We start from the raw sequence: 144,179 nt of genomic DNA, 5'->3' as shown, positions 1-144,179 counted from the left end.
ATGTTATCAAGTCTGCTCTGTAGGAGCATTAGGGCCACTTAGAGGGAAGAACTGTGAGATTTCGAGAAGAAAACCAGTAAAGTAAAAGATGCCAATTTACAAGAATAAGTGGCAATATTGTAGTTGTAATTTTGAGCTAGATTTATCACTAAATTGTAACTTAATTCTCATAATATCGCAACTTTCTTCACAGTCACAACTTCAATCATGTAATTGTAAAACTTTCTTCTCGAATATGGATTCATTCTCGTAATAATATGACGTTATTCTGTGGCCATAAAACTCTGCCTAGTATATGCCAGTATGAATTAATTTAAAGTATATTCACAGTTTATATGCATCTATTGGGCTTCATTTCATCAATTTGTGGGATATTGTCTGTTCTTCTCACTGCTGGAGCAGCTTATCAAGCCAGATTCATAGATCCAGTTTATTTACATTATTATGTTCCTTGCAATCGTGTCTAGAGAGAGTTAAGAAGAGCAAACAGCTAAATCAGAGGCAATATGCGAGGCCACGTTTAGAGATAAGCTGCAGCTCTCTCCTCTTGCACGCTCAGCTGACCTGAAGGCCCAGAGAGGTGGAGTAACAAGGGCCGGCCTCCATGTCAGGAGACAGGCTGGATGGAGATGTATGGCAGTGTACATGCAGCACAGTTACCCACTCCAGCACCATTACTGTCATGAGTAAACACAGGCCCAGGCCAATAAAAAAAGGCTTGTAAAAAAAAAAGAAAAAAAGAGTGCCCATAAATGATGTTTAATTGAAACTGTTCAGGAGTGCAGTTTGTCAGGGCTACGGCTCTCAGGGGTCCAAACACACACCAGTGTTTGGGGGGAGGGGGGGGTTGGAAAAGGAGGAGCCGGGGAGCAGGAAGTGAAAGAAGGGAGTTTAGGATTGATTGGAAAGGGAGGTAAGGAGTGTTTTATTCTCCAATAGTGAGAGTAATGGAGAAATCGGTCAAATGCATGATTTGGGACCATAATAATCATTTTATCTGACTTTAAGTCATTCAATGCAATGAATATCTTCCAGGTTACACATTACACAACAGTCTCCTGACATTTCTAGGTCTAAGTACTTATGTGTTCCCATCAGCGTCCGGGAGGAAAGGTTTACATATACTCAGCTGCAGAAGCTGGCGCCTACGTTTGTCAGGTGGACTTTTTTTTTTTCCGCAATCCGAATGACGAATGAGCACCATGACAATGCCATGGTGACAGATGGGGGCACATAAATCACATGGGAAATAAATCACCATCACACAACCTCCCCCCCCCCTTCTTTTTTATCTGCATCACTCTTTCCAACTAACAAGAGGTGCACTGTTTCTCCGAATGCCAACACAGTTCATTCACCTTCACCCATAATCTCACCCCCTCCGTCCAATTCATCAATTTCAAATTCGCTTTCAACATTTTGTTGGTTCTCCTCTGCCTGTGTTTGGGTCTCGTGACTCCCCCCTCCCACCCTCTCCCCCTCCCACCCTCTCCACCCTGGTCAATCATAAGCCCCTAACCCCCACTCAGACTAGAAGCGCTCGAGTGATTGCGTGCTGCTGACAGTTTGGGGGCAGGTAAAGGGAAACTCTCCCCCCCCCCCCCCCTCTCCCCCTCTCTCTGGCTGCATAAATACTGCAACTTTCCCTTTCAATACGCCTGGTGTCCACAAGTAAACACTGCCGAACCTGTTTTGCTTTGAAAACTCCAGATGATTGGGTCTTTTCAGTCGGGACGTAGCCTTCGCTGATTCGTCAGGTTCATATCACATGATCCCCTTCCAGAAAAAAAAAAAGCATTGGCTTCAGCTCCCAGTGCAGAACACAACATGGATAATCAATTACAAGTGCTTCTGACCCTGTTGTCTTTGCTAGCAGCTGTTGGTTGAATTCAGCATTTTGCAATGACACAACTGCTTACATCTGCTGTTAGTCAGGCAAATGCTTTGTACACTGGCACACACATGCCTTCTTGTTTACACTGACATGCACATACCCGGTGAGTGGGCACGTGACGTGTGTTTTCAGGCGTGTAAGGGATCTCTCACACATTCTCCAATGTATCAGTAACAAATCTTCACATCCCGTTCAATTCCAATCTGTTTGAGCGAGAACACCAGTAAAAAGTGATCTTCCTGCGGTGAAGCAATTCGCAGTGTGGCTTCACGTGGAGTTCAACTTTGTGCGAACTTTGACTCATGATATACGAGTATGTTTGACTCAAAATGGCTGGGGATTCAAACCAATACAGAGTGCGTGGACAGACATTGTTTTAGTTTGAAAACATCATTTTCAAACTAAAACCTTGTAAGGATGTAGACCCTCTCTCTCTCTCTCTCTCTCTCTCTCTCTCTCTCTCTCTCTTTCTCTGTGTCTCTCTCTCTCTCTCTCTCTCTCTCTCTCTCTCTCTCTCTCTCTCTCTCTCTCTCTCTCTCCCTCTCTCCCTCTCTCTCATTATCTACTGTAAGGAGGTCATTAAACAAAAGTGTGCTGTGAGTGACATGCCGCTGTACCTGCCCGCCTGCACAGTAGCAACAAGAGCCGTCTCTGTCTGTCCTGCCCGGGCAAGACTGAATAATTACTCTGTAGCTCCTGACTTAATCACTTTACTGTTCCTCAAAGCCCTTCAGATCAACAGTTTCTTGCCTGCATTATCTGAGTTTGCCGCCAATCGTGAAGTGTTGCAACATTTCGGATTATTTCTTTCAGAGACAATGATGGGTGTCGGCAGACTGCTGCGGTTGAGGCAGTTCGTACATGCACAGAGAAAAGAGGCGAGCAGTTCAAGGTGCGCTGCAGGCTTTGACTCAGACACACAGTGAGCTGCGGGGTCACTCGCAGGTTAGCTTCCATCACACTTTTGTCCATTTCTCACATTTTCCAGTGAAGAGTTTAGTTTCTCGGTGAGTAAAAACTGCTGCTTTATGCTTCAGTCTGAGTCTTGGATCAATATAATGGTGATGTATAATGATACACTGCTGCTGTGCTCCTATACCTCTAATCATTGACCTTGTCTATATTCTGATTTCATGAAGTCGGTCTGGGGTTTTCCATGTGTCCCACTTGGGAACATATGAATCCGTAGTTTGAACCTCATCCCATTTCTGCTGTGAATACATTCCCTCCCAGGCTCCATGAGGTGGCTGGCCCCTGCCGGAGCACTGAAAGGGGGGGAGCAAAGGCAGAGAGGGCCCCTGAAAAGGTGCATTGTGCTGGTTTAGAAGGACCCGAGGCTTTAGCCTGTCAGAGGTTGTGGTTCTAGGCCTGCAGCCAGGCCTTCAGACCCTCTCGCTTGGCAGGGACTGAACCACCATCTGGAGTGACGGGCCCTTCCTGAGCTGCTCCATGAGCTGCACAGAGCCAGGCCGGGCTGAGCTGGTTAGGCTCGGATGAGACGCTCCACAGAGGGCTGCAAAAATAAACCATTGGTGCTTCACTGAAATTCCGTGGCCCCCAGAGTCTTAACTCTGAAGATCATTCCCATGGGAGAGGGGCCGACTGGCCTCACACTGAGCGGCAGAGAAAGGGAGAGAACTACTTTACTCTAGGTTACAACCATACTACTAGGTTTTTCTTTGAAAAGAGAGATTTCAAAATGTCTCTCTAATCCCTGTCCAATCCTGAAAATGCGTGATCACTCACACAAATTCTATGTATGGCTGAAAACGCCGCTGGGCACAATAATCTGTGACAGCATAAGTTGCAGATTACTTGAATGATATCAGGTCTCCTATGCATTTAAACAGATGTATCATAGTAAAATGCAGAATTTAACTGCACAACAGAGTCAGAGACGCTTGTAATTTATTATCCATGTTGCGACTTGCCCTGATAGCAGAGCCTAATGCCGATTGTTTTCTTCCTGAGGGGTGTCATGTGATTGGAGTTTGTCCAATAAGCAGAGGCTATATTGTGATCAAGAAGACCCAATCAGCAAGAGGTTGGAGTGTCTACGTCATTGTTTCCAAACATCTAGGGTTAGGGTTGCAGTCCTGGAGTTTTCCAACTAAAACACGAATGGAAACATTTCCAAACTTCGCTGTTTCAGCATCTTTAAGACCCCACAGTAGTGTGGACGCCAGGCATGTCTGTGGCGAAGTTGATGTGTCTGCAATTGAAAATTTAGGAGAGTGGACGTAGCCTTAGAAACTTCACTGCTTAGACGTCCATAACAACCCCATGACTTTGCTCCTGCTTGTTGACGATAATGATGTTTGAATTGCACTCAGAAACCAGCTCAGGTTGCATTTGGCTGCCTGTGCACATGCTGCCTTGACAGCTGATCAAAAGACTGAATAAATGGTGTGAAATGAGTCACTCGCATCAAAAGTGATGTATTATGTTTATGAGAGACTGTGTCCTGGCTGTCATCAGCTGAGGAAAGAGGGAGCGATCGGCACAGTACTCAGTGCTGCAAACATTCAGTGTATGCCATCACCCATGTCTGTTCTAAGTGTTTACTTTTTATAGCCAGACATATCGAGCAGGGAGTGCAGGTCTGAGGAAGGAGTGAGAAGTCTGCGTGTCGGCCTGGCAGTCAGACTGATGTATACTCTGATCTGGTCTGTAGAATGCATACGCTGCAGTTCAGCCGCGCTGCTTCACATGAGATGGAATCAAAGTTTCCCCCTTCAACTGGAAAGCAAGATAATTCATGGTACACTTAGTATGAAGCAGAAGAATGTGAACCATATTGTGTTGGGTGTTGTACTGGGGCAAGTTTCTGGGCTTCCCTCCCATCCCCCAACTCCTGCAACAGAATAAAATTCCTCTGCCTCTCTGGAGCTGGCCCAAGCCAAGCAAATTATGGCCCAAAATCTTTTTATATGAACTTCTGTCACGCAAAAAACATCACTAAGCCCCATCTCTGGCTTTCCCTCCTCCTGGAACTGGCCTCGTTTTATCCCGTTCCTCTGAGCGAGGCCATTACGTTGAATCCTTGAGGCCTCCTTAATCGAAAGGGAGAGAAAACAAACAAAAGAGCAAAAAGCCCAGACCCTGCAGAGACCACTTCAGAGAACGTGCTTTAAAACAAACACAGGAACAAGTCACGTGTACAGGCCTGTAAGAGAACCACTGATCAATATATCATAAAAACATCATCTCCTCCTCAGAGTTGAACTCACAAACTTCACAGCTGGAAGTATTAAGACCTTTTTCTCACAAGCCTTTATTAAATGACAATCCAGTATTTTCTTAATAACTTGTAAGGTCTATGATTTATAGTTTTGGATAACACTCCTCCAAATAATAATGATGCTGTAATTCAGCTGGAACATCCCTGAGAAATAGTCGGACAGGGCAAGAAAAACATGCAGTTTGTTACGACTATTAGATACGTGCAGACAAACAATCTGCTTAGCCAGGTTCATTTAACAGATTGGGGCCAATGTGGCAAACCCTACCAGAGCAAACTAATGCACTCTCCAGCTGCGAGCTCTTATTACAGCAGCCGTTTTCAAACTGTGGGAAATTCGGTCCAGACATTTACTGGAGTTTGTCTTTCACACACGAACAACACGTCAGGAAAATGTCCGGATCATGGGTCGAGCACACAGGAGGCAACGTGTTTTCTAAGGTCAATTTCTACACAAATATTTTTGTTGTAACATTATAAAAATGACATTAAGATGAGTGTTGTTGAACCTCCTGTGGTCTGCAGGCTATAATATAACAGACATGTACTGAGTTCCTGACATTTTCCTGAAATTTTCCAGATGGGCTGTCGTAAGTCAGTTACTTCAGATATTTTTCAGAACTTTTCCTGCTGGCCCCCTATAGAAATGTCAAAGTGAGAATACAGCCGGATATTGTTGTGAGTTGGTGTGTTGACGATCTTTCAGATTTATCAGTCATGATTCATCAATTAATATAAATATCTCACGGTGAAAAAGAGGAGCCACGTAGTAGACCCCAGTAAAGTTCTTCGAGAACATTTGGGGAAAAGGGCTGACACCAGTGTAAATGTGATCTAAAGAAAACAAGTGTTTCCTCATCATTCACAGACCTGGTCAAATAAAAGATATGTCACTAACACAGACTTTAATTTCAACATTGAATACATCCATCACTTTTTCTTCCTTCACTTATTAATGTCTTTAAAACTTCTTTCTAACCAGGATCCTGAATCCATCTCTCTGATGTTCCTGTGACCATCATGGTTTGCAGGTCAAATTGATCCCTAGAGAGTCTCCCATTAAACTTTATGGACCAAGTTCTTGGTTCAACTTTGACCTACCATGCTGACCATGTATTTGCAACGTGGCTGAGGAACAACATTATCACAAGTTGTTTACTACTACTGTTTGAACCTGCTCCATCATGTGGTCATTTTCTTTTGATTTACTTTGGTGAGTAAAGGTTGTCATTGGTGAAACGAATGATGCCCCAAACTACAGAAAAAATGAAATCCAGAGTTCACATAACTGGAATTATCTTTAAAGCAAGAAAAGCAGCACTGACAGGGTTTTGATAAAACTACTCTCCCCTACATCTTCGATCTTCCTAGGATCACCACAGTTGTCTGGACACAGTCATATTGTGTACCCCAGCTTCCACCTCTAAAGTCCAGCCTGGTGTGAGCCACTCAAATGGCCATGTTGTTTACAGTAGTGTTAAGTGTGTGCCCCTCCAGGATCAGTCGGAGCCATAATCCCCTCTTCATTCCCACTGAGGCCCAGAGTGTGTGTAAGTGGACATGGGTGATGGCAGACACGGAACGGCACCCGGGCCCACCCATTCCCGCCAGCCATGCAGCAAAAAACACTCACAGAAATGCACTCACTCTTTAGACACACACACACAAACTAACACACTCACACACAATGAGAAAGCACTAGATCAATCAATTGCGATGGAAAGAGAGTAAATGGAAAAGGTATACTCTTTTTTTTCCTCCATGTTACCCCCTTTCTTTCTCTGTTCTCCCTGCGTTTTTATGTCGTGTCACCTTGTAAAAAAGGCTTTATGGTCTTCCCAGGCCTCATGTCTATGACTGTGGTGAGGTGGATTGTGGGAGCTTTAGAACTCCTCCAGGACCAGCGCTTAGTGCGAATGACAAGAAAGCATCTGCAGAGAGATTTAGCTCGCAAACTGGGAAACTCTTGAATCTGACTTCCTCTTTTATTGATTTTTTTTCTCCTTCCACAAGAAAATGGTTGTTTTACCAGAAAAAGAAATAAACAGTTTACAAAAAAAACAAACACTTGAGCAAATAGCAGAAAAAGTTTTTTATTTAGAATAATTTTCATTATTATTTAAAATCTTAATTGTGTTGTTTTATCCTCAAGAAGCACTTTTAAGGAAATGATGATGATGGTGATTGTGATTATTATTACACATTTGACAAGAAACACATGGTTCAGGTGATCATAACTTACTGTAATCCTGAGAACATAAATCAAAAGAATCAAAAAAAGTCTGACTCTTTGGATTCAATGCCTCTCTGTCATCAACATCCAAATGAAACTGACACAAATTGAATGAGCATCATTTCCCTTGAAGTTAGAAGCGTATGTATTGCTTCACCATCTCCACCTTGACCCCCTTACTTTCTCTTTCTGCGGTCCCTGTGCAGGCCAGCCTGTATAACGTCCACAGAAAGTCAGTGTGGGGCCTCACTGAGCAGTTCTTCAACTATTCCTTAAATCATACAATTAGTGCTCAGCTGGGGGATTTATTCTTTCTGGCAACAGCACGTCTTAAGTTTATATATGGCCATGGGGGAAACGATCCCATAAAAGGCATGCAACAATAAAAAACACCCCCAAGATCTGATTTTATATCACATACGTTCATTAGTCAATACAGTGCAAAAATGACTGTTTTGCATGCAAACGTGTGTACGTCTGTGTAAGAGAATAATCCCGAATGAGTTTAAAACAAAGTTTCCACTTCTTCTTAAAACATATATGAGTTTTGATGCAGCAGCAGTAATATGGGTGTTTATGTTATGTGACCACAGAGCATGAATGTGTTTGTGTGTTGACCATCTCAGTCCGGGCACATGTCTCCAGGCTTCAGGCGTCAGTCTGACCAGTTTTATATCTTTTTCCCCTGGACAAATAAACAGACTCAAATGAGCATAATGAACAGCAAGCCATGACTCCGCTGCTGAAACGGTCTTTCCCGACACGGATGCCGTCACACTAGCAAACAGTGTATTACTCAGTGTTGGATGGAAATCTAATTCCCCCCCCCCCCCCCCCCCCCCCCCCCCCTTTCCCTTTTTTTAATCACGGATATCTTCAGACTCCAAACAGAAAGCAAATAAACACCGGACGACAACACAAACACATACTGTGCTGTTGAGGAGCAAGCGCACGTGTGTGTGTGTGTGTGTGTGTGAAGGCTCCAAAAAACTGTGTGTAACAAAAGAGCAGACTGCAAATTCCGGTGTCCAGCTGATGGTCGCTGTCGCTCGTCCAAACCACAAAACCTGTGAGACTGCACAGGAAAAGCAGCAGAGAAGTCCATGCGGGGAAAACACCAACCACACACGATACTAATACTGCACACATGTACACATTACCTATACCTAAACCACAAAATACTAACAACTCCCCCCCCTATTTTTGTCTTCAGCCACATCTACAAACATAAAAGATTGACAGTGCAGAGTCACAGGGAGCCGGAGACACAGACAGCTGTCATACAGACACATTTAGACCAAATCGAATCATCGTAATGATCCTCATCCATCACAGTGGAGGTAAATATGAGTTTGTGCTGGGGATGAATCATGTCTGATGAATTGGATCCATTTAATTGGCCGGGCGTTCTGAAGATGAGCAATGAGCTAAAGACATTCCCCAGATTTGATTTCCCATTAGCCTGGTGAAGTGAAGAGCGGCCAGTCACGAGCACCACACCATCCACTTTGATTGATATGATGTTTATTCATATAGGGAGTGATCAGCTACACTTTATCTGTTGTGGAGAAAATAAGCTAAAGTCATCAATTGAGTGTGTTTAAATTACTTTAAGGGTGTAAATCCTTTTATTTGAGGAGGATGATAATGGTTAAAGTTCTCAGTTAAAATAAAAATCTTCCTTTGAGATACACCCTCCTTCACTCTGTGTGTGTATGTGTGTGTGTGTTCTTGTTTGGCATATGCTCCAGGTTGTGCACTTGGAGAAAATTTACGACAGAGGATGGTCGGTCTTCCTATTGCTCCCGGGCAGGAAAAGTCGTGAAATATGTGTTAAGCAATAAAGGAGACCAGCAGTGTGTTTGTGTTTAAACAGTGCAAATGGTGACGTACACACCAGCTGTATGTATACTGACACACACACACACACACGCCTGTGCGATGCTCAACTGGGACTCACAAAGTCGAGAATAGAACGATGGACTCCGTGTGATGAGGGAGAGAGAGGACACTCTACAGTACAGAAGTGAGAAAGAAAGAGTGAGAGCCAACAGGAGACTGAGGCCGTGTAATTCTTGGCGGTATCTTCGCACCCTGGTACATTCCTTCCGTGAAAGAATGCAACGAGTATAAAAGCCATTTACTACAGTGGTTGTCCACCAATAGCCTCGTTCATTTACTATGGTATAATTTACTGCTTTGTCAATTATGTATTTAAATATCCTTATTTGACCAAAATTGGGGCTTGTGTGGTTTCAGCTATTGTGTGTCTGAGAGGAATACAGGGACAGATAGTTACTATGGGTTTTTCCCCTCCATTGGTCAGAAACACATTCCTCATTTTCGCTCGTTCTCTCGCAGTGTGTGTTGCCAGGTCGAGGAACAGTTGGAGAAATTGGTTGCTGAGTAACGCTGACAAGAGGCAGTTTTCACCGCGTGTGCAGGAAACCAATGTGTGCGCATACCTCCAGTTGTGTGTTTGGTTTAATGTTGCCCAATGTGAGAAAATGTGAAAAATATACAGAATGTGCGTGCAAGTATTTACCTTCCTGCTGCCCGAGCACTGACGAGGAAATGCTTACACACTGGACACATTGTTTCTGGCGGTAATAAGCCGACTGGACGGGCTCCAGTGAAAACAGTATGAAGGACGAGATGGTAATCTATTTACCCATTTTTACATTCGTGCAGCGGTATGGCTCACCTCAGTGTGTTGCTGTGGGGGGGAAGCCATTAACCACTTTTTCAAATTGATGGCGAAAACACATTTTGGGTTTAAGAAGAGTTTGTTGCAGAGCCATTGTGGCAATTGATGGTTATTGATCTAAAACTACTGATCATTTTGAGGAATGCTGATGTCTGCAGAAATAAAAACCTTTGTGGCTTAATGAGTGACAGTGTGATCCGTGCAAAGCTGCTGAAAGCCTTTAATGGGACTTTTGGAACCACTGTTCAACCCCTGTTCACCCACACCCCCCTCTCCCCACATGGCATACAGTAAAATTATGGTCTAATTAAGTCGGGGGGGGGGGGGTTAGAGGAGGTGGTTAGGTTTCAGGGTCTAACTGCTGCTGCTGCTGCTCGTGATGCTATCTGCCCAGGCTCAGGGGAGCACAGGGGACTGACATCGAGACCCCCACCCTCTTAGGAGCTATGGGTGCAGACAGTTTGGTGCCACAAGGCCCGGAACCAGTAATGGACCGAGTGGTGACTAATGAGCTCCTTATCACACAAATGGTAGCATGTGGCCTGGGCCAGTCCCCCTGCCTCCTCTGCAGAGCTAAACCGATGTATACGTATGCACTCGGGGCTTGAAACGACTCAGTCTGGGTTCATCTTCACATGTCATGCTAACTTTTTGTGTTTTTTACCCCAGTAGTTCTTACTACATTTCCGACGTAGTTCACATCCTCAATACAAATAACAGTATGTAAAGTGTTTATATAAAAATAATTTATAATCACTGTAGATGTTACTAGATCATGATGGAACACATGATCTAGTAAAGATAAAGATTTCAAAATAATATTTTAGAGTGAATGTCTTTCTATGAAATCATGCAGTAACTGCTCAAAACCTCCGTAGCACATCATCTGAACAGTATTGTTTGTTTGTGTGTTTGACATGCTGATTTAGTTGCACAGTGTTTGAATTGTTTCTGATTTTGGGTGATAATGGTTGTCACAGGCATTTAGCTGAGCTTCTACCCACTTTATTAAGTCATAGCATGAACATATTAACATAACTTTTCTTCACACACCTTGTCGGTGCCTCTAATATCCAGCAACTCGTGAAGAAGTAAAGACATCAATGTTGTTGCATAAATAATCCATTTACATTTTATTAGACAGAGTCGTGAAAACTAAAAGAGACAATGTCAAACTTTGAATAAGAGGCTATAGCTTGAACCACAGCTGTGTTATATCCATTGGTCATAGAGTTGCATAATTGACGTTTATTTATACGAAAATGCTGCACACCATTGAAAAGAGAAATAATTGACTTGCCAAAAAAAAAAAAAAGTCCACGCTCCTCTGCTCCCTGGGGCCTGTGGTTATTAGCCCTTACATAAACCTAGTCACAGAAGTGGACGTCATCTAAGCATGAGTGAGCCATGTGTTGTATCACTGAAATCCACAACAAACCGACTCGGTGATCACTCCCCCCCCCACATCTCCCAGCTTTCAATGGTTGTCGTCCACAAACCCAAACACATCAGTTCATTTCTGACACAGTCGTGACAAATTACAAACCTTTCCTGTGTTCAGGGGGGTTTTAGGCCGGCCGGCGCTGGTGGCTGCGTGGAGCAACACATGCAGCCTGTTTGGAGACGAGGGGCCGCTGGGAGCCAAGATGTTGTCAGACACCGACTACGCACGGAACTAACAATGCAGCCCTGAGAACCACCGTTGACCATATGGTGGCACTTAGCTGAACTCTCTGTCAGCATCAAATTGTTTAATTTCATATAGGCCTGCTTAAGACAGAGAACTGTTTATGTTTACTCCCATAATGGAATTTGGATTTGTGCAACGGATAAATATTTACAGCCCAGATGAAAAGCCATTCATCAGGTTCACCATAGCGTTTTTAGGATGAGCCGGTGGGATCACTTCAACAGGATGGTTTATGAAATCGAGTTTATTCAGCAACAATCGACATTGTCTCATCCTCTCTGCAGCTGACGTCACCTTGTCTCTGCTGCGTCGGAGGGTTGATCACGCTAAGTGCTGTCGTGCAGTTGATGCTGCATCACTCAGAACACGCATCGGTGCAGTTCCAATGAATCGTAACGTCCCATTTTATTAGCAGTTGAACCTGATCCCTGTAGCATTATATACAGATGCTGTCTGAAACAGGAGCCAGGCAACAAGTGAAGCTCTAGTGAACCTGAAGCAGCAGTAGGTTAGGTTAGTTGGAGGTTCTCTACTCAGCTAACAGAGAGTTGATTCATTGTGGGGGTAAAAGGTGGTCAATGGCCCATTGCATCAGATAAGCACCTGACTGGGTGGCTGGATGGATCCCCTCTCTGAAGCCGAGGGTAAACAATGTGCTCCCAGAGTCACCCACAAATTAAAGGACAATCAGAGCTTTTCAGGATGGGCCGTGAGGTCGAGAGAGAGCAGCAGAGCTAATAAAGGCTTTGTGACAGACATGAAAATAAGTTGGTTGATGGATCGGGTGAGAGTGATCAGGTCTGTGTGTGTGTGTGTGTGTGTGTGTGTGTGTGTGTGTGTGTGTGTGTGTGTGTGTGTGTGTGTGTGTGTGTGTGCAGTGAGCATGTCTTAGTGGAAGTGTTGTAAAGTTTGCCTTGCGAAAGAAAAGACAAACAGTGTTAAGTATTACTACTGATAAATGATGTGGTAATGGGTAGAAGATGGATTCCACAAAGAGCTCCAGATGGAGCAGCCAGAGATGAAGGATGAGGAGAAGGAACCTGGAAGAGAGACACCATCTTTGCTAGTGAGCGTTGTTAATGACTCTATGACCTCACATGCGTGAGCAGGAACACCTGTTCAGAGATAACTGTCTCACTGTCTTATCAAACATCTGCTAAGCTGGATGTTGTCGAATAACAAAACTTGATATAGGTTCACATAAAAATGGCTCTGAATAATCACATGAATGTGAGTGAGCTGACACAAATGTTTGGAGCATGGAAGATTATTAATTCAAAGTTTTTTAGATCACATGCTGAACTGACAGGGAGAGGAGAGAAGATAGAAAATACACATCAGGACACATCTCTCCATGTGTATTGCTCCTGTAGCATCCTGATAGCTGAGTGGCAATGGCCCTAATTACATAACTGAATTGTGTGTTGCATGTGATATTTTCATATCTGTCTGCCTCTTTATTGTTCTGTCCAATAAAATAAAAACATGTGGAGTGAATAAATATCTCAGGTGGTGCAATACACAAGGAGACGTTGACAAAGAAGTCAACTTGGTAAAGCAATGAGATTACAGCGCTGGTGTTGATGTGCTATAAACAAATACACGTATTTGCCACAGCAAATTTTTTTATGCATTATGTGCTGCCTCCTGCCTGTTTTGTCATCACTCGCATCAAAACTGCTGAGAATCTCCTGCTGCATTCGTCTGGTGTGAAATGCAAAGTCGTTTAAATCTTAAAACAGTGTACTTCATGTGGATTGGCTCTCCTGGTCCTCCTGGTGAACCAGATCTACTGAGGTTAAAGGCTCTATGAGGCTTTGATACCTCACAGCTCTTTCTCTGAGCCTATAGCATATATGTTTTCCATTTTCTCCATCTTAATCAAGCATGTTAGCAACTTATCATTTACTAAATGACTCAGTGTAGCTGAGATTGATGTGAATGTTTTGACAAAGCAAATCTTTGACCTGATGATGGAGCTAAATGAAAAATTATATAACACTAAAAGATACTGAGGGAAGGCTTGAATATCTACAATATTTCATGGCTATATATCCGATAGGCTAGTTGTTGATATATTCCACAAAAAATATAATATAATTCAGCCTTGATGGAGCTAGAGCAAAAGTCAGAGAACCATCAGTCAAAGTCATATAATTCATCCTCTGGGCAACATAAATGTCTGTAGAGAATTTCTAAAATAGAAAATTTGTGTCAAAGGTTAGCGAAACAGAAACGTCCAATAACCCTGGAGCATGATACACATGTTAAACACTGACTTGTGGTATGTTCAAAACAACGAGCAGAAACAAGCAGCAATTAATATATATATATATATATATATATATATATATATATATACACGCTCTGTTGGGGGGTACTATTTACAAAAAGGTTACCTACCAAGATCATACAAAAATGATTAGATATTCTTTTATTGACAAATATGTTTATTGTTTAATGCACAAGGAATATCAGCAACAATGTCACATTTAGGCAACTGAAGGCACTTATAAATAAAATAGGGTACCTTGCTGCTGTAGTACATCTTACAGGCTGTAAGATCACAATGAAAAAAATATATATATATTTATACATATATTAAAGAAATTATATATATATATATATGTTATGTAACTTCTTTAATATATTATATATATTATTTACACAGAGAGTATAATAAGATGTCCATTACCTAATACGGTGAGATCACACACACACTTTTACACATGTGTATTTAAAGGCAGCAGTTAACACTTGCTCTGCACTTCTTCCTTGTCTTTTGCTGAATCACGATGAACCGGTGACTTAATTAAAACACTCTGTTGCTGTTGTGATTTGTTGAGTCATGTGTTCCATCACCAGTGTCATGCAAGTTGTTGGCAGAGTGTTTGTGTGCACACTGCCCGCGGTTGGCCAGCAGACAGTGGTGTGTGTCAAGGTGTGGCCTCTCGTTGCATTCCTTCGTATTGTCCTTTCAGGCCTGAGGCAAACATGGCTGCACTCTGCAGTGACACACAAAAGCACAATAACACGTTTCAGAGTGCCCCAGCTTGTTTCTTCAAGTGAACTTGAAAAAATGTTGTGCCTCCAAATCACTGACACTGGGCTGTTGGCCATATGCAAGGGGTCAGGGGAGGAAGATGTTCTTGGGTAAGTGAAGACAAAGAGGTCAAGCTGCCTGTGAACACGGAAACATGAGCTTTAATCTTGATAAGGAGGTGACGGCTGGGTCGAGTTAAGTTAACCCAACAACAGCCTGATTGGTGGAACGCTTTATTTACTTCACAACTTTGCCGCCTTCAGACATTAAAGTACAACCTGCGTATATTCCTCCTGTGCAGTGAAGACCCTTTCACTCTCTGGACACAGATTTGTTTTGTCTTCCAGGGAGCAGCTTCCCTGCCTCTCGCAGCTCTGACCAGAGGCCTGATGTTTCCAGTTAACCCACAGTGGAAGTCTCTCATTTGTCAAACAGCAGTTTTGCCCCGAGAGATCTGGTGCACCCAGAAGAGAGCCAATCCACATGAAGGCTTATGCTGGCAAATGAAACTTTTACTGATCCCACAAAACACACGGTCTCTCTCTCATTGTGATTTACGCCCGCCCGTGTTGTCAAGATTCTCCAAACCAGCTGCACAAATTGATAACAGTGTAGTTTATGAGCGTGGGCTCATCGCTCATACTTCTGCAAGCGGTTTGGAAACTCTCTGCAGGATCGTGTGCTTGAACACTCAGGCCTGCGTGCTTTCTCACTGTTTGATCTGATTGGTTTTTTGGGGTTGTTTCATTTTGGATTCCATCAGTTTGAAGCCATCTCCTCTAAAGGGTGACTGAGGGCAGAGAATCTCCTCTCCAACAATGACTCAGTTAATATTTACAGTATCTCTCTGAAGCTGCTTTCAGACATGCACGGAACTCTTGATGAGCTCCTGAAATAATCCAGAGGGGCTGTAAGTGAGAAGACAAATGTTAAAGTCAGTTGCTGCGGACATTTATCCAGATTTTTTCCCACAAGCCCCTCAGTGTAAACTCTGGATAATATCCTAGTGAGCATGTGAAAGAACACAACAGGAGATCCTCTGGAGGATTCACTGCGAGCAAGTGAATCCTCGATGAGGGTTCTGATACTCGACAGACGCGAAACTGAAAAAGGAAAAAAAAAAAAACGCTGAAAGAACTCAAATATCTTGAAGAAGTGTCGTGCAAGTAGAAGAGAATGTCAACTTGGAAAAACTACAAGATTGGAGAGTTTTTGGAGATAAGGGCCAATGCTGGTGTCGAAATGCTGAAAAAAAAAAATCGGATCTCTGCAGGCGAAGTGGTCTGTCATGTCATGCCTCTGCATGATGCCTCACCCTTGCCTGAACGCTCCGGAGATTTCTGTGTTTTCTGAACATGTCTGACTGGAGGATCTACTGCCACCTTGTTCATATGTGAACGTCTGGACCCAAGCGTATAGACACTTTGTGGAGTTCATGTCTTAAATATGACTTAACTCACCATATCCTGAGTTAATGGAGGGTACATTGAAAACAGTGGATTTGTTTCCTGCCTTTTCTATTGTGTGAGATTACCCAGGTGATGTGAGTAGTTCCTGAAGCCGACAAGTCAAAGCAGAGGACTGTTTCCTTTTAGGTTCTTGGAGACGACAGACAGGAAGTCTGTGGATTTGCAGCACAGTGATGTTGCTAGATGCTCACACTCAGCTGTGGTGCAGTGTCCTGGCCTGCAGTGATGGCTAACATTTGGACAGACCATTGTTGAGGCCATCGTGACAGAAAGTGACAGAAGTCAGGCATGTTGCAGAACAGTGGCCAGATGCTGCTCCCAGCCCTGTACACACTTATGAATGACAGGCATCTGGATAAAACACACTGCATTTAACACATGCTCTGATGCCAAGTGCTCTTGACGCAGGGCACGTCCCTCGACATGAGTCAAACGTACCTGGCTGATGATGATAATAACAGACAGGAGGAGGTGAAGGAGAAAAGTAGAGAGGGAGAGGGACAGAAAAACATTTATACTAGCCTGCACAGTAGATCACTCTCACTCGGGGGTGTAGTCAGGAAAGGCCCGGCTGCTTTATTGACTTGTTGGCAGCTCGCTGTGATTGGAGGGGAGGGATGGAAGATTAGATTGTCCTCTCACCTGAAAACAGTTCTAATCCAGCAAGAGTTACTGCCCCTTGTTGGCCATAAAAGCACAAGTTGCAACCGAATTTTTACTATGAGTCATAGATTGGTCAATGCAGAACCAGATTATGTCAAAAAGGATTACGTGCATTGAAATAAATAATGGAGTTTTGCTCATACCGTACTTTTTTATTTAAAGGATAATGTTGGACCAGCCGACTATAAATTATCTTAACTTTTTCACACCTGAAACTCTGAACCATGGTCTGAACCAAGGTCTATGTCTTACATTTGATACAGCAATTGTTTCATAATGCAAATTAGGGAGCCAACCAATTATTTATATGACATACGCACATCATGTCGTTATACATGGACCGTGTCTACCCATCCTCGACACTGATTAGATTGTGGACAGGAGGGTGTCAGACCTAATTGTATCCTCAAACTGTTGGAAATGAATGTAAACACTGCGATAAGCTGTGACTGAATAAAACGGGTTTAACTCCTCCGTAACCTACTTTCCTCACTTCACAACAGCTGTAGCTGTTACCAGTTACAAGAAGATGTTGTTTTACTGCCTTTTCCTTTCACATCACGTCATAGCTTTCATCTTGTTCCTCAACGAGTAGGCACAGGATGACTCACCTCGCTCAACAGTAACAGGAGCAGTAATCATAAACTGCCACAAAACTAAAATGCAGCATGAAGGTGCATATTTTTCATTTTAAATGCTGGAAAACTAATAAAAAGGGGAAACCTGCGGCCGAACGCTCAAGACATGTTAACCACCTCCAGCTCAAAGATGAAACGGGAGGATTCATTTGTTATAATGAAAAATAGCATTCAACAGCACACCTGCTCACTACTGCATGATGCACTGTTACTCAACTCCTCTGAGGAGCCCTTGTTAGCACCCAAAATACACACACGCAGACACACACACACACACAGACACACACACTGAGGTGTTCTGACTTGTTGGAGGACAAACAGAAAAGATTAACACTGAATAGCTGCTGCACACATACACTGTGGGGTGGGATAATTACCCTGCCAGACTGAAAATCTGCTAAAAAAAGAACAACATGAGTGAAGCTCCTCCAAGTGGTTTATTTATGATTTTTACTTCTGCCCTGCAGCAAGTGTATCTTCCTGGGAGCGGAGGCCTTCTCTCTCTCTCCCTCTCGCTCTCTCCACTGTTCCTGTATAAGTCCGACAGCAGAGACAATCTGAAAAGCCCGTAAGGCTCCCAAGCACATAGACGTTATGACAACACCCAGCGATGGCATGAAGTCATCCTGCAAGACTACACATGTAGCTACAGCAGCAAACGCTCACCTAGAGAGGAGCCATACTTTCTCCTTCCCACTGAGCACAAGCGCTGGAGGGGAACGGGGACACTCAACATTGCATTGAATTGAATTGTGTCTGAGTAACTGACATTACTTTAATAAAAGATCCTTTGTCCAAAATCATGAAAACATATTTTCCCACTTACGACGAGTATTTTCTCAGCTAACATCTTTAGCTTTCTGTGCCCAGATTTTATTACAATAGGCTCGTTTAACATTGTTGGAAGTGCAATAATATTTTTTTCTTGCTGAGAGTTGGATGAGAATATTGATACCACATATGTCTGTAGGGAAAATATGGAGTTTAGTTTGGCATTAATTCTGAAAATAAGGGGGAACAGCTTGGCTCTGTCTGAGGGTCAGAAGTCAGAAGTCTACCAACATCATCCATACAATCCTACACAGTGCACCAGGTCCTAAGAAAGCACAGTGTCTTTATGCTAAGCTAAGATGACAACCTGCTGGCTGCTGCTTTATATTTACATATTTCATACATCGGAGTGGTTTCATTCTCTTATTATTATTATATATTATACATTCTATATTATAGTCAAAGACTTTTTTTAGAAAAACTATTTATAAAAATCACTCGAAGACCAGTTTGTCTTTCCAGATTTCTAGAATGTAGTTGCCCAGATAAAAAAGAATTGCAGAGCTCAGAGTGAACAAAACAAAAAGTCACAGATAGTTACAGAAATATGCCAAAATGATTCTGTGTAATTCTTTGATGAGCAGCAAATCACTTGACGTAACAAGAACACTATTCGTGCACACAATAATTACCCAAAGTATCAAAAGTCTGATGTGGCCAAGATGTTTTTCTAACTAGCACACAATGGCGTCTCACATAGATGCTGTTGTGCCTCTGGTAATCATGGACGGATTATCATGACCACAAGCCCTGGACACAAACTCACCACAATCACAAATGTAGCTGGGTCGAACCCACTTCCCTTTCACTTCCATTCTGTGGGAGCGAGGAGGCAGATAAACCGTTTACTTCCTGTGGCGTTATGAGGAGTTTGATTTTGATGGAATTTGATTGACGATATCACTGCTTCAACCAATAGCAAATACATTGTGAGTCACACCAGGAGTACTTCATTTCCACACACCTGCGTTGTATCTGTTTCCTCTTCAGGTGATGTGGGAAGACGCAGCTAACTTCCTGGTGCAGTTCTCATTTGGACCAGCAGTGCAGGCATTGGCAGGCAAGTTGTCTCCAAAAGGCAACTCTTTATCACAGCCATTGCTGCTGACTGTGTTTTTTAGGGAAAATATTGTAATAAAGTGCATTTTGTTTATCATTCAAACTGTTTCATAACCATGCAACATTTACTGCAATATTTAAAAAAAAGATTATTCAATGAGTTAAGGTCAAAGGCCCCATTGGCTGGTTCCCACTTTGCCTATGAAGTAATCCGTCGTTGCTTATGATAACCTGGACAATATATCAGACGCCTCACAGAATGCAATGCAGCGCTCCATCTAATAAACCATATATCATAACAAGCTGCGAGCTGCAGAGTTCATACTGTACCACTTCAAAGACTTTGTGTTGTAGCAGGAACAAACATGCGAAGAGAAGAATTACACCGACAATTATTAGCTGGAGGTTATTCACAATCAGGGATATCACATAACTTCCGCAGCAACCTGTGCACACAAGCTCCCAAATGTTTAGTCTAAAAGCAATCTGATTCTGATTGTTTACCCAAATGATGATGGAAGTGTGTGTGTGTGTGAGTGCGTGTGTGTGTGTGTGTGTGTGTGTGTGTGTGTGTGTGTGTGAGTGTGTTGATGTGTGTATGGATGGTGACTCCAGTTAATCATCTCTTTATGTCTGTTTGGGTCACATGGGGCAATTGACTTCTGCTTTATGTCCGGGTGTTGACAGTTATTCTGGACTGTGGAGTCGCAGAGGGGAAAAACTCCACACACAAGGACACGCACACACACACACACTCACAGATACTGCATGAGCACACATGGACACACACAAACACACAGTGCGTTTCCAAAGAAAGACATTTCACACCAATCTAGCACCCTGAGATTGTGAGGGACTGTGACAAGGACGTTCAGAGAGAGAGAAAGAGGTAAAGGGTAGAAAGAGTAAGAAGGAGGAACACACTTTGATTTTCAATGTCCTTTTATTGATGAGGTCATCTCAAACACCTCAGAGCACACAACTCACGCACACTCATCCATCTGCAGCCCCGCACACTGCATCAGCAGACCCAGTCTGAAGACATAACAGTTACTGTATATTAATATACCAGACCCACCAGGCCTGTTTCAGTTAAATGTCCCCACCAGTGTTTGTAGAAGCTTTAACACATTTAAGGTGCTGTGGACCATTTTTCAAGGCATTCGTATTTCTCTTAAATTGATTCAATACTTTTGAATACTTTCACAAATGCCATTATGCTGTCAACTCCTATATGTCCGGCTATTTACAATAATCTTGTTAATGCGCCTTCAAAGAGAATTTTTTTTACCCAGTAGTGTATATGATATTCCACTTTTCCTAAACGTCTTTTACTTTACAACTTTATAACTAATAAAACGGGTAAAACTATATAAATATATCTGAATAAACATTTATCTGCCCGGTAACTTTATTGAAAAGTTAAATTATATAGTTATATAATTCATAGAAGTTATCATCTACTCTCAGCTTAAAATGCCTTACAAAGGTTCGGAGTGATTTATAGTTGCAGTTCAAAATGCAAAATCACCGGTAATAATATAGAAACACTTCCTTGAATAGGTAATAAATATGTGGTGTAAAGTAATAGCTACATGTGTTGTTATTTCTAACCATCGAGTGTATGCAACTCATGTAATGTGAGTAATGTAGTTGTTCAGCCTTCTGCAGGTGTAAATCTACGTTAAATTGAGTAAACAGGACTTGTTGTCCTGGATGGAATGAGAACTCAGTGGTGCACATGTGGATATTGGTAGCATGAGTGAAGCTATGTGCATGATTAGCATTAAATAGGTGTGTGGGGAAACTAAAATGGCTTATTTCAAAGGTACTGTGATTGTGGGTAACAATGGAAATTATGTTAAATAGCCTAGTGTGAATATTTCCAAGTTAATACAAGTTAATACAACTAAGTCGTTAAGTCAGACTAACTTATTTTACTTAAACCTGAAGAACAGTGCTAGTGCTCGCAGGCAGGCAGGTTGTTAGTGACTGACAGGTACGCCATCGAATCTCATGGTCGTGTTTATTAGAATCCTGCAAGCGCCACAGTCACTGAGATTCTTTTTAATTTTTCAAAAAACTTTATACATGGACGTGAAGAGGATTTCAACAAATAAGATGAAAAGTAAAACATTTTACCAACCTTACCTTTAAGACTCATAGTTACATTAACTATAGACTTTGACTACTATAGATTTACTTAAGTAAGATCAACTCGTCAACTTTTACAGTGTAGGAGTCCAACAGCAAGAAGACAACTAATACAGAGTAAAGTATGGAGAGGTAACACGGTTAAATTTACACAATGCATGTGCACCACTCTCAATTAATTCACAACCCTATCGAGTCCTTTATAAGCAGAACATGTTGGTTGCTCTGCATCGGGTGGAGTCAGCTTGTAGGAAAACAAACATAAAGGAAGCTAGATAGACAAATGGCATGTCTGGCATGTATATAGTGTTTCTGTATTCTGCTCCGGCCAAACCAGTCAGCTGCTGATGAGAAATATCACTCTACACAAAGGAAGCTGAAGATTCCCTGTGACTAATGCACTGTCCCTCCTGTTTCCTACACCCTCTCCAACCTCCTCACTTTCTCTTATCCCATCTATTTTCCTGCTCATTTAATCTTCTCTATGGTTGGATGCTCGCCTCCTCAACCAGTCTACTATCTTTCTCTTCTTGGAGCATCTTCCTTATCTCTATCCACCTTCTGGCTGGGATGCAAAACACCACATTTACAGATGGAAGTAAGCAGAGCTCTGCACCTGGTCGGCAACGGGTGACTGTAAAGCTCCTGGGAGTCTCTGAGAGGGGGGGGTGGGGGCTTTGGAGTTCAAAGGTGAATGATATCCTGGTGCAGTGGGACAGGGTGATGAGGTGAACCAGAGTGCCGACACAGACTCCAGACAGAATCAAATATCAGTCCAAATCCCTGCTTGTTCAGATCCATCAACTGAGGAGTGTCGTGAGACGTCCAAAATGTTTAGAAATAATAAATCTTCTCTCTCTCTTCTCCTCTCTCATAAACATTTCTCTACAGCTGAATATATTCAGTCTCTCATCTTAATAATAATACTAACACTGATGCAATCATACAGAATTGTCCTATACTATACAGGGGAGGAACTATACTGTAAAAAATGTTGACCATAAAACCAATGACATCTACAGCTTTGTGCTTTTAATGCATGCTTATTTATCTATTTATTTTCACAGAACAAGCCTCTTATAATGAATGTTATAATCATTTATCAATATTAATCTAAACTGTTCTCATCCAAAATAAAAAGCAGGCAAAACAAAACAAACTAAGGCGAGGGGCATTTAGTTCTGAAAGCAGAAGTTATGGTGAGAAAGCTAATTTCACATTTTATTGTCAGAATGAGTAACTTCTGATCATAGCCAAAAATGTCAATATACATTAAATACATCTTAAGTCCTTACCCAAACCATAATGTCATTCTAAGGTAAATGCCAAAGTGACATCACCATCTGTAGCTTTAAAAGCTCAAACTTTTTCTCAAACACTGGCCAACAGACAGGATTCCAGAAGAAATTTGACTCATCCCAGTGTCTTCTGGTTTTAATGCCAGTTCAGAATGATAGTGAATCTTCTCTGTTTGACTGTGTTTAGGACTTTGAAACAAATCCCCTTGCCTTCTTTAAACTGCTCCACATGGTGGGGTATCTGGAGTCTAATACTCACGATCCCTGTCATGCCATTGGTATGTTTTACTAGTTGTATTCCCTTTCACACACTTAACCTTTTTCTTCATGCTCTTCATAATCTATAGCTATTACTATGTCTTCTCTGCTCATTCACAAAACTTCTGGGTCAAGCTACTCAAATGAATGTAAAATTCCACCATTCATTCCAAGACAAATCAACTTGTTTTAAAGAGACCTCTCCGACAATGGAAAACAACTCCACCTCCTCAGCAGCAGCAGCAGCAGCAGCCAGAGGTGACAGTTTCCCCTGGACTCACTCAAATTCACTGCTTCCATACACTGACAGTACGACACTAATGCCTCCTAATTGCTTGCATATGTCCAAGAATCATCTTTTTTTCACTTGTCTCAGCAGCTCAGACTCCATTTTATATGCAGGTTATTTGTACAATCACATGTTGAGAATTTGTGTGGAGGATTCACGGGTGAGGGGCCTGAAGTAAAACAATAACTGCCCCCCACTTAGTATTTTTATACTTACTGAATACTATCTGGCTCTGGAACTCAAATACTGCTCTTACTAATACTACTACTAATAAAACTATTACTACTATACCACTACTACTAATAATAATACATTTTAACAATGCTCAAAGATGTAGGATTTTAGAACAGAAGGCAGATCAAAGCAAATACCTATAAATATAAAATTGACATGATAATCACAATTACTTTATTAGCAGTGTTATGTGATACTAAATATATATAACACAATCATACAATTGATTATAGCAGAATTACACATAACTTAAAGTCTACTCAGACACCCGACGGAGACGTTTTTTCTCGTATTCCTTTTATTTCAGTCCATCTGTGTTTCTGCAGTCAGAGTGAGCAGTAAATCCCGGCTGGCAGGGAGTCTGACAGTTTAGCCTGTGTGGATCTGCAGATAATTATCTGTGTCTCTGGGCTGTAAAGAACTGAGGTGATGGTGGCCAACATATTCCCTAAATTCCCTGAAAGCTATGTTTGTAATGTGCGGAAGGTGCAGGGCCACGTTTCCCGCCAGGTCTTAATGTTAGCGCCATGAAGGTGAAGGGAAGGGTAAGTGCATGAATGGACATGCTGACTGTCAGAGTCAGGAGTAATTACACCAAACACTCACTGGGCTGATGTGATGAAAAGCAGCACTGAATATATTCCACTGCCACCGGGTGAAAAGGCCACATACTGAGCTAATTGTCTAGAAAAACACAATGTCTGAGCACGCATATATATGTGTGTGTGTGTGTGTGTGTGTGTGCGTCATGTATAGATGTTGCTGTGGTGTGTGTGTTTGTTTGCAGAAACCAGCAACGTAACCTGATAACAAGTGTATGTGTGAGGTGTGTGTGGCGTGGGACGGCGTCACGTTTCAATCTTCTGTGGGAATCTGAGAGTTCTGCTCGGTGAGCACGTGGACGGTCTCGCCGGGAGGGAAAGCTCCCGATTGGCTCAGTGAGTGAAAAGTGACTTTACGGCAGCAGCTTGGGTGACAGTGTACAGTTCTCCCCTGACACAGTTGAATGCACCGAGAGTGTATTAGCAATGTCTCATAATTGCAGGCATGTGTGTGCATGGACTCCGGAATGGGGGTTTTCCAGTTGTTACAGCGGCTTAAACACCAATTTATAAGCTGAGTCAACCCGCTGTCTGCTGGTGTTTATGAATGTGTACCTACTCGCTGGGTTTGTGCGCGTAACTGTAACCCTCTCTGTGTGACTGTAGCAGGTTTATGCTGCTCGGCTGGGTCCTCGGGTGAGCCACCGAGGCAGTAGGGGTAAGGCGATCCACCTGAGAACTGCCCAGGGAATTGTGGGCCTTTGTGCCGAGGAGAAAGGTAGGGCCCTGCAGCGTGTGTCTGCTGAATAAGAGCCACTTGTGCCATTTTACACAACACACAATAACGCCACCACGGGACGGACCAATCAAATCAACAGGCTTTTATTTCCTCTCCGGGCTGTGACCTTGTGTACAAATACCTCCAATTATCACTTGACAACCCACCTTAGCGCCAGTGTTAAACAAAAGCACGATAGTATATGAACACCACCCGCCATTGTTCACGCGGCCTTGAAAAGATATATGTTTTGTGACGCAAAGCAACCGATGCTTTTTTTGGGGGTGGGGGGCAAATACAATAGAGTGTGAAGCCTTTCTCTGAATACAGACCTGGTGTTGTTACCACAAAACAAGGACAAAGAATCTACGAGAGATGCAATTAAGTTGTTTTCCTTAATTAACTTCTCAACTGTACAGACTTGATTTGGACTCATTTTCGGTTTTGAAAGCGTAATGACCTGTTGACTGTGGGTGGCCCGGTTTCTCTCTACTCCACGGCTACAATTAAACTAATATTTACCTTGTGGGAAAAACAAAGGTGTGAGATTAAGTGAGAAAAGCAGAATGGGCGACATATTGCTGCAGGTGTAGAGTTTCTATATTACTACAGCTGGTTCTTCTCATGGCGTCTCTTTGGGAAATAAAAGTGAGCGAGAGGGCGGGAGGCTGCGCTGCCATAGGCGAGCACACATTCTCTGCTATTGAATTTCACGTGTTTCCAATTCACGCTCTTTCCAGAAGTGCCACAGTTGCATTTCGTTGGCCCGTCTTGTTGAGACACTTTCAGGTGTCAGGGTTGAAAGTCGCTGTGTTGATTTACAATCGGCTTATAAATTAGGGCTGATCCATGAGGGGCATGGAGAGCCGTTGATGGGTGTAGGATGCTTAGCAGGGGTTTGAGGGCAAGACCAGACAGATGTGGGTGAAGGTGAAAAAGGAGTCGCGGTAAAATACATCTTTGTGTTGTTGCCAAACGCCCCATCACCTGCATCCTCACACACCTCGTAAAGCAATTTACATCCTCTGCTTGGGATCCTCCTTTGCCTGCCTCCAGCTACACGCCACAGAGCTGGGCACACACCAACATACAGACCCACTTTTGTTTCACACTTCTTCTGGTGCACAAAATGCCCGTCACTCACATAAACACACAGCACAGAGCGAAAATATGGCAGGCGTAGGAGGGGTCGCTGTTAATAGCTGCTGTCAATCTCCCCTCTGACCTCCACTGCACATTCCTCCCCTTCTTTGCTTATTAGTCGTGTATTAGCTTTTCCATTTGTCTCTGCGCACCCCTGGCGGGTTGTGTGTTGTCATACAGGCGTTGCGGACGGCCACATGTAACCATTTGAGAGGTGGGCACAAAGGTAGCTCTGTATTTCCAGACACAAGGGCAGCCGTCCAAATTGAAGCGTCAATATGGACTGTGACAGCAAAATATGGGCAGCGAGCAAGACGTGTGTGTGTGTGTGTGTGTGTGTGTGTGTGTGTGTATGTGTGTGTGTGTGTGTTTGTGTGTGTGTGTGTGTGTGTGTGTGTGTGCATGGGAAACAGTTACCCAGTTCACTCCCTGCAAGCAAGCAATCCAAACCTCCCCTCCCCTGCCCGCCCTGGCCCAAACCCAAGCCAGCCAACACCTGAAGCTTATTAAACATAAATCTCCGCTGCAGCGTCGTAGATGTAACCTGAAACCCATATTGACTTTTTGGGGGAGATTCATAAATCTTTTTGGTCTCGCTCCTTCCTCTCTCATCAACATTCCTTATATATACCACAGAAGGCCGTTTCCAAAAATTGAAAACGTTTGCCACTCGACTGTTGACAGAATATTTCAACTTTACAGGTGTGCTAAAGTAATGTTGGAAAACCCATTTTCTGTGTGAATTCAGGGGGGGGGGGGGGGGGAATTGAATCCGTGTTCATTAAAATGGGATGGGGACAGATTTCATGAGTGCTTGCATGTGAAGAAAATATTAAACTTATTGCTTTTTGATTTCGAAGGCATGCGTGAACTGTTCTTATTGCAGGGATGAAAGGGACCTCAGTGTTAAAGGGGGAATGACAGTAAAACTACCATATGTTGTTGCACTGCAAAAGTAAATGTTTTTCTGCTGTAGTTAGAGGGTTAATTATCAAAAATGGATTTCAAGCTGTCAAGTCTGAAAAGAACGTTCTACTTAATAATTGTGAAGAAAAAGCAATGATGAAGCAGTTTCGGTTGGGGAGCATGGTTGTGTCTTTCATTATTAAAACTGGTGAAAATAACCAAAACTATCAAAACAGATCAAGTTTATTTGTGTGCTATGTTTTATACAACCAAAGTAATCAAAGTAATATACACATTATAGTTAATGGTACAACAATAGCAAAGGAAATTATTCATAAATATGGGCACAAATGTCCACATCTTATAAGTTATTTATATTTATATATTAAAGAAATCAATAGAAATAATTGAATTTTACATACATACATGTAGAACACATTGTGACCTTATGTTTATTTATTTTACTTTATTACTTTATTATCTCTCTCTCTTGCTCTCTCTCTATATATACTTTATATATACATCAATATATGGATGGATTAAAAAAAACGATTCAGAAAATCATTTATGTGCTGCACACACATACTAAACATACCATTTCCATAGTGTAAACCATTTGGCAACATTATTCACTCCAATGAAGCATCTTCACGTTGCGGTAAAGTGAAACTGAGAAGCAGAAATCTGAAGTAGTAGCAGGCTATGCAGGAAGTGATGCTAGATGGAGGCCTGGTACATATAGGTTCCCTCTGAGACCAATATATATACAAGAAAAGGGAGAAAATCGATACCATGACTTGCAAATTCTCTGAAGAATTATAATATATTCAAACATCTGGGTGTTATTCCCATCTAAGCAAGAGACACAGCAGCAGGATGTTCCAGACCAGGGGGACCCGGTTTGAATTTGTGGCTACATCACAGGCTGCCACTGCCAGAGCCCTGGGCTGAGAGCCGCGGAGTTCACGACACGCTTCCCCTCCCTGGAAAGAATGAGCGATCACTGCCTACAATAAAAAGCGGCTTGCAGTTTGATGTGTGTTTATAAATGTGTGTGTGTGTGTACATGAAAGTATCAGTGGGCAGGATTGGCAGCGACTGCAGAGAAAGAGAATGGTGTAAAGGGGAGTGGAGAAGAGAAGAGTGGAGGTGTTACAAACTGGGGATGTGCACAAAGGGCCCTCTGTGCAGGGGTGGCCGGCGGGTCACACACACATGAACGCGCATGCACACACGCACACACACCTTCCTCAATCTGCTGCCACTATACCTCCCCCTGGGGAACCTTCCATTCTGAAGCTGCCCGACATGAGCACAGTGAGCTCATATAAATAACAGGACCAATAAGGAAAAAGTGAGTCCAGAAAAAAAGATGGAGTGAGCGGAGCAAAGACATGAGGGGGAAAGAAGGGGGGGAAATACAGTGACAGCAGCAGCAGCTAGTTGAATAGCGTTTTATTCTCTCTAACGATAGTGTCTCATTGTTTTTCAGAGGGGGGGCGGGCGAGCGGGGAAAAACCACTGGAATTGTGGAATGTATGAGTCTCATTCATTACCCCAATCTTCTCGTTTTCATAGCATCTCCTATAATAACAGTCGCGCTCACATACACAAATACAACAGTGATTTCCTTTGGCAAGCGGAGCACTTATGACATCGACCCCCAACAGACAGCAGAGACAGAGACTGTGTATGTCGGTGCTAGAGAGAGAGACGGCTGAGAAAGTGTGTGTTTATTCACTCTGCCGTGCATTTGGGTCTGTGGAGCGCTGACGGTTTACACAAGAATCTGTTCTCTTTACCCCCTGAGGAGCACAGACCATCTGACAAGCCGGTTGGCACTCGGCGCTGGCTTCGCTGCCTCTTGCCAAATCTGCTACCCCACAGTGCTACTTAATGCTACTAAAAACCTAAGGCTCTAAACAAATATTTTCCAGAGAAAATTGGAGTAAGGAAAAAAAGATGGATCTGGTAGAAACAAGCCTTTTGTCGCCAGTTGCTTGTTTCTTCTTCTTCTTTTTTGTGGAGAAGCCAGGGTCAGAATTGCTATAGTGCATTGTTGTGCAGAACGGAGCCGGCTCCGACACCACACCAAAGTGAGGCTCACAATCCAAACATTATGGTTGCAGTCACGCACCAAAGAGGACAAATGTCCAGCAAGCAAACAATTCCCCAGATAAACAGGAGAGAGGAGGAAGGCATCATATTGAAATGTTTTCTTCCTCGGCCTGTCAAGACAGGCCAAGCCGAGACCTTTAAGTCTGCCAGACGATTTTCCATATGAAGCTAACCCGTAAAGATTAACTGTGTTATTCTCTCATGAGAATCCAGACAGCATGCTTTGTGATGGGAAACACACATGAGACGTGAGATTAATGTAGCATTATCCAAAGACTGCAACAATCCAAATAGTTCTCCACTTACAGGGCTCCAGCTCCTCCACCCCTCCTCTCCTCTTCCTCTCTTCCGATGCAGGACGCCTCCATTCAAGAGAGGCGCACATAAATATTTACAGTAATTAGATACATGCATGTAAGGACAAGACTTCCATCCGCAAAACTCAGAAACAGCCATTATGGTTAGATCATGATGTCAGTTAGCGGGATACTTGTTCTGGAGAGTAAAATTCTTAACTCAATTAATTGTCCGTGTCCGTAGAGAGGATTGACTTTGGTTCAGGAGTCAAAGTTGAAGCAGGTGTAAATTCCTGGCTTCACTGAAGTCCCACGGGTGAAGACAAGCTCGTGGCTTCTGGTTTAATCAGTTATTTTTCTGGATGAACACACCTCAGAGCTGCTCGCCATGTCTCTCTCTCCAGGGCTAAAAGCTAAATTGCTTCATTGAACTTTTAAGTAAAGGTCGACCTTTCACCTCCCGCAAAGATGTTGCCTCGCATGCATCTGTGGTGCTTGGACTCCGATGATTGTTTTATGATGCTAAGAGCTTTAACTTGATAAAAGGGCTGACATGAAAACACGGGTGAAAGAAGAAATTGATCATTGATATCTTCAATGTCAGGGAGGACGGAATAATGAAATACTTGTAAAGAGTAACTTATTTAGAAAGTAAACGATGTGGAACTGTATTTTGTTACACTTATAATTTAAAGATGAGGTGATCCATGCTTTTTGCAGACAATGTGGTTCTGTTGGCTTGTACTGGGTTATTTGTCTGGATGCTCTCTCTAGGTAATCAGAATACCATGTTCTAATAATAAATATATTAAATGAGATTACAAGAGATTAGTTTTTGTCAAGTCTGCATTATTCACTCATTGTAAAAACAGGCTGGTTATAGTTTTGTAGCTCAGTTTTGCTGCACATTTGCCTACCTAGCTAGCCTACTTAAGTAATAGCCATTTTATTTCATTTAAATGATTTTTCCAATTATAAATAACACCAAGGAGGGTAATTTTGTATCTTCTCTATTAAATTAAAAGTAATATAAAAATAAATTATATAAAAAAATGTGAGGAAGTGATGTTTTGGGATAATTATTCTAACCAGTAATGTATTTACAAACCTCAATGTCCGGGATAAATAAACTGATAGTTTGAAAACTATAACTTTTTGGTATGCAAACTAGCTCCCTCTCTGTGTGATGTGATTCTCTGGGAAAACAGAAGCTAAAAAGTGCCATCTCTGGTACTATATTTATTTTAGGTGTAAATTCAATGTTCTTTGGAAAACTGGCATAGTTTTATTTGTATCTGGTTTTCTGGTTTTCCTGTATATAATGTTGTGGAAAATTAAAGTCAAGGGAAAGTGTGTCTTCATCCTTAATTGCCAGACTAAATATCCTCCTCGGTTCAGTCTACTTTTAGTAGTGCCACTGTTGTGTTTTTACATAGTGTCACAGGAAATAGTGTGAGACGATTCCGAACACACATACAAAGCATATTTAAAATATGCCTATACAGTTTCTCATGTTGAGTAATTTAACAGAATACCTTAACATTACATCCCAGGGCAAGTAGTTTGTAATTTCTAGTGGAATGCATATTTAAATGAATCCTCCCAACATGTGTATGTCCTATTTGATATGATGCACCGAACATGTAATGCTACATCACAGGCTGCAGTTCGGATGCACAAAGTCTGACATGAGCGGAGGAGACAGAGGGTATGTAGTTTTCCTCTTGGGGAATGTTTCTCAGAGCTTCTGACGAGGCCAAAACAAACTCAGCTGTGGTGTCGAAGCAGATGCTTGCCTGGTCTGATGCACGTCTCTGTACCGAGACAAATCAGGGCCAAATGTTTTGATCTTTGAAAAGAAAAAATCGATTGAAAAAGTTTAATTTGAAACTCAAAGTTAACTTTTTATCTAAAACTAAAGGTAACCATCAACAGGAGTGAAGTGAAATATCTGTGTCATCTCTTAAGGATGTTTTTTAAATAATATTTAATACAAGCAAGTAACGAGTGCCATAATAAAAATGTAGCCAACTTTGCCTTTCATTTTCATAAAAAAACTATATATATATAGTATTCATTTTCATTATACTTGTTAAAAAATCAACTCAAATTTACATAATCAGTGTCATTAAGCTTTCAACGTTTTTAACATTAAAACTTTTTCTGCTCAGGACCTTTACCTAAAGACCACAAATACACAGGCATCAATTTGCAGCTGGCATGACTGTGTTTACACAGTTCCTGAAAAAAACGATGTGAGCCCTGAAAAACAAGATCTGAAACCGAAACATTATTGGATCTTAAATCTGAAAACTATAAATTTGCAACTGGAACTGAAATTTTACTTATTTATTCCCAAAAACTCCAGAATTGTATAGTCAATTTTGTATGACAGAAAAACATTTCCCTTCACGTATTTTTAGTTTGAATACATTTTTTAAAAGATTAATAGTTAACTCTGAGGATCGCATTTAGGTACTTCAATTTCTATATTTGTTTCACTTGATCAAAATGTTTGGGCCTGATTTGGCTCCATACCATTGTGCCTTGAAGGATTTTCTTGTTTACCAGTGCTGACAGGAAGTGATCTGGTGATGCTGCCCCAGGACAGAAGGCAGGGCCTCTAACTACTTCTGACATATTTCTAGAAGAGGGATGAATTTGAATCTTCTCAGGGAGACAATTAACCTTGACTTTAGACAAACACTTAAAGGTAAATTTCTCTTTTTTTGCTACAATCAAGGCAACTAGTGTCAAGTCACACTCGGACACGTTGTAAACTGGCAATTTAGCCAGATTATCATGCACTCTCCCCTGGGGGACCTTGATGCATACTGGAACAGCACTGGTTGGCGAGGAGGCTTTAGATCATCCATGGGTTTGCAACAGAACTGGGCCAAAGGCTTCCATGATTAGCCCCATGCCAAATCCTCACCAAGCATTTCAAATATCAGCGCTGACTGAACATAGCTGTTTTTGATTACCTGTCAATTTTACCTTGCTACATTAGTAAGCTACAATCCATTTTCTGCGGTAAGCCAATTAGGCCCTATTCGTGCTGGAGCTCAAAAGAGAAGATGTTCTATCACACATACATCTTTCATGGATATCAATACAGGAAAAGTAAGGAAGGAAAAGAAAAGAAAAAAGTAAAAAGTTTAACACATGGACCACTGTCTTTTTAATTTAATTCAAACACGGTTGAAAGTAGTTGATATTTCCTAATATGTGCTAATGAAAATTCAGAGCCGAAGATTTAAGATAAACTACATTCATGTTCGTTAAAGAGGAAACATGTCAGAACACACATTGTGGCTCATTTAAATGTTTTATTTTTTCAACAAGTAAAGATGCTCAGACAGTGCATGTTAGTGGGATCACTTTCAATGGTTTTCTGGTGCCTTTATGGAATTTGTTGACCATAACAAAAAGATAAAACAGAAGACTTGTGCTTAAATAATGTTAAGACTTTCTAAGTCCCATGCATAATCTATAAAAGCCTGTCACATTTACTGCCAGTTTTTACTATTTGCTATCTGCAGGCTGATAAATCAACCTGTCTCTCTACACTCACCTGTGTCATAAGTCATTCCAATGAGGTGGGCTGGGCTGCTTCAGGCAGAAGGTCCTAATCTGACTCTGTGTGCAGCCTCAGTCTCACACCTGAACCGGCTCCAGGGCCTGAGCTTTAAGGAGCTGTCAGTCAGAGAACGCTTAAGATCTTGAGTGCACCACCACCACCACCTCCCCTCAGCACCTGCACCTGACTGAGCTTGTGTTTGGACGTCACCTCACCTCGAGCAAAGTACAAGAGCACCAGCTCACGTTGTAATTGCGGGCGTGTGTGCCAGCCACTGTGCCACAGAGAGAAAGAGAGATAGAAACGTTGGTCATTCTTGATGATCTGTGAGAAAAAGAGTTGGATGCAAGAATGGAAAAGTGTTTGGACGTCGCAACGCCCTGCAGCTATCTCCATGCACTCCCATTGCCCTCATAGATCTTGGCAGCCCGTGGTGAAGTGAGATACCATAAGAAAAATAAAACACGGGCCTCACATTGCTGGATTTGAACCCCTCTCACACAGTCTATGCTGCCAGAGGAAACATGGTGGCTGTTATTGGAGAGGACAATTACATATAGTTAAAAGTATACTCCTCAGCCAGTGCTGGCCTGTTTTAAGACCCACTGTGAGTAGAAGAACAAACACTGGGAGGAGCTTGCGCAAACAAACACACACAGGGTACACACCAAGTGAAAGCACGCGGCCACACATACACACCGTCCATTCAACATCAGCCAACCGTGAACTCCCAGGCCTCCACTTTCACTCTGCCTGACTGTTCGTCTAGTGACCCTGCTGTTCAGCGTCCAAATGGCACAATTATCTGCAATTTATGCTGAGACAAAACGGATCACTTCCCAAGTAAATTAAATTCCCCATTAGGAAGAGCAACAAGGGGGAGGAGATAAGGTCAGCAATACTTTCTCTGGTATGAGACAATCGAGAGTAAGAGTACATGCCCAGTGCAACAACGGTCACAGGAGTAAAGCCATTAGGTCATGTGTTTTTAAAGGTTTTTCTTCAAATGCCATAAAAAGTTAAGAAAAGTGGTCTTTGATAAAGTCTCATTAAGAAAACCCTTCAAGAGGTTTCCCTCGAGAAGACTCACACTCATTATACTCGGGCTAATATCTCAGCAAGAGACTTGAACAACTTTCTCCTAATGAGTGATGACAAATTAAAAAGCTGTGGAACTCCAGTGCTGTGCTTGGATCCTACTGCATTTCCATTTTCTTTTTCAAACATCCATTAATCACGTAAATGAGCCTGAAGAAGTCAGGAGCCAAAACAAGAGATCACTGAGACACTGCTTTGCAAATGCCAGTGCGGGTTATAAAGAGCTCTGGCTCGTGTCCAGCTCCTCTCGAAACCAGGAAACAATAACAAGTGTATGCAGTTGACTCAATCTGTATCACGTTGACATTGGGAAACTATGCTTAGGAAAGGCTACAAGTGAATGCAGAGTATATTGATTTCTTTTCCCCTAGTGTGAACCTCTTGTTAAAGTATAATTTATGACAAATAGAAGTGTTCCAGCTCAAAAGTCATTTTTTACAAGGCGGGGTTGCGGAAGCCTCAAGGAGTCTCAACTGAATTCAAAGATCACCTGGATTTACCATTGCAACCTGCATATAAAAAGTATTGTCGGGACATGTAGGCTTTGAGCCCACCTGGATGTATGAATAAACTGTGTAGATAGACACACACAAGGACGCACCTAAATGGAAAATTCCATACTTGAACTCCACTGGAGTGCTGTAAGTAATCCATCTGTAGCCTAGTGCAATATAAAAGTGTTGCAATTTAGTGTTCCCACTCTCAATCATCCCGCTTCAGCTGCACAACTTCTGCTTGTTATTGTCAGAATTTCCCAAGAATCTCTTTGACGAACCCATGTGTGTCTCAATAGGCTGCAATGTGCATGAGGAGCAGTGGTGATAGCAATAGAATGGCAGCAGTAAAAGGGTGAGCTTTTCCAGCGGGGAAAAAGTGACATGTGTGACTTCAACTTTACAACATAATAAGTCCTGTGGTTGCATTGTAGTTAGTCTGTTTTGACTCTTGTGGGTAGAAACAGTTTTGGTCTCCACCCAGCTCTGAGGGAAATCTCAGACTCTAAATGCTAAATGCTACACTTTATTTGTCAGCAGCTAACTGCTAACCTTTTATGTCTGCTGTTTGACGTTGAACAGGTAGAGCACAGAGGGGTTTGTAGAGTGTATTCACTAAAAGCATGACCAAACTTCAAGACCTCTGAGAGTGAATCAAACACAAAAGTTACGGAAACTAAAGTTATGAGCTGAAAGCAGTTCAAACACTTCATAGAGTTGCAGGAAACGATGGACGACACATCTCTACTTCCTCCCACTATCCAGAAATGAAGCCGAAAACGAGCGCTGCCATCTTGCGCATTTGGAGCCTGGTCTGCACAGCAGCTATGACAGGATGGAGTCGCAGTACCGAGGTCATGCATGTGCTAGACGGTCTCAGCTGTCAGTCATGACTTTTCATCCCGTTTCATCCTTTTTTTTTTGTGTGATAACAACTACCTGAAATGACGGAAAAAGATTGAATCAATCAAAATTCAATCAAAAACAAAATGTATTTTGTATTTTTAGTTTGGTCCTTGTCCAACTAACATGGTCGAAGCATGTATTTATGACATATACTGTAGTCAAATACCAGGAGGTGTTGGAGGAGCTTTAGTTTCATATTCACAATAGTGCCTTGCAGCTCAGTTTTGTAACTAAGAACTGTGATCCCACTTCAGTTGTCTTTTGAAAATAAATAAAGGTGATTAAGATAAATTTGATTTTAAACAAGGTATAAATGCACACACTCATATCTAAGTCATCAACAGCCTGACTATACAAACACAGCTGATAGGGCACAATCGTGACTGTACACTCATACACCCAGATCCCAAGGTCACTTGTGTTTGACAGATTATGAGTATAAATGGCTGCTCTGCGTAGCTCTAATGACTGATCTGTCATCAGTTTTCATTAAGAGCCCTTAAGGTTTACCAAGGTGAGACTCTTCTGTCTGCACAGTCTGGATTGAGACGCTGGGCAGCAGATTGTGGACGAGAGCAGAGGGAGACTGGGAACAGCTGAGTGACCGGAGCCCCCAGTAAAACACTGGAGCAGGAAAGTTACTGGTGCTGCGTGTTTGGCATGTGCAAACAGAGCCTGTGACCCGGGTCGCTGGCCCTGTGTCCTTAAAGGCAAATTCCAGCAGAGTCATCATTTGGAAGAAAAATAACATGCCTCATGAAATCCGGAGTAGTCTACAAGATGCGTTGCTTGCATGAGCAATCATATGCTGGTCGGATCAGCAAGAAATGATCGGAGATATGAACAAAGCATGTGCATACTAAACCACAACAAAATGAAGAGATTTAGTTTCCCAAATGAGCCATATATTGTTGAGTGTTCTGCCTGTGGGACATCAGCGGGGATGGTCCAGAGCCAGAGCCGGGGCCCAGGACAGGAACCAGAGCCTCCAGTTTGTCACCTCAGACAGAACACACAGAAACATCGTTCGTCACTGCACAGGAACACCGCTGACAGTGTTTAGACATCTGCTTGAGTTTCTGTTTCCCGCTATGTTTCAGCTTGTCTTCTCTTTCGGAAGGAGGATGCTGGGATGAGTGTCAGAGACCGACAGAGGAGAAGACATACACAGACAGTAAATGCATACACAGATTTGTATCCATCACTAGATGGTGCTGAAATCTCCGATGAGTTTGCTAGTAAGAAAAAATTGACGTCTGTAAATAGCCTTTGAGCTGACGGAGGAAAGTTTACTATCACGTCCTGTGCTTTTAAACGAGAAAATCCTGTAATGACTTGAGAACATCGATGGATTATCTCATCCAAAGAAAAGCAGAGATGTGTTTTTCCCACAGCACTTCAAGATAACATGGGTTTTAGTGAGATTAACAGAGATTTGAGGCGAGCCATTTCCTCTTTAATTAAACATTGATATCATGGGCAAATATTCAACATAAATGATTGATCCGGGTTATCACGGTCAAACAAACAGCACAGATAGTCATCTGGAACGGAGACTATCCCAAAATGCCCTTTCATAGCTTCTCTTATAATGAGCTTTGAATCAAATCCCTGAAAGAGCCCCCAAAAAAGGGGAAGACAAAACAACCAGAGAGTTAGCATGCTGCAGGTTCCAAGAATAGGCTGTACCACAAGGTCCGAGATTGGATTTTGTGATAAGCCAGCCATATGAGTTGCATTCTCTGTCTTTTTTGACCCGGCTGCATGTGAGCCACAATAACAAAGGCGCTCAGACGTGGGCCCCAGGGTCCGTTTACTCAGTGGCGTAATGTTTGTGCTCTCATGGCCCCTCACAGCAGCCGAGTGCAGCCCTTATCAGGGGCCCAAGCCCAGCTTACCAAAGCCCTCTGCAAGGCTATAGCTACAGCGCACTGTGTATTCTACACTGGCAAACAACCCTCACACAAAGGAGAGAAAAAGAGCAAAGGGTGAGGAGGTAGAGAGAAGGATGAAAAACAGAAAGATCTGATGCCTAGGGTCTTGGTTGCTTTCCATAAAGGGGCCTCCATCCCTGCTCCTCTGGAGGGAAAGAGGAGAGGAGGGTGGAGGGTCGGAGTGCATTCCTCTCTCCTCATGCCCTGGAGGGGTATTGGCTTTGGCTGCAGAACGAGGAATGAAGGCAAGCCTAAGCCCCTGCAGACACGCAGGCCTCGGCTGGCTAATGCTCTGTTGGCCGTACAGCAAGCAGGACGGAGGGTTCTCTGGGTCCATCACCTTCCCCAGCTCAAAGACCTGACTGACCAGAAGGGCTCTCTGGTCCATTCTACATGGATGTACCGTACAAAACCAATATGGATTGTGAGAATAAGTGTTATATAAGAGACGCAAGAAAAGAGCAGGGGGGAAAGTGTTGATGGAAAACATGTCCTGCTGCGAACTAGGCTGAACTCATTTCAGTTGTTTGGTGAGTCACAGTACCAGTCCAGCCAGGGGGGGAAAAGGACTATTCCATACTTTCCATTGCTGTTTTCTGGGCTTTTTTCCTTGACTGGCACGCAGGCGGGCAGCAGACTGGCAGGGCCACTTTAATTTCCAGCTCTGTCTTTTGTCAAGATGCCCCAGAAAATAGTGCATAATGTCACTCCGACCAATTCAGTCTAATTGGAAATATAACATCTATAAATACCTTTCCACCACAGCAGAAAGACAAAAGGAAGGGTTTTCTAGAAAAAAAGGTCCAGTTGACTTAAAGAGAAATCCATCATTCTGAAGTGATGATGAAGCCACTTCAAAAAGGAAATACTTCCACAACCAAAGAGAAATCTAAATTTCCTCTGTAGGATTAGTGTCAGCTATGCGATGCCAATGTCTGATGCGGAAATCTCCCCCAAAACCCACCAAGAAACCTGTTCCAGCTTAGAAGAAACCATCCCACACTGTGACCAAACGAGGGCTTCCTCCCATCGAGCAGCCAAAACCACCAACCCACAGCTCTCCATTTCCCTCATATTCTGTCAAAACCAACAGCGAAATAGGATGCAGGCCTGGAGAATGTTTTGAATTGCACCCATAAAAAGGACTAACGGACAGAGGGACAGACGGAGCTCTCATTCCGGTCCCCAAAAGTAGAGGAATGTTAAGCGTATCCCTAAGAAGATTAGGGGTCTCCTTGGTGTAGCACACAGCTTTTCCTCGACGTGCCAAAGGACCCGTGTAGATCAAAGTCTCCTCGGACTTCCTCGCCATTAGTCGTGGCTTATCCCCGAATGCTTTCACCCTCTGATACTGACCCCCCCTCATTATTCCAGCACACCCATCACTTTTGCTGGCTTTCGAAACAGAGTGCAGGGCTCTGGTGCAGGATGTGATCCCCCTCTAAAAGAACCTCTTCCTCTTTTATTGAAAAAGTTACACTCACTCAGTAAAATTCAGATATAAACAGCACAGGCACAGAGGCCTGAGCACATCCATCAGCGTCCGAGCTGCAATGCACACAACAAATTTGGTGTTTAGCATTTGTGCGACTGTTTCTCCACGTTTTTATGAGCAATAGCTGTTTATTTCCCAGAAATCAATCATTCATATGCATCATTAAAATGATTAATAACAAACACACGGACGCATGGAAATCATGTTATGTGCTTAAACAAACAGAGAAGTAAAGTCTAAAAGGATAAGCTGTGAAGAATTGTTTGTTTTGATGTTGCTGCTTATTCTTTTTCCTATTTCTCTTCCTTTGTTTAAAGTGCTAAATGTGAATGTTGTTAACATTCCTTTGCCATCTGGAAGACATCAATGTCGGGGTTTGCTTGCCAAGATGGTTATGGGCATATTTATACACGTATGGCTCTGAATCACACAGCATGGTATCACCAAATAGCACGTGAACAAGACACCGATTTCTCAGGTCATTTCAAATGTTATCACTATGCTTTTCATATTTCTTTGCATACAACATAATTTCACGTGCGATATCATTTATTTACTGCCAAAATGACCAGAAATATATCCCCCTTGACCCCCCCCCCCCCCCTTCCACTATGAGAGAGAGTGCTGTGTATACAGGTGAGCATCCTGTAGTTAGTGCAAACTAAATTGCAGGATCCGCTGTTTATTTCTTAATGTTGAAACCGCATTACATCAAAAAGATCAGGACAGCCCTCTTTGCCTCAATCACCCTTTCACCCCATACTCACACTGACCATCTGTTATATGCTGATACATTATCATTAGCACCGGGAGCAATCCTACATACATCAGTGGCCATTAAAACATCCCAAAAGCTTTTCCAATCCTTGGCAGGCATGGAAGCATATACTTGGTAGATACAGTTTTCGCTGTGTTCATCCATTCAACGAGCATCTAGTTCTCTACTGTAGGGGTCCCTCACAACCCTACCCCTGACCGGTCAGATCTAAAAGTTAATCATCTTACCCTCGTAAATATTAACAAAACGCTTGCATGCAGAAGCTTAAATATGTCGACAATACTTCTAACTTTTTGTGAAAAGTGCTTATTATATATCACCCCATGATATTTGAAGATATCAAGACAATAAAAGTGGAACCCTGTGGTTAATATTTAAAGTAAAATTGCTTCAGAGATCAGCAGGGAATAGGGAATTGTAGTAAGCACCCAGAGCTGTCTAAGCAAAGTCTAAGCTAGGCTAGGTAACAGATTGCACTGTACTGGATTCAACCTGCCAACATCCGTCTAACCAGCCCCCCTATCACTAAAGTCAATATGGTTCAATCAGGCATGAAGGAAGCAGGATCAGAAAAACCTTTGTTCCACATTTATGAATACATTCCTCTATACTGTAAGTAATCCTGCTATAACATGGGAACAAGCCTGTCACAGGTATAAAAGCATATAGTGTAAAGCAATCCAAGCATTCAGTGTGTTTGCTCAGGGTGCGTGAGGCCCGCTATAGCTCGGGGTTGCTAGGAAGGCCACCTGAGCAGGAGAGAGCTTGCACACCTGTTCTCTGTTTGGTCAACAGCGCAATCGTAGCCCGGTCACACAGCACAATGTTATCGCTGCCGATCTGGAGCGCAATCCAGCGCTTATCTCTTATTGGCTCTGATTGCAGCCATTCAGGCCAATTAGGAGCTCTCCCTCCTGTTCAGTAAGTTCCTGCCCCCCAGCAGTGTGGCCCCGCTGCATGGCTGCTGTAGTTCCTGGACTGGGCCGAGTCGACCGGGGCACAGAGGGAATAAAGATTAAAGCAAACATCCCAGGACGTCCATGGTCACATATAGGTTTGTTTGTAGAAATAAAAACAGAGGTGGAGCAGTGGCTGAAGCGACAGTCCAAACCTTGTCACAGCAATTAAGTAAAACTGTTCTCACAAAAGCAAAGTTCCTGCTGAGTGGTTTGCCGTTTTTCATGGATGACTGGTTTCAGTTAACTGTCAGACTCTGCAGCAAAATGGGGATTCTGGCTCTTGTTTGGACGGAACTTGCAACCTTTCAGTCACAGAGTTGTCCAGCAGGCCACCCTGTCTGAACAACATCATACTGTCTGAGAAACCTGAGTTCTACCCACACAGCACCAGTCGCACTTTATTAAATCAAGCTGTCGCACTGCCCTGGTGAGAATCAGTCAGATTGAGAGAAAATTGGATACTGGACCCCACAGGAGCTTCAAGTTGCCAAAGCTTTCCACACCAAAGCCCCCCAGTGTGGATGGAGCGTACAGAATCTGGCTTTGGCGCTCCATTCACACCACTGCCCACTTCTCAGGAACTAGAAAGAAGTAAGGGAAGCAAAGACTTTACCCACAGAATACATGCACACAATCTTTCTATTACACTTGGACAGAGTCACCAGGGTGCGTCACCAGCCTGGCCACAATTGACCATTGCCATGGTGACAACTCACAGCCCAGCCATTAACACCGCTGGAGCTCTGGAAATCTTGATACAAACCTGGCAACAATCTCATATTTTTCACACCTGAATACCCCAAATTAGACACAGGAAATAGAATTGATCTTTTCAAGCCTGAGAGCTATGCGTGTGCCAGTGTGGCGGCAGAACCATACCCGCTCCGCTTGTGTGTGTGTGTGTGTGTGTGTGTGTGTGTGTGTGTATGAGAGAGAGAGGCCGGTGTCTGAAAATAGCCAAGTGGGCATGGTTCATGGAATCAGGTTAATGATTTTTTTTTTCTCAAATGTCTTTGTGTAAACTTTGCCACATGTTGTACTCTACTGACACATCCTGTAAATCAGCTGACTATATCAAACATAGACAGTTATCAATAAATATGTAGAAGAAATTATGAAAAATGCACAACATTTAGGACACATATAAGGGGGAAAAAGGAGGGAGAAGACAGCGCCTATGAATTCGTAGCCCCACATTTATCACTGAGGTGTTGATGAAGAGGAAGAGATTCATCTCACTTCCTGACCTGTCACCCTGCGCCTCACCTCCGCCTGGCAGAGCTGTGCAGCCTCACTCACTGACAGCTCAGAGGGCTAACGGAGAGCTCTGGAAAAACAAGACGCCAGCCAGAGTGAGAGAGGACACTGAATATGAAGAGGAGATTTAGAAGAGACAGAACTCTATCTAACTCTAAATAATGAGTGTGTGTGTGTGAAGTGGAAGAGTATCTTGGAACTTGCAAATCAGACAAAGCTTTCAACTGAGTGGATAGACATCCTGTCCGGTGCTGAGCCTTTTCAGAGCATCTGTGTCATATCATTTTAACATGCATCAACCCTAAAACTGTGCTTTCCCCGCCATCATTTGTTCTTGCATACACTCCAGGAGTAGAGGAGCTGGGGGCAGCAGTATGACTGAGTGCAGGGGGAAGTAGCCTGTCCCTGTTCAAAGTTTCATCTGCAAACAAGTACCGGGAATTACTTAGTTGATGAATAAATTGGTGTTTATCAAGTTTTAGCACGGAGTTTCCCAAAAAGGTTTATTTTATTTTTATTTTTACAAACAATATGTAACCATTCAAAACAGGGTTGTGGAATGTCAGATGGGTTATGTGTAGCCCACAAGACAGTTTGATCCAAACCAAGACACTATTCATAAATGCAAAATACGAAAAAACTGAACTAACAAAAAAAAGACAAAAAATAGTGTAGGAGCATGGTGGTCCCCTGTGGCATCGCTGACAAGCTGCATGGCGACAGCTGAGAAAAGTAAAGTGGATGTGGAAGTGTTGCTCTTTCCAAGAGAAATGGACAAACAGTCCATTTTTCTGTTGCAGTAAAGACATTGTTCCCATGTAGCAAGGACGTGCTTGCAGTGGAGAAACAAGAGCGTGATTACAGCTGGAACAGGCTGAACTGGATGTGTTGCAAGGACAAATGCTCTTGAATAAAGTCAACATTCTTCAGCGGAATTTGAGGACCCAGCATGCTGCTTTCACAAGACCACATTCTGACAGAGATAATGTTATGCAGGCAAGTTTTGTGGTGAACAATCTAATAGCTGAAAAGATGAGACCTCATTCCGGGGGAGAATTTCTAAAGGAGCACCATCACCGCGGACCTACCAGCATGGGCCAAAGGAAAATTGTTTCAAAGTGTCAGTTTGTCTTGAAGAATCATTGCATAGCGGGTTTAATGATCTGGTACAAGACATTGAAAAAAACCAGAAGGACACTACAATAAATGTCCTGTTTTTCTCTCTGGCCTGCGATGAACAGACACAATTAATGCCAACCAACAAGCAATTGTTGGTTGCATGGAACTGCCGATGAGTTTTATAACATGGAGAAAGTGCTGCCTTTGGGAGCCATGTAGGGCAGTACCAAAGGTGAGGAATTATCTGAACAGTTTCTTTGTTCAAATAGAATAAGCATCACTACCATCTGACATCAGATACCTTGCTAAAGAGAAGTTGCTCCATTCATCTTATTAGAGAAGTTGGTGTGATATGTGTTCAATAATTTAACATGGTCTGTGAAGGATGTTATGAAGAATAAAAAAAGAAGGCAATAGGAAAAAGGGTTCCAGCCACTGTTGCACATCTGCAGCCATGAAACTGAATAATTCCCTGAAACACTTGGATGACAGGTAGGAAAGGTCAGAATCAAAGAACTGCATATGACTAACAGAATGCTATGATCTGAAGACTCATAGATCGACTCCTCTACATCATGGAAATTATTCTTGAATTTCCTTGAGAGGCAGCCAAGCCACAGGCACTGAAAATGAAACATGCAGGGCACAGTACATATGAAAGTCTTTATGGGAGCCTATAGCACGCCTCACTCTTTGTTTCACTAACCCCTTCCCCTCGTTCTCCCCGTCTTGTCGTCTTCAGTGTTGTGTAAGCTCTGTGGTTTTGGCAAGCCAGTGCAGAGATCTAGTAGTTCCTGTTGTGGGGAGAGCGACTATTACAACCCTACAATTCTACAGTTCACAGAACAATTATCATAATTATCATTTCACCAAATAGCGCTATGATATCCAGTGATGCGGCTGCCATGGGTTTTGAATGTCAGCTTGATTTGCCCGATATGTTCCTATTTTGCCGTCTGTCTTTAATTTACTCTCTTTTCGTGTATCCAGTTGTGGGAAGCAGCGACTCGACCGCTCACAGAGGAACACTGTGTCATTGGATAAGTGGCCGCTGTGAGAAAATGCATGAATCAACCACTTTCTACTATACAGAAATCTTTATGAAGTAGCATTACACCTTGCGATGTGGTCACCAACCTTCCCTTCTGATGCCGAGTTATGGTGTGGAATAATGGACATAAACATCATGATGTCACAATGAAACTGAAAATAAAATGTAATCACTTCAGGTTATACCATCAGACATTGGTTTTGAACTGTGTCATATTTCTCATTTTTGATTTATGCCCAGAATTGTGCCACAGTGACCTTGACCATTGACCTTTAACCACCAAATGCTAATCGGGTCATTCTTGAGTCCAAGTGGATGTCATTTCCAGGGGTGTAGTGAAATTCCTTACTGGCGTTTTCAAATATTGACCTCACAAGAACGTGAGGTCATAGTGACCTTGAGCTTAGAACATCAGTGAATCCTTGAGTCCTAGTTAACATTTGTGAAGAAAAAAATCCCTTGAAGCGTTTCTGATGATGAAATGTATAAATATACGGATGGATGGATGGACAGACGACAGACATAATGGTTGTCACTGGCAGCGAGGCACCTGGCAGTGCTCCGACTGGACCAAGTCGCTCTGTACAAAGAGAAAAATGAATAACTAATAGAGTAATGAGCAGAGGAAAGAGAGCAGGAAGTGATGAGGCGTCCACTAGTCTCCCAAGCAGATGAAGGATGGGGAAAGAGGGAAGTCGATATTAATTTTGGTCAAGATGATGCTCGCATCCATCATCCATCTACACGCAGCTCCTCTTTCCTCTCAGCCACAGAGACGCTCGGAAATGACTGTGACTTGACCAATGTGCGGCTCAGCGAGCGCTAGACACCAGCATGTCTGCCATCGAGAGTCAATCTGCCGCCAGGGGTGAAAGGTCACATCTGAGGAGGGGATGTGAAACTGCTGCAGTAAAAGAAAGCGAGAGAGTGGTTATGTATTCATGGCCTAAGTGGAACATGAGGCAGTGGGTTGGGAGAGAAAGAAGGGATGAGGCTGTCTGTAGGGATTGTGGACTTTGTTTATGTTCATATTTCCTCTATGATTTTGGGATTGTAATCAGAGCTAAATCACACTTAATCCTCGAGAGAGACAGAGTCATTGTGTTTAGATAAAAATTCTAAAACCAGCTCATAATAACTATTTAAGGGATTTCACCGCGATTGGTTCGAAATAAGTGACACCAGTCTCAGTCATGGGACACAACTAGGGATGTCAAATTAAGTCACCACAAGACCCTGGAAAAATGAAATATTGTCAATATGAAATTTAAACCATGAATCTGAAATAATTTGTTTAGGCAAGAGGAACAGCACTGTAGATGAAAATCATAACTTTAAATAGAATAGCACAAACAGACGTCATTTTATCAGTTGAAACCTTTTCCCCCATAATATCAAAATGTAGCACATTGAAGATCATAATATACATATGCCCTTCTCTATATATAACTACACCTATATTCACATCCACAGACATAGACATAGTATACATATAGACATACACAAACATGACCCTTCACATAGAGACACACATATACAGTATATCTAAATGTATACATACATACATATACATACATACATAGTTTAAGCATTAGCATCTGGCCTGTTTAACATGTTTATACAAGCAAATGTGTGTACATTTGTAAATGTACCAATTATTTTTCGGCAGCCATTTCAAGGCTCATCTTCACTACTTATGAATATAATTGTATAGTCAGTGAACACATCAGATGTATGATCATAGACTGTACATTAGGCTGGACAACTCATTCCCACGTCCCCCCACTATCCAGAAATGAAGTTAAAATATCTCAGATACAAATGCTGGCACGTTGTATATTTGGAGTCAGAGTCTGGGCAGTAGCAAACGGGGAATTCAAGGTCCCCGCTCAACTAATGGCAAGTCAGTCAATCATGACATTTCAACATTTTTACTGCATCAAATAATTTGAACCAAAACAATGAAAAATGCTGTCATATGATACTAAGAACATTTGGGGGTTTATGGGTATCACTAAGGACTTTAAACCTCCAGTGATCTGATCACTAGCTTATTTACATTTTTACTCAAAGCGGCCACACATATACCTTTATCGATTGTCTAACACAGCAGGTGATGCAACAGACCTCAGAATATGTAAGTAAGTCAAAAGATTTTGATTTTTTTTTAAAGTCTTTAAATGTTCCTCTGAGCTTAATGGGAAAAAATTGCTTTAGCCTAAACATCTTCTGGAAAGTAAGTAAATGCAGAGGAACAGACACACGCTCAGGCACGAACACACACACACACACACACACACACACACACACACACACACACACACACACGTTTAACATTAACACACTTTTTATGCCCCCTCTCCCATTCCAACCTCATCCACTCACTCACACTACATTTAACTGTGCAGCCTTGCATACTTGTGGCTGCTGTGCCTCCCAGTGAAGCCACATTTCCTTCATTAAGATATATTTCACTGGCACAGATTTCTGGGTGCAGCCTGTTTCGATAAGGTCCCCCCAGACTCAAGCCTCCTCTATCACACAAGGAAGGGCAAGGAGTGTGGGACAGGTGCTGAAACCTGTGCACGGGAAGTTCCCAGGATTCTGGACACAAAACACAATCACCATCAGTACTTTGTTCTGTGACTGAAGTACTTTCTACACATTGCAGTGGGCAGCAGCACCATAGAGAGGCCCTTTCTTTTGTCCTCAGCCTGACGCATTATTTTATAGACCTTTAAACTGCAACCAGTGGAAAATATGTTAATAGCAGGTTAAAGTGGAATAAATAACCTTACTTTAGTTACATTGGTGAACTAAATTCCACAAATATAATACGTCAAACCCAGAGTTGTGTAAACACAATTTGACTGAGGTCTTTACTAGGCTCAGAGTTGTTACCTGATTCTGTCCACAAAGGCTGCAGAAACAACAAGAAACCTGGTTTCCATTGAACCACTTAATTTAACTACTTAATGGTTTCTGAACGCCCTAATCACTGCGGCTCCAGATACATTTCTCAGTCTCTCCCCCAAGAAAACAAACCACTGACTGACGTTTGTTGTTAGGTGTTTAACTTTGAATCCGGTGGCTGAGTAATAATCACCTCTGGCTTCTCCACGATTGACAGGATTTTGGATGGGGGCGGTGTGGTTCAGGGAGGAGCAGCCTGAAACATCAAATGTGAGGAGCTCATGTCACAACCTGTGTCCTGTCTTGATGCTCATTATTCAAGCTTAAAAAAGTGATTTCACTCGTTGCTCTGTTTCCTTCTGGTTGAGTCGACCTGTTGAAAAGTCTAAACTTGCTTTAATACCCTCGGCAGACAGTGTGTGTGTGTGTGGGTGTACTGCAGATACGTACATGCATGTTGACAAGCATGTTATGTGTTTAGCGAGTATGAAGCAGAGCCTTAGGGTCACCTCCTGGGCTGAATGTGAGGAATCTGCACCCCCGCTTTCTCGGTAAACGTGCACCCACTGCCCTTCTCCACGGTAAACCCTCACCTGGCCCAGGTGTGCTCTCACCTGCAGGGGTCCTCAGGAGAAGCCCTGGGCCCTGCCGGGGCCGTCCAGCCAGCCTGTCCTGCTTTATAGCTCATCTCCCGGGCCTCTCTCCTCCCCCTGTCCAGGCAGCCATGTAATGAAGCCCTAATGAGCCTGTCACTCCAGCTGTCACTTATCCTCACCTGAGACACAAAAAGACAGTGGAATAGGACAAGCAGGCGAGACAGTAAAGCAAATGTAAATTTGAAGCTATGACTCCAAACACTATGAAATAAAACCCTTCTTACTTACACAAGATCTGTGGTCTCGGTGGACGCCTTCAAAACACTAATTTAGTCAAACTGGCCTTTTCCTGCTGTTGTTGTTTTTGTGTGTGTGCTAATGCCTTTTGTCTGATTCTTGTTTAATTCTAACAGCTGTACTCTTGCGAAGCACTTTGGGAATTGCTCTGTGCCACATTAAACAAAGAAAGAAAGAAAGAAAGAAGAAACAAATCATTGCAAGATACCCATAACTGTGGAAGATATCCTAAGATCTTTTATATTAGTGAAAGTGCTAGCACCACAGTTGAATAAGGCTGCGGCTAAGAGGGGAAAAGCGGGTTGTCCACTAAACAGAGGGTCGGTGGTTTGATCCCTTGCCCCTCCATTTCTCATGACCGAAGAGTCCTTGCAAGATACTAATGTCTGTGCCGTCGGTGTGTGAGTGATGTGAGATAGAGACACTATCATGAATGCACTGAATTAATCTGTGTGTGTGTGTGTGTGTGTGTGTGTGTTTGTGTGTGTGTCTGTGTGTGTGTGTGTGCGTCTGTGTGTGTGTGTGTGTGTATGTGTGGGTGTGGGTGGATGGGTGGACGGCAGAACTGTACTGTTAAGTGCTTGGACTAGAAAAACACTGTATAAATGCAGGCCTGTTATTATCTAAATGTTCTTAAAGCATTAGAAGTAAGTTCGAAATCCGCTGGTCAAAATGGAACTGATTTATTCTTCTCTATGTGATAGTTAGTCACGAAAAACATGAGCAAAGTCCTGTAATAAAATCTGTTTTCATTTTAAGGAATATTCTCTAGTTTTGGAGAGTTTTACCGAAACCATGTGAGAGGTTTAGAGGGGGAATCACTCTTTGGTGGAACTTCTTACAAATCATAAACATCTGAAATGTGGCAGTAACTGCTGCTTTGTGAAGGGTTACGAACCAGGGGGGTGGAAACCACTGGTTTCATTTTCTAACAGGTCTTTGTTACATCGCTGTTGCTGTGGAATAAAAGGCAACATCCTCTCCCTCTAAACTGCAGTGAGAATAAATGTGCTTGGTTACGTCCTGCCACTAGAAGAAGCGGTTGAGACTCTCAACGGCTTGTGTGATCTACATCTACCACAGGATGGAGCCACTGAGCCATTTCCCCCGTCTGCAGCAGTGAGAGAAAATGTATCTGATAGAAAGGGAGGAGAGGAGAGAGAAAAGAGGGGAGAGGAGAGGAGGGGGGAACAGTGAAGGGTCGTCTGGCAAAGCTGGAGATTGTCTGATTAAAAGCATGTGCTGACCCCTGATTCTGAAGCTCTGACAGACAGAGCCCACAGACACCAAGAGAGAAGAAGTTAGGACCCCCACCTCCATGAGCTCGTATGGGATGCTGCAACATGGATGTGCTCACACTTGCAGTCGAGCATTTGGAAACGATATAGGTGGTGGTGGTGGTGGAGGGCGTTCATGGGTGAGGTATGAACTATTTTGATACTGTATGTGCACGATTTTACATCTGTTCACAGAAAGCTGACACTTTTAAATGACTGCATAAAAGCTCCACACGGACCTTTGTCTGTCTTTATTTACTCAGTGATTACACACAGGTTCACAGAGAGGATCACGTCCTCCCGTCGGGAAGGTTGGTGAACGATAACAAACACACTCTTGAGAATCAAGTTAAAAGGAGGGAGGTTGTGTGTGTGTGTGTGTGTGTCGCATGTAAGAGCATCACTGGGCCATGACATGAGGAAATGGGGCGAGCCAGGAGAAAGCCAACAGAAGCAGAGAGAGCTGAGGAGAGGATCAAGATCCAGAGAGAACGGCCGATCCCAGAGAGAAAATATGCTCATGTGCAGACCCCCTCATAAAATAATGTCTCCACAAACACCAGAGCTGGGCAGCAAACTCTCACAATGACAACATGCAGAGACTCCTTTGTTCTCCAAGTGGTCGGCTGCCGTGCCAAGGCTTTGAAGCTGACAACTGACGAATCCAGACAAAAGAAACAAATTGAGGAGGAGAAAAAAAAAAATCAGGACTTTAATAAAACAAGTTTATATATATTTTTTCCCCCTCGTTTGGACTTTGCGTGCGTTTTCTGTTCCAGTCTGATCTTTCACCATGCGCTTGGTGTGGCCTGGCTTTGGAATATTAAATATTTATCCAAAGTTGGAACGCATCGGTCCGTCCTCTCTCACTGGTGTGGGTTTCGAAAACACACATGCTCACTGGTTTACCTCTAACAAAACATGTCTAAGGGAGGCTGGTGGGGGGGGGGGGGGGGGAGGTACGCGAGTGCAAAGGTACATCCATCTTTGTGTGTCAGCGCTGGCTTGACACAAAGGGGAATTCAAATGGCACAAAGCATTAGACACCAACAAACAAGGGGCTGGTGATGGTCCGTCTGAACCCACAGGACGTGGTCAGGCCTGGGGCTGCCACGTTCGTCCGGTTCCCCGTCTTCCCCGTGTTTATCGGGCTCTCAGAACTCCCTGCCAGCCGTCGCCATTAGCATCCCCCGCCATGGATGTATTTACGTTAGCGTTCATGAACAGCCTGTGGTCTTACGCAATGAGGCATACGCATGGATAGCGAAGTGAAAGAATGATCTGAAAACGGAGCTCAATCCATTCCCAGTCCTCTTGCGACATGTCAGGCGTGCACCACACGGACACACAGGGGAGGCCGAGGAGTCTGCGTTGCCACATCTGCAAACAAGGCCGAACCAGCTGTGGAGTCTATAGACGCTAAGACTCCTTAAACCCTCATGTCTCTGTTCATTTGTCAAAATGTACATGGAAACAGATTAGACATGCATTTCTGAGAGCTGGCTTCCAGGATGGAGGAGCATGTTTTTTTTTCTTTTTTCAAAGCCTTATTTTGTACTGTAACTGGAGCAAAGTATTGCATTGTTTTGGGGGAACACTGCCCCTTTGAAAAGTTCCCCAGAAATTAATATGATACATTTGCTGCAATGATAACACTATTGCAATGAGAAAACATATAAAAAAGCACATTTGTATTAGTTGATAGTTGATTTTTAAATAAATAAAATCACTTCTCACAGATGCTTCTCTGGCTTTGATAAAGTATCTAAGCCAGAGAAGCATCTGGGAGAAGTGATTTTATTGGTTTTGTGAAGCAAAATGTGATCAGTCTATTTCAACAAGAGCTTCCCCTGTTCAGAAGCCTTTGCTCAATCCCTTATGTAAACCCAGCATTCCCACAATTACGTTGCACCATGTTGGCTGAGTGAACCTGTCCCAGCATGAGTCGTGCTGACAGCAGTGTAGTAACTGATGCGCCACTTTTATCCTGCTTTTGGGTGGTTATAAATGTTTTACCAATACATTGCGTTACTATGGCTGAGAACAAGTACCTACCTGAAGCATACAGTATAATTAATGGGCAGGTAGACACTGTGGGGGCATTTCGTGCTGCAACACGCTGAGATCAAGCCTCCTACAGATTCCCCCCCTTCAGACACTTCCCTCTGATGGCTGCTTCACATTATGGTATTCCCTCACTCCCTGTTGTGAAATTTGTTATCTACCACGTGACTGCCTGGGTTGCATTAAGGCTCACGCTTCCCTCCATCGCTTCCTCCTCCTCCTCCTCCTCCTCCTCCGACGGGGGCGATGCAGGATGGTGACAGATGGTGTTTCTCCACACGTTTACAGATCTGGACTGACGTTTATTTGTGCAGCGGCGGGCTCGGCGGGAGTCCACCCTTTCCCTGTTAGCACATCCCATATATAGGAGTAACTGCATGTGTGTATCTGCAACGAAGTTCCTTCATTTTACAGGCATCCATTCCCTCTGTATTCGCTATGTCTGTCAACAGTGGGCGGAAAGCTGAACTACATCAAAAAGACGTCAGCATACAGCCTAACCTTATCTGCAGAGCTCAGTACAGTCATACAGTAGGTATGTAGTAATGCACATTTATGATAGCTCCAATGCCCACAAACCTTTTGGCCTCTGTGGGCCTGATAACAAGTTGGCGCCACAGCGAGCGAACTGATATTACATGACAGGGCGAGTGATTGTGGGAGAAAGAAAGAGTCTGTCAAACATACGACCAAGCTGATAACGCCACCTCTCGGCTCGGCCTCCACCCCAACGCCGCCACACCTCCTGTTGCTTGTTCCCCTCCTTCACGTGCTCTCCATCTCCCTCCTCCTCGTCCTCCGGGTCCTCGCTGGGGGTGACCATGCAGTCCGTTGGGCTGCGGCTGTATCCAGAGGCCCTGCTGCAGACATGCTCTTTTCCCACTGTCAGGGTGATGGAGAGGGGTTATCAGTCCAGACACCACCCTCCTTTATTCCTCCTCCTTCAGCCCTCCCCCAAAAATGGGCTGGGAAAAGGAGTTGGGCTGGAGGGATTGAGCTGTTACCCTGGTTTGAATAAAGCGAGGCTGTTCGCCTGATGAAGAACGGACTGTGTGTGTGTGTGAATGCGTCTGTCAGCGTTGGACAGAGACAGGGTCGAAAATTGATATCAGTCAAGTGAACCCCATCGGAGGGTGATACATGGAGCTTGTAGAGATTTGTATTCTTGGATTTTAACAGTAGCTAAAAGGCTCATCCATCTGATGACACATCTCTCAGACCTGCTGTGAAAAATGTTGGGATTATTGCTTCTCACGATAAAATATAGATTCACACAGATTCTGTTACAACACCAGCTCTGGAAAACTCTGCAAGCTCGGAGGAGAAGGGAAACAGTTCACATACTTAAAGTTCCAGTTCGATGGACGGCTACTCCAATGTTGAGAAAAATAATAAGAAAGAACAAATGTTCCACTGTTTCTAAACTTTAATTTCTGAGCAATTAGCTTTTGTTTGTTCGATCAGTCAGCACATAGAGGAGTTCTCTGGAAAAGTAAAAGTGGAGTCCAAGAACAACCACATCTTTGTGTTTACACCCACACACACACACACACACACACACACACACACACACACACACACATACACACAAGGAGAAGAAAAAGATTGCCCAGCTGTGAAAAGGAGCCAAAATACACTTAACTAATCTGCTTGATCTAGCAATTTATTGACGATGAAAACTTCAAAAGCGCTGAAACTCTAGCCGCATGCGTCTCTTAAACCGTGGCCAATGCAATTTCCACTCGCAGGCGGGGGTGGAGGTGGTGGTGGCGGCCATGGGTGGGGGCTGGAAAAGGACCTGACCAGTGGTCGGAACTTTATTGGCTGCGTTCGCCTCGGCATAAAAACTAATTCACCCTTGATGACAACCCACGGCGAAGGGGAGAAAGACGAGAAGCATTCTTTTTCAGCCCCCCCCCACACACACACCGATTCAACCACCCACTTTATTAGCTGGCCTCTCTGTGACAGAGCCATTCATTCTCTACCCTGCTCTACCTTTTTTTTTTCAAACACACACATATGCACACAGCAACCAACCCAAACATGTTATATTACCGGCTGGGAATTTATATCGCCTTCAGAGTGAAAAAGCAACTCTGCCTCAGTCGGGGCGCAGGGCTCCATCGCTCATGTGCACAGGCTGCCCTTTATGGCTGCACAGTAGTGAGGCCCCCTCACACACACACCAGCCTCAGAGTACACTCAGAGCAGGGGATGGCAGCAGGGCAGTCCTGAGTTACAGGATCTGCACACATGTAGAAGAAGAAGAAGATCTTTGCTGTATATGAATAGTTGGACAGACAAGAGAACATGAGGCAACAGGACATTTGTATTACTTAGGTAATTAATTCATCCTGTCCGGAGCGATAACTTATCACAGTTCAAAGCTAAACAGCCTGTCACTAGTTAGCTGAACTAACACTCTCAGGTCCACAACTCTTCGTAAAAGTCTGGAAAAGGGAAACGAAGAGATGACACGGCACGGCCGCATCGAGACTTTAATTTGCAGCAACACCTTGACCTGTACCACTGTAGCTCCATCTTTCCCAGGGTCAGCCTGAAGGCCAGGAATGTGACCTGCCGCTGGTCTCCCAGGGCTCCAATGAGATCCACATTGTGCTGAGGTTATAGGTACCCGCAGGTCCAGCTGGGTTAGCAGTCCTGCCTCCAGCAACTCTGCAGGCCTATCGTGTTACCCCGAGTTTGGGTCAGCAGCGCCCGCCTGGTTCCACTTAGAGCCTTGTTTCATTATTTTAGATTTATCACTGCCATGGTTTTCCTTCCATACATCCCAACTTGTAATTCATAGCAACTCGCAGTGCACAACCAAAAAGACTTTTAAGGGGACTACTAGTTGGGGTTGTTCCCAGGCTGGAGGGAGTAGGGTCTCTGGGGCCTGCTGGGTGAAGTGGTAGAGTGTTGTCCAAAGAAGAGTGGGGCTGGTCCCACTGGAGTGAACATTACTGGATATATGGAGTCCAGCCTGACATTCACACTAACCCTCCTCCTAGCATGGCACACCCAGTCAGTGAAGGATCTAGCATTGATCTAAATGAAGGGCCATTAGGGGCCAATTATAGACCCAACATCTATGCACAATTCATGATTAAGTAAAGTGCACATTGGAGTCATTCCTTGTTTACTGTCAGCTCTGTAGCTTTGATTCAAAGCCACAAATATATATATATATATATATATATATGTTTGAATTGTTCCTTATAGAAGCACGTTGTGTTCTTGTTGAATTGTCACATTTAATATTAGTATTTTTAGGAAGTGACTAGTTTTGATCCTTTTATTTTTTAAGACGATTGACAGGAGGAGGGGCATTACAGTGTCATGGAGGATTTCCAAATCTTTACTTTTGTTTATGAGGCAGAACAACATTATTATGATACAAATAATCACCAACTGATAAATGTGACGAATAAGTCTGTCATGATTTTAACTGCCTTGGACACAGATAAATATCAGTGACAGAGAATAAAAAAAGAGCTTATTTCACCACTCAGTAAATGGCGCAGTAGGACTTTGCATCTAATCTTTCAGGGGCCTCTCGGGGCCATTTAACTGTTGTGTTTTTGTGCCGGAAGCTTTCTGGCGGGGGGGTCGTGGGGAGAGAAGGCATCGAACTGGGATGGAGCAGGGAGGAGAAGAAAGCTGGGATTCCTCCTCCATTACCATAATAGAATTACCCTGGGGAACAAAGCGGGCATTAGTTCGCCCACGGTGGCATTTGGTGAAGATCCATCTCTCTTTCCTCTGCGGCCCGGTCCTTGCTGCTTGAGGAGAAAATCTACCCTTTGTCACCCCGCCCCCCCCCCCCCCCCCCCCCTTTCACGAGGTTCGCCAGATTGCAACAAGGGGCTCAACTGACACACATGCACACTGGACCTGCACAGACACACACAGCATGCCTCTCGCACATGCTCGTGTTGGTGAAAAATGGGCTTGCATGTGTGCGCTCACGGGCCGGGGCAGTGGCTCTGTGCTCAGCAGCTTGACCTGCCCATCAGAGGGGATTACATCTACATAACTCCAACCAAACACTGTCAGCACCCTGCCCCTCCCTCATCCACTGCTCCCTCCACTTCTCCTGTCATCCTGCTATCCTCCTCCTCTCCGTCTCCTCATCACTTTAGCCTTTCAATCCCTCTGTCCAATCTCTCTCTCTCTCTCTCTCTCTCTCTCTCTCTCTCTCTCTCTCTCTCTGTCTCTTCTCCCCGTGTGATGTATTTCTGTGTTGCGCCTGTTGCAATGTTCCAGCATCAAATGTCAGTCCTCAGAGAGCTGGAGTGGAAGTGTCGGTGAGCAGTGACCTCCCAAAACTTATCGCAAGTGTAAACCTGGCATACCTGAGAGGAGCTTTCCCTGCGCACACACACACTCACATGCACACACACTCAAACACACATGCCCACAGAAGTGTGAGTAGGGGTCAGAAGAAATAGGTGCTATGCTGATTCCCCGATTAGGCCCCATCACGCAGTAGTAGTGCTGCTGCTGCTGCTGGTGTCAGATCGTCTCAGCGATAGAGGGAACACGGCGCCTTCACACACAGACACACACTGTGCTGTTATGAAATGGACCTGCAATTTCTGTTTGGCTCTCTCGCGCTATGTGACCCACTAACACACACACCTCGGCTAACAAGAGGCACGCAGCAGACACAGTGGAATGTGATTCTTTTCAATAGGATTCAGACACAGATTGTGCGGCCTAGTTAGGAGTCCTGTGGGAAAGTGAAGTCGTGTGTTGTAGCTACATCAATATGAATGAAGCCCACAGTTGACTGAAATACATGCAGCATTTCTTGTTTGTCAGGATGATGATGTGGGTTTTTGTAGATAAATGAGAAAAAAAATGAGTTTTCATAGGTTAATTAAATAGATTATTATATATATTTTCATCTTATTTAGTTGTGCCTGCACTAGTAACTGTTTTCATTCATCTATAGCCGGTAGAGGTGAATCTGAGTTGCAGAGCAGCTGCAGCAGGAAGCTTCACCACATGACTCTACACGTTTCCCAGACCTTTGCTGCCCCCCAGTGGATTCAGAGTAACCCTATGAGTCCTGTACTAATGCAAAGTACAGTACATTATATAACGTATGTAATAATAGTGTAATAACGTTTCGCATTGACAAATGTTACATGCACATTTTTTATTGTGTTGAATTATTATGATCAAACTACAATTTTGATTACCCTGCAAATCGGATCATTTACTATTTTTTTTGTAAATTAGCGAGTAAATGTGAAATGAAAAGGATTTAGTACTTTTAAAAGTGTTTGTGTTTGAAAGTGTTACTGAAACTGACACGGCTGTTACATGAAGCAGCTGAAAACAACAACCCTGTTTCCATGGTATCGTTCAATGTGGGACATAAGAAACCCAAACCTCCTTTTGTCATTCCTTTACTCTGAATGCATCCGGCTATAAACCCAGGACATGGTTAGAATTCGTAGAACACAAGTGGGACAGCGAGCCAGTCTCAGCTGAACACTGTCGAGAGTCGCAGCCGTAAAACAAAGCTCAGGGCTTTCTACCCCACACTGTAAATATGACTCTTCTATGATGAATTGCCGTCTCGACTTAACAGTGCAGCGGATGTTTTCCTTTTCAGAAACCACTGGAGAAGGCCTGAGCCTGGACCTGGTTGGCTTTTGGCAGCATAGCACGTGGTTATCCCCAGGAGTGTGGGCTTGCACGGGCCACAGCATAACAGCCCACTGCTCCTGATCCTCCAGTGTGTCCCCCCCCCATCCCAACAGCCCCGCTCCCACACACAGGCCCAGTGTGTCCGGTCGGAGTACGGCGGAGAGGAAGCACACATACTCCGCTTGACTAGAAACGAAAACACGCAGCTCCGGGAGAGACCCACACAGCGGGACAAGTCTCTCTGCGCTCACAGGAAAGAGGCCGAGGCAGTTAAAGAGGGATCGTTCTGTACATTCAAGCAACGAGCACGTATTCATGGCTGCACAGGGGGCATACACACCTTCAGATAAACACACGCACACACACACTTGGACGTATACACAACAATACAGGAAATGGGTCAGCTGCAGAACAGGTATCCCTTACATCCTCTCCTGGCTCCCACTGTCCTCCGATGAAAGGGAACACCGTCGTCTGTGCAGCCCTGGGCCCGGCTGGCCGAGCGTACAGCGGCTTATAAGAGGCCATTTCCTTCATAATCATCCCTGCCTTCCCCTGTTCTAATCTCCCAAAGGACAGTGGCAATTAGCCCGGGGGATGGCCTCGCTGTAACGCGGGCATCTGTGGCATCTCTATTACCTCAGGGCCTGTCACTGACACACAATGACACACACACTTTGGGGATCGACTGCAGCCATAGCTTGGATTTGTGGGTCCCCTTGGGTCGCCTTGGGTCGCCTTGGGTCCCCTTGGGTCCCCTTGGGTCGCCTTGGGTCCCCTTGGGTCCCCTTGGGTCGCCTTGGGTCCCCTTGGGTTCCTTTTGTGTCTGCGGGCCTGACACTTCTTCTCATTCCTAACATTTCATTCGGCATTTGATCATTAGCTCTCGTCGCCTTTTGTATGGTTACTGTGGAGCTGCTGTGAATTCACCTCCCAGCCCTTAATGGGACCGCTCCGCTGAGTCTATTTGTTGTTTACACGTTACAACACATGCAGACACAAGAGGGTCTGGATGTGGTTTAAGCTTCGTCAACAACGGTTTGGAAAGAGATCTTTCAACCGTGCCTTTCTGGCTTGTTGACATAGCAGAGTGGATTTCCTATTAATAATATCATGAGATAAACCTCCCGCTCACGGGTTTGGAAATTTCTCCCCCCCCCCACCCGTCTGAGCGAGGCATAACCTTGTTTGCGAATCATTTGTCTCCTTCTCACACACACACACAACAGTGATCCTTCTCAGGGGATTAGTGGTGTAGAGTTGTGTAGTGAGCAGCACACCGCGCTGTAACAGAGGCCGCTCCGTGCCCCTGACACAATACGCTCATTGATTCCTCTCTGCTTTTGTAAATAGCAGCCCTGCTCGCAACATGCACGCGTGGAGGCCACAAAAGAACTGTTTTAGAGATAGCAGGGAGCTTTTGAAAACATTACCCTGTCCTCAAGTCATTACCGGGGCTCGATAAGAGTTTGTCATCGCATGGTAATGTTCCAGAGATCCTGCTGCCCCCCCCCCCCCCCCCACCGGTGCAGCCCCTCATCCCCGCTTTACTCTCTTGCTCCTGTCTTTCTCAAAAGCAGTGCGTTGTGGTGAGGTGAGGCCATGGTCCGCTGAACATTGTGACATTCATCTAAATGGAATCCGATAAAGGTAGGGGCCAGAATACCTTCAACATAAACATCACCTGAGGCCCCCCCGAGCAGGGGCCCCTGGCACTGCCCCGGCAGCCAACCAGAGCCTGCACACGTCAGGGGGGAAGAGGGAGCTCGACAAATAGCAGGGGCAGGAAGGAGGGAGGGAAGTCACTTCTCACCAATCTGATGAGTGGCAGCAGATATCAGATGGTATCAGGCCTGTGGGTTCCTTCCACGCCAGGCGAACCCCCCCCCCCACACATGTGGGCAGCGGGAGGTGATGCAGGGTTGACGGTGATCTTGTGAGAGAAACGGATATGACCTTTACACATGTAGATCAGGTTCCCCCGTGGGGCAAGAAACCGGTGATAACAGAGAAGAGAGGTGAGGAAAGTGAACCATAATTACGGTGAGGAGGAGAAGAGGGACTATTTGGTTTTAAGGATGAGAAACATGGGAGTTGGATGCAGGTCAGTTGAAAAACAACATGTAAATTTAATGTTGTTTCATTGTGTTTTCAACTCAGGTCAAAAGGACAAGAGTGAAACAATCAAACACCTAGACACATAATTACCCTCATGAGCGCAGCACACACTCAGCCCCAAAATAATTCCACTACCCGGGGTGTGAGTTGCCTGAAGAATGCTCTACAATGTCTCGGGCAGGTGTCGGGAAAACAATGGAAGATGGGATAATTACAGAGATAATAAGGGATGAACTCGGTGGTAACCTCCAGAGAGACGAGGGAAAAGAAAGTGGGGTAACAGACAGAGGGTTTTCAGTGAGGTATTGTGAGCAGGCCGGGACCTGCCCATCCTGGATAAGACTGTCTGTCAGCAGCCCCAGAGAACAGGCTCATGGGAACTGCATGACCTGCTGTACTTCACTGTCTGCTCCACACAGACTGTGCAGAGGCGGCTCTGCCTCCGCTGTGCCACAGGTATCGCCTGCTTCTACATCTGATTGAGAATGCGTGACAGAAACTACAGAGTACGATTCATTTGCAGCCGGCTGTTAATTCTCGCCATATGTAGCGTGAAGCGGCGAGGGCCAGCGATTTCCATCTGCTAAGTGAACATAAGTGCTCCTCGCTGCTCTGGATCCAAACACACTTAATCTTGTGTTTCTGACTCGGCTTTGAGTCTTATTTCAGGAAGGGCTACCGAGAGGCGAAAGCCAAGGAGCAGATGGAAACAAGTCTTCCAGGAAATTAGTGGAGGTTGGGGTGCAGCGAGAACATGAGTTGGCACGACGTCCGCCTGCTTTCTTTAAGTGGAAGAAAAGCAAGGAGGGATAGAAGAAAGAAAAGGAGGGATAAAGCACATATAAGGGGGGGAAAAGGGAAGTGAAATGTGAGGGTGTTTGGATGGGAGCTGTTATCAGAGCCATTTGGAGAGCTGGGTGGTAACCTGTACCAGCCGAGGGACAGAAGAGAAATGTTGCAGCGAGGCCCTGCATACTGATGACCAGGCTCTAACGGCTGGATCGGCTCCCTGGCAGTTATTCATTAAGCCATTAAAGGAACACAACCAAGTCATTTGTGCGGCCTTCTGTTTCAGACTGTTTTTCTTCTCGGTGAGAGGAGAAACAGAATACACGTCGATGAATAAATCTGAGGCAAAGAAAAGGGTGAAAGCGGTTGGACCTGGGCAGCGGGCTGAAGCCAGCTGTTGGCCCTCCTCCGGAGCCAGAAAAGAAGTAATTAATTGCGGAAGCAGCTCATGCAGGAGCTAATTCACTTTCAGGACACTTTGATGAATGAATGCACATTCAAATTCAATCTACCTGCATTGAAATTAAAAGAGGATAATTGCATAGAACACTTGATGAAACATGTCTTTTCTCAGTGACAGCCATTAAACGGCAAAGAGCGCCGGCCAATTTGCCTGCTACTGAGGGCGAACAGCGCCCCCTTGTGTCTACATCCTCAGACAGCAAACACAATGAAAACTTCAGGTTAATTATATTGATTTTATTGCCATCCATATATATACATATATCTTTTTTCTTCTCTTGTAATATTTATATAGCTTAAAGCATCAGGATCACTGTGTAAACAATGAATAGGGAACAATGAAAACAGGCTTTAACATTACAATGACTTGTCTTCTTACAAAACATACTGTTTGAGGAATGTCTTCTCACCCATTTACAAGCTGAACAGAATAATTTTGTCTAGTTTGTTTTTAGTACAAAGACAAGGAGCATGTGTTAATCCTAACTTAAGGTCCACGATGCTTCCACCATACTGCATTACTGGGAAAAGAGACACAGCACCAGCTAAACTCCAGGTGACCCTAGGCTTACTCAATGTGATCCTATAGTGCATTAGTGGGTCGGTGTGAGAAATGGATCTACAGGAACAGCATATATATATATACCCCCCCCCCCATGAAAATAAGCCTGGGTTGCCATAGTGACAGTGCCTGGGGTAAAAACACAACACAGCAGAGAAACAGCACGTGTTTATGAAACACAATAACGCACAAAAAGTCCTGTGGATGGAGTTAGTGTCTCACTACAGGACAACTTAACATGTTACATCATTTAAAAAATTAAAAAACACAAAATCACTAAAGTCGTTGCATTGTCATACAGATGATTTTAAAGATCAGTAGATGGCAAATTTACAGTGTGAACTAAAAGCAGGGCAGGAGTCCCGAGTCTAAACTACTTCTGTTGTGCGTCAGGTTTTGTGATTGTGACGAGCACCAGTGTGAGCAGCACTTCTCATTGTTTGTGTATAAACGTTCCGTCAGAGGTCAAATGAGTTACAACGTGTTACGACCGCTCGTCTTGTAACGCACAGAAAAACTCAATTTGGATTAATGAACAATCAGCATCTATTTAACTGAGCTGAACTCTACACAGGCTAATTAAATGGTATCTCTTAGGTTACAGCGGTCAGATTCGTCTCCCCTCGGTGTGCCGGGAGATAATAGTTTAATAAATGTGTAATGAGCGCAGGGCAGCCTGGGTAAATGCTTTCACTATCTTCCCATCTGCAGGGGCTTTGGTCAGTCGCCACCTGCTGGAGAGAAAAGCTCCTCTCTGTTATGTGTCTGTTTAGATGCCTCTTATAAAGATTCAATTACACTTGGTTTTCGATAAATGAAAAAAGCAAAGAGCGAATTCTGGAATTCAGTCACAGCAGTTTTGGAGGAGTGCATTTTCAAAATGAAATAGTTAATTTACTAATTTGGCATAGATTAACCATATTTTATTCCAGCAGCAAAAAGGCTAATTGAACCCGCAGAGCTGCAACAGTACTTTGAAATTATCAATACAGGCACAAAAAAAGAATGTTTAACCATTTAAAAATGAATCTAGTTCAATTAATGAACCAATGAAATCACACACTGATATCAAGGTGAATAACAACAATGTGTATAACTCCACTTGTTGGGGGGAATCAGGAAAGAAGGGTGTTTCCCTTGGGGCTGTTACATGCATCACATATACGCACACAAACTCACACTGTTCATACCAAACGTTAAGAAACTCAGAAAAGTCACAAACAACTGACAACTTCACATGGAGGAAACTCTGCACAGCTCTTCCTTCTCCTGGTGTGGAGATGACGCTCATCATTCCCTTGGATGCTGACACAAAGTTCATTCACAAATGTTAAGTTGCTGAAGTTAGAATGAATGGCGGGCACTTGGTCTGCAATAATGTGCACGCCATCCGTGGTCTCCCAAACCGCCCGTCCTTCAGGTCACTCAGCGTTCTCCTGGCCCAGCTTGACTTCTTCTCCGCCAAGAATGGCTTCTGGAACACCTCCCTCTCCCTGGAACAGCTCCTCCATCAGCTGCTCCCCTGCGCTGCCGGCCCGTGACGCCCACAGGGCAGCACCCTCCCGCAGGCCCAGCGAGCGGAGCAGCCGGGCATAGTCCAAAAACGCAGCCTCGATGAGTTTATGTGCAAATGGTGGTTAAGGAGAACTTGTTACTGTTATCAAGCAGACCTTTATGAGATCAGACGTTATAGCAATGAAGGTTGGCTAAACACTAGAGACACTAATTCAGCCTGTGTTCACTGTGTTTGTGCTAATTACAATGGTAAAGAAAATGAATTGATAAATCACTCCTGTAGGGAAGGCTGGCCTTTAACACACCTCTGTTCTGGTCTGTTCTCTATAAATCATATGTTATTAAGAGGCTACAAGCCAGTCTGACCAGTATACAAGCCTAAAGGGCTCTTCAGTGTACATACAGTAGCTATAGTAACTATGACCGTAAAGATCATTTCTTTGTTGAGAAGAGAATCACCATTATATCGAAGTATCACAGAGTGAGACTGTGTAATTTTCTTTACGGTGTAAATATAAACCCATTCACAAGTCAGACTATAACCAGAAACAACGCATATTGACCGGAAGGTATTGTAATGGCTGTTTTTTTATAACCATATATCATTGGTCAGGTGTGAAACCTCTTCAAAGTGCAGGATGTAAATGTTCTCTCTCACTCTGACAATAAAGGGATATGACCTATTGGAAAGATGAGAAACTTTGTTCCATGTGCTCAATGGAGCATCTACGTTGACCTTCATTGTGATAAAAGCTCTCCGCTATCCAATGCATGTCTGTAGCAGAGAGTTAGCTGCCGAGCTAACGCTGGTCAGAAGTTGCTCTGAGTAAAGTCTGGGTTTTTCAAAAAGGATATTGGAAGAGTCATTGGCCTCCATCACCCCGGACTTCAGACAGGCTTCGATAAAGAGAGCGGCGCGGTCAAAGTGCCTCATGCTGCTCGGGAGAAGGGAGGAGAAAGAAAGAGAAAGACAGGCAGGTAGATGAGGATGGGAGAACTATTGTCAGAAGCCAGCATCCTCCCTGCAATGATGTCTGTGATCCTGAAGCACCCATCAAACCGGTCATCACGAGCCCTCTTTAATTCTCTGTGAGAGCTTTTGTGCTGCTGGAGGAAACTCAGAACACAAGCTGTCTAGGAGAATGGGCCGACCAACAGCAGAGCCATGCTGAGGTAAAAGATATAAGGTCATACTATTTCATATACAGTGGAGTGTCCTTCACTGTACTCAGGAAGAAAAGAAGAGGAACAAAATGAAGTGTTCGTGACTGTGGATGAAAGAAGAGGGAACAAGCGAAGACGAAGGTCAGGCAGAAAAATCACAGGATAATCACATTTCAGAAAAAAAGGAAAGTTTTCAAAAGAAAGAGAATCTCTATTAACAGAATAGTTTGTGAGACTGGATATATATTTGTACGCCTTTCTACGAATAGAATTAATACAAGACAGAAAATTTCGGGTTTGTGCTTCTCATTTTCGAAACATTAGTCATAGACGATGCACAACTCTTAAATATATATAAATATATGCAGTAGGCTCATGATAGCATCAGTCCTGGTTCTTACCTGTGGAGCATCTCTCCCACTTTGTTAAAGCAGCCCAGTGACAGCAGCACCAGGATGGCTTTGGACTTGTGGTTGACCTGCGGGGAGATCAGGTGCTCGGCCCAGCGCTTCAGTACGTCTGAGCCCTCTGCTGGACTGAGACGCACCTGGAATCACACACAACAGGCAGGGAACACACTCAGTAACTGTCCAAACATTACACAGTATCTGATGCTTCCCTCTGATGGAAGCCCGTGCTGAGTTACCTTAGCCAGCCAGGCGGCTCGGTTCCACTCCCCGTAGGTCTGCAAGTAGCGGCAAGCGTCGGCTGCCTTGTCAATCAAACACAGCAGCTGTACTCCCTCTGACGAGCAGTAAAAGGGGAGAATATGTGCAAAGATGAGACACTGAGGAGTGATGGCCTAACACTACGTGCGGTGGCTAAGTCTTCCCAAGTCGAGTTGATTCTCGATACACTGAAAGTTACACCTCGGTGAGACAGTTTTTTGCTTAAGGATCAAAATTGCTGCAAAGGCCTATAAGGTACATTCATTATTTAAACATATTTAGAAGCTGCGAGAGCCAAAGTAACATTCATTATAATGGTGGAGCAGAGAGAGCCAACCAATATCAGATATACCGTAAAACTACCTGCTAGCTTGCCATTAGCGATCATGTTGGTGGCCACTAATTTGATAGTGGACTGTGAGGGGCCCGAGGAGGTAATGGTGGTCACCAGACAGGCCTTGAGTGAATCACAGTAATAGCTGGTGTTGTCGGCGCTCGTCTCCAGTAGTAACTGCACCGCCCGGTCCGTCTGAGAGCAAAACAAAGAGATGGCCGCGGTAACAAAGAGAAACAAGGCATTAGTGGCTCGCCCAGGTAATCACTGTGTGAGCTAAGCAGGACAGGATTGCAGGGAGGAATTATTGTCTATTATCCGTCTTTTCATCTGGGGGAGATGAAGGCTTAAGCTCACGCTGGGGTCAGCACGGCCTGGCCTCTGCCTGTCTCCCTAATGGAGGACTGCGCCTCCAACAAACAGCCTCCTGATTGCAGCCTGTGATTACAGGGAGAGCGGCGACATCGAGAGGGGAAAGAAGTGAATCCAGTCCACACAGGCTGAGATGCCAGCGAGGACCGAGGCAGCACTTACTGTCCATCCTGCTTCCTTAGGCTCCACGGCATTGGTATGACCTATTTACAAGTATGCCAATACTCAGAGCTGAGGAGTGTGTCACATAGGATTTTGAAGATGTGACAGCTGAAAACAGAAACTAAGAATGTATCCATCCATGTGTGAGGATATCACTTCTCAGAGTATGTTATGGTTATGGTATCCAGCACAGCACTAAATTCAGCCCTTAAACAGAGTGTTGTCATGACTAGTAAAAACCAAGGTGGATCAGAAGCAACATTTCCCTTCATTCTTAATGGAAGACCAGGTACTTGATGTAGTGAGCAAGGGAAGATATTTGGGTCACACCATCAGGAATGATTTATGTGACAACAATTTGAAACGTCTGTGCTAGAAACTGTGCATGAGGAAACATGCTGGCATGCAAATTTACTATGTGTAGAGATGATGTTTAAACAATTATTTCTGAGCCTTTTGGGGGGTTTCATTCTACACAGCACACTTGTGGTGCAGCTATAGTAATGCAAACATTTAAAAGCTTCGGAGGGCAAATACTGAGCATTTAGGATCTGGGCCATACAGGCCATGTGTTTGTGACCCAGCCTCACATGCCGAGATGAAAAGGGTGCTTATTTTATAACAATTTTTTATTCTGTATTGTGCTGTTTTATTTCTATACAGATATTTTACCTATGAGTCTGAAATAAGGCTGGAGTGAATGTGAAGTGGCAGTGTGGTAGTGTAGTACCTACCTGACCCAGCAGGAGGAGCTGGTCCGCACACTTCTTGGTGTGTTCATAACTGGTGCGCTTCACCTCCTGCAGGTGAACCCGATCCAACTGGAACTTCTGTTGAGCAAAGATAAAGGTAGTTTTGAGTGAGTGTGTGTGTGTGTGTGTGTGTGTGTGTGTGTGTGTGTGTGTGTGTGTGTGTGTTTGTTTTTGTGAGAGAGAGAGCTATGAAATCGGTTGATACACAGATTACACACATATCATACATAGCTTATATAAGGACATTTTAGGAGCGATGATGAGCAAAAAGGTTTGGAGAAGAATTATAAGGATACAAAGCCCCGATATGGAGACTATAATAATAAAGTCTTTAAAATATTCAGGAGTTTTCACAGTGTCTCTGGTGCCAGAGCCTCCCATTCCGACTTTCATTACTGGTGGATTTATACCCGTTATTTCACTTCATAGTCCCTGATGAGAGATCACACGTTTTTTCACTGAACCACAGGATGAGCATGAAACATTAAAACAGCATTAGATACTTTCAAATATATGAGCTTATCAGTTTTATAAGAATTCTGGAGAGGGAAAAGGATATAATGAGGGAGGAGATAACTGCATAGCAGAGAACTCGCTGCATACGCCGTGTGTGTGTCTGCCTGCGTGAACATTTATGTATCTTTATCTACCACAGAAGCTTTTTTGTAGCTTTTATAATGATGAATTCTTCCGTGTGTAACAGCCGGTGGCATAAATCCTCACAGAGATACCAAATTAGTTTAGTAGCTTCAGAGTTGTGTGCTCTGTATTGGAGTCTTGGTTATTAGTAATTACAGACACGCTGCTGCAACTGAAGCTGCCTTATGACGACAGGAGCCGAGTGAGGCTGCAGAATGTTTGGGCAACTCTTTCAAACTCCAAACTTTGCGATCCCTGTGTGGTACCTCATTAACGGGGAGCAGAACTTCCACAAAAACAGAATAGAGCATAATCATAAAACGTCCTGAAAAACAACGAAAGACAAAAAAAAGGATGAGCTAGTTTGAGACCTTTCCATGGACAACTACTGACTGCAATCAGTGGAATCCCTCTATATTCTGCAGTTTGAAAGTTCAGCGAGAGCTAAAAGCTACTTGACATCTTTTTCTTAACTGGCTAATCGTGTTTCATCAAAGAAACAAAAACGTTCTCTCCTCTCCTCTGCTCCCCCGGGTTCACTGACAAAGCCTTGTGGGGGAAGAAAAAGCTAGGGACTGCCGGTCTTCACTTGCACAGTGGGCAATCTCTTGAATTACTTTTTTAAACTACTCTTCTAAAGTTAAGTCCACAGAAGTCATTTCCAGCCTGGACACAAAACCTTTCCATTCACTATCGAAACAAGAAGGTGGATGTCTTTGTTCAGTGCGGTGCTGTGTCCCGCGGCACAGTGATGCGGCTCGATAGGCATCTTTGGAAGAAACTTTTCTAATACTCTTCGGAGCGAGAGAGGTCGATAATTAAAGTTGAAAAAAATAAATAAAGAGGATTCGGGGTATTGTTTACAAGGTCCCTCGATGCCGGGTCGCTGGTGTCATCAGCGGGACGCATTGATCCGAGCAATGATATGGCACAAACAATCCAGGGTGTTTTATTTAATTGAGTGTATCCTGGTGTGGGCTAAAATCATTGCGGGGAAATGTCAGGGGGAATAGAATGTAGTGAGGAATGAAGTGGACCATGAGTTTGACCTCTGAGGCTTAAAGGTGTGAGCTGCTTCGCTTGAAGACGGCGGCTTAGTGAAACAACAGAGGAGATGCACAATGTCATTAATAATAGAATGTACTGGGTGAGCGTGACAATGTTGTTGACACTGTGGATAACAAGGGGCAGGGTGTTGGTGTGTTTGTGTGGGACTGACTGGAAGATACTAATTGTGTCTGAATGACGCTTAGGAGAATTTATTTTTAACTGTCGACTGCTGGGATCGTGTGTTTGTCTCTATTGTCTCTGTCTGCCAAGGAGTAGAAAAAGCAATAAAACAGATAAACACTTTGTCCTTTTCTTTTTTTTCTACTGACCTGAAAGTACGAGCTCTCACACAGGATGTCGTGGCAAATGTCCAGGTGGTTCTGTTGTGATGGCGGTGTGCCTTCACTCGGGGCCTTACCGTCTGCTGTGGCCACACTGAGCTGACGAGCCTGAGCAAACAACTGAAGGTAGTGGGATGCCACCGTCCAGAAGTGAAGGTCTGACTCGTCCCCAAACAACCTGCGGTTCAATACAACAACACATCAGCTGGGCTCAGGGTAGATAAGGCTTCTGTGTGGAGAATCTAGTCAAACTGTGAAGCCTGAATCAAGGTGTGTCACTTGGATTTCACAGTAATTTGATCACTTATGACCGTAGACCACGCCACGCTCTTTCAAGCTCCTCTCCTCCGTTCACCACATCCCTCTGCTTGTTCTTGTGTCGTTTACCACCCTATAACATATCTGCACAGGCTGTTGCTAGGTAACCTTGCCATGTTAAGAACAGCATGGAAACTTGGACGGCCAGATGCAGAGATATGAGATCGGTCACAGCATCCCTTGTTCCAAAACGGTCCGTAGGACTTTCCAGGTACGTCGTTGCTTTAATAACAGGATGCAAACGGAGGAGGTGTATTGTATCTCCGCTCAGACTGGCTGTTCTAGATTTTTCACATGCTTGAGGGAAATGAGAAGTGGAGCAGAGCTGAGATCAGAGTTGCTGACAAAAGCTCTCACACGTCATGCTCTCTTGTGGAGATGTGGAAAGAACGGCTGTACAGTGAGAGCACAGTAAGCCTGGTTGCTGTGGCTGATAACTCGACATTTTTAGAACTAAATTATTCAACAGCACATTTGGATGATAATCTTGCATCAGCATGCTTATCTTTTCCCATTACATTACAGCTGTGAAGGAGCGAATGATGATATGAAAATACACAATTACAGTACAGACAATCTTCTGTAGAAAAATCCTTTCCAAACTATCTAATTATGTCTTGCTTGTTTGAATTATATTGTGTTCAATCACTGATCCCTGACCCGGCCAAAAACGAGCCTCACTCACTGTAAACCAAACTCCTGCCTGAGCTTTCAAACAAACAGACAGGAAGACGTTATGTAGTCAAAGACAAGTTTAACACGTGTTCTGTTAAACCAGGGGTTCTCAAACTTTTGCAAGCTGGGCCCCCCCAAAGCTGGTTAGGGGTAGTTGGGGCCCCCCCGCCCCCCGCGTGCCGCCCGCCACCACCGCCCTCAACCACACATAAATATATAGATAGACAGATAGCTTGGAGACAGTGCTATGCTTGGAGATGGTGGATTGTTGTTGCTGGAGGCCATCACATTTACCTTAAAGAAGTCCACAGGCTTCCACAGGTGCCTTTTTAATTTGCATGGCTTCATGCTGTCATTCGCCAGCACCTCGGCGCACAAAACACATTGAGGACGTTGCTCAGTCGTGCCAGTGACGGTGAAACCAAACTGCAAATGGCTCTCGTCATATTTGCGAAGCTTTGGCTTCTTCGCAACTGGCTCATCAGTTGCCTGACTTTTACGAATCAGAAACTTGTCTATAGTTGTGTTTGTTTGCTGATACAGTGTGTGTGATGTTAATAAAGTTCTAATTGATACGTCGTGGTCTTGTGAGTATGTTTGTATGTGTGTCTGTGAGCGACTTGCACACGAATAATGAATAAGGCTGTGCTAGGCTGTGCTATGGTTCCTATCAAAACGAACAGTACACAATGTAGACAGGGACAGCACAAAATAGTATTCAAGTGCTGGTGTTTTATTTGTTGCAACATGGTATATGATTGAAGATGTAAAGGTAGGTGTTAAGATGAAAAGGGCTAGCTGCAGTTGGAAGAAGTTAGCTAGCTAGAAGGCTAGCTCTTGGGGCTATGAGCTTTCTAAAAAGACTGTGGAGCAAATTACTCCTTAGATTAGTCTACGAATAGGCCTGCTGCAAGTGCAGGAAGGTATTACTAAGGAAGGAGTGAGTCTTTAAAAAGACCGTTTATAAACAATGAATATCTGAATTATAGAGTAAACAAGAGCAATCGCACAAACTCTGCAGGGTGTCGTCTCAAATGATAACACTCCTCTTTTGATTGGTGGATCAGGAACAAAACAGTATTTGATTTGTTTGTGTCAGTCCAGCCCCTAGCATTTCGCCACTGAGGGAGCTTTCACTAACCAGTGACAGGTCGTAGGTCTTTTTTTTGTTTTTTTGTCTGTGACATTTGTCTGTGACATTGCGCCCCCAATTTGAGAACCACTGTGTTAAACAATAACAGCTTCAGTGCTCACTGTCACACTGTTACCCCACCAAAAAGGTTGTTTTTGTTTTGTCTGTCTGTTAGTTAGCAGGATTACACAAAAACTACCGGACAGATTATCATGAAACTTGTGGAAGGATGCAGAATGGCTCAGGAAAGAATCCATAAAATTGAGCTGCAGAGAGGAATAATTAGGTGGATACTGGAATTTTGTTTCACTTGTTTCTCACACAACATATTCCAAGTGACAGGTACAAAGCCTCAAGAGTGAAAGACAATTGCATTGTATAACTCTTGCGAGTACACACACAACTGCAACTAAAACTACGAGGTGTGACTGTCTGCATGAACGGCAACAACTTTATGGAAGATAGCATGAGCGAGTATGCTGTAAATAGGACTGCACACAACTATACAATGAATCAACAGAGCAAAACACCAAGTTGCAGATCTGTTTTGTTATTATGAGAAGACAAATTGGCTCATTATGAAACTTTGGCAGGACAAATTAAAACATGGCAGACTGCCACAGTTCAGATAACTCTGCTTTCAGATGGCGAGATAGCGGGAATTAGCCTTGGCGGAGGTAAGGACTTGATTTGCCCCTCTTGTTGTATAGTGTTTTACACTATGATGAGGTGACGTGTTAGTATCCTGAAGGCCCATTTCACTTCTACGACCCTGTTCAGATGTACGTCAGCTCACACCTGATGTAAGTTATAGTCTCCACATGTGTCTGGAGAGACCACTTGAGATTGATATATATATAAATAAACACATGTATGTCATTGTTGTTTTGAAAGACCATATGTGAATCAATGTGCAGTCTAACAATGATGTACGATTTTATTGATGTAAATTGCAGTAGGTGGTCCTACAATGTGGCCCAGGACATGTTTACGTACACACTGCTTAAACACATTTCCACAGATCTCAACAACTCCTCAATGGTGGGTTCAAACCTGTAGTGGTAGTAGCTTGTGGACCAGCAGAGTCAGATGTGAATACCAGATAGGATCAGGGTTTGAATGTTAACTATTATCTCAGTCATTGTCTTTGCAGTGAGTCTCACTGTCATGTCAAGTCTTCAAATGTTACAATATAAGTGAGCTGGGGTTCCTGTTACCCTCCTGAACAAAGTACCGTGAGGGCAGAGCAAACTGTGGTTTATTCCATGTTGAGTTGGGACTCACCGTGAAACCAAGAGGCATCGCTGCAACAGACTGAACTCTGGGTCCTGTAGCACACTCTTCACATCACTGGGGAGCCAATCAGAAACTTACAATCAGAACCCATCAATTGCACTTCTCAAACACAGCAGGCACCGAGTGGCTGTGAGCGGAGATTCTGTTATCTGTGAACCCACAGACGTCAGTACATGCTCTTTGGGCCTGCTGTTTTAAACACAAAGGACGCTGGGAGTCTGACTGCAATCCAAAAGTACATTAAAACCAAGACTGACATTAGGCACAAAGAAATTTGCAAACTCACACACTCATGCATTAAAATGTGATTGTTGACGTTTCAATAACGACAATGTCAAATATTCCACTTTGAGCTGCAGTGTGCCTTTATAAAGACACAGCAGTAGTGTAATGACTCACTTAGACAGAGAGTTGAGCTGCTCCTGGATCAGACCTTTTATCTCGTTTTTCTCAGTGTAGTCTCTGAAACAGAAGGATCAAACTCAGTCAAATGGCTCCTCTCACTTCTTACTAAAATGAAACCTGACCTGATATTAAATGGGAAGCTGAGAACCAGCTGGTTAAGAGAAGTCGATTTGTGGTGTCAGGCAGTAATAGATAGCTCTACTCTTACTGTAGCTTAATGTAGCTGCCTGTGTCATGATAAGCAGCCAGTCGTGTGTGGTTGATGAAAGAAAGCAGTGTTGCACTATAAGGTCTCAATTAAATGGGGCACACTTACATCAGGCTACAGTTAAACACAGATGTACTGTAGCCGTCTGAACAAACAGAGATACTGTGCGTCTCTGAGGACAGCCTTTATTGGCTCCCATGTTGACTTGTTTATAAAAGGTGTTTTTTAATGAAGTCTATTAAACTGAAATGCTTGGGTGGTTGCCATATGTTATGGTTGAGATGGAGAACCTAGTGAGCTTCAGGAGACCCAGATGTCTGAAGAGGCAGTTTACTGGTGCCTGATACATCAAGGAGAAGAGAGATTGCCTAACTCTGAAGGCTCTTCACAGGGTGTAATGACACCAACATCTTCTCACATGGCAATAGACTCACATTGTAGATCCCAATAATTGTTCTTCAAATTTTGTTAATCGTTTCCACTTAGAATGCATCTTATTGTTTTTCGTGCCTCTCTGAGCAAAGTCAGGGGAAGATTGCTGATTACTGCTCATCAGCCTGATCTCATTTATGCATCGGTATTAAAAATAAGTACCCTTGCTTGCTCTGTCTCCAGATAATTTTGAGATTTCTCCCAAACAGCATGAGACACAGAGAGCCTGGCTGTTTGTTATGACTGTGCACCTCATTAGTAATATGAAAGCCAACCTACACACACAGTGAACTGCCGTTTTAAGGAAAAGACATTCAGGTCTGACCTGTGTGAAGATGAATGGCCTGGCTCTACTTAGAGACTTAAATACCTAATAACTGAATAAAAACACTTCTTAAAATGGTGGTATGAGAACAAATATCTATGCAAATCATACTACTTGATGATTGAAATGAATTCATTCACAATTAAGTTTCTGTTTCATGAATTACTAGAAAAAACTTACTCAAAACTTTAGACTATTCCTGCTCACAACTCTAAATGGAGGTAAAATTAGCCTCAAAAGTGATACCAAACCAACTTTTGACCATGATCCCATATCTGCTGAAACTGGGACTAATATGTTTTTAATACAAAAGGACTATCAGCCCGATAACAGCTCTACATAAAGCTTTATATTTAGATATATTCAGGAGCCTTGCATGACATACTGTTGAAGCCCGCCTGTAACTGTTGCAGAAAAGTTGAAAAGAAATCATCAATACACAGTCTGTAAGTTAAAATGCAGTTTAACCTATAGCAGCTCTGCTCACTCTCTAATGCATGCTGTTTGGATATCAATAATTGAAACTACTAGCCTCTGTCAAAGAGCTGCTCTGCTAACTTGATTTAGCTTCAGGGATAAGTACAAGTTGGGTTTGTATTTTACAGCCGGGGGACACAACTGAGGATTAGACTTGATTAGACTTTACATCGCAGGGACAATTAATTTCAAAATGCAATGTTCAGCCTTGATACTGATCTTGCAGACTGTCACAGGGCATCTCCAGCACTAAATAGTCCGTTAACACCACAATGTTTTATTTTCAATTAGCTTGCTTAGGGTTTTTGTCCATATAGCGTTTATTTAAAGGAAAGTGTGATTGTCAATGATATCAACCAATCACCACTGCCTTTGTATGATATCAGTATCATCACCCCTCATCTTTATTTAAATTTTTGTATATCATTGTTTTACCAGCCTGAGCTGAAATCTTTAGTTTGGATAATCTTGTAAATGCTGGCACTGAGAGCCATATACTGAAACAAGCACTTCTGTCATTGTGTTGGTAGACTACACAGCAAAAAAAAGAGCTTAAATTTATTGTTGTTGGGGACAAATTTATATATACCAGCAATTTTCCACATGTCAGAGAGTTGAGAGACCTACACTTGAGTGATATCCATGGTGAAGGTTCCTGACCAAGGCTGCAGGAGAAGGAATGCCTTGAGGGTGAGAGCGGCTCTGGGAACCAGCAGGTAAGGACACCACACTGGATCTGGACATGTTCGCCACAAACCAAGACACAGAATGTTAAGCTGTTAATAGCCACCATCACAAAGAGCACTATCATGGGACATTATGGAAGTGAAAAAGCAAATATATTCTCTCGACATGAGAATCTGCCATTCTCGTCTCCTTTTCTCTTTTCTAAGCCTTTTTCAGACCAACTCCAGAGGAGTCCAGACCAATTAGGTCTGGACCTTCTCCGGAGTTTGCCTGTAACACATTCACAGTGCAGCGGGAGATGCTCCAATCAGTCGCTTTCATAAGGACGAAGGAATGGTGCAGCAGTCAGAGGCAGGATGTCTCGTATAAATTCTGCTGCGTTGAGCACGTTATCATCTACAACACATCGACACCATCGTCAGCTCTCTTCACCAAAAAATCTCCTGACATCTTCATCTGTGTCTTCTTCATGTGTGGCTTTTTTATCCTGATATATTTCTATTCTTTTTGTGTGTTGGGAACACCGTCAACAGCGAGTAAGTGGCTGTCACTAACTTGCTGTAAATCCTGCTGAGAAACTTCTGCTGTATTCTCACATCGGGTCATTAATTTTTTTTCGGCCAGCCCCCTAATAAAAACTGTGGGGAAAGTCCAGAGCCTCTCACTTGGAGATTTACCTTCTCACATACAGCCTCTCTGAATGTCATGGGGTTACCTAGCCTGGATGCCAGACGAACTTAGCCCCGCCCACAACAATTTGGTCGGGCAGTTCGGTCTGGAGTTAGCCTGGATGCCAGGCGAACTTAGCCCCGCCCACAACATTTTGGTCGGGCAGTTCGGTCTGGAGTCGCTCCATTGGGAAAAAATTATGGGGCGTGTTTCAACTGACCAGGAAGTAAAATTCCGCTTCGCTCAATTGGATAGACCTACAACCAATCAGAGCAACGTAGTATGTGACGTATGCTAAGCAACGCATTGTGAGTTATTTACCGGGTTCACACAGGACGCTTCAGCGCAGCGCAAGCCTTAAATAACAGCTGGCTCCCATCCACTCCCATGTTAAAACTTTGTGCCGGTCACACCGGAGGCTGAAGCACCGCGAGGCAGCCTTGACGCAGCGCGGTGCTTCAGCCTCCGGTGTGACTGGCACAAAGCCGTGCAGCGATCTACTGGATCAACGGGTGATATTATTAGCGCTGCCCGGCGGTTCAGCGTCGCTTCAGTGTCCGTTGTGAACAGCCAAGCGCCGGGGTGATAGGGATTAGCGCTGTGCTCTGGCGTCGCCTCCACGTTCTGTGTTCCTCTTTCAAAATGAATGCGCTGTCGATGTCTTCTAAAACAGACTCAATGGCAGCATCTACACATCTCAGCTCGCCAGCGGCAGGCATGTTTGTTGAAAACGAATTCAACCCGAGGGCACTGTGATGACGTGGTTGATTACGTTACCGTTGATCATCTGTCAATCATCGTATAAAGCCCGCCCTGACAATCTGATTGGCCCGGTCCGGCCATAATTTTTTCCCAATGGAGCGACTCCAGACCGAACTGCCCGACCAAATTGTTGTGGGCGGGGCTAAGTTCGTCTGACATCCAGGCTAGGGGTTACCTGGACTTCAGAGGATGTTTGAAAGCAGCTAATGTTATTTTTATTTCCCTCCATCCCTGGCTCACCCGTCAGGTCTTGTTCATCCATTCTGTAGCTGGCGGACTTCATGGCCATCTCCAGCACTCGGATGCAGCCATCGTCGGAGGCCAGCACAACCTTATCTGACGTGCACCAGTCGATGTCTAAGATGCGGTAGTTCACGTTGCGACCAATGCGCGTGCTGCTGACCATTTGAACCTGTAAGAGAGAGAGGTCGTGGTAGTTCAACTCAAACTGTCACCTTGAGGCTTCCGTTTACAGCATCTGCAGGAGTCCAGGGAGTTGGTAGGAAATGAAACAAGTCAAATTCAAGGGGAGATTGACACAATATGGGATGATTTTTGGGTTCAATAAAAGCCTAATGGATAACAACAAAGGATGGGAAAAAAATGTAGTGCAATGGTAAAAATTAATAACATTGTGTAGAGCAGGATAAAGAACAGAGGAGTCAGTGGATAAACTTTTCCAAAACCTCCCTCTCTGGCATTTTATGCGAATGTATGGGAGTCAGCCTAACCCAGCTGTCAGCAGAGCACTGAAGCTTTTCAGAAATCTTTTCCTGCACTTCCTCTCCTCCCCTCATTCTCTCCTTCTCTTCCACCTCTCTCCCTCTCTTTCCCGCTCAATAGCCGCTGCTCGTTTCCCTCTGCAGCTTGATCCATCGGTTGTCTGGCTTTTACGACACGGGACCGAAAACTGTGTCTTATCTAGGCTCCTCTTAAGAAAAGCACATCACCTCCATCTGGTAAATAGTGCTCCGTTGGGACCATCTCCCTCCCCCCTGCACCACTGTGTCCTGTGTCCACATTCATCTGTTCTTCCATTTTTAACACTCATTGCTGCTGGGTAAGCTAACAAATATAACGGTGTGGATACAAATGATTAAAAAAAAGAGAAAAGTCCAGTCATGGCATTAGACTGTGATAAACTGCAGTGTAATCTAGCCAGAGGGATCCTTAGATGAGTTGAAATGAAGACTGCACAGAGGGAGGACTTTCTATATGACTTCTGGTAAACAAAGTCAAAGATAGCGAGGGTGCACAGCGCTCACAGAAATTGGGACCATCCATCCTTCTAAGGTTTAACTTATATATGTCAGCAGATAGCTTTTAAGACTTTTGTATATGAACCTTTACAGGTTGATGTATGAAGGGACTTTACAGTGCATTCAAACTGTATTCAGAACACTTCACAATTTTTCCCTACACATTATTATGTTGCAGGCTTTTTGCTGAAATAAAAAAAAAAATTCCTGTCACCGGCAGGAGCTTGAGTATGGAGCCTCACCTCTTTGGTGTCCCAGACCTCTGCTCCATCTGTGTACATGACCAACAACTTCTGGTTGCCCTTCCCCGGTGCAAAGCGAATCTTCTTCACCCAGCCACGGTGTGTCGGGATCCCCCTGAAAGCATTGGTCGTTTTGAGATTGATTTATTTTATCTCCCTGCACCAGACCATGAAAGAAACATCAGGGACTGCAGAGCGCTGCAGCCAATGGCTCAGGATCAGAAGGACCGATCCCAACTGGGCCCCAAGATGTGAGGGACACACACCCAGGTCTGATCAGCCTGCTGTGGGCCTAAGGGAGTCATGTGATGATATGTGCCTAGCATCAACTGGTGGTCGCTAACATCTGCTGGTGTTTGGCAACTTATTAAACTAGTGCGTGAGACGTTTCAACCACACCTGAGTTATTCACCAACTTGTCCTGTGTGTTGAAATGAAATGTCAAAATTCACAGAACGTACTGTAATGTCTTATGTTTTATATCAAAACCATTATATGATATATCTGATCTTTACATTATAATATTTAATAGATTACAGGCTGTCTGCATATTTCAAACCTATTCTTCTTCTACACTACTCTAAAGTTAAACATTAACATGCTTATCTTGATAATCAATCCACTGACATTCTGTACAGGAAAATGTTATGTCGCACATTTTATTATTACACCGTGACCCATTATACAGTAAAGTGTAGTTGTCACCTGGACAAACGAGCTTTGAGGTCCCAGAAGTTGAGATTACCGTCCACATCTCCAAGCACCAAGGTGTCACCTTTCCAGGCAATGCAGGCGATACTGCCCATACTTCCCTGCAACACAGGAAGAGGAAGAATTGTTTTTTTTTAAAGAACAAAGGAGGGAGGAGAATCGTATACTGCACAACGATTCAAAAATCTAAAAACACTGACATGAACCTAAACAGTTTTTAGAGCTAGTCTTAATTCTAAAGGTTCAGTCTGTAGAATTTTGTGATATTAGGTGGTGAAGTTATATGTTGCAGTCTGGACTAGTGTTAAAAAGTCTGTCGGCCTCTTTAGAGAGGAGCTGCTCCAGATGTAAAGGTAAAGTATTTAAATATAAAAGGGCCCATTCTAGGGTAAGAAAACACTTCATACAATTTAGATGATTGATTGGATATGGATTTCTCTATATTCAATTTCAGTCAATAAATCCATTACACCTAAATCTTGGACCTTTAAGCATCATGCCTTCTTGAATCTGTGAGGATTACTCTAAACGAGGTGCACTAGTGAGTGACTGTAGTGGACTCATTGAATTACCGAGAAAACCATTGTCTAAAAAAGCCAACTGAAGTCCACGATCATCTTCTACATGATTCAATAGGCTTGAGGAAAAAAATACAAGACAAATTGGTGTAATCCCGACAGCATGACACCTGCTTTAATCCTCGACTGTAAACATCTTCCCACTCCCCAGTAGGGGAGTCTAGATATCCCAATATTGACAATAACTTTTATAATTGTTATTATCATATTTCAAATGATTGATATAGTGGTATTATAAAATATTATAGTGTGAATCAATCAAGCGCCTTCAAAATAGTTTTTGTTGTTATTATTTTCCAAACTTTCTGTAAGAATCATGATTATATTGTTGGCATGATAATCTTCTCTTGAAAATCAGATATCTTGACAGCTGTACTCCGTAAGACTCCACGTTTGAGTGTGAATGAAAACTGGAAAATAAATGAAAATATCTTCAACAGTCGAGTCGTAAACAAGCTCGACGTCTGAGTTTAATTAGGCCACTGCGACAAAACAGAAGGCTGGTGTGAAGACACCATGTGTCAGATCCCCTTCAGCGTGAGCACAGTGGGCGTTAGGACAAAACTTTTTAGGCTAGTTTCTTTTACTTTCCTGACAGAGATATGAAGATCCTTTATCATCCTGAACGGATTGTAAAAGCTTTGGGGTATGCAAATCTTTGAGTTATGAATCTGCAGCCGTCAAGGAGATAAGGCTTTGAAATCCCCAGGTAAACCTCCAGTGTCGGCCTGTGTGGGGGTAATGTACGCAGGTGGAGAGCGGGAAGAAAGAGAGAGTGCTTTACGGCTCTATACGCTGCACAGATATTGACTTGAGAAAGGATGTACTGTAGTGGCTTTCCTTTAGAAATACTGTATGGGGCTAGATTACCTTTACAATCTTGAATTGCGACAAAAAGAAATAAAAGTTAGTGATAAGGTATAAACAAATTTAAATGCAACAATAAACAACAAATAACAGATGGTTCCTCCTACTCATGACTCATCCAGACACAATTACAAGTCACAATGAGATAATGAGTCTGAAAATGTTCCTGAAGCCAAAACCTTCATAAAAGGCTTTGCCTACAAGAGCTGTAATACTGTATTTAAATCGTTGCTAGTAGTGACACATTGACATCTTATGTAATGAAATGCCGATAAAACATCCAGTTGCCAATTTTCTCTCACAGCAAATTAATAACTTGCATAGCATCAGATGCTTTTCAAGTAAATACAGTGTAAGTTTCTCTCTCCCAGAGTCTGAGTCACGATCTGAACTTCATCTGGGACCAACTGATGAAACACTCCACATCTCACACCTTCAGTTGGCCGTTTGTTCTCTTGAAAAAAAGGGAAAAAATGTTATCTGCCAAAAACATAAAGACTTAAGCTGAACCTTCACCTTGATTCCATGCAGTTTATTACTGCAAAAGAAGTTGGCTACTTTTTTGTTGTTGAAGCCAGCATCTGTATCATCCCCCACAAAAGCCTCACAAAAAAAGCTGAAGGACACAGGATGCAGGGGGGGAGTGATGGCTTTTACTTGATAGAGGAGGAAACTGCAGATGTTGGCTTACAACCAGGAAGTAGTTTTTCTTTGAGCTCAAAAAAGGAGTATAATTTCTGACATAATGCAGATGCTTGATCACAAAAGCAGCAACGAAATGAATGCGAACGACTTATTTTCATTCTCTTTTAGAAGAAGAAAGAATCGTGCATATTGTAAAAGATAATGACAATGCCAGAGGGATGCAAGAAGACAAACGGAAGAAAAGATGACATATTAAGGATGAAAACATAGGATTTATTAGTTGAAAAAAATTTGATGCATGTGGTGGGGATTCTCTTTTGTACAAATGACAGCGTACGTTAAAATACTGAGAGAAAGTATTGATGAATAGATTAGACAGATAAAAAGAGAGGAGAGGAAAAAGTCATGAGAGGAGACAGATTCAGATCTTGTGTGCAGAAAGGGTTTAACCAAATATTAAACTGAATGGAGAAACAGAGGTATAAAGCATGTCGGAAAAGCCTTGTTCAAGGATCACTGACATAAAAGGTGAAACATAAAACAGACACATAGTCTCTAGACTCACGTCAGGGGGAATTCGTGCACCATCTTTCACAGTGTTGCCCTCTACGGTGATGTGGTAGACCTGCCCGTCTGTGTCAGTGAATACAAAATGCTCTCTGGCTGAGATGGCTTGGCTGGTCTCCGACTTGCTCTCTGCATCCTGTAGGAGACTGTAGCCGCGAAATCACACAAACAGACAATTTTCTCAGATAAGCACAACATGTCAGTTTTTTAAACACTTTCCAGTGTGAAATATTTTGACATCTTGATATTTTGCCCTAGGGAATTTCTTTCCAAAAGGGGTAGTTTAACCACAGAGAGGGCTGTGCAGTGTCCAGACTATGGTGCATGGAGAATAGAGAGCGGCTTAATTAACGACATCAAAACAATATAATCACACATAGTCTATAGTGTTTGTGATTCATGTGAAATCTAGTTAGCAAGTGATTCTGGATTCTACATTTAATTGAAATATAATAATGACCACAAATAATGGCTGCTGTTGAATACTACTTTAACTCATGCCATATCATTGGGCCAAGTTTCAAAAAGGTGTATCAAATAGGTGTATTAAATAATGTATTACTTATGACAGCTATTGGCTTCTTTGATAACATTTCCACCTTTGATGGATTTTAATTCCACCTTTGCCACGACTAATATACCGTATAAATGTGTATAAGAGTGTTCATCTAAGCTGCATGGCACTCTATGATAAATAGTTTTCTAACATAACAAAACCAAATTCTTCAGCGTTATGATGCTGACCTGATGACTGAGGATTCAACGGTACTCTGCTCAGCGTCTGACACCGTCTGCCGAGCCATGGCCTCCCTCGCTGCCATTTGCTTCTTCTTTAGACTCTTTAGATTGTGCGACGGGGACCATTCCTGTTTATACACACAGGTTGCAGTTACAGCGACAAACCCAGACAAAGACCCAGACACAATCAACTTTGCTGACATAACAACAAACCCTGAGAGAGACAGGAAGGAGGAAAAGGAAGTGATTTGCATTTACAGTAGATGCTTACATAAATGAGACCAAGACACACAAGAGAGCTGATTTCCCCAATCCATGCAGTCTTCCTAACCACCGGAGCACTGGGGCTGTAGTCTGGTTAACTCAAGGTTATAATCAATATGGAAATGAGACAGCAATATGGGTCTGGGGGAGGCCTGCATGTATTATTAAGGTTACTGGCCATTTTTATTTGCACTGTGGAGGCTTTTACAGCCCCACTGCGAAGTTTCCCCAGCATAACTCTTTTTTTATGAGTATTTCTCCGGCCTAATGAAACCTCTGTTCTTTGCTGAGGTTAGTGAAATTTGCAGACTAATCTTTCAAATGGGCCACACAAACACAAACAGGGAAAGGGGTCTAAAAGTATGGGAGACGACTATTACCAACGGGAAAGAGACAACACGATTAACATTGTGCTTTGTTAAAGTGATTATGTAACTGAAAACATTGCAGATGTGCAGCTGGGAATTACATTTCATTAACCTGAGCACTTTCCGAGAAAAAAGTCAACTATACATCTCAATTTCTCGATGTAGAGCACCTCTGAATGAAGATTGTTAAAGATCTAGGTTTTATCGCTATGTAGTTTCATCTTTACCAGAGCAGTGACAGTGGGGAAGTTCTTAGCCATCTCCCGCAGAAGTGTTCCTGTCCTGGTGTCCCAAAGCTCCAGCGGTTTGTCTCTGAAGACCACCACCAGATACTGTCTGAGGACGGACATCACAACACACACACATTGAGTCTCAAAAACATAAACTGTGCACAACCCTGCAAAAGGGCTTCTTGTGCTAGTAACAAAAACGGACGGCATTTATCTTGGATGTCTAAACGTTGCATGCAAAGCTGCTACTTCGTCAGCAAAGTGTCAGATTACCAGGACTGACAGTGACAGAATGAGTTCATGTTTACCTACTCAGGTGTTTTTGCTGTACATGCTCTTTTCTGTTTGACTGTCTCTTTCATATTGTAGTATTTGTTAGACACACTTATTGTAGTCAAAGAGCAAGAAGAAGAAAAACATTCTCTGGCACGAATCCTACATTCCGACTTGTGACATGAACTTCAGTGTGTAAACCCTTGTTACCCTCTTGCTCCCGGTAACTATAAGCCCAGGCCTTAATTAATTATAAGGTGGGATCTTTGGCAAAATGCCTCGTTAAAATAAAATGGTAATAAGATGAAAACAAAGATGATGCACTGCCCAGTAGTTACAAATTTCTTTATCTCCTTTTAGCTTGTGATGTGCTTTTAAGATAATTGTGCAACTCATCATACAGTTTAATATTTTACATCAGACTATTTCCCTAATGTATCAGTCATTTGTAATTTTTCAGAAATTTGTTTGTGATATATGAATATATAATTAGCATGGCCTTGACCTGTGTATCAACCATTTTTAATTCATTGCCTCCAGAGAATCTTGCGAAAAACTGCATGTGCCAGTTTTCACCAGTTCTAGGAAGAATATTTAAAGGTGTCACTATCCAATATGATACATTATAAGCTTAATCATATCCTAAATATACATAAAAAAATACAAGAACCAAGATAGTTTGGCATTTTTTAAATATGTTGCCCTTGAAAAGAAAGTAGAGTTCCCACACATCAAGATCAACCGAGCACAAATGACAGAGAATATTTATCTGATAACCTTGCCTATAGTTTCATTTCTCAAAAAGTGTGGGATGACTGTAAATGCAGACAAGCTCTTTTATTTTTTTTGAATATCACAAAAACGATTGAATAAAATAGTCACCATCAGGAACACCGTGCAACATGAACATGAATGAAGAGATGAAGGTTTTAGGGGACGTTCAGATACAAACAACTGAAATGAAAGATTTGTGCTTTTCTTTCAGCAGAATACCATTAGCATTTCAGTCAAACAATAAAGAAAGGAAAGTAGGTTCCCTTCAACCATAATAAATATTGAATTAAATGTTCACAATTGGATAAACACGGGAGTGAGACAAAGGTGCGATGGCCGCAGGCAGTAAGGTGAAGGGCGCTGTGTGGGGGTAGATATTTCATATAGTAGGGGGGGGGGGGTAACTTACTTGAGGTGGGACACTTTAATCATCTCGATGGGTGGCTCATCGTTTCCTCGCTCACCTCTGAATGCAAAGCACCTGCCTGGAAAACACAGCAGCCACGGGGAGGGAGAGAGTAAGTGACAGACAGGAGGTGATGATGGAACACACATGACAGTATCTCTCTTCACAACTCTGAAAAGACCGATTCATCTCATTTCACTTTAGCTCGGCTGTGCCCTGATTTCATCTCTCTTGCCGAAGTAGGGGGGAGAGCAAACTTCAGACGACTTTTTCTCACCATTCACCAGACGTTATGCAGAGTGTCAAGGTGCCCCTTTAAACAAAACAAGAATGCCCTTCAGGTGTATGGTATCGTGTTTGCCCAAGAAAGTGCTGATCGGATTTTCTGGAGGACACTCTGGGAGGTGGCCTGTTTGAAACGTCCGAGTTACGGAGCAGCCTGTGGTGGTTTGGGCAAGAGGGGTGAACTCCAACAGGTGTGTTGAGACGGACGTGTACCTGGATGGAATTAAATAGCTGAGCAGAGGGTGTAGGGACAACTTAGGAGACGTGTGGCTCACTAGAGACTAATACAGCCGTCTCCTCCATTTCCTCTAGCAGTTTGCACAGTAACACACAGTGGGAGGGGTCATATGTCCTGATTACCAAGTGTCAAGTATTGTTTCTAACACAAACTCACACATACAACCCAGAGTCTGAAATACAATTCATGGTGCAGCAAAATGAATCAGTAAACACGAGGGGTTAAAATATCTTTGGTTGCGTAATGCGAAGGGAAGAGGATTTGTTTGCTAATTTACACAGTAATGTCTGAACTGTCATGCTCTTCACCTTCTGTGGATGATTATTAGATAAATACCTTAGAGTATTGAGCTGATGACACCAGCTATGGATTTGCATGTATAAATAGTGGGTAATTATCTTTTGTACACATGATACATATTTAAACGTGCAGGAGGCTGTGCAAACTGGATCTACTGCCATTGTCTCAACACCAACATCCCCTGTGTTAGTTCAGCACCCAAAAAAAGTTTCCCAGATAATTAATATGTCCATTCAGAAAAGCTGCTTTATTTGCTGCACAGACCAGACCTGCCCAGCATTGAGTGAGTTGAGCGTGGAAAATTATTTTCCATCCTCGAGTCTCAAATCTTATCAGAAAAATGCTCAAGTTGAAATATAATGGATTTTTTCAGCTGAAGTACAAAACCTTTTATAGCAAAACCTACTTTTGTTTGTTTAATTTAAGGAATAAATATGCAAAGATATTCTTACTTTGCCTGAATAGATTCTGCAAACAAGCATGTTGCTCGAGAAACAGAAACAAAACTGTGAAAATCTGCCTGCAGTCTTCCTGAATGTGGTCCATTAAATCAATGTGCAGTTGCAATTTTTTATTTTGGATGGTATATAGCATCTCAAATTAGGATTAAATACATTAACATTAACATTAAATATCGCATAAGGTAAGAATACATCTGTAATTCAAATAAGCAGACAAAAAAGGCAACTGATTCCATATGTTAAGGTTCAGCATTATATGCGTGTTAAATATGAACATCTCATTTCTTCCTGCAGTATAAATTGCAAATATGACATCTTTGAGTTGTTGAAAATTCAGTATTGACAGAACGCAGCAAGCCGTTTCCCTCTGCTTTCCTTTTGATTTTTTGTTTCTGCACCAGACGAAAGACCTTTCAGACCTCCTGCATCTCTGCACTGAACACAGACAGATTAAAAAATATTGATATTTTCATGTGAGCCTTGACATCTAAATCCATACAGCCCATCTCCACGAGCAGCAGCTGCATTCCAAGTCAAGGACACCTGAGTGCGGAGGCTCTTAACCTTTTCTAGTCACAAACCCCCCAGGATAATCACATTGGGGCTTCTGAACCTCTCCCCACTACCCGCATGCAAACACATTGATCACCAATCAATGTCTGCGCCTCCTTTGTCACATATACCATTAGATGCACTGAATGCTGGAAAGTGGTTTAATGATTTTTGGTGTCTGAATATTTTTGCCATATGATTACCCTAAGCAACACAGCTAACCAAGTGGGTGTTTGTGTTGTGTGAAGTAGTGAAATGAGTCAGGATACATTAGGGGCGATAGCATAAAGTGCAGGGCAAATTGATAGATGGAAAGGGAACAAGTGGTTTCTTAGCCTGCTTGTTTTCATCATTGTAAATAGATCTTTCAGCCCTCCTCTCCCTCCATTGTAGCGATCAATCTACAGACAAAAGGGAAACCACAGGGACGTGAAGGGACCGTCAATGTGAGGGAGCGAGAGGGTGGAGGTGTTAGACAGAGATGGCAGAGACAGAGATGAAAACCATAAACAGCTGTTCCTGTGCATCTCCCTCACTGACTTTGAGTGATTGTTCAGAATGCTCTGATAAATAAATGTAAAGAAATAAAGACTAAAGTTGAATTTCTGATGACAGCTGTTTTGTTTATTTGTAACAGCTAGCACCTGTGTGTTGTTGAACATGCTATGGGCACGTGAATTTTCCCTCTCTCCCTGATCCGCTGCAACAATGTTCTGTGGCCTCCTGACTATATCTGCTTTGATAAACATGAAAAGCATGATCAGGAGTTTTTATTTGTCCGGCGACCCCTGGAATCTATTAACCTCAGGTTGAAAAAATACCATCTTGGAGGATTTCTCTCACTTGAACTCATTTGAACTTAGAAGGAAAAACAATTAAGTATGTCTGCGCTGGAAAGTGTATGGGCCTATAACCAAAGCTATTGGTGTGGACTGTTAACTTTGACGACTCCAGTGCTTAGGAGAGACTCATTAAAGAAGTGACTTACCCTTGACGTTGGCCTGATTGAATTGGGGATAAAGAGGATAAATCTTTTATTGTGTCCATGCAAAATTCTCAAACCGCCTATTAAAGTGGAAAATTGTGCAAAATGATACAAGTGCTCATCAATTATTTATATCCAATATCACATCCAACTGATCACATTAAAGTTACTTTCCAACTTTTGGCACAGAAAACATAGCACTGTATATTTTCAAGCCCTTGCGGAGGCAGAAAGGCTTTACTGCTGGTGCAGTAATTCTATCGACCCATCAAGGAGCTCAGGTAAGGTACAGTGGCTTGCATAAGTATTCACCCCCTTTGGACTTTTCTACATTTTGTCATGGTATAACCACAGATTAAAATTTATTTCATCGTGAGTTTATGTAATGGACCAACACAAAATAGTGCATCATTTGGAAGTGGGGGGAAATATTACATGGATTTCACAATTATTTACAAATAAAAATCTGAAAAGTGTTGAGTGCATATGTATTCACCCCCTTTACTGTGAAACCCCTAACAAAGATCTGGTGCGACCAATTGCATTCACAAGTCACATTTGCAAGTCACATAATTAGTAAATAGGGTCCACCTGTCTGCAATTTAATCTCAGTATAAATACACCTGTTCTGTGACGGACTCAGAGTTTGTTGGAGATCATTACTGAACAAACAGCATCATGAAGACCAAGGAGCTCACCAAACAGGTCAGGGATAAAGTTGTGGAGAAATATGAAGCAGGGCTAGGTTATAAAAAAATATCCAGAGCTTTGAACATCTCTCTGAGCACCATAAAATCCATCATAAGAAAATGGAAAGAATATGGCACAACCGCAAACCTACCAAGAGGAGGCCGTCCACCCAAACTGAAGAGTCGGACAAGGAGAAAATTAATCAGAGAAGCAACCAGGAGGCCCATGGTTACTCTGGAGGAGTTGCAGAGATCCACAGCTGAGGTGGGAGAATCTGTCCACAGGACAACTATTAGTCGTCTACTCCACAAATCTGGCCTTTATGGAAGAGTGGCAAGAAGAAAGCCATTGTTGAAAGGGATCCATAAAAAATCCCGTTTGGAGTTTGCCAGAAGCCATGTGGGAGACACAGCAAACATGTGGAAGAAGGTGCTCTGGTCAGATGAGACCAAAATTGAACTTTTTGGCCTCAATGCAAAACGCTATGTGTGGCGAAAACCCAACACTGCCCATCACCCTGAGCACACCATCCCAACAGTGAAACATGGTGGTGGTAGCATCATGCTGTGGGGATGCTTCTCTTCAGCAGGTACAGGGAAACTGGTCAGAATAGAGGGAAAGATGGATGGAGCCAAATACAGGGAAATCCTTGAAGAAAATCTGATGCAGTCTGCAAAAGACTTGAGACTGGGGCGGAGGTTCATCTTCCAGCAGGACAATGACCCTAAACATACAGCCAGAGCTACAAAGGAATGGTTTGGATTAAAGAATGTTAATGTCTTAAAATGGCCCAGTCAAAGCCCAGACCTCAATCCAATAGAGAATCTATGGCAAGACTTGAAGATTGCGGTTCAGAGACGGTCTCCATCCAATCTGACTGAGCTTCATCTTTTTTGCCAAGAAGAATGGACAAACCTTTCCATCTCTAGATGTGCAAAGCTGGTAGAGACATACCCCAAAAGACTTGCAGCTGTAATTGCAGCGAAAGGGGGTTCTACCAAGTATTGACACAGGGGGGTGAATACTTAAGCACCCAACAGATGTCAACTTTTTTGTTCTCATTATTGTTTGTGTCACAATAAAATTTATTTTGCACCTCCAAAGTACTATGCATGTTTTGTTGATCAAACGGGAAAAAGTTTATTTAAGTCTATTTGAATTCCAGTTAGTAACAGTACATAATGGGAAAAAGTCCAAGGGGGTGAATACTTATGCAAGGCACTGTATAAGTCGCTCTGCGGGAACTCATGATAGGATCTCATTTTCGGAGCTTGGCCTCCCTTAACCATAACACTGTTTGGTTTGGACGAGAGTGTAAGTACTTCCTGGGGGTGAACAAAAACAGTCCCTCTTTTCTAGAGATCCCACTTTATATACGTCCCCTTTGCTTGTTTACAATGAACCAATTAAACAGGCATATCAACGCCCCATCTGCGATTTTAGATAACATGCAGAGTTCTGAAATCAGAGGTGAGAGAGAGAGAGAGAGAGAGAGAGAGAGAGAGAGAGAGATAGAGAGAGAAAGAGTGAGAGAGTGAGAGAGAGAGAGAGAGAGATAGAGAGATGTATTCTCTTTGTTGGTGTAGAGCTGTGAGCATAACAAAAATATCAAGAACCATGACCAATATAAAAGTGATAGTTGTTACCCTCAGGCGTGTGTGTGTGTGTGTGTGTGTGTGTGCGTGTCTCTCACCAGTAAGCAGGTCGACATGCTGCAGCTCGTTTCGCACCAGGCCCATGTTGTTGGGGGAAGAAGTGGCGTAGGATAGGAAACTGGTAAGACTCACCCATTCAATCCCCCTGCGGAATAAGCACACACTCAGGTTTTATTTACATGAATAATATTGCTATCCCAAACGTGCAGTGTGTTTGTGAAATATTCCTTCCGCACATTCTGACAAGGTATTACTTCTAATTTAGAGTGTGATATTAAAATGTTTCTAGAGGTGGGCACAGCTCAGGGAGCATACACACACACACCAACACTAATGAGATGGTAAATAGCCACATGATTAATTAGTCAATTTCCCCACTAAATGTAAATGAGATGCTAAGTAGCCAGGCCTCCTTTCGCATGACTGTGATCGGGCGAGGGCTGCTGGACTCATTTCCATAAGCACCTCTGCTCTTCCCAACGCACAAAACACACAGCTTTGAACTTGATGCTGAGCATCACAGCAGCGGACATAACAGCGGCGCTCTACAGAAACGCCCCTGATCTGATGGCAGCGCTTTGATATGAATGTCTGAGTGGGTTTGTTATGTTATTCATTTATTTTCCATTTTTTTGTCCTTTCCGTGCTCTCCTGATATTAGAAGACGTGAGTGGTTAAAATCTACCAGAGCAGAGTGCAACACCTAGCAAATAAACAATGGGTAAATGCTTGCATGTGTAAAATACTATACGCCAAATGTGAGCCACAGGATACAAGAGCATTCAGTGAGAAAAGACAAGCAGATGAGAAGACTGAGAAGCAGTTCAGCATCATGACTGTAGTTCAAATCCTCAGAGAGATCCGCTGCCTAGTCACACCCTTATAATGGACACAAACACAGCTACAGACATTTCAAGTAACTTGTGCTTGTGTTCCATAGCTCATTAAAGTAAGTTAGAGTTTCACATCCATGGATACCAGCTGCCCTCATTAAAGAAAGCATGGCACTGCTCAAACAAATCGCGTTTGCTCCCGATCAATCTCTTCACGGCATTAATGATTCAATCTCGAGCTTGATTAATCCTGGTGAAATAGTTTTACTCCACATTAGGGAGTTACTAACTAATCACGCGCAGCCCTGCTCATTGTTGATGTTGGGCTGTTGCATTTTGGGGCTCAGCGTTCTGACTTCATCTCCTTTCAGTGCGGTTCGCCACACCCACCATGATAAACCAGTTCATAGAGCAGAAACACAGCAGGACATAAGAATTTAATATCAAACGAAACCTCCCTGAAACAAAGCCAGATTTAGGTCAAATACGTAACTACTTTCTAGGTTTGGTCTTCACCAGGAAATCTTTATCTCGCTTATCTCGTGAACTATTCATCTTCTTAGCTTCACAGTTGGCATGTGTATCGCTAAGGGCCCAAGGAAGTGCAGGTTTGAATTTGGAATTTAATATTGATAAACTTTGCATAAACAGGCAAACAGTGCCATGTGGTCGGTGTGGACAGCTGTCGAGGGTTGAACATTGAGAATGCTGATCTCCAGCAACAACATTCATAGAATCACTTGCTTTGCATCCATCTGAATTACAGAGCTTTTTAGATTGAAAAGTTGTGAGCTTGGGTTTGAACATTGTGTCGAGTAATTAACGGACTTCTGAAATCATTCTAACTTGTACATAATTCCCACGTGAAAAGTAATAAGATAGATAGATAGATGGATACTTTATTAATCCCGAGGGAAATTCAAAGCATATTCAGTTTCATTTTATGAAAATCAATGACTATAAAATCTTCATTGCAGATTTATAACTTCCCTAGACTGCTATAAAAAGCTCTTCACACAATGTTCAGTACACAAGCAATAAAAAGTGACAGTATATTGTAGAACTATTAGTGAGGGACTCACTAATGAAAAATAAATAATTCTGAACCAGCTCCAGATAATTAGGCTAAGCTAACAGCCCATTCCAAACAGGCAGGATTAGAACGGGCACTGCACTAGTTGTAACCGAACTTCAAAAACTATAACTCTGCAACTTGACTTGTTTATATTGCTTCGGCCAGCTTGTTATGAGTAATGAGCAACCACAACCATAAAATTACTGAAAACCACATTAATCTGGAATAATTGCATTCTTCAGGATAAAAAAACCCATTCAAATTAAGTGACAACTTTTTATAACTTTTCTCAGCACAAACATTGATGCAGCTAGTGAATCGTTTTCTCCCCTCTGGATTTCTCCACTAGCCCAGTGGTATCAACTCTTCTTGTGATCATAGAGAATGGAGTTATTGTTCATTCAGTCACAGTCCCTATTGCCAGCCCACATCAAGAGAAAAAATACTTAAAAATTAATAGGCATAAGAGAATAGGGTGTTTTTGCAGGACTGGCACTGAAGTATTCATGACCCATTAATATGCAGTATTGAGCAGAATCTCAACAGTTTGTCTTTATAAATAGCTTCGATCTGTATCAGGCAGAGATCCAAACTAAAAAGCTCCTAATTTTGTTGGAGGTCTCATCATCGATTCCAAGAAATGTCATCAACAACTGTTCAATATTACTGATGTTGTTAGTTTTTATTTTCCCTTTTCAAATGCTTGGTATTGAAGAGAAGGAGGATGCGGTCTTATAATGAAGATTGCTTGTCCCTGAATGGCCCCTGTGATGTGTGATTGACAGGTTCATTAATTAGCTACTTGAGAGAATGGTGTAGTGTTCTGAGGTTAAGAGATCATTACAGGAGAAGCCTCAATACTCTGCCCAATTTTCACTGTATAAAAAAGTCAAGTAATTTGTTTTATGTGACGAATGAAAATTAAATTAATATTCAGCGTGCATTTCACAGTGTAATAAATAAAACTTTCCTCCCAGGCAATATTTGTACTTGTCATAGCAGGAAAAACACAAGTGTAACTAATAAAATGACTGTGTTCCGCTGGGGTTTTCCATCGAGCCAGCATGCGTAATACGAGAGCACGACATTAAAGTTTTCAACACCTGAGGTTGACAAGTCCAGCAGGTCTATACTGTGAGAAACGTGGATGCTGTGAAAATTGGGTTTGGTAAACACAATAAGAGAGCGTGTTGTATTCCTTGTGTGGAAATCAGTGAAGGGGGATGCTCCTATTGAGATTTATTCCAAATTAATTGTGAAATGGCAGGGATGGTATGTTTTTTCTGTTGTTGCTGGAATTGTCTTCAGCCACCTACAGCCCTAATAGGATAAACAAAATGACTAAAGGATGGATGGATAGCATGTATAGAGTTTACTGGGCAAATACAACACCACACTGGCTGTACCCAAAACATAAGCAGTTTGTGTTGATACTGTATATAAAATTGGGCATCACAAATCTAAAACAACCTCCACTCCAAACACAATCTCTCAAACACACTGACACAAAGGTCGACACACACATATACACACAGTGCATTATGGGCCCTGTAATAGAATTTATTGGGTTGTTGTGATAAATTGATTTGCAGTTTGAGAAGCCGGTCCCATTTTTCAAGTGCATCTCAGTTATGTGTGTGTTCATCCACACTTCAGGAAACAAACTTACCTCTCAGTAAGTTGTTGGTATAAATGTATGAAACACATAGTTTTTTTTCTTTTCTTTAAATATGCTCTGGTGTGATCACACAGGGTTTTTCTGAGACCATCACCAGACTTTCACATGTCAACACATACATTTTCACCATTTAATTTGCATATAAAAGCATCATACGTGTAGATAATATACCGTAGGCCATATATTTAACCACCATCTCTATATCTGTTTGAATTACTTGTATTCTTGTATTGTTGTAGCTCTTGTATAATTATTCAAGTCAAAAATACTGCACTCAGCTGAAGTACTCTAAGATATGCAGGTAAAACCTTTGTAAAGCAAGCCAGGGAATTACTTCTCGTTAACACAACAGTTGTCATGGTGCCACTCTAATTATGTGAGTGCCAATTGCCTCTAGAAACTTTAATGAGCCTGAAAAAAAAGAGAAAAGAAAAATCAATCCGCCTTGAGCTGAGTGACTTGCCACACTCATCCAAAATGCTAAAATGTCCTTTAACAAATATTGGTCCTTAAAAGCACCACGACTGAACACGCTTCACTGGTAAGATAGCCACGTTCGGACGATGTAAAAGTTCTGCACAGAAACAAAAATCTTACCTGACTTCACAGGAGTGGACACTGAGTTCTTTGTGGAGAAGACCACTGGTCAGGTTATAGACCAGTACAGAACCGTTACTGGTGCCTGAGACGAAGAGGGACAGAGAGATAGAGAGCAGAGAATTAGGAATATGACAGAGAAATAACAAGAGAAAATATATGTTCTTATCCTAGCAGCATCTCGCCTCCAGCGGGCTAAGAAAGACGACACGTCAGTTTGACAACCACATGTGTTCACTGCAATGCAGAAGGTGGGGATAGAGGCAGCCCATCAATCTGTGACTCATCCAACTCACAGCCTAAGGACACTGTTCATCCACTGCTGGGAAGTAACACAGAAGCTCTACCTCCAACTCTAACCCCACCCAAATTAATACTGCATGTGACCAATGACACTGATCAAAAGGTTTGACAAATGTTGACAAATTGTTTATAATATACTTTGAGATTATTTATGAATAGTTCTTATGTGGGCAATGTTTCCAACTATTAATTGATTCAAACGTTTTAACTTTCGCAGGGAAAGCTGATGTTTTTTATTAAAGGCCTTGTTTAAATCCAGACTGAAATTCATACTAAGGAGCTCGTTTGATGTATTCAAATAAAAAAGTTAAGGATCTTGCATCCTCTGGGGATTTGTGATGTCACATTTTTATTCCTCTACTAGACTATATGAGAGCCCATGTTTGAAGAATATGCAAAAGAAGCCCATATTTACACTTTCAGCACGGAACCATAGAAAACTAATCCTATTTAGTATAAGGACGTTTCCGTTAAACGATTAGAAAATATTTTCTTATGCTTTTATATACAGTGCCTTGCATAAGTATTCACCCCCCTTGGACTTTTTCCCATTATGTACTGTTACTAACTGGAATTTAAATAGACTTAAATAAACTTTTTCCCGTTTGATCAACAAAACATGCATAGTACTTTGGAGGTGCAAAATAAATTGTATTGTGACACAAACAATAATGAGAACAAAAAAGTTGACATCTGTTGGGTGCATAAGTATTCACCCCCCTGTGTCAATACTTGGTAGAACCCCCTTTCGCTGCAATTACAGCTGCAAGTCTTTTGGGGTATGTCTCTACCAGCTTTGCACATCTAGAGATGGAAAGGTTTGTCCATTCTTCTTGGCAAAAAAGATGAAGCTCAGTCAGATTGGATGGAGACCGTCTGTGAACCGCAATCTTCAAGTCTTGCCATAGATTCTCTAATGGATTGAGGTCTGGGCTTTGACTGGGCCATTTTAAGACATTGACATTCTTTAATCCAAACCATTCCTTTGTAGCTCTGGCTGTATGTTTAGGGTCATTGTCCTGCTGGAAGATGAACCTCCGCCCCAGTCTCAAGTCTTTTGCAGACTGCATCAGATTTTCTTCAAGGATTTCCCTGTATTTGGCTCCATCCATCTTTCCCTCTATTCTGACCAGTTTCCCTGTACCTGCTGAAGAGAAGCATCCCCACAGCATGATGCTACCACCACCATGTTTCACTGTTGGGATGGTGTGCTCAGGGTGATGGGCAGTGTTGGGTTTTCGCCACACATAGCGTTTTGCATTGAGGCCAAAAAGTTCAATTTTGGTCTCATCTGACCAGAGCACCTTCTTCCACATGTTTGCTGTGTCTCCCACATGGCTTCTGGCAAACTCCAAACGGGATTTTTTATGGATCCCTTTCAACAATGGCTTTCTTCTTGCCACTCTTCCATAAAGGCCAGATTTGTGGAGTAGACGTCTAATAGTTGTCCTGTGGACAGATTCTCCCACCTCAGCTGTGGATCTCTGCAACTCCTCCAGAGTAACCATGGGCCTCCTGGTTGCTTCTCTGATTAATTTTCTCCTTGTCCGACTCTTCAGTTTGGGTGGACGGCCTCCTCTTGGTAGGTTTGCGGTTGTGCCATATTCTTTCCATTTTCTTATGATGGATTTTATGGTGCTCAGAGAGATGTTCAAAGCTCTGGATATTTTTTTATAACCTAACCCTGCTTCATATTTCTCCACAACTTTATCCCTGACCTGTTTGGTGAGCTCCTTGGTCTTCATGATGCTGTTTGTTCAGTAATGATCTCCAACAAACTCTGAGTCCGTCACAGAACAGGTGTATTTATACTGAGATTAAATTGCAGACAGGTGGACCCTATTTACTAATTATGTGACTTGCAAATGTGACTTGTGAATGCAATTGGTCGCACCAGATCTTTGTTAGGGGTTTCACAGTAAAGGGGGTGAATACATATGCACTCAACACTTTTCAGATTTTTATTTGTAAATAATTGTGAAATCCATGTAATATTTCCCCCCACTTCCAAATGATGCACTATTTTGTGTTGGTCCATTACATAAACTCACGATGAAATACATTTTAATCTGTGGTTATACCAAAATGTAGAAAAGTCCAAAGGGGGTGAATACTTATGCAAGGCACTGTAATACCATTGCCAAGATTTACATTAATCGGAAAAACAAGCAGCTCAAAATAGCACAAAACACCTTTGGTTGTAACTTAAGACACAAAACTCTGCAGCAGATGTGAAGGCAAATAAAACCAATTTTCATGATGTTTAGAAAGTGTTTAACTACGTTTAGAGGATCTCTACTTATTTCTGTAATGATCACCAGCAGGTGCAGCAGGACATTCAGATCTATGATTATCCTGAATGTGATGGAACTGGGCTGATGTGCCAGTCCCTCTGCGAAGTACTGCTCAGTCTGCACCGTGCGACAGCATGACAACCACATGCTGACACAACATCTGGAGGTAGTGATAGGCAGGGCCCATAGGCACTGCCACATGGGCATGGGTGCATACTTTGTGTGCGTGTGTGTGTGTGTGTGTGTGTGTGTGTGTGTGTGTGTGTGTGTGTGTGTGTGTGTGTGTGTGTGTGTGTGTGTGTGTGTGGTGTGTGTGTGTGTGTGGTGTGTGTGTGTGTGTGCTCCTGCTCCCCAGAGTAGCTGATGGATGACATGCAGTGAGACTGTAGGAAGTTTCAGCCGGAAGTTGGGCAGACAAAAAGTGAGTTGTCTGTGATATACATACAGTAGATATTTATTTCCCTGATTTGTTTCATAACGTCTGTTTGAAGGTGATCAAAAGACACAGCCTGTTCCTTGAAGTGGAGAAGAGACTAGTTTTAAGAAGATGTCATTTTGATTCTGCAAAAGATAACTGAAATATGACAAAAAAATAGCATCATTATTCGCCAAAATTCCATTATTCCATTATAATTCAGGTCAGCTGTTCATTACACAGGCTATTAAATAAGATAAGACATTTTCATATTATGGTGAATGCTGCTCAGTATTTGACAGTTGTGCACATTTTCCTTTATGTTTTTACAAGACAAATATAAGATAAATCTTCCTGCTTTAGGTGAGAAAAATATTTAAAATACAAAGTAGTTTAGTTGGTTAGCTGAGCTGCACAACTATAAAGCTCTCTAAATACTCTTTGTTTTAAATCCATACCAAAACTGAAGTGTAAACACATCTAGTTTGTTATTTTATAAGGGGGAACTACTAATTGACCTAGCACAGTTTCCGCTGCTGAGCTTACCGGCTGCTGGCTTCAGGGTCATGTACAGACCCTGAAGTACCGCGTTAAGAAAGGCTAATGCCAGCAATAGACGTTAGCAAAAACATTAGGTTCATGAATAAGCTTGACACCGAGTAGAAAACCTTCTCGAAATGATAGAAATCGAAACGTTGTATTCAAATTAGATTTTATACCAATCCCCAGACTAAATAGTTTAAACACCAGACTGCAGCTGTTAGCTAGACTATCCTCAGTTGAACCCAACTCTACAAGTAGGTGTGCGGGGGCAAAAGTAAATTTGTAACTTAAACGAAAGGCTTTGAGTTTATATAGATTATTTTGTGGACTTCAAATGTAAATGATATTCCCAATGACAGACCAGTGGAGCTGAGAATGTGAATCAGTCCATCCGATAATTGTTTAGCTTTTTGAAGTGCATGCTTCAGTAGCTGCCTGTATGTCAGTGCGTAGATGTTTATTTCCCACATTTTGCAATTGAAAAATGTACGTTTCAGCTGAGTTGATACTTTATTCTACTCATAGTGCTATTTCATTCCCATCAAATCCAAACAATGCAGCAAAGAATAGCTGTTGGGCAAAGCACAAATAAATAAATTAGTCATGCTGCCATCCAATGATTGGAAAAGAATGTTGGATTGGTTGTGTTTGTGCACAGGTCACTGAGAGGAAGGCTCTAGGTGTTGTAACTATCTGTAATGGAGCTGCCACGTCTCATACAGATGACAGGTTTTTCGACAGGACACCAGACAGCATTGCTTCTGGGTAGATAGACAGGTAACACCGTTTCTGTAACCTCCCTGTCGGAGGCAAGGTGCAAGAAAGACTGACAGAAGGGAAAAGTAGAAAACAGAAATAGAGAAAATAGAAACACACAGGGATTCCTACCCTTTTTCTCCCTGTATGAAACTGTGGATAGCAATTTCAGTCCCCAGTGCTTTCACACCTTCAGAGTGAGCTCATCTCTTGCCTTTATTTGCACCAAGTGGAAGGTGTACAAACTTGGTTTCCCTCGGTTGTTCTTCTGACTGGTGTCACATCACTGACACTCAATAGTCTCTATTTAACTAAGTTTCGATCTACGGCAGATTGTTTCAGTCTACATTAAGAAAACCTATACAGATTCAGAACGGTAGAAACCCCAATGTAGAGTAATTCAGAAGCCAAAAGAGAAACTGAGCTGCAGCTTTCAAGGCCTCAAATAGGGATTTAGTGATTAGGTGTATCATCTGGGTCTTGGTATATAGGAGAGGTGACAGATGCCATCTCTTGCCAGAGCACTTGTCACAGAACCAGCCTAGACATCATTATAGTGGAGGTGACGCTGGCAATTCTAACCCAGGAATGTATTCCAATTTATAAAGCATGACAGAAGGCAAAGTACCAGATTTCAAAACTCCAAATATGACAGTTTCTTAAGTTATTGTGACTCTACTGATGTAATAGCACAGGTATTATTCCTTACAGAACTTGACTATAAATGAAATATGTTTGCCTCAGGCTGCTATTGTAATTAAACAAACTTTAGCTTTTGAATTTCCAGGACAAACCGTTCACTTTTCAGTAGAGATTGCCTCTTTCATCAAAATTCCCTCTGTGATTATCCAGTCTTTCACACTTCAGAATCAGATCAGAATCAGAATTATTTTATTTGCCAAGTATGATTGCACATACAGGAAATTGCCTTGGTGTCGTTCATTAGTGAACCACTACCATTCAGAAAGTGCAACAAAAGGCACATTTCAATAATGCTGCGAGAGACGACCGTGGGGATGTCGTGTTCTACTTTTAGATTCTGAGGGTCACTGGGAACCAGCTATGCCAAGTCAACCCCACACCATCTGCAGTAGGAGTTGGTCCTACTGTAATCGCTCCAGAGTCACATGCTTATTAGAAACAAGACAGGTCCCTGACTGAACAGGCTTTCTGGATTTGCTGCTTTTGAAAGAGCGGTGTCTGGCACCGAGAACATCCTGAGAATGGAGTTAATGGGGCAAGAATGAAGCTTTGTAATTAGTGCAATGTTTAAACCAATGTATTGAAAGCTTCCATGCTGAAAGGCTTCCAGCAGGACGGTGAAGTAGTTTAGAGAACGACAACAAGCACATATGAATGAAGTAGTGGTGGATGGTTGGGTCAAACCCAGATCGTTTACCCAGGAGACAAGGGTTTAAATCCAGGTTTATTTCTTGACTTATCTCTTTAAATAATTTTTTCTTACACTGTGGTGCAGTGGTTAGCTCTATCGCAGAATGAAGGTTCTGGGTTTAAACGGCCTGCTGGTGCTTTACTGTGTGGAGATTGCATGTCCTCCCTGTATCTTTGTGGGTTCTCTTCAAGTTCTCTGACTTCCTCCCACAGTACAAAGACATGCAGGTTAGGTCAATTTCTATATTCTAAATTGCCTGTATGTGTGAATATATGTCAGACCTGTGATATGCTGGCAACCCTTCAAAGGTGTAACCCGCCTCTAACCCAATGTAAACTGGGATTGGTTCCACCCCCCACTGCGACCCTCAAAGTATGAGCAGCATAGCTGATGAGGGATGGACTTGCAGTTTGGTTACTGGGTTAGGTTGCTAAAAACCCACTGGATCTATCGCGCCATTGTTAGAGCAAATAAAAATATGCATCTTCAAACCACATAGTGGTCTTTTGCATACTAATTGGATTGATTAACATGTTCTCGCCTCGGGATATAGCGACAACCACAGCTCTTTAGGTAGAATGGCTTGCATTTTTCGACAGAAATTACAAAATTACAGAACATCGAAACAAACGTGTGAATAAATGGAAGCAGCAGTTGTCCCTCAAGGCCCTTTAGAACTATTGTATTTATTAGGTAATAATGTGCAGTGAATTTAACAGGTCTTGGTGTTCACCACTGTGGACATGTTGCTCATGTAATGAAATTTAATGAAATGTCAGAAATACAAAGACACCAGTGAAAATGGTTGTAAGATGAGTAGGTTGAAGGTGTCATTATTCATCTGCTTGTGTGTGGATCTAAACGAGGCAATATATCTTTGAGGTATGATTAATTTACGTGGTCTTCATCAGGGGACTGATCGTAGCCTATTTTTCGGCTTGACAACTCAACTGAAAGTTTGCGTCGATAGGGAGAGAACAGCAGTATGCCTGTGCCTAAAATAAATGTAGGTGCACAGGCAGGAGTGTGTGTGCATACATACACTGAGCAGGAGATGGAAAGACAGAAACAAAAACAGAGACCCATTTATATGAAATGATGCTCTTAGTTTCCCATTTAAATACAGACTTTGTAATTGTATGCATCATTAGGGAACAGCTTTTCATGAAAATTGCTATGCTGATCAAAAACAAATATATCAAAATTTCTCTGCTTCTCTGTCTCTCTTGCCTTGCAGCTGTCTGTTGCTGTTATAAAACTTAAACTATGACGATGTAAACAATCTTATTCAATACTTAAATCAATACTTTGACATCCATTTTTGTTGAATTCTTTCAAATTTTTGCCCGAGAAAACCCTTTGAAACCATACCTTGGTCCACACTTTGATCACCACACAGTTTAGATTATTACCCAATCTACTACCTAAAGCTTTCTCACGGGGCAGATCACAGCTCCCCAAACCCTGCCAGTCATAGTGCATTGCTCCTCTTTGAGTTCCAGAGTGTTGTGAGTGTATGTGTCAGAGGTGCGTTATTACCTACCTACAGCCAGCAGAGGCTGGTAGTGGTTGATGTTTTTGGTGGTTAGTGGTGGGCACATGCGAATGGAAAACGGTGGCAGCGGCAGACCAGACAGCAGGCCGGTCAGCAGGAACTTTAACTGGACCTCCGTCTGGTTGGATGATGGAGGAAGAACCTCACCAGCAATCAAGGTCTGGCCTACAGATAGAACCAAAGCAGTGGAAAGTTTGAGGTTGACATTATCACCATAGACTTTTATTAATGGAAAAACTAGAACATATTCTACACCGTATATACAGAATTTATAGCACTGTTAAAAGAAAATTACAAGACAATCAAATTTGAGGGAAAAGAGTGAGGGCCATTCAACCAGGCTCATACAATTTGAAATAAATTAACATTACCACTTACATCACATGATTGATGCTCTAAGATGGTTTCACTACTGTTCAATGCATATGTGTTTATTTAACCATGTACAATAAAAATATATGTGTACAGTGAAATTAGTCAAGCTGATCCAGTTTAGAAGATATGTCTGGCAGCTGAATAAGATGGCATTAAGAAAAATACAGAATTCAGACAGCTACATTGATGCAACCATCCGCAGGGACGTTTCATTAAAACTTGGCTGCAGTATATTTGACCACACACGTACACGATTCACTTGTTTGCAAACTGTGTATTGGAAATAATAAACTTGTATTAGAGAAAGGTTACTCTATTTCACACAATTGCACAATAAACAAAGACATGACAAAGGGCCAATAACCCTAGACAAAAAGACACAAACTAACCAGCTACAGTTAATCATTATTGCTCCTGCTACAACTCCAGATGAGGCTGCATATACATGAGACCAGCATGGTGTCCTCATTTCATGCAGGTGCTACTCCTCCACATCCATTGTCATTCATACCCTGATACAGATAGAAGCCAGAATCTAATCTTTTTAGCACAGAGAGAAGTTTGCAGTTATCTCTCATTTCCTTTTTTTGTAAATTCTAGATACATATTTGTAACAGAGCTCATTAGCACTCTTACAACTAAAACTTTCAACTCAGCAGTCTAATCTAAAGCTATTCTGTTCTGGCTGAAATGTAAACACTCACATTATTTTTGACTGCAGCCGGGAGCCAGCAGATTAGAATAGGTATTTCTTTAAATTGTGTCTTATTAGCAAGTTTACCATCTTTGATGATCTCAAGAAGGGAGTGCTGAGTTGAGACAATTACGCCAGAGAAGTTTCTCTATGTGTCATCCAGTTAAGAAAATGGTCTCTTTTTCTAGAGCTTCTCTAGTCTTGATGAATGTCCCAAATGCTCTAGAGTACACTTTTACACCCTTTCCCATTTCAATCAATCAAATTTTATTTGTATAGCCCATAATCACAAATTACAATTCATCTCATAGGGCTTTAACAGGGTGTGACATCCTCTGTCCTTAACCCTCAGCAAGAGTAAGTAAAAACCCTTTTAACAGGGTAAAAATACGTAGAAACCTCAGAGAGAGCCACATGTGAGGGATCCCTCTCCCAGGACGGACAGAAGTGCAATAGATGCCACGTGTAGAAAAAAAACATCATCAAGATTAAAGTTTTTAGCAGCATTCCATTAGTGTTGATATTGTGACTTTTAGAACGTAGCCATCAGAGACATCAGCTGAGACAGAGAGAGAGAGAGAGAGAGAGAGAGAGAGAGAGAGAGAACGCAGCCGATTAAGTGTGTGTTTTCTTGGCCAAATATATTGAAATGCAGAGCGTGAATGAATGGCACATGATACACCATCTATTGCTGTTTTTTTTTGGGACACTGGTATCGAACCGCAGACCTTCTGGTTGGTGGACGATCCGCTCTACCCCTGAGCCAAAGCCCCTGCAGGCTGATTCTCATTGTGCAGTCAAACAACTTAACATTCTTTTTTTTTAATGTAAACATAAGCCTTGAATCCTTTAATATTTAAAATACTTGAACCTATACACTGTTTTACTGAGGCTTGGTTTTGGATTACCGTGTTCGTCACAATTAGGCTGTTAATGACTACATTTAATGGATATTCATCTTCTTTTGCATATTTGCTTGAGATCTAATGGACATCATCTGAGGGTGCAACAACCTCAATGTTCTTACCGGCACTGGTGGAAAAATCCATTTAGATTTTAATTCATACACCATAACAGCCTTCTTCACATTGGAATACATTGTGCGTCTAACTTAGCATCATTACAGCTTGAAGTTATAATTAAAATGAGATGAGGACATAATTCCAAACAAGGCAACACATCAATAAAAACAGGAACCAGAGGAACAATAGATTAAAAGGTGTAACAAATGAGAATACAAAATGAAGGCAAATGAACACATTTGCCAGGTAGTTCTTGCATGTGGCAATAATCGGTCTGCCTAATGCTTTTCTTATGGTCAGCCAATCAGCATCACATCATAACACAAGATAGCTTTTCATAAAATATTAGCATCCTGCAGGTCAGTGACATTGCCTCATAACAAGAGATTTAGTCAGCAAATGTCAGACAGAGCCTTTGCTTTAGGCAATGGCTGGCTTAAATTTCCCTGTGTGTGCATGTAATGCGTGTGAGTGCTTGTGTGTGTGTGTGTGTATAAAGGGAGAGATGGCAAAATCCTCCTCTCTTATGCCAGCATAGATACTAGTGCTCCACATCCCCAAGGCCTTCCACTCACATGCAGTTTGACTTTCGTTGAATACAACTGAATAATATAAAAGAATAAAAATAAGAAATAAAATAAATTCTGAATTTCATTACTATTGTATGCCTACATTCATCTTTTGATAGGCAGGTCTGTTCTAAATCAACAGGGAGGAGAGAGAGTGTGTAAGGAAATATGACCAGCATGTGTTAGAGAGAAAATTACAATATAAGCAAAAGGATGAGATGGTAAAGAGATAAAAGTGAAAAGGATGCACGGCCAAGCACCGCTGGGACTCCTCCGAGCCGTTCAGCCTGGGGAATCATTCTGGCCTGTGCCGTGCAGCAGAGGAGAAACCAGTAGTCACTCATTAAAGCTAAGAGTGAAGGAGAGGCCCACGCAAACAGCTCACAGAGGAACAATAAAAGATACAATAAGGCCTGATGAACACACGTTCAAGTACACACAATTCCACAGAGTAACAGTATGCAGTGTCACACATACTGTTGTTCAGGTTCTGGACTTAGGGACATTCAGCTGGAAATAACTAAAAAACTACATTTAAGTGATTCAGTGTCTCAGTGTTAATTGGGGCAGGTTAATATCAGTGTGGAAAGAACTGTGTGGTAAATATAGCCCTGTAAACATATAGTGGTCAAACTGTAAGTGTTCAACAAACTTCAAAGATGAAGCACATGAAGCCTAACAAAATCATCATATTTTCTACTTTGTCGTCACGACACTTGCTCATGGTGAGCATTGTTTGTTCTTTGTAAATATGAATATGGTCAAGACCTACTCTATGTGAGAAGTGCCCTGAGATTTTGTCTGTTTGTCTGATTTGATGCTATATAAATAAAATTGACTTTAGTTAATATGATAATTCTCTCACTGCACCACTTTCAGCTCTTGAGCTCGTTGTGGGCTCTCCCGGCCTTTAGCTTGTTGTGTGTTTCTGTTTCTGAGGTTTAAAAAGAGGTTGCATCTTGTGGTGAATTATCTGAGGTTGTGGCTATGAATTCTTCTCTTGATGTTTGACAACAAGTGCGCATTGATTCCTCCATCGTCATAAATTAGTTTTTCTTCATCACAGAAATTATTTTCTGCTCATCCAAAAGACTTGTGCTCCCTGTTCTATTCTCATTTGTAATTGTCTAGTTTTACTGCTTTTTCCTGTATTTCCCTCTGCTTGTTTAGAAAATACACAACTATTGATTTAAATAACCCAATTACATTTGACATGTCTTATTTATGTTTTAAAACCTCTTTACTACATCATCTTATTAAATTGCAGTGGTGCCTCTCTTAATTTTTTCAATTTAGAAAAGCAATCTTTCTATGGAGAGGAAAAAAAGCCCCTGCTTCAACAAGAAGTGATATATGTGTTGTCGACATCACATGTCTGGTGTTGATACTGATGTGTATAGTCGTACCGATCATGCTGTTAAGAGAGAGATCCTGAATCCTTTTTTGGTTTGGACCCAGCGCAGCTCCACAGAATGACACGGGGGAGTAGAGCGGCGACAGACCCGAACTGACCGAGAGAGGGAGAGAGAATATGAATCAAAAACATTTTCTCTCAAATGAAAGCAAGGCGCACATGCATTATTGAAAGCAAGTGAATGGATGATAAAGGAATGTTGTTTGTGCAAATGATGGATGTTATCTGCTTCTTAATAAATAACTGACCCAAAGGGACAGAGCACATTTCATAGAGGGTAAGTCTGTACTGATGCCTTATATTGATTAGCTGCTGCTCAGTAAAGAACAGATATTATTCCTACAAAGAACGTTTCCATGACTGTTGATGGCACTTGACACACTGGTGGCTTGACCTAAAATTGAATAGGTACAGCAGAGTGAAGGGTTTCCCCATAAATAACTCATCCTAATTCATCTGTGCATGCTCAGCACACTGTGACAAACACCATGTCACTGAGGGAATTATAATTCACGTCGGCATATTTTCAGATTTGTTATCTTTCCAATAGGAAGACTGTAGACCGGAATGCTTGAATCAATATCAATTTATCGCAGTGTGAAAGGCATCTGCCATCATCTGAACAGGCCAAAAAGAGAGAAACTACATGTCTGAGATTCTGTATTCTATAAGATTATAATAAGATGATTCATCAGAGAGTGACAAAAGGAAGAGTGTGACAACCCTTAATAATTCACTGAAGAAGTTTTGTCGTGTTTGCCAAAATTAGACTGCTCACAAGCAGACAAACCTCTCTCAACCTCAAACAGGAAGCAGGAACTTAAGAGAGAAATAGAAAACCGTCTCCTTGAGCATCGAGGGAGTGTTCAAAGGAAAGCAGGGCTCATCAATGTTATAAACTCTCTGAACCCCCTTGCTACACCAGTCACTAAGAAGAGTAAATGTAGGTCAGAGGATTATGTAGTTTTAAGTCAGTTTAAGTCACCTTATAAAGTTGTGACTCTTTTAAACATTACTTGTTCCTGCAATTTCAGCTTCTTCCTGCAAAACTGTAATGTAACATGACAGAAACGTTTGCATTCTTATGTGTGTGTGTGTGTGTGTGTGCGTACTTAGGATTGGCTGCAGCCTTGCCAGTGTGAGCTTTGAGCTCCCACAGCATGACTCTGCCGTCGCTGACCATGAGCCCAGCGTTGTTTTCGTTGACAGGGCAGATAACCATGCGATATGGCCGGACTGTCTTGGTGACTCGGATTGCATCGCACTGAGAGCGAAGGTCGTACATGAGCTCCTGGACACTCTGTTCTGGGTCTGGGGGAAAGAAAGAGAGACAGCGAGAGATTCAGAGGAACATTATGGAGATAAAAATGGAAGAAAAGTTGGACAAGGGACAAAGTGACAGTGAGGGAGAGTGGAAAAGAGGCATGGTGGGAGATAAAAAAAAGAATGAGATGAAATCAGAGCAAATAGGTGGGGAGATGAATGGAGGGGGTCAACAAAAGAAAAAAAAAGAGAAATTGGCAGGAGGACAATGGGTAGAGTGAAGCGAAAGGAAGCGGAAAGATGGAAGGATTGAGAACCCAGTGAAGACGATTATTGTGTGTCAGAGAATAAGACAAGAGATAGAAAAAAGGGTTTAATGAAGGAAGAGATAAAAAAAATAAATGAGTGGATGAGAGTTTCAAAATAGGACATGGCAGGAAAAAATAAAGACGAGTAGATAGCAGGGAGTGAGGGAGTGAGAGAGATTCTGTGACACAATGGTCCCATCAGCCTATAGCACTAAGCCAAAGATAAATGAGACCGAAAAAGGCCACATGTCCACTGGAGCATGGAGAAAGGCTACAGGCTCTGGCTGCAGAACAGTTTGGCTGAATAGATGCTGACAGGAGTGACAGTGGTTTGTGAGTGAGAACAGTGCCACTAGCTTGTGTGTGTGTGTGTGTGTGTGTGTGTGTGTGTGTGTGTGTGTGTGTGTGTGTGTGTGTGTGTGTGTGTGTGTGTGTGTGTGTGTGTGTGTGTGTGTGTGTGTGTGTGTGTGTGTGTTCGTCTCTGGGAAGACTTTTCATACCTGCTGCTTCCTCTGTAGTGGTGGTGGAGCGACACACTCGAAGGGTGATACAACCGTTCTCATGGAGACAATAGAGGGCGTCCCGCTGAGCACAAGGAATAACCTAACCACAGGGAGAGTCAGGGGAACAGCTAATGATGTGTGTTTTCATAATCAGGTTTACAAACTGTCTTTTTGAAAGGTCTCATCTTACACTGAGCACAAAGCAGCAGCAAACGCAAAGTGTAAAGTGTCTCTGCTAGTTTCAGGCTGAAGAAGCTGCTATTTTCCCGTCCCGCTCCATTATTCATTAAAATGGAAAACGCACTTATGACAATATGAGTGTGAGGGCTGTTAGAATTAATCTCAGGAGTCTAACATAATTTGACAATTAAAAAAATCATTACTATTCAAATGCTGTGATTCCCGTTCAAATATGTATTTTTGAGTTGGCTCTGCAGCTCAGACTCGTCCCCCCCAAGACATACCTGCATATAAAAATGTAATGCATGGGTCGCACTGGGGCTTTGCAGCAAATGACAGCGCAGACTGATCTGCTGCACTACTCACACGTGTGTAGCTCAACAAAATGGTTTTATTTATACTCATTCCAAGAACAGGAGAGAGACAGGAAACAACGCAACAGAAAAAAAGGTGCCCTTCAACTGTGTTTTATGTTTTCATGTCCTTGTGACATATTCTACAAATATAGACAGTGCCACACTGGTTAAAGGTATATTGTTGCTGGAATAGCAAACCAAAATTGCATAAAAAAATCTGAGTATAATTTGGATATTAAATATAAGGAATGACATTCAAACTGAATTATAGAGGATTGACAGTCCTAATGAGTACTCATGGTGTATTGCATATTATGCCCATACACAACATAGACAGATTTTAAACCATGATTCTGCTTGAAAAGTGACTTTTCAATCAATTCTTTAAAATAGATGCACATTAATCTTCAGTAATCGATTGCTTCAGCTTCAGACAGAATAGAAAAACAATATCAGTCATGTTGACAACTGAGCGCACATGTGGTTATCCACCGGAATTTACCTGGTATAATGTCAAATTTAACGAGTAGAGGGCAAACATTCTGAGATGAAAGTTTAGATGTACTAATCGTCTTCATTAGACAGGCAGACAGTGGGGACAGTGAGTTTGAATGGCTGTGATCCTGTTCCCTTTTTCAATATTTAACAACAAACTTCAAGCTGATCAATATGTCAAATCAAATATTATTCTCCATAGATCATTTTTTAGTTTCTCATCTTTCATCCATTTGTCATTTTTGTCTTTCTCACTATGTCACCACTGGGCCACATGCTACCCAACAATATTTGTATTTAACTAGATACAATTTTAAACAATGCAATTCAAATAATTAAAACAATTTGTTGCATTAACACAGTCACAACTTAATTTTAGTCATCGATTACAAGTAGTATATCTACAAACTGTCTGTCTGTGTATAGTACAAATGTGTGTTTGTGTGCGTGTCCATATTCCTCTGTCTTCCCATTGAGCTTCTACACTGCAGTCTGGATTTAAGTATTTAAAACCTGTGTCATCAGTCATGCAAATTGGCTGTGTGACAAGCACTTCATAACACTTAGAGAGGGAGTTGGTCGGACAGAGCCCGGGAGGCTGAGTAATACTCCGTTTACTCCAGCTCTGTGGCTTTAGGACTTACTCTGTGACTACAAAGACTTGTTCTCTTCCTTTGTACTATTTAACCGTGGCTATCTTTGTTAAAACCACATCACTGACAACCCAAGGAAAGTTTGATTTATGGAGTCAGAATATGAAGCAGGTTTCACACAAAGAGAAAATGTCGATGGATCACTTTGAGAAACTAGGGAACAGTAAACTGGCCAATACAAGTGCATGCAGGCATGAATGTCAAGGTTATACAATCAGAAAGGAATATTAGCTTAGAGTTCAACAACCACTCAGTGTAATGACAAGCCCTACAGTAGCCTTTCACAGACCCAGAGTGATAGCACAATCAACAGAGTGACATTAAGAGGCTGTTTCTGTTCGGTTACAGGCTCTGGACCTGGGACAAATCCTCCGGAGGGAATTGGCACCTAAAAGGTCACGAGTGCAGCTAAATGTGAATATAAGAGGGTGCAGAAGTCAGATAATACAAAGGCTGGTGAGGATTTGTGAGGCTGTAGCTAAGGACTGTGCAGTTACAGTTGTCAGAGCTTGATGATGATGATGACGGAGAGGGAGGATGAAAAGCAGAGAACTTTGTAATCTAGGGCAGGGGGAATTGACTTCCTGGAAGAATTATCCATTACAAAAAGAGATTTTTGCTGAATCCCCTCATTTATCTCACTTTAGACCAACTGAGATGTCAGTGTATTTCTTATAGGTTTGCAATTTCCACCAACTCTTTTACTGATTTCCCCACACACATAAACGGCACCTCACCTGAATGAAGGGCACCCCGGAGCGCTCGATGGACACCACGCCCACCGTCTGGCTGAGCTCCAGGTCCAAGATGAGAATCTCTCTGGGATAGAGCAGCAGCATGTGGTTCCTCTTGGAGGGCAGGTAGGACAGCTGAAGGCAGTCGTTCAACGTCACCGCCTCCGCACTACAGTGACACAAAGGAGAGTAGGGCCAGGGATGCACACAAAGTGAGAAAGGGAAATTGAATTGAAAGCCAAATATTTAACAATAATGTATCTTTTCATAAATAAAAGAGTTAACTAATTAGATGACTATATCTACAATTCCTTCAGAATTTCTTAGGATTTGGCATTTTCAACTTTTGTCCCCTGTCTTGGTTTTGCATGAATATTTAAACTCAATTTATTGAAAGCATGATACGTTTAAAAAGGCAAAACATGAATTGCGATGACTAGTAAGGACATGTATTATTTGGACACATAACCTAAAATATAACGAATAAAAAACTTTTTTTTATTTCTAAGATCGACTCCATCTTTATTCATGTCTTTCCATTTAGAAAGCTGAATGAATTAGTTATTACTCTTGGTAGTTAGGAGTTGAGGATATTAAGACGATATTGGCAGTATAAGATAAAAAAAAACTTTTGAGTATAAAAAAAATGTGAGACCAAGGCTGTTTGCTGCAATTTCCGTGATGTGTGTTTAAATTAATTACAAGTACTACTATCTGAAGCAGCAGTCCGTTTTGCTCTCTCAGTATAACAACAAAGGCGTCAGAGACACTTTGCAGTCCAGTCAAGAAGGAACAGACGCCCGATATTCTCAGAATGTATGAGGGTCCAAGGCCGTGACTCATTGCTACAGATTCATTCCTCTAGGTCACAGTAAGATCAAATAAAGGAGAAAACAAACTTTATCACACAATGGAGATCATTATCGTGTCAGGGAAAGAGTAACAGATAAAATGGCCAGGATACAGGAACCTTTAGCAGTTGCCGAGCTAAATCACACAGTTACCAGCCCACTGAAGTCAGGCGAGGCAGAGATGGAGGCTCAGACGACTGAGCTACCGAAGGCAAAACATCAAGAAAGCAACAGATCTTCACAGAGAAAGAAGAAAATACTGAGAAAAAACTAAACAAATCCTATTACCCCAAACACTTTCAAAAATATATTCAGCTGTCCAAATTCTCCTACAGCACACACTTCCCATCTCTCTCCCACTCTTCGCTGTGAATAAAGCATGAAGGCTACGGCCGTCAATGGATCATACATAGTTAATCATGGCTACATGTAATGCATACAAACACACGCAAACACACACCAGATGTTCCTGACAGCACAGGACAACCTCAAAGGACAGGGGTTTAAAAAGAACCATCCAGCTTCTGATGTTTGATCATGTTAAATCAATAAGGGGAAATGACATCAACATCTGATACAATGTTTATACATTATGTAGATACTTCCGCTTCTGATGTCTGGACAATGCACAATAAACTTACTTGATTGTGGCGCGCAAATCATAACTTTGACTTGGATGCGCTCATATACTTCAGATGTAATAGGGGTGAAACGATTTTTAAAGTGACATCACGATACAAACATCAACAATCTGATACAATGATTAAGTTCGACGTAAAAAAGCAATACCAGTAGGTGCTGCCTATAACTTTCTCAATCAACACATGTAAATCAAGGAATCATTATTCAGTTTAAAGTTAGGGCATTTTCATGCATATGGCTTGTCTGCATGTGCCTGTGTACATGTGTGTTTATTTGTGTGTGTGGGTTTGTGTTTGGGGTAGAGAGAAGAAAATAGTTGAGTTTGATTAGTCGATATCCAATTATAAATAAACAGTATCTACCCAAACTGCTTATGTAATACTTTGGATACAGTAAGTGTGGAGTTTATTTGTGTTTACAAACAAGCATGCTGGATTGTGTGAGTGTAAAAAAACATTCTATGTCCTCATTATAAAGGGAACAGATCCGTGCTAGCTAACAGCCAGATGTTTGGCTGCCTGATTAGACTCTAATGTACATGATCAAGTACTGTATTCAACGAGTTTCTGATAACAGGCTTGGAGAGCAGATACATCAACTCGAGGCAGACAGGACACGAGGAGAGATACTGTAACGCTGAACATGATAAACAACCAAACCCGACACAGAGACAAAGCAGCCCGGAGGAATACAGCATTTTCAGCGAGAACAATTATCCCTGTGTGAAAGGTGAAGGAAGGGGGTGCCACGTACTAATACTAGAAGACACAAAGACTGAAATGGACATGACAAGAGAGACATGAGAGAATATAAAGTTAAGATTAATGGAGTGTTTGTTATTAGAGCTGGCTGGGTGGGTGGACAGAGAGGCCGGAGTGCTGCTGCTATAAATAAGCCTGTTTGATAGTCACAACCACTCAGGCAGAAAGCTGCCAGCACATCAAACAAGGCTTCGGTCCCTGATCCATCAGCCTCATACAATATAAAAAGTTTCTAGTTTACTGTTATAAAATCTTTGATTAGCTACATCTTTGTGTGTTTCTTTGTTATAAAACAATGTAGTAGCAGGTGGCAGGTCATTAATCTTTCCCTTCAATCCCGACACTTAGCTTCATTTATCACTAGTTTAACCGTTACCAATATGACAGTTTTAAACTGCCTGAATTTAAATGATCCTTGATGTAAAATGTTTGCACAACAATCGACATTGAGTTGAACAAACAAACAAGCTCTTCTATGCATCTCAATCAGAAAATGAAAAAAAAGGACCAGAATCCATCATATGCTCACACAACGGAGCCTGTTATTTCTTCCAGAGAGAAATCTCCCAGGTGTGATAAACACTTAAGTGTCATGTCATCCCACAAACAGACTCACTGTCATGATTCAGTGTCAGAATGTCACCTCACATGATTAAGACAAAGTGGGGGAGCATCACAATTTGAGAGCTCATTCAAAAAATGCCAAATTGTTAAGTTAAGCTGCTCCCTGATGTTGCATCTTTCAGTTTGTATAATACCCTTGTATCTATTTCAGAGAAACTTTGATTAGTAAAATAAGACACATGCAAGTGCTTAATTTTTTTTTCCAGCCATGAAGGATATGCTGAAGGGTGCAGATTCACAACAGGTGAAGGGTACTACATTTCATAGCTGAAGTTGCCCTGAGCCTTGTCTGATGACTAAAACTCCAGAGTCGACCCTGAGCGATGCCCTTCAATCCTGGTTGCTCAAGTAGAACTGTGAGGGACTTGACTTATAATGCAGACCAGGCTGTGTGAGACTTTCTGAAACTGATATAAGGCAAGAAAGATTCTTAAAATAGTTTGAGAAATAAATTACGTACAAGGCTCATATCCAACATAATATTGACACCTAGATTGATGGTTTGAGAAACTAATACAGTAAGTTACTGAATTCTTCTTTTATATTTCTTTGGAATTCAAGTCATTCATTTAAGCCGTGTTCACACTATTATGGATATTTAGCTAAATGAAAATACTCCTCCACTTGAAAAATATGCAAAACTTCATTTATGAGGATTTATGTTATTTCTAAGTAATCTTTTCTGTCTCCATTTGGAGAGAAAAGCTGTTTCTATTATCAGGGAAAGTAACCAAGTAAGTAACTATTATGTTCATGGTCAAATTGACCCCAGGAAACCGTAACACAATTTCAAACAAGATCAACAAATCTTATTTTTAAACAGAGCTTCATCATCATCAAAACAACTGGAAGGAACACATAAAAGTCCTTTATCATCCTTTATATCTATAAAAAGGTAAATTTGAGCACTGGTAAGGTAATGGCTGAACCCACTTATCCCACACATTCCTTATTGCTTGGAGTTTGCTCTCATCACTCCTGCAGTGTTTCACTGTCGTCAAAGAAAAGCATATAGCATGACAGAAAACATCTAATGTCATTAGATATATGGTGGCTTGAAATGTTTCCCTTCCAGTATTATTCCATATATTATAATCAAACTGCTTGTTGGTGATACAGTGCCTTGCATAAGTATTCACCCCCTTTGGACTTTTCTACATTTTGTCATGGTATAACCACAGATTAAAATTTATTTCATCGTGAGTTTATGTAATGGACCAACACAAAATAGTGCATCATTTGGAAGTGGGGGGAAATATTACATGGATTTCACAATTATTTACAAATAAAAATCTGAAAAGTGTTGAGTGCATATGTATTCACCCCCTTTACTGTGAAACCCCTAACAAAGATCTGGTGCGACCAATTGCATTCACAAGTCACATTTGCAAGTCACATAATTAGTAAATAGGGTCCACCTGTCTGCAATTTAATCTCAGTATAAATACACCTGTTCTGTGACAGACTCAGAGTTTGTTGGAGATCATTACTGAACAAACAGCATCATGAAGACCAAGGAGCTCACCAAACAGGTCAGGGATAAAGTTGTGGAGAAATATGAAGCAGGGTTAGGTTATAAAAAAATATCCAGAGCTTTGAACATCTCTCTGAGCACCATAAAATCCATCATAAGAAAACGGAAAGAATATGGCACAACCGCAAACCTACCAAGAGGAGGCCGTCCACCCAAACTGAAGAGTCGGACAAGGAGAAAATTAATCAGAGAAGCAACCAGGAGGCCCATGGTTACTCTGGAGGAGTTGCAGAGATCCACAGCTGAGGTGGGAGAATCTGTCCACAGGACAACTATTAGTCGTCTACTCCACAAATCTGGCCTTTATGGAAGAGTGGCAAGAAGAAAGCCATTGTTGAAAGGGATCCATAAAAAATCCCGTTTGGAGTTTGCCAGAAGCCATGTGGGAGACACAGCAAACATGTGGAAGAAGGTGCTCTGGTCAGATGAGACCAAAATTGAACTTTTTGGCCTCAATGCAAAACGCTATGTGTGGCGAAAACCCAACACTGCCCATCACCCTGAGCACACCATCCCAACAGTGAAACATGGTGGTGGTAGCATCATGCTGTGGGGATGCTTCTCTTCAGCAGGTACAGGGAAACTGGTCAGAATAGAGGGAAAGATGGATGGAGCCAAATACAGGGAAATCCTTGAAGAAAATCTGATGCAGTCTGCAAAAGACTTGAGACTGGGGCAGAGGTTCATCTTCCAGCAGGACAATGACCCTAAACATACAGCCAGAGCTACAAAGGAATGGTTTGGATTAAAGAATGTTAATGTCTTAAAATGGCCCAGTCAAAGCCCAGACCTCAATCCAATAGAGAATCTATGGCAAGACTTGAAGATTGCGGTTCACAGACGGTCTCCATCCAATCTGACTGAGCTTCATCTTTTTTGCCAAGAAGAATGGACAAACCTTTCCATCTCTAGATGTGCAAAGCTGGTAGAGACATACCCCAAAAGACTTGCAGCGAAAGGGGGTTCTACCAAGGGGGTGAAAGGGGGTTCTACCAAGTATTGACACAGGGGGGTGAATACTTATGCACCCAACAGATGTCAACTTTTTTGTTCTCATTATTGTTTGTGTCACATTAAAATTTATTTTGCACCTCCAAAGTACTATGCATGTTTTGTTGATCAAACGGGAAAAAGTTTATTTAAGTCTATTTGAATTCCAGTTAGTAACAGTACATAATGGGAAAAAGTTCAAGGGGGGTGAATACTTATGCAAGGCACTGTACATCTTTTGATTTGTACACTACTGCCAAAATGAGCAACCAAGTTTTTTTTCCAACTGTTCCCATACACGTGCCTTCCCCTTGTTATCTCAATTAGATCCCTCTCAAATGTTATAAAGAGCACAAATGGTGATTTTGTCCTGGACATGGTCGACAGCGTATCTACTGGGGCCTGGAACCTTTTCGATAACAATAGCATCAGAAATTCTACCCTGTCGTTCAAATAGGGAACGGGACCTGGATAACTTTCAATTTTTGGAAAGAAACGTGTCTGCTGGTGGTTGATAGAAACAGGAGGATCAGCAATGAGGTTATTCTCATCATAGGAGGATGCCCTGTAATCAGGGTCCTCCTCAACATTCTCAGATGGTTTAGAAAGCTGCTGTGCATGCTATGCTTGTTTGAATATTTGTAGTCATTTTTGTATGCTCGCCTGCACAGAGATTTTGTAAAACGAAGATCGTGTGGACATATATTTTTTTTTTTTTAAATCAGGGGAGAAAATATCCTCAGTTGTATAACCAAGGCTTTGTTCTTAGAGGAAACTTTTTAGATCTCCACACATCATACTAATTATAAACGATATGACGCTGTGAATATTAAAAACATCTGGGTCAAAAGGCTTATACAACTGCACTTGTATGACTGTAAACCAAAACAGGAGAAATATAAAAACGTTAAAAGCATTCTAAAACAGTCATTGAAGTTTAGTCGCTCTTACGTTGGTTTTTCATTGGTGATGAGCACTTTGACCTTGTTGAGCGCCTTCTTGGCACCAGTAGGGGCCGGGAGAGCGGGGGCGGGAGTAGGTTTGGTGTGGGCGGGGCTTGCATGCGGACTGGCGATGTACACCTTTTTGCCAGCACTGCCTGGGGGCTTGGAGTGGGAAAAGTCTGTGATAAAGACGATTCCCTCGCTGGTCAGTACTGCAAATGGAAGAGTAGGAAAACATGATAAGGATTACAACTGGACACGTTGTCTGTTTGTATGTTTCACTTAAGAAAATATCTGTTTTGATTTATACAAAGTGTGGAAAATGAGATTTCATAAATTGTTCAACATGCATCTCTCTAGATGTACAACTATGAGTCTGATAAGAGGTGCTCATGCAAAGTATTGGCTTGCTACTAACACTTGATGATTTGGAAATCACAGAGACAAGAAAGAGAATGAAACTGACTAAATTAATGCAGAGTCATATGTTGTGGTCCACCTACATGCCATGTTGGATGGGTCGAAGGGATCAAAAGAAAAGGAGAGGATGTTTTCAGCATAGCTCTTCTTCCACAGCTTTGTTCCTGTGTCTCCATTCCACAGGACGATGTAGTTTGGAGGGTGGACGGCTAACAGCAGATCACGAGATGCATCTTGATTCCACAACCACTCCAGGTCTGACAGAGAAAGAGAGGAAGACAGAGACGAGAAACCTTGTTATGAAGGAGATGGAGACATATTGTGCAGTGCAGCAGGAGGAGCAACAGGGAGTGACAGTAAGAGCATCTTAATGAAAACAAATAGCCAACAACAAAGCAGCAGCTCAAAGATTCCCCTTGGCAGAGCTGGCAAAGTAAAATCTCAATCCTGTGCCGAGCTGAGGGACAAAACAACAATCAATTCAACCCTGCGTGATGGGGAATTACCCTGGATAGGTTTGGAGTGCTCCTGGATCTCACAATGGGCAGTGCCGCTGACCACGTCCCAAACTATGATCTTCCCTGAGGCATCTCCAGAGGCCAGACGCAGGCAATAGGGTGAGCTCACGTTGTGGTAATAGTTTTCTCTGGACCATTTCACCTAAAAAACACAAAACACATTCTATGCTAAGTTACTGGTATTGAATATTCGTTTTTTGTGTGTGTTGATATGGTGTTCATTTAAGGTGAGGGTCACAGCATATTTATGAAATGGAAGATGATGACTTTGACAACAGCCTTCTAGCTAACTGGGGATCTTCCGGAGGATGTTTTTTTTTGCAAAAGTGCATTTAAATATTTTCACTAATAACTGACAAAATGTGGGCTCGGGATAGAAAGATACAGGAAACTAGAGAAATAAGAAACAGATCCAAATACACACAAAACTAAAGTGAAACCAATGTAAGTTCTACAATCAACTCCAGAGCCAGCTTTAGTAGTATAATTGATTATGTCCATGTTTTTCTACATGAATACACATGCCCTTTACTGTAGCTACTATTTTCTTTTTTTCCCAGGAAGCGTTCTTGTGTCTGGCCTGGTGGTGAGGAATGGCCCACTGCTGCTGCTGCGGTGGTGCTTTACAAGATTAAAGTGTGCTTCCGAGTGAGGAATGGGAGTCTCGGATTGAGCCCAGGCACTGATAATCACTGTAGAATTTATTGCCCATTATCTACCCTAACACACAAGCATGTGTGTACACACACGTACACAAACAATGAGGTTCTCCATCAACGCAGCAACCTTTATCAGTGTTCCTGGTGTGGGCTTCTCAGTGAAGTAGAGCTGCATTTGTCTGCCGGAGACTCGGCCAACTTATCTCAAGGTCACACCATGGTGACATTAACACTGGGTTGTATATTAATAATTAATCAGCAACTTTGTATTCTGCCTGGAAAGCCAAACACAACAAGATGTTGACATGTATATAAAAGACAAACAGCATAAGACCACTGATGAGTTTACAAACCACACTCCACATCCACATATACTGACTAGAAATAGGAAACTATGAGGAAATTCTTTCTTCATCCTGTGTGTTTTTTTCAAAATATTCCGGTCAAACTTTTACATACATTTTTAAACTACACTTTTCAAACTACATTAAGTTGTCATATCCTCTCTGTGCTCTTGAATGTTTTTTTGTCCAACCACTTAATTTCCTGAATTGTCAAACAAAAAGGCCTTGATCATTTTTTTATGAATAAAAGTTTAAATATCCTTTAATAAACAAAATGCCAAACATTAGCTGAAATCTGATTCTCAAATTGGACGTGTTGCTTCTTTTATTTTCTTATTTCTTTGAGTGTACATTCAATTACTTCAGGGTTTGATAGTAGGAATCACTTTGGGTTTTAGGAGCTTAGGGTGGGCATTTTCTTCATATGTTCAATACTTTTAGACAAAATCATTGATAAATTAAAAGAGATAACTGACAGAGTGATAGAATAAAAACAATAGTAGTTGCAGTCCAGCATAGAACTAATCAGTCACACAAATGAAAACTCACCTTGACCACGTTGGCTTTGTGTCTTTCTAGAACCTGAATGGTCTGGGATGTCTTTGGGTCGATGATGAGGATACTGGAGTGACATCCCTGAGCTATCAGCCCCTGCCAGCCCCTACAGTGCAGGAGAGTCACAGGGAAGGAGACAGGAAGAATGAATCAGACCAAACCAGAAAGGCACTCAGAGAGTGCATACTTCCTCCAAGGCATTCATCACTATAGTGCATCTTGCATCAGATACATATAATATGTACAGAGATATTTCCTGTAAACCAGTTACATCTAACACAGGAAAAATATCCTTTCCACAATATAGTTGAAGGGAATATTTGGTACCAAACAATGCCTAAATAAAAAAATCCAGATATTATTCAGATGTGCACAGCATTTTACCTGTTTATAGATAATCTCACTATACAGATGACTGAGTTTTTTTTCAGAAAGACATCTGCACTATTTCTTGAGTAATTTACCAAAAATTTAAAAAACACCGTACTTTGCAATGTTAACTAAAAGTAAAAAGAAAATCCTGAATCAGCGTGACTGATCTGGATTTGAACCAAAACTGAGTGGCCATACCGAATCCCTCCATCATGCTTTAGTGATCATGCATACCGTATTATTTGAGTAATCTTGCTAAAGAAAAAGAAAAGAAACCATCATACTGACAGACAGGGGTGACAACTAAGTGATGAGGGATATAGGAGGAAGCTTAAAGTTCATCATACCACATGCCAGACCATATATAGCAAATTTCAAAAGCCTACATATGGTTTATTAGACATTATCAAACAATGCACGCATTTGATCTGATGAATATGGTACTAGAACCTAACAGCTGTCTCTCTGTATAACAGTTTCCTGCTCTTGACTTCATGTCTATATTGATTTGTGTCCATACAATATCGGCAATCATGTTATGGCTGGACCACGTCCACACGTCCACACCTCCAACAAAATCACAAGTCAAATCCACATGAAATCCTGCAACTCAGCTATTAAATAAATACAATCATGTTCACACAGACTTTCAAATAATGAGTCCTGGTGCACCAGGCTGACAAAAATGCTGATCTAGTGTGTGACACTAAACTAACATGTAGGAATACCAGAAGAAATATGTTTTGAGAGGTGGCAGACGAAGACAACACCATCCATACCATAGCATGTGCCTTTTTAAACTTCCTTTACACATTGTCAACAACACTTCATGCAACGTGAGAGGTCTCTGTTGTCACTTCTGCAATGTGAGCAGAATACCTCTGCTTCATGCATGAGGAATTGAGCTGTCCCCTAAAAAAAAATAGTAATATTCTCGTGGATTATATCTTAGTTTAACCTAAACATAAATGAAGTCACGCAGCAGTCAGAGTATACAAGGGAATTACTATGACAATATGAGGCCTGAGGAATTCATCAGGCCCAGCGAAATGTCACATCACATCACATGACACTGGATTTCCTGCATGTTTCTGTTTTCTTTGAATAAGAAATCTCCATTAGCGGGCTCGGCCAACACTGTCATCTGTATGAGCAGCGACAAGAAGGACCAATAGAGCGAAACGAGCAGAAACGGTAAGAGTTCCTAAACAACATATGTCATTCTACACATCTTTACTGAATTATTTAGCTATATGGTGCTAACGGCTGAGCTGCAGTACTCACCAATCCACCGCGGTTTTATTCTGCAAATTGAGAGTGCCAGTCAACGTCCGAGCCGCGAGTTTTATGTTGACGGTGTAAGGAATCATTTTTGTCTGTAAATATTGTTGCTACATTAACATTTGTTGAGCAAAAGCTGCTCAAATGAATTAGCTTCAGCGGCTCTGCTCTTGTTGTGAATTCTGACAGGAAGTGAAACGGTGTCTCCAAACGGAAAGTCGTGCGGGAACAAATCCCAGCGCAATATGGTTCCAGAGCTGACTTTCAGATTTCTCTGCATGTTTGTACTTTAAAATTATCGTTCTATTAAAAAGACATAAATGTTCTTTGACAAGACGAAAAAGAAGTTGTGTCTTACTTTGCCGCATACAATTGTATCACAGCCCATTGATTCTTTCATAAAATCCAGTGATAAACAATTGTCCCATCAACTTAGTTTTCATTCCAATTTGCAGTGTAATTGCTGTAAGTCCATGATCCCTGGAATGCAGAAGAGCAGATGCTACAAACAGCAATGTCCCACACTTTTAATGTCATCTGACTGGCTTGGAAACATCTCACAAAGTAGTGCCGGGGGTTGGCTTTTGGCCACCGCAGCTGTGCAACATAAAAATACAGTCATATGTCTTTTGGCAACACAGAATCAAACACACTTCCAGCTTTTTATTTGACGGTAGTCGTGACACAAGCTGCAGAACACACAGACATTACACTGGGGAAAGAACTGTGTCTACATCAGGCACTTAACTGTGACTGCAAAGCCATGTGACACATGTTCATCCTGTCCAAAGTTCTGTCAAATTTTTTTCTGAATACGTCACCCTCAGTTCAAGAATAACAGGAGAAGTTAATGCAATTGAACTGAAAAGTAGACGAAATAGCAATTTGAAACACTTTTTAAAAGCCTTTTGTACCTGTATAACGACAGACTGTGACATTCTGCCAGAAATTAGCCATCGAATGTGACATTCTCTTTTTTTGAGGAAGGTGAACTGAGATAAAGCATACGGAGCAGCACAAAGAAAATATAGACATGCCATCAGGAAAGTAAAAAGGTGCACAAAATATTAAATAAAGTGGAACATAGAAAGTCAGTTTATTTGTAAGGGGCAAGGAGCCTCTGGAGAGACAATTTGATCCAGCCACAATGATAATTCATTAATACAAAAGAGGAGTTCAGAAATATAAAAATACGAAGGACATGAAGGCAACACTTAGGGAGCTGTTACGTGTTTTCATTGGCAAGCATCACGGAGGTCTCAAGAAAATAAAAGTAGATGTGGAATTTCACACACCAACGTGCTTGGATAAAGTTGATGCTTTGGCAGAGTTTGGCTGATCTTCGTGAACAACATCAGCTTTCACAAAGATCACATTCAGATTGTTGGTCTTTTTGAAGTGAACAAGCAGAGTGCTAGGAAGCTGAAAGTTCATGTGGAAGGACAATATGAGAAGAACTATGTGTCTGATGGGAAGCTGCCCACACTAGACAAAGAAACAACAATTGGACACAACAGGAAATTCAACAAGTAAACCTTTGGTCTGTAATGAAAACAAAATACATAACAGATACCACTCAACAAGCTATTTCTTTGCATGGGATCATTGCTGAGTTTGATAGAAAGATGGAGTTACCTTCCTTGCAAGGCGTGCATGGTTTTACCAAAAGTGAGGATTTGTTTGAGAATGTTGAAACCAGTTGTGAGTGTAATCGCCATCATCACTACCATCTGACGTCAAACGCCTTGTCAAAGAGAAGCAGTTCCAGCCACGGCATCAGAGAGGTTAGTATGATTTATGTGTTCGATGATTTAGTATGGTCAGTGAAGGATGTTGTAAAATGTAACTGGCCCTTGACAGGAAAAATGTTCCTCACCTCTTTTTGAAAGTAAAGAGACATAAAGCATAGTGACGTCTTCCATTAACTGGTAGATGACTGTCTGATTGATTCTCATAAAACCAGAATTCGCTCTCTTTTTGCCCCACACTGTCTGACATATTGAGTTTCTACTAGTGGTAATTTCATTTCATTTCAATAGTTCACTGAAAATTACAGAATTACTATAACATAACTATAAACATCTTCACCAACAACCTTTATTTTCATGACTATAACAAGACAGAACTGATTAAAAACAACTGTCACTACTATCAAGTGTTTTATATACAATTTTGACTAAATTGAATAAAACTTCTTATAATCACTTACAGCACAATGCAGTTATTCAACACCTGCAATAATTCCTACCAAATTACGGACTAAATAACAAAACCTTTCTGGTGCAGTCCCGGCCACACTGAACATTTTAAGTGGAGGATTTATTAACGGGCTCTGATACAAGGTGTTTTTTCTAATGTGAAGGGTTTTGTTTTTCTCGTCACGTCCTGATTGACACACACTAGCAAAGTATGAGTGCATTAAATTTTCAAATGTTGTTGCATCCTTCCAGACTGTTAAAATCAGTTGGATGAAACATTACTTGAACGCAGTTTGCTTAAGTGTGACTGAAATGCCCATGAAGTGTTTTTGTCGGCTAAAATGATTTCTCTTTTTAGACCCACTAGCGAAACTGACACATGATGTACAAATATTTTGATACATTTTTCATCACTTATGGTCCATTGCTTGCAAATGCATTAATTCTAATGATGTTTTCCAAATCAACATTTTCATTTAATTTTCTACAGGGAGATGGAGATGCAAAAAACATTTGGCCTCTAGATTTTCATTGCATCACCATCTTTTACAAGCTGCATTATGTAGCAGACGCATCTAAGCATACAAAATTATTCTTATTCTCTTTACTAGGGTGTGTGTGCAGTTGTCAAGTCAAACATATAGATCCATATATGCAGAAAATAAATTCAGATTTTCTCATAAGTGGCCGGGAGACTATTGAACATGTTTCACAGTGGTCTGTGTCACTTGGTTATTGTTAACAATTCCCTGGAGCTCTAAACGGATTTGCATGTTAATTGTCAGTTGGTTGACTCAAGATTGCTTCCCACTTTACATATCCCATGTTTGACTGTCTGTCAAACTGATCCTGTGGTCACAGTTCCCTGCATGAACAATGTACCCATCCAGAATCTTCCCATCCATCATAATAACCGCAGGCCTGCTGTCTTTAGGAGCACTGCTGAGCTGATATAGGATTACTAAACTACTTCTCACCAGCCAAGGAGGCTCACATATGTGTTATCTCGGTCAGACATGTAGCTGGTTCCTTTATCAAGAATTCCAAGGTTGACAATATAATTTTGGACTTCTTAGAAGTGATATATATTGCCGATAAATGTGATATTTTCAGTAAGTGAGCATAAATATAGATGCACCAAATTGAATCTCTCACCACAGCATGTCAGTCTCTGTCTGCAGTGACCCGAAGAATCAGGTCATCTTTCCTGGACAGCTTCTCATCTCACACTGTAGCCATGATTTACATTTTAACATCAGGTATTGCGAATAAATTGAAAAAGAATGAATTTGAGGCAGTATGGGTTCATGATGAGGTATTTCATCGCCTTTAGGTTCGAGAATGTCAAACTTGGGAATCTTGTGGGAACGCTGTCGAATAGATCTTATTTCAGCATTTCACATTTAAGCTGGTTTCCCCCAGTGGAGATGATACATGTATCGGTGTAAGTATGAGTTTAATAGGAAGTGAGGGACTGAGAAGGAACTTTAGCAAATGTAATTCACATTTATCTTATCCTCTGAATGCAAGAGCCTACTACCAACCACAGTTCCCAAAATGTCAAATTCTCTCTCTTAGACTGATGGGTCTGGGCTTTCCTGGTAAGTAAATGATCAGAAAACATGCACAAATTAACTTTGACACCCGTGATTTAGATGTGTCCAGGGACAAATGTCTTTTCTCAAACTATCATTTACTGTCAAACCTGATGTGCCTCTATTACAGAGAATTACAGATGATAGCTCTGAGATTTCTCGAGGCACATCCAGCTGCAGTTGTCATCTTTTTTACCACTTCGAGGTAGAAAACCGCCTAACAAAACTTTCGCCAACAAAACAGCCATTTAACATTTTTAAGAGATTTAGATATATAGCAATATATTGACAATGAAGGGTCTCATGAGAGTTGTGTTTCTGGCAAATAAAAGGCAAATAAATGACAATTACTTGATCTGTTTTACAGGCAGGATCAATTTTCTATGCGTTTCCAAAATAGTTACAAATCATATTTAACTTAATTATTATGCATCAGATGGTCACGTTGACTTGGCTTGGAGAAAGATTTTGGTTTGGGTTCAAAAAGTTGGTTGACACCAAGTTGTCTTTTGTGAGTTTTATTTATTTATATTTATATTATGTTTATTCATTCAGGAGGTGTCTGAGCCGAAAGTTAAAGGATGTACAGTCAGATAAGTTTTATAAAAACCAAACTATGCCCAGTGATTTCTGCCTGGGGGGCATAGTAACACAATCACGAGTGGTAAGAAACTGATAAGACAGAGCAAACTCAAACTGGAGGGTGGATTTAAGTTGTTCTCCCAGTTCTGCTGTCCAAGGTCATTCTGCGCAGAGTAGATTTCTCTGTCTAGAACAAAGCAGAAACTAACAGTGAAAATCATGTGCAGCATTTCGTATTTGAGCAAACACATTATTGAACAAACTTACATGGCAATATGTACATTTTCATTACAGTTCAACATTTTTGTAAATATACTTTTTTTTCCTGCAAAGAATAAATTGAAAAAATTAAGATATACAACATTTTAAAGTTAGTGAAGCTTTATAAAATTTATTTATTTAATTTTATCTTTATCAAAACTAAAAATTTGTATTTGGGAATTTGTTGAAATGACTGAGACGTTCACTTCTCTTCAGGGAACTGTTTGTTCTGGCCAAACAACAACATGGTTTGGTCTCCATCAACTCCTGATAAAAATCCACTTGCCAGATGAACAACTCTCTCCATCAGTGTCACAACTCACCCGTGTAAAGGCAGCGTTAGATCAGTCTGCCCTCACAGGACAGCCATTATATGACAGAGTGAAATGTAATAAATCAGTCTATTATTTCTCTTTATTGTTTTTCTTCTTGCAGCCATTTAAGTTTATGTGACTTTTTTGGCTCAAAGTTTTAGTGACAATGTGTAATGAAGTTTCTGTAATGAAAATGGAGAACAGGGATTATCGCACTTTGGGTCACAAAAACAAAACAAAACAGAGAGCACTTGACTGCTGCCTGTCAGTCGTGTGAAACATCTCCATTAGTTCTACTTCCCATCTGTATATCCAGCCCCAGTATCCACTCTTATTTCACGTGTTTATGAGCATTTCGACATATTTTATTGATCTACAGCATGTATGGTATATTTATTCAGAGAAGTTCTACTGATCCCCACCCCTTGGCTCTGTGTTGTGCTTTCCAAGAAATAATATAGTTAACATTTCCGCACGATTTAAAAAAGTCTGAGTACATTCAATTGATTGGTTAATCTAATTTATCAATATATTATGTCTTAAATGTTATTGGCTGCACAGGTGTGTGGATTACCACTATCTAAGGTCTATTTAAGCTTCAGGTTGTTTCCTCAGTCCTATAGGATGCAGAGATTCTTTGGGAAATACACATTAGGATTGATGTTGTTTCATTGTCACCAGGCTTTGGTCCTCATGAGGTCCACTGGTCAGTGTTTGTGCAGGTTAGGGTCCTCAAGAGGTAACAAAAACAAGTAAACACACACTCACATATACATATGCAAAGATAGGGACGAAAACCTACAGAAGGTTCAATTTATTTATTTTCGTTGATGTTTTTCTTTAATGTTCTCATGACCAGATTAGACCTTCTGTTGCTCATGAAGCATGTCAGATCCACATGAATGAGCCAGTCCCTTGAATCACTCCTCCGGAATGTGTTAACAGCTCGCCTCCATATTTCAAACTGCCTCGCTTGGTGGTTACAGCGTCGGATGTCAGAGTGAGTTATGATGTCACACTTTGAGATGAGAGATCCCCACAAGAGATTCCTGATTTACTTTTATCATCCAGGCAATCGAACATCTGTCACATGAATATGAATGAAAGCCAGAATGAGTCGTGTAATAAAGGCATTGTCATCTGTGTAATTGGCAGCACTGTCTCTATTACTTCTGCTGGTACGGAATGGATTCTAAACTGTTGGTTTGTGACGGCAAAATGAGACATCATTTTGCGCTCAGGCTGCATAATGTCTTCACACAAGGAAAATCATACATAATGGATCTGTCTCATTCATCATGAATACAGCAGAATGCGGAGTGACAAGGAGGTCATATAACGTGAAAGGTTATGTGACCGTTTTCCTATAGAAGCAGAAGGAAATTGTAACCTCAGGGACGATATGTATGATTCAAAATCCATTTCTCCCTCACAATAGAGAAACTGGCCCCGGTTTAGCTTTATCTCACAATATACTCTAATAATTAGAGTCTAATTCTAGAATGAGCTTCATCACTGAGTATTATCATTTCAAGCCTTAAAGCCTGAGAGAGGTCAGTGCCCTTATATTGTGCAATAATTGATATTTTCCACCCTTACAATGGTCAAAAAGTTTCCCATGCAGAAAAGTAATTTTCATCAACTTAGTGCAACTGAATGTCAGGTGAGCAGTCAGTAGAGAAGTTAAAGTAGGAGGTATAAATGAGTGTTTTTGTATGATAATGTCAGTGAATGTCAAAGTTCATTTCATGAAAAACAAGTTGACAAAATAATTGAGCTTTTTTTTTTTTATCACGTCACCTGAACTCTTCGTGGAATCTAAAGTTGCTGGAAATAAATAACTTGACTCCATCTCCTCACGAAGAACCAACGATGGGATCACAAGCTCAGGTACCAAATGGCCCTTGAGGTGAGATTGTTTAGTCAACATCCATGACCGATTAAAGTAAAAACCTTTATCAACAAGGGGGGAGTCATAAATAAATGCAGATGGGCCCGGGCTCACAGCCTGGATTCATATGAAACAACCTTCACAGTCACCAAATCTAAAGAGTTGGACAGCGCTCGGGAGCAGCGTCAAACTGGGTTTGTAAGAAAATATAGTTTACTCTTCCATAAAAAATCCTTCCATGTCCATCACTGTATAGCTTCTTAAGGTTTATTCTGACATAGATTATTACCTTCTCCAAGGACAATTATTCAATCTATAGCAGTAGCAGTGATGCCCATGCATGCACGTGAACAAAGTGCTTCTATCTCATGTGCAACAGATTCCAAGTGACCGAAAAGTTATCGCATGAAAGAAAGAGCTGTATTCTATGCCACTTGTTGATACGCGCACAACTGCAGGTGAGACCATGACGTCTGACTGTCTGCATGGTTGGAAGCACCTTTATGGACAATAGTGCAAGCACCTGAAATAGCACAGTGCGGCAAAGGGCTCTGCACACAGCTGTACAATCCAGTGACTGAGCAAAACATCAAGTTTGAGATCTCTTATGTAAGAAGTGAAACAATTTATTTTTAGGTTCATTATAAAACTGGTGGAACAAATTAGCATATAACGGGCCAATGCAGACTAGATAATTATTGGAAAACACTGATTTGAGATGGCAAGATATGGCCTTAGCTTCTTTGGAGGTATGTTCTGTCACTGCTCCTGCCTAGTTTCATCTGTTTTGGTCTGTCTGTTGCTCAGTAGGATTTCCCATAAGCTGTTGGGCAAATATCCATGAAGCTTGATGGAAGCAAGTGGTATAAGGTCAGTAAAGAAATGGAATTACAATCTAGATCAGGGGGGCAGATCCAAGACTTCCACATGAATTAGAAAGATAGAGCTTTTTTTTTTTTTTTTTTTACATTTTCACAGATTTCCCACAGAATACTTAATGAAAACTCAGGCATGTTTAGGGGACTGATATCTATTAGTGTGTGCAATTTAGAGCAGCTCAATTGAAATTAAGGGGACGATTTTGCACATCCTTATCTGCATGAGATTTTTGAGGATTTTTATAAAATTTAATCTGTGAACCCTTCCAGTTTTTCTCTGCCTGCACAGACACTCTCTTTCATAATAGCAGACAAATTAGTGGGATGGATCTCAATTAAACTCTGCATATTACTGGTCATTCAGCTCAATCTGAACCATTATCCTCAGACTCAAACCACGTAACCATTGCAAGGAAAGAGTCAACAAACCACTAAGCTCTCACCAAAGACAGGACCCGAATGATGACCGTGAATGCATGTGAGTTGACCAAGGTGCCCAGAGAAACAGGCACAAATTAAGTGCATTGATGTTTAACCTGTGGGGAGAATATTTAATGTGATGGTAACACAGTGTCACATCAACCCGATGCTGAGAGATCCATTAGCGGTGCCTTTGGTCTCCTGGCTGCACTTAATGCCTCATCACCACAAACCACATATGCTGATACAGCTGTCAGCATTAAGTATTACTATTCTCGCTGTGGCCTCCCTCTCGATGTTTATTAATGTCTAATAAATGACAAGGTGACGGACGGTCAGACACGAAATGCTGTTAAAGAAAATGATCCTCTCCCGAGAGACGTATAAGCTAAATGGATTAAACCCCGGGTGTGTGATGTTTCAGTAAAACAGTAGGAATATATTCAACTTGCAGAGCAGACGAGGCCTTAAAGCCTATTAGTTACACCAATAAAGAATGCAGAGGCCACGAGAGCAGTTCTGAAAGTATTTGACCAGCTTAATGTCGTGATGACGCAAATAAATCTCCGGCAACATGACAAGTTTAAGACGGCTTACATTCATGCAAAAATCTTTTAGCTTTTCATTGATTTAAACTTTGCGTTCATGATTTTTTTAAGGTGAAGAGTACGGCTGTGATGCATTACTTTACAGTGTTGGGCATATGCACATTGCTGATCAATGTACTCACACTAATGTGACCTCATGATGATGTGAATCGGCTCTGGGGTCTAAATTCACTACTGGGTGACATTTTCACAGAGTTAGTTCTCTTACTCCTGAGAGAAAATGCGTTTATCTCTGGCAACCATAGAGCTGTGGGTAGTGGCGACACTCAAGACCCTGTTGCCAGGGCTACATGGTGGGGAAGAAATACAAAGAGCGTGAAGAGAAGAAGAGACACAGAAATAAGAGAGAAAGTGCAGCAATGTTTTTTCCCCCTTCACCCTAGGAACATCTAATTGTATCCCGACACTTTGGCAGTATTGATCGCAGTGGCTCTATGATATATAGATTTAACGCGCAGTTGAATTTAGAGGGAATTCTATGGAGGGAGTGAGAGTGTGGAGGAAGGGAAAGTGTCAAGATGAAGCAGAGAGTGAAAAGAGGAGGATTCAAGGTTGACAACCTGCAAAGGAGAAAAGAAAGTGCCAGAAAACCACATTTAACAAGACACTTTGTTTCTCTCTGCACGCCAACCTCTTCTCCTTCCCACGTAAACCAGAACACATACCATTCTGTGCATATGTAGGCTACACCCATGTGTTCCTTGCTGCAAGTAAAGGTTAGAATCACATGCGCTGCATTTCCAGTTACATTCTAATTACCCAAGTTACAAATCACCTTCCAAACGCAAGAATGCAAGACTGATCAATACCAACTGACAACCCTGGGCCAAATGTGATTGTGTCTTTGTCAGTGTGTGAGACAATATATGAGGCAGGAAGAGATGAACAGTAAAAGTGAATTTGTGTATATCCTCACTTAAGGCTATTTATTCTGTCTCTGTCTCGCACTCTCCCCAGTCAGAGCTGAAGTTTCGTCTTTGCCAGGTCAGAACCAGATGGAATGGCCTGCAGGGCTGACTGAATGTATTACACTATGGATCTGGTTCCTGACCCTTTGACCACTTAGTACTTCAGCCAGTCTGGCAAAAATCTATATGCTGATAACACATTGACCTCACTCTCTGACTCAAGTGTAGATGTTGTTATTATTGAACCTGTAGTTTCTACCTCTCTATCTAAACATTCACTTTTTTTTTGTTGCCAAAACTGAAATAGAAAATGTATTGGTATTTATTCAGACATTTATACATTTGAGCCCAAATTTAAACATTTATAAATATAACTAGAGACTGTAAAACAAGAGGCTAAACAACAGAATGACCTGTGACTGGCCTTGTCAGTTTTTTTCAAATATGACACCCTTAGGGGCAGGATGATTGGAACAGTGTTTATTTTCTAAAACGATCGCGTATCAATAATGATAAATCTATTTTGTCTTGTGAAGTACTGGGACCATGGTTAGGCTTTAGAATCGTTCGGTTTGGCTTCAGGCCGAGTGAAAATAAATACTTTGTTGAAGGCAGGAGACCTTTATCATAGTTACAATGTGAATCACAACACTGTCAGGACACCAGACACACTTGCATCTCTAATCATATCATGGCTATAACTATGTCATTGAGAGACACATTCTCTACACGCTTTCCATAATCTCCTTTCCAATTCCCCCTAAGATCTACTTTCCCCCTCACAGTTCAGCATTAGCTACCATGCAAATCACTGAACCGAGGATAAAGCTTTACAATAGAGCTTCCAAGGCCAAGCTCACCTTGGTGTTTGAATATTATGTAACTGCATTATGCTCTGTACCGCCAGTTGTCACTCAGTCATCTCCTTCAGTTTATCAACTTTATATTCAGCTCCAAATCTACCACTTTCCTTATTCACCCTTCAACAAAGCAGAGCTCCTGAGCAGAGCTGGTTTCTCCTTTCCACATGTCCATCTTGAACGTAAACAATTCCAGCCTCAAGGACAGGATGTAAGCGCTGATTAAACTCTTTCATCCCACACCACCTATCAAACACGTGTCTCATCTGCTGACACTGTTCTCTTATTGGTGATTAGGTTTCTAGTATAACGGGAAGCAGAGGCTTCAGTCTCCAGCTCCCACGCTGTGTTGAGTAAGGCAGTCAGCCTCTCTAGACTTCTAACTTTCCTCTCTAATAAAGCTTATTTAGTTTGAGCTGGCTCAGGTGAGCACTGAACCATCCCTCAGTTCTGCTGCTGCAGACACAGACTGCTGAGGGACCTCCCCGACACGCTGGGCACCCCTCTCTCTCTCTCTCTCTCTCTCTCTCTCTCTCTCTCTCTCTCTCTCTCTCTCCGTCTCTCCGTCTCTCCACAAGCTTTTATATCCCATTACCACCATTTCATTAACTGTCTGATATCTCTCTCCCACAGTTTGTGCGATTCCTCTCTCCCCCTGTCTTCATTCTGCAGGTAGCTGCAGATTCCAGAGCTGCTACTCCACACTCATCATTATTGATAAGTGTATGTTACTGTCTGGGGCTGCTTGTAACACTATTACACCTATAAGTATAATTATTACCATTATACCAAACCAGCTACAAATAGCTCTCTTATCTTCCCCCTCTCTCTCCTCTCTCCACAACCAATAAATACCGATTGCCCCCCCACCCTGCGTCTGGTTGAAAGGGTTTACCTGACTCTGTGACATGCCTTAAGAGAATGTATTTTATGACTCAAAGTGTACTTCAATCTTAAGTTTTGTCTGAAATGAATCTCCTTGGAAATTCTAAAACACACCTGCCTATCCCAACAAACACACACATACACTCACACACACACACACACACACACACACACACACACACACACACAATGACACTTTGTTGAAGCTAAGTTATCTCGATTGTCCTGCCATGAGCGATGACTCCATAGCAGCACACACACATTTAGAAATGTCATATGAAAACTAAGCTTCTCGCCTCCAGAGCTTACTGACGGCCAAGTCCACAGTCGCCTCGAGCCATTCGAACTGCTGGTACAGAGAGAAGTTCAGTGTGTGTGTGTGTGTGTGTGTGTGTGTATGTTTGTAAGAGATTGAGATTTCAAGCTGAGGATAGCTTGTGAGTGTTAACATTTTTGAATATATTTAAATATTATGATGTAGAGATGTCCCAAATAGTGGACTATACTTAAGTGTCTGCTCTACAAGGTCTAAGATGGTTTGAAACACTAGGTGGTGTTATGAACCATGGTCAACCCATAAATGTAAAAAATTATAATAACACATTTTGAAACCAGCATTAATCTATTTTACCACAGGACATATTATTTAGCTTACAGCAAATGTAAGTGTGCAGAATCTCTTTAATGTAAATAAAATAAAATTAGTTTTCTGTTTCTCAGTTCTTTTTTCATTCTTCTCTTGAGATATCAACAAGGAAACAGCTGAGAAATTTGTTGTGCAGCCTGAAAATCTCAGAAGCACCATGAAAATTTTCAAAAAGGGAATCATTTTTTACGGGAGTCACAAGAGTCAGTACAGGGGTGAGGTTTCAGTAGAATAATGTTATGCAGTCATGACTAAATGATGACCTAACTGCTTATTAGGGAGGATGAGAGGGGATTTTGAGCTCTCTAACTTGAGCAGGAAGGTCATTCATCTCTATTGGGGCCAAGAGCCAAAACCAGTTTCAGTAACAACCAAGATTAGAGGATTTTTATAACACTTGAATGAAATCAAAGTCTCTCAATCCCATGCTCTGGTGACATGCTGCACCAACGCTTGCCCTTAAAAGAGCAGCGACGGTGCAGCAGTGACGAGTAGATGAGGGTGGGTGCTGATGGGTAATGAATCATCCTTCTGAGATGAGAGCAGGTTCCACTGCAGGGATCCTGAGGCAGTAGCCTGGAGGTAGGAGAGGGGAGGTTAGTGACATAAAGTGCAACAGACTGGAAAAGACTATGGCAAAGTTTGATCACGCCCCGACCACTGGCACACGACCGAGCCCTGACCCACGTGGACAGGCAACACTGTCCACGGGGTTAGTGCAGAAGATCTTGGTTTGAACTTCAACCTCAAACTTTAAACCCATAAATCCTGGAAAGTAATGTCGTCACAAAACAGGTGATAAAACACCAGACACTCTGAAAGACTGTGTTCCATCTTTTGAAATTCAAAAGGCTGTTATAGATTTGAAAGAAATGGGATTGTTATTTATTCTCTGAACAGGTGATGGATTTGTTTTCCTTTGCAAACAGGTTGATTACAGCTGATGGAAGTGACAATCATTCAGGAAATAATCGCGGTGCCCTGCAGCTAATAATCCCCTTTCAGATTCAGGGGCTGGATGACTTTGCAATTTGGTGGGAGTTAAAATGGCAAATAAACATACAAGGGGATATGTATTGACTGTGTGTGACCTTTAATAGTTATGTGACATTGTTTTGTGCAAGTGCAAAAAATCCATAGCTAGGACAGATTGTCCTTTTTAAATCTCTGTCAAGGCACCTCAATTCTCTCAGATGTATAATTAATTCAAACATGGAAAGTTTCCAAAATACCAGAGCAGAAAGTCTGATGTGAAAGAGGTCGAAACGAAATGTGAAGCCATCAAAAGGAATGAACTATCAATCTAACCCACATTTTCTGCCCTGACGAAGACTATTGGACAACAAAGGAGAGCAGTTTGAATCTCTGTGCACTGTCAGAATATTCCGCTGCTTCCCCTCCATCAGCTTTTACTGTCTCTCACCCAACTGACGTGTTTTTAGGTTTTTCTTTTCAAGAGACTGTTGAATAAAACATTCCGTCCAACACATGCTTACTGTAGTTGTTGATGCACTCTTTACACTTCACTGTATATGGGTGTTGAAGCACATTCAGATTTAGTTTCATTTGCTCTTCAAGAGGGCAACACTTTCTGTTTCTGGATCGGTGATGGGGAGGAAATAAACAGATGAGTTTGGTTGGAACAACAACAACACCACCGGAGGAATTGCAGCCCAGGATCTACCGCTTCAAAGTCCCGCTCTGGACACCGATCAATTGCACAAGCGCGTACTGATAAGAGGCAGAGACGTGTTCGTTTTATCAACATCAAATATTTTATTGTAATGATTCAACATTACTGGATAGGAGGGGCTGGAACTTCTAGGGAGAGAAAAAAAGGTTAATAGACAAACAAAAAATGCCAGCAGCAAATAGGAAGATTAAAAGGTTACTTTTTTACATTAGGCTAAAACCAATATTCTACCAAAACCTTAAAAACAAAAATCCCTTAAAACTTTAAAAGTCAGCCCAACTTCAACATAGGAAAAATAGGGGATGTGAGCTGAGGCCACATGTGAAGAGGCAGACTAACTGAGGAGTGCCCAGTAGGGCCACTCACCTCGGGTGCATCCCAGCAACAACGGTGCACACAACATCCATATCCCTGTGCTCACACTTGCATGCATCAACGTGGGGACCTATAGCCTCTGTGCACTGTGGCACTCATCTGCACTGAAACAATAACTATTGTAGAAATTAAAAGCAATATAACCGTAAACAATATAACCACTAACGGTATGACCCAGTTGGTCAAATAAACAAAATACAAAAAACTATTCAGCAATAAAGTAAAATAAAGCTGCCATAAAGGAACCAAACCAATACTAATGAAAACTGAGAAAAAAAACAAGCAGTAAAACAAAACAGCAGCAGGTGAACCTCAAATAAAACACAATAATAAGCCAGGCTGACCATGCTGCATGAAACATTTTCAATATGGGGACATCCACAACTCACCACCTCCAGTATGGGGCCTTCGCTAGTGTCTCCCACAGCCAGAATAACAAGGGCACATGCAGGCTAGAATGGAGGCTGTAGATTTAGACAGCATGCAACAGAGAGTGACTTAGGCAGAGGAAAGTAATCATGCCAGCCAGATACCTGTGTCACCATCACCAGCCAAAACCAAGGCAGGACAAGAAGCAAGGAGAAAGAACAACGGCCCACAGGTGAGTCAAGGCTGGGACTGCGTTCAATACTACCACTGCAGCACATTATGTTCACCCACACCCCACCACAGAATCAATGACCCTACCCATTCAAAGACAGGCTTTCTGAAGACTTCCAATCAATCAGAACATCTAAGAAAAGTTAAAGGTGCAGGATTTAAAGCGATCTATTAAAAGAAACATTCAATATTTTGTTCTCTTTAAAATATAGGTTGAAAATAAGAATGGTTGTGTTTTCGTTACTTTTGACTGAGTCTCCATATCTAAAGTCAAATTCATGCTTCGGGTCGAAGCCAAGCCGTAGCCTTCGAGTAGAGGTGCACCCTATGCAGAGCCCTACGCTGGACCCACACCCGAAAATGTAACAACGCGTCCGGGCAAGATCTGTGACAGGTCCCCTTGGTAGCATCGCATTTCCAGGAGACTCGCAGGACAATGTCTTTCTTTTCTTTGCTGCTGTTCTTTCAGAAAAAGTAATTGCTCTTTGTCGTATATTCGTTAGAGTAAAACATGTGGATATATGCTTACAAAAACAAAGACATTCTCAGAGAGTCCACCAGATGTGTGTCTTATTTACTTTACCCTTTGGGGGACGACCTTTGACCTAGGGAACCATCTCTTACCAGTTAACAGATGGGCTCAGAAGGAATGTTCTTGACCAGTGTGTCTTCATGTTCGGACACAAAGATGTGCCCTTATTCAGTCAGAAATCCCATGTGGGATGCATTATACCTGAAGTCATGGGGGGAACCAAAATCCCTATATATGTGTGCTATCATCCCCTGCAAGTCAGATTTCACTATTGGCTTGTGTGTCTCCGAGTCTCTAGAGCTCGTCCTGACCTGTGGTTTCTTGTAATAAACTTTGTTACACTGAAACTACTGGGTCCTCGGAATCCTTCCTTCATCATCAACAACTTCTACAACATCATTGACCTCTCGGCTGCATCAAATATACGATATCTTCAACATCTATCAGCTCCAACTCCAACTCGATCCTTGGTATCCTCGATAGCTTGGTAAAACTCGCCATTGTTCTGATGCAAACAGATAATTTGTGAATAAGAAGCCGGAATGCAGATTCAACTTGATTGTTTGTTGAGTGTGAAATGAATTTGTGTTTTTGTGGACTTAAAAAATTCTTGGTGCATAGCCTTTATAAAAGATGAAAACATATAAATAAATGGTGTGTGGCTGAGACTGTCAGGAGAAATTAAGACAGAAGTGCATATTTTTTTAGATTTTCCAAGTAACATCAAAATTGCCCTAAAACATGTCAAAATGGGAGTTTTATATTAATAATTCATTGCGCAAATGCCCTTATTGAAGAAGTTTGCAATTTTAAATAGCTTTCACCGTGAGATGAAATAAATTGCACTTTCAGGCAGACGAACACGGAGCAGTGCTGTTTGAATGTGTTTGCTCGCTGGGACTGAAAATCTTTTCCCCTACGCCGCCTGCACTGTACACATCAGCAAATATGCGTCTGTGTTTCATCTCAGCAGAGCGCCTTATTAAAGTGAGCCTGGCAACTTATTAAGAAGTGGATTGCATGAGGAAAAGTAACCATTCCCAAGCAACAGGGTCCCACAATGACCACAGCTGAGTCGGATATTTAACCAGTGTCAGTGGAAGAAGCACGGACGGTCAGTGGAGGGAGGAGTCGTTACAATGTTCAAATTAGACGGGGATGTCCTGTCACTGCAGCTGGTTAAACAAAATGTTACTTCTTACAGGGTGAAAATGCAACATGTTCCCTAGAGTCACGTCAGCAAGCCAGCTCTATAGGGATGGAAATGCCAGTGGAGCAGCTGGTCGGCCCACTGGTGCGGCAACCACCAGCTAATGGTTCTCATGACACTTTGTGCACACATACACCCTCTGCTGAGGACAAACCCAGTTTAGCGATTCCTTGACATCCAGTTCCCTTCAGCCACAGTCGTACATTTATTCATCATTCGCAAATGTAAACATGTTAACATGCTAATGTAAGATGGTGAACATTATATCTGCTGGTGATTGCTAGCATATTAGCATGCTAACATATTACTTCCACGGCCACACTTATTTACTTTTCTCCACAGGTAAAAATGACTGCATTGAACCACAGGGGAGGTTGCTGATTATTACAGTAGGACATTAAGGCTGTGTATGAAATCGCTCACTAATCACTAAATAGTGCACTAAACCTCGCCCTTTTGTAGTGGTGTCCGAATTTTTATTAACATTTTTTTATACCCTATATAGTGTACTTATTGTTTCCCACAATGCATCATGACATGTAGTGCACATCCGAAGGTCACTTACCGAGCAGCATTTACCATAATGCATTGTGCTCGCTCGCGGCAGAGACGAGAGGAGCGAGGGCAGCAGGACCAGTCCGACCTGGCGTGTGCATGTCCATTGAAGCAGAGCCTCACAACAGAAACTAAGAAAAACAAGTTTATTTCTACATTATTTCTATTATTTTTTCTACATATTACTACATAATTCCGACAAAGACAATGACGTCATTACCGGTGCGGAGTCAATGCGCCAAGTAGTGTCAGAAAGTAGAGTGAGTGAGTTTGTTTTGACAATACTTTTTTGTCTCTATCCAAGTTTTGTGAAGTTTCATGTTTTAATATGCAAATTGTAAATTAACTGTGAAAGTTAAATAGCGGTTGTCTCTTTTTATCACTAAATCACAAAATACAGCCAAACAGATGAAATATCCACTTTCACTATGTTTCTGGGTTTACAGTGTTATTCAAATCAGGCTATGAATGAAAGATGAAAAAGAACCTCTGTAAAAACCTTCAGAATATAAATCTGAATAAAATTTAAATAAAACTTACTGATCTGAAGATTTCTGGCAAATGAGAAAATGGCCTTCACAGATATGCGATGAAGCGTAAGTGAAATCAACAAATGCTAATTTGCAAAGCGCAGTGAAAACACTTTAATGAGTATTTTGGATCATTAACTAGTCTGAAAATAGATACGTTTTGGAAGTGAAATAGTCCAACATATCAGTGTTTTTACCTTGTGGTGTCTTAAAAGGGCCTCCTCAAGCCTCACAAATTTAATGATATTACACGTTCCTCTGATTTTGGTAAACTGAGTCACAATTCAATCATCATTCATGCCTGTAGTGAGTACTGATTTTTTGAGAAACCCGAGCCAATAAGAGAACTTTGTGTGATAGAGCTAGCATCCTTTACTGGAAAACAAATAGTTTCATTATACAGATGCTATAGAGAATAACACTGAAACTCTCTGTCTCTATGTGGTGTTATTGGGTTTTTAAGTGTCTCCAGTGTACGCTCACTAACAGCCCATTTAATGCTATTGGTCCTAACAGTGGAGTCGTTTCCCCTATATGGGGGAATACGATGGACCGGGGATACCATGTGACTGCATCTCCTCTGATGAGCAGCAATTTAACTGTTGTACCAACAGGAGCAGAACAGTGGAAATTGACAAAAAGACGAAAGTAAACAACAATTCGTTTTGCACTTGCTGGGTTCAATTCTGAATTTCTGCATTTTCAGGGCTGACAGTAGATAGTGAGGGGGACGAAAGAGCAAGGCCAACGTGTGTGTGTGTGTGTGTGTGTGTGTGTGTGTGTGTGTGTGTGTGTGTTTGTGTGTGTGTGTGTGTGTGTGTGTGTGCGTGTGTGTGTGTGTGTGTTTATGTGTGTGTGTGTGTGTGTAAAAGACAGGAAGTGGAAGGCAGGGACAAACACACACACACACACACACACACTGATGAAGGGCAAAAATACAACACACTGAGACAAATGTCATCCTATCAGCTACTGGCAACTGTTGCTCATCAAGGAGACACACAGACAGGCTCTATAGACCAGAATTGATTGGTTATTTCTACTCTACAAGGCTCTGTGATAATGAACACGTCAAGGTTACAGTCACCAGAAATGTCCTAATGTTCCACTCAATAGTCGAGCAAACAAAGCTGCTCCAGCAGACAGTGGGATGAGGAGAACATGTCAGTAAAAGCCTCCAGACAGAATCGTGGCGGGCATAAGATGGAGTCCCTGGATATGGTCTGATATCTGCAGTGCTCCCAGCTGCAACCAAATGATTACGTGTATCTTCTGCCCAGACACACTCACAAGACGACTGAGTTCCAGGGAGGGAGGAGTGTGTGTGTGTGTGGGGGGGCACACATAGATTAATTCAACATATTAGCAGTCAGGTATTCCTATTGGCAGTGGAATAAGAAGATTAGCAATGCACACTGATGAGCGTAAAGTCAGAAATACTGCTGAGGAGTACGTGCTGAGTTCAGCTGTGAACCTGGGCAGGTTCTATACTGGAGTCTCTGTAGATCCGGGGCTTAATACTGCAGGATAAAAGTTAAGTTGAACACATTCTCCAGATCCCTTATACTCACCTTGATATGTTTTACTCTGCCATGAGGGTGTATTTGAGAAATAAGCATACAAATATTCTCCTTTGTTCTTTCTGGTAGGGGAGAGCAGGGTAATGTGAGACATCAGGTAATGTGAGACCCCCCCTGTATCTAGGCAACGGTACACATTGTGCTGTGGTAATTATGTTTTTTCACATTAAACATTTTTTTTTTTTCGTGTAAAACTAAAATGTTTTGCTTTGAACTTAATCAACTGTTGTGTCAAAAAAAATTGATTCAGGTAGAAAAACTTACATCATACATGGTGATGAATTTCCAACATATAAAACCATGTGATTGATGCTAGCTAAAGATTAGCCTGAATTGCTAAGAGACGTTGTTTTCTAAAATGTTGGCTGTGGGGTAAAGTGAGACAAATGCTGTGGGGTAAAATGAGACATGGAGCACAAGTTAAGTTTAGTCTTAAACATATTTTAGTGTAATATTACATTACATATGTTTTATTTTTAATGTCATAAACATTGTAGAAAAGCCATCATGCCAAGAAACTACCAGGAAGACAACCTGGGGCTAAACACCCCTCGCAGAGATGGAGAGTGCAGCCGCTGAGGTCATGCAGGGAAAGAAGTCCTTAAGAAAAGCTGGAAGGGATAGAAATATTGATAAGACAACCCTCAAAAGATTCATAAAGAAAAAAGAGAAAGGGAAAGTAAAATCAGTAGCCTGGGGTGCAGTAGCTGAGGTAAAGAGAATATTCACAGATGAGATGGAGGAGGAGCTTGACAAACACTTGAAACAACTAGCTGACCAGTTCCATGGCCTTGCTCCAGTTAAGTGCCGTGAACTGGCATTTGAATATGCAGAGAAAAACAATATCCCTGTCCCTGTGCAGGTAAGCTAGGGTGTGCAAGAGATCACATGAATCCTAATAATCATAAATGTGCTTAATTGACCAATCCCAATGATTCTGTTACTAGTCGGATATTAGTTTTGGAATGTGTGGTTGTCAATCTGTCAGGATTTTAACTATAACAACATGTGTTGTTATGGTAGTTTTAAAGTGGATCACTTTACCCCCTAGCCGGGGTAAAGTGAGACACAAGACCACTTTTTTAAAAACAATCATATTTTCTCTGCCCTTTGTCCTGAAAACATTCTGATCATTTCCATTGCTAGACATCCTGACTTAATGGGAAATGTGTAAATTTTACTGATATATAATTTTAGCTCGCATAGAGGGGAGCAAACCTTAATTGCCTTATTCGATTATTTTCATAGCTTCAGTTGTGTTGAATGTGCTTTAGGCAAATGCCTGTCAAAATGTCTCTGCAGCTGCATCTTTATTATTATAAGACTGTATTAGACATATTTGCCAGAGGCAACCCTGTTCACAAGTGCATGGATATATCAAAGATATGTCCATGCACATTTTCACATACAGCCTGAAATGTAATTGGCTTAAATTAGTGATAATGACCCTGGGGTGTTAGGGGCAGCCTCAGTGGCTTTTTAATTTCAAAATAAAAATTATTATTCATACACGGTTTTAAAGTGAATATTTTAACTGTTAAGACAAAGCCTTACACCACCAAATCAAATTAAAAGTATATTTTTGGTTTACAATACATTTTTTAACTGGCACTTTTTACGACAAAATATTTTACAGTAAGTCTATAATGTGCTGAAAAAAGCCGACTGTTTTTCATTGTGATCAGCAGAGGATGTGTATCAAATGCAATATGACAAAGTAAGAAGCATTAAATATTCATAGATGGGAAATCATCTGTAAATCACTCTTATGATTCATGCATATTTAATGAATCTTCGTAAGCGGTTAAAACCCCGAGCCCCGCGTGTAGAGCCGATCCGTCTCCTGCATTGTATGGTAATGAACGTAGGTGCGCTCAGCAGCCAGCAGCCCATCGACTGGCTTGAAGGCATCATCTTTCATTCATTCTACACAGTGCGCCTCAGATGGATGGGAGGCATGCAGGCCCAAATGAAAACGAGTGGATAAACAAGGCCATTGCATCCACTGAGCATCCTTCCTTTCTCCAAAGTAAACTGTCTGTTGCTGCTAACAAAGAGCTCTCATTAGGAAATAGACTGAGGCAAACATATTGAGGGACATTCTTTCAGAACAGGTTCAATGTCTCATCGACTATTACTCGCCAGTAACTCTCTTAAAGATCTAACACTGTTGAGATGTTTTCTCCAAAAACTATAATAAGGAATACCAGTGTAGCACATGCAGCAACACCAGGGAAGCTGGTGGAGTGGAGCTGCATCCCATTAACCACTGACATAGCAGTAACCAAGGCAACAGGCAGACATGCTGTCCACCACGATTAATGCTCAATTAATCAACAACATGGGTAAGGGTTAATTTGAGTTCTGTAATTATATTAACTATAGTTAATTTAATACTATAGTATTAAACTGATAAAGCTGGAAACGTTTAATGAGGAATCGAATCGGGTCTATGTTGCTTCTCTCTGAGGTAAAGCTTGTTATAGGCACCAGATTTCATAGCAATTAACCTGACTGTGTAGGAGTCATGCCACTACTGGAATGCTTTATTTTGACGTCTTGTATTTTTGTAACAGCTGAAATCCATTCCCATAATCCAATATGGTTCCATTCCCCCAGGGACATAGAGAGGGTTAAGTCCACGGACTGGAGAGAACTATTTTCTTAATTTACAACCTTTATAGGAAAACCCAGTGAGCACGCTCTGACGGTTCTATTTTAACAAAGTCAGTTTCTTACAGTTTCATACCTAAAAATTCCCTGATATGTGCACAGTCCCACAAGGTGTGGCACTTTCCATATGTGGGATAAATTAGAGGAGACATTCACTTCCAATCCATTCTATCCTTTTTTTAAACCCTTGGTTATTAGTGCTGTATGGTCGTTGCTATAGTGAGCAAACACCATGCACAGCTTAGGACAGTATTTCACTGATCTCCACAATCTCAGACAGTGTCCCAGGGCCTTATCCTATTACAGCTCAGGGCATGGTCCGGAAGAGCAACAGATCTGCAAGTGCATGTGAGGGGGGGGGGGGGCAGGAATGACGGCACTGAGAGGGGAGAGCAGAGATTAATCCAATTGTGCTGCCTAGCATGTTGCTTTAACAGATAGAATACAGTAAGTCAAATTCTTCTTTAAATTACTTTCTAAGGAAAGATATCAAACAACTTTTCATGGTGAGGAAATCCTGCTGGGTTGTCAAACATTCACATTCTCTAATCCTTGGCAACACAAAACAACAAGATTCACCTCACTGTAAACTCGTCTCACTGGCTCGTTTTCATTCTGTGATCCCCACACTCCAAGTGAGCTGTTCTTAGATGTTGAATAAATCTCAGACACTATCAGATTGGCTCAGATCCATCTGCAGATGTGCTTGGCTGCTCAAGTTTGAATCTGTAAACATGCCTGCTTTCACCAGATAATACCGCTGACCATTAATTCCAGAACAAATCTCAGTTTCTTGTTGGGATGGATAAATCCATGGAAAAATATTGATACAAAACACCCTTAAAAATGTTTAAAGAGGTGTTTTGTCTTATACCTAACATGCAGTCCACATAACCAAATTCTCCTGTTAGGTATCATACACACAAAAGGTGCTCATTCAGCCAGCAAAGTATTGTGAGATAAGTAGTGTAATTCCTTTCAGGGGCTCTACATCCATACATAGCATATACAACCAAAACAACCAAAACAACACAATCCTGCTCTTACAGCTATAAACACAACGCAGTCATATCTGTGCCTTTGACACATCAAACATAAAGCACTCGCATACACTGTTGGTAGTAATCTAACATTTCACAAATTGAGCTATTTGAGCTAAAAATACGTTCTGAAGGCGTCTGTCTTCAGCGAACAAACAGTAAATGCAGCAGAAATATTGTGATTGAACGTATGTCTAAAATTGTGGATTTGATGTAATGGACAATAGAACAAAAATGCATTTTCTTTTCAACCTCTCCCACATCACACAGGAGACGCTTTCCCCTTTTTTTCACCGATGGAGGTAAGACACCACACAGACCTCTGGTCAGGTTGAGACTGACAAACTGCTCCTAGGTTTATTTGATTTGAATAGCATCATTTATTTCTAGATATTTATTGAAAACCCTACAATGCCAGATTATTTTTGCAAGCTCTTCTGTCCAAGAATAATCCATCTATATATATATATATATATATATATAATTTACACCTACCTCAGAGTCTCCAGCCTGCATGTCTTTGTACTATGGAAGGAAGACAGTTTACCCGGAGAAGACCCAACCAGACACAGACAGAACATGTAAACAAACTAGGAATAATTATTTGTAAACCCTTAATTTGAGTTCTATCTATTATTTAGTATGTCGATTTTCCTTTTCTACTGTTGCATTGCTCCCATCCCATGCTACCACATACTTCAAATTTTAGAGTAATTAGAAGACAGCATAAAGCTCAGCACTGAACAGCATCACATTCTGTATGCTGACAACATCCCCAGTCCCCTGTAGTTTAACACGTTTACAGGATTTAGAAACAAGGTCAGCTCCCAGCGCCCCACCTGCAGAATCTGATAAGGATTTTATTTTATTCCTTAAAGTCAACGTGGTCATCTATAGTGGGCCCTACATATTTATGGCATTCAGCTTGACAGAGGTGTTGAACCAGAACGAAATGTGAACTTTGTCGTATCCGTGATAAATAATGCAGGAGAGAGCATCTCCCCCTTTCTCACACCAAATGGATTTAGAAACCAACCTGTTGTATGATCATGGACCTGCACACATGTAGTGCAGGTCAGGATTTATGCAGCCAAAGCTTTAAGAGAACCTGTGACACAACTATTCAGCATAAACTATAGATATGGTCAGTGCAACTCTATTCTTTGGAACGCTGTTTTCTTCACCTACCAACAGACAAAATGTCTTTAATTCAAAGCAATGCAATGATCATTTGTTGGGTCTTAGGGGGTTGGTTTTTATTATGGATGTGAGCCAAATACGGGAAACTGAGCTAAAATTGATCAATTGCCATCTTAACTCTTTTGTCAGTAATACCAGCATTTACTCTAGGTAAAGGAATAATCCTGCACATTGATCCTGCTCATACAATAATTGAGAATTATCATTTTCTTGCTTAGAAGTGGGATCATTATTTTCTCCACTAGCTGGAGTTCTTCTGGATTCATTTTATTATTTTTAATCTGCTCATAAAACAAACTCTTCTTTTTCTCAACTAATCTGTTACTCAGGAATTCGTGATCATTTTTAATTCAACTATTCTTTGCCCTATAACAATTATCCCAAACAGCTTTTCTTTCCATTTTGGTTACTTCCAGAAATTAAAAGAGGCTAAATCAGTTTTGTACATATGCCAGTATCCATTTTCTAATACCAGTTCCTTTGAGATGGATGAAAACAATTATTTATAATGTAATTATAAACCAGTTATTTATTGTAACAATCTTTAATTCTCTAAACTGGGCATCATCATTTTCTGTGACTGAATATTTCGGTCAAATGTTTGTTTTACCATCAATTAATTTAATTTCACCAGACTTCTTCAAAAAAAATTCTTCCTATTAAGTTTTATTGAAAATATGCCTTTCCTGCTGAAGTCTACACAAACTTCAGTAACATTAATAATAATAAATTTACAACTCTACAATCTCTTTCTGAAGCTATACTTGACTGATCTAAGAGTTCACAGAGTAAAATGTGGCCTTCAGTGTTAGAAAGTATGTGAGGTGAAACAACTAAATTCTTCCTCTATTCCAGGGGTGCTCAAACTTTTGCAAGCTGGGCCCGCCCAAAGCTGGTTAGGGGTAGTTGGGGCCCCCCCGTGCCGCCCGCCACCACCGCCCTCAACTACACCACAATAGATAGATAGATAGATAGCTTGGAGACAGCGCTATGCTTGGAGATGGTGGATTGTTGTTGCTGGAGGCCACAGGCTTCAGGCTTCTCTTTCAAGTCAGGGTGTTTGGTGTCGAGGTGCCTTTTTAATTTGCATGGCTTCATGCTGTCATTCGCCAGCACCTCGGCGCACAAAACACATTGAGGACGTTGCTCAGTCGTGCCAGTGACGGTGAAACCAAACTGCAAATGGCTCTCGTCATATTTGCGAAGCTTTGGCTTCTTCGCAACTGGCGCATCGGTTGCCTGACTTTTACGAATCAGAAACTTATTACTTCTAT

General features: G+C 42.0%; 1 protein-coding gene across 1 annotated transcript; it reads right to left on the bottom strand.

Moving 5' to 3' along the window:
* Nucleotides 1-60,557: 60,557 nt before the first annotated feature.
* On the bottom strand, nucleotides 60,558-119,081 carry wdr11 (WD repeat domain 11). The gene is made up of 29 exons (XM_053436403.1): nucleotides 118,875-119,081; nucleotides 117,213-117,324; nucleotides 115,649-115,802; nucleotides 115,226-115,399; nucleotides 114,730-114,934; nucleotides 108,380-108,545; nucleotides 105,956-106,058; nucleotides 104,997-105,195; nucleotides 103,877-103,977; nucleotides 99,799-99,975; nucleotides 92,552-92,636; nucleotides 88,407-88,513; nucleotides 83,206-83,281; nucleotides 81,747-81,855; nucleotides 80,894-81,015; nucleotides 80,148-80,295; nucleotides 77,487-77,593; nucleotides 76,782-76,896; nucleotides 75,521-75,692; nucleotides 73,790-73,898; nucleotides 71,715-71,777; nucleotides 71,304-71,369; nucleotides 67,883-68,072; nucleotides 65,847-65,942; nucleotides 64,608-64,773; nucleotides 64,223-64,320; nucleotides 63,978-64,123; nucleotides 63,268-63,347; nucleotides 60,558-62,521 (listed from the first exon to the last, which is right to left on the bottom strand). Exons 1-29 carry the CDS (start codon nucleotides 118,958-118,960, stop codon nucleotides 62,319-62,321), a joined length of 3,735 nt encoding a protein of 1,244 aa, XP_053292378.1. The 5' UTR covers nucleotides 118,961-119,081; the 3' UTR covers nucleotides 60,558-62,318.
* Nucleotides 119,082-144,179: the final 25,098 nt, after the last annotated feature.

This window comes from Pleuronectes platessa, chromosome 12, assembly GCF_947347685.1.
Source record: "Pleuronectes platessa chromosome 12, fPlePla1.1, whole genome shotgun sequence".
In the NCBI taxonomy this organism is placed as follows: domain Eukaryota; kingdom Metazoa; phylum Chordata; class Actinopteri; order Pleuronectiformes; family Pleuronectidae; genus Pleuronectes; species Pleuronectes platessa.
The sequence above is the reverse complement of the archived record's forward strand: the minus strand, read 5'-3'. Positions and strand labels throughout refer to the sequence as shown.

Excerpts from the sequence above, each read along its gene's own strand:
- wdr11 (XM_053436403.1), bottom strand. The coding sequence starts at position 118,960 with ATGATTCCTTACACCGTCAACATAAAACTCGCGGCTCGGACGTTGACT. Across the intron at positions 81,016-81,746 it reads TCCCCACTGTCACTGCTCTG|GAATGGTCCCCGTCGCACAA; the intron begins GTAAAGATGAAA and ends GTGTATAAACAG. Across the intron at positions 77,594-80,147 it reads GTGCACGAATTCCCCCTGAC|GGAAGTATGGGCAGTATCGC; the intron begins GTGAGTCTAGAG and ends CCTGTGTTGCAG.